General features: G+C 55.7%; 2 protein-coding genes across 3 annotated transcripts; one reads left to right on the plus strand and one right to left on the minus strand.

The window, feature by feature from the left end:
• Positions 1-4,443: 4,443 nt before the first annotated feature.
• Nkx1-2 (NK1 homeobox 2) lies at positions 4,444-7,006 on the minus strand. The gene is made up of 2 exons (XM_047551890.1): positions 6,793-7,006; positions 4,444-5,303 (listed from the first exon to the last, which is right to left on the minus strand). Exons 1-2 carry the CDS (start codon positions 7,004-7,006, stop codon positions 4,588-4,590), a joined length of 930 nt encoding a protein of 309 aa, XP_047407846.1. The 3' UTR covers positions 4,444-4,587.
• A 10,943-nt stretch (positions 7,007-17,949) lies between these two features.
• Positions 17,950-118,809, plus strand: Lhpp (phospholysine phosphohistidine inorganic pyrophosphate phosphatase). 2 transcript variants are annotated; one of them, XM_047553410.1, is made up of 8 exons: positions 18,014-18,131; positions 28,642-28,906; positions 31,145-31,332; positions 34,908-35,061; positions 39,518-39,581; positions 40,387-40,479; positions 56,880-56,971; positions 118,087-118,809. In XM_047553410.1, the coding sequence occupies exons 2-8, from the start codon at positions 28,881-28,883 to the stop codon at positions 118,181-118,183; spliced, it is 714 nt and encodes a 237-aa protein (XP_047409366.1). In that variant the 5' UTR covers positions 18,014-18,131; positions 28,642-28,880; the 3' UTR covers positions 118,184-118,809. The 2 variants fall into 2 exon arrangements, with proteins under 2 accessions (XP_047409364.1, XP_047409366.1); XM_047553408.1 differs by lacking the exon at positions 28,642-28,906 and having other exon boundaries at positions 17,950-18,131.
• The last annotated feature ends 3,087 nt before the right edge of the window (positions 118,810-121,896 follow it).

Genomic DNA, 121,896 nt, shown 5'->3' on the forward strand with positions numbered 1-121,896 from the left:
TAAAGGTGAGAGAAAGAGACGGGGGAAGGGGTCATGGGTCTCAGTATTTAAGGCTTCACCCCCAGTGATCCAACTTCCTTCCTTCCTTCTAGGAGGCTCCACCTCCTAAGGGTGCCACCACTTCTCAGTAAGGCCCCAGGCTGGCGGTCAAGTCTTCACAGGTGGGCCTGTGGGGGGCATTCAAGAGACAAACCACAGCACTCTGGAAACACAAATCAGAACACCAGATGCCACTTCCCGCCTGCTCGGATGTTTTGATTTAATAAAAGACAAAGAGAAAAATAGCAGGTGTTCCCAGCACGTGGAGAACTGGGGTCCTCACGCACTGCTGGTGGAAAAGTAAGCCAGGGCAGTACTGCAGAGAACAGCTTGCCAGTTCCTCAGCAAGTCACACGCGGAACTGACACAGGAAGGGCCAGCGCTGGCTCGCCCTTCACTCCAGTACCGATGCTTTGCCTCAGCCACGAGCGCCCAGACAGCTCCCAAATATTGAACTAAATATTTTATATGATTGGTGGCACCATGCCTAAATTAAATCACCTTGGAGCCATTAGGTCTGGATTTCCATTTCTGGTTTTTGTTTGTTTGTTTATTCTTTGTTTGTTTTGGGTACAGGGGATTGAATACAGGGGCATTTGGACGCTAAGCCATACCCCCAGCCCTAGTTTGTATTTTAGAGACAAAGTCTCACTGAGTTGCTTAGCACCTTGCTTTTGCTGAGGCTGGCTTTGAACTTGCAATCCTCCTGCCTCAGCCTCCCAAGTTGCTGGGTTTATAGGCATGGACCACTGCCCCTGGCTCAGGTTCTGTTCTTTTTCTTACTAGCTGTGAGATCTTGGGTAAGTCACTTCCTGTCAAAGAGTTTACCAATGAAGGGATGACTCAATGAGTAAAAAACTTGACTCAACTATTTACCAAAACTGACACCAAAAGACCCAGAGGACTGTGGAGATGTAGGCAGCATGGTATCTTACCAGAAGATGAATATTAAAGTCAAACGGATACTACTGCTTTCCTCAGAATCCTTGGAAAGAGCAGGCAGTCCAGAGTGCTGGGAGGGTGGGGAGGACTTGGACTCTGATTCACTGCGGGTGCGGATGGAAATTGCTAAAACTGCACTGGAAAACGTTGGTGATATCTACTAAAGCTAGACTTATATATGCACAGTGACCCCTCTCCTAGGTATATAACCAGGGATTATGAAGATGCATTTACCAAAAGACATGTACAAGACAGTTGAGTCATGAGGACCCAACCAGAAAATATGCAATTACCCATCAACAGTAGAATGGATAAATAAGTGGATTTTTTTTGAACTATGAAAAAACAGCAGTAGTAATTGGAATGAAGAATCTATAACTGTAAAAATAACATAAAGAAGATTCTTCAATGTCAGGCAATAAAAAGACACAAAAAAAAGAGCATATGCTGTATGATTCCATTTGTTTAATTAAAAGAAGAGCTAGACACAAGTACTCTCTGCAGTTGGGAGTCAGGAGAGTGGCTACTCTTGGGAAGGGTGATCATGCCTGGGGACACAAGGGGCTCTGGAGACACGCTGTTTCTTGATCTGGGTGCTGGTTATACAGGCGTGGCCCAAGTGTGGAAAACACGCCTGCTGCATACATCTGATATATTCAGTTTTCTGAAAGATTATTATGCGGCAAAAAAAAAATTGTTTTAACAAGATGGTTGGGTTAGGTAGGGCATCTTTAAGGTCTTTTCCAGCTTCAGCTGGAATGGCAACTACCATCTTTCTATTGGACACTAAGCTAAGTGCTTTCCACGTGACCTCTCGGGTCCTCTCCATTGTCCTCTGAGGTAGGCCTTACGGTGAGGTCACCAAGGCACAAAGGCATCAGTAACTTGTCAAAGTCATGGATCCCTAAAGGGTGGAGGAGGTTTCGCGCCAGCCTGTCTCAGGCAGTCACATGGTGGGCTCTGCACTCTGTCACCTCACGATAGTCCTGTGAACCAGGAAGTGTTGGGGTGGCGCTCGGAGTGAAGCTGCTGGAGAATCGCCCTGACACCAGGGGGCTCACTGTCCTGTCCACTTGACCCTGGGGAGCTTCCCTCCAGTTCTAAGACACTGTTTCTGGTTTTCTAACCCCAAATCTGTGTAACCGACCATAGGATGAAATCAGGTTTTTAAATGCATTTGGGAATGGGCGCGGTGGCGCATGCCTGTAATCCCAGCTACTTGGGGAACTGAGCAAGAGGATTTCAAGTTAGAGACCAATCTCAGCAGTTTAGCAAGGCCCTGTCTCAAAATTAAAAATAGCAAGGGCTGGGGTTGGGGCTCAGTGGTAAAGCATCCCCCGGTTCCATTCCCAGTACCAAATAAATAAATATATAAATAATAAAAATAAAGAAATAAATCCCTAGTACCTCCAAAAGAGAAGGGAGGGTTTACTAATAGCAAGAAGGAAACAAGAAAGCAATACAAAAAAAGAATTTATTAGGCCAACACACCAATAGAATGAGTCTAAGGATTTGGTTGAAAAGTCAAATCCTTAATGTTAAAGCAGCAGAAGTTAAAAGTCACACATTTCAAGGATCACCGTGACCATTCGTGGAAGGGATGAGGGTACACACACAGAAAAGCCTCCCTCTCTACTCCCTCTCTTCAGCTGCAGTCTGATTCTGGTACCTGAGAGAACTGGAATGTAATGCTGTCCACTTATTACAGAAATTACAGATCTGGCCTTCATGTGCTTGAAGTGCCTGTTCATACACAGGGAATGTTGCTTTTAAGAAGTCAACAAATAGTTACTGGAGGAGCATTTACCCATATGTAAAGTGAGTAGCAGTTATATTCTTACAGTAACTGTATTTTTAATCTCATCTGGCACCAACTGTCCTTTAGAAAGTATTAATGTGTGGTTTGGGGACATTCTTCTTTAGAATAGAAGGAAAAGATTCTAATTAGCAAATAATACATAAATAACACAAACTGTCAAATCTCATGAGAGTCACATGAATATGAAGTCTTCATTTAAGTTGGGAAAAAGGGGAAATTTTTTCTATCATTCCTGATAATAGTAGAACTAGATATTTCAAGATTATAATGTTATGGAGCATTAATATTACTAAACAAGTGTTCTTTTACTTTGAAGACAGTACTCATTAAATGTAATTACTAATGGTATAGGCTACCAAGAAATAGCAAGGAATAGAATCTCCATACAGATGTCAACTGGCCTGAAGCAATCAAAGTGAGAATGAATGAAGGAATGTGGCATAGAGCTGGGGTCACCTGGGTTTCTGAGATGTGGGCACCAAGACCGTATCGCACAGAACACTAGTGAAGGAGTATTCCAAACAACACTGGCAAATGAATTTTACAGAAAAGGTAATTTTTAAAGAGTGACAATAAAAGCAGTAGTTAGAACACATGTATTAAGTCCCTCAGTTGAGTCCTTTACAAACAAGGGATTAGCCTCCATGTAGCCCTTTACACCCAATAAGTATATATTTCTCCCCAGCCACTTGCAATCTTTTGCTTGGTTCACCATCACGGAGAATCTATTTGGAACAGGAATTGCTTTCAAGTCAGAATCTTAGATGAAGATCTAAAAATGTTAAGTTTGTGCTTTTAAAAAATAGTCCAATGCCTGACCGACTTGGTTCAATGGGAGCAGGGAATTGCTGGGACTGGCCGTTCAGCCAAGACTAAAGTTTGTATCAAGCCTGCACTTAAAAATAGCTGAACTGACATGGATTTCATGATCTTCGTGGCTGTCACCCCCTTCATTTATCTGGGGCCTCTGCTGTGACTTTTCCAAGCTGTCCTCAAAACCTGCAGTGCAGCGGAGCCAACCTGTCTTCTTAAGCGCGCAAGTCTGGCCAAAATGCTGAACGACTCTTCCTAGCATAGACTTCTAGCCTGCTCAGAAAAATAAAGTACCCCATTCTTCCGAAAATAACCTATGCGGCCTGTTAGAAACAGCACTGTGCCCAAGTCCGAATCTTAAATGAAGACCTAGAGATATTGTTTTATGCATTTTAAAAATAGACCATTTCATTGTGGCAATGTGTGCGCCATGGGCCCAGCTCTCTCCGGCTTTGTTCAGGACATGGGAGACGCTGGATTTGAGCCAATAACCAAGCATCACGAGCCCCTCGGCTCTGAGAGACATAGAAGACTCTGCTGGGTGCGAGTGCTGTTGCACAGGTAGTCTTAACTCCTCCCACCTCCACCCTGGCACCTTTTGTTAGCGCAGCACCGAATACCCTGACTCTTAAAAAGAGCCCTTGAACTGAATTAAACCTGACGGAAAGTGAAGAACAAGGTCTAGAAACGGAAAGACTTTAGGACAGCCTCGGTGTCCGGAGACTTCCCCCACCCCTTTGTGGCCCGCATGTAACCCGAGGTCCGAACTGGGAAGGGGCGCGGCAGGAGCCCACAGGCATCTTCTCCCCGCCCTCTGGTGGCGAGTCCCGCAGATGGAAAGGAAGGGGCGCGCAGACACCTGTGCACCAGGAGGGGGCGGTCCGTGCACGCCCGCGCCCCTCTGAAGGGGGCCACACCACGATGCCAATCACTCGTGAACCCCTGCCAAGCTGGGGGCCCTTGGGACTCCAGGTTCATAGATGCGGGGCGTAGAATGGGGTCAAGTAGGAGGGCCCGAGAAGGGGCGCAAAGGGGCTCCCGGCAGCGGCCGACAGCGGGAAGGAGGCGGCAGCGGCTGCGGCCGGGAAGAGGACGTTGGCTGCGGAGTAGGAGGGGAAAGTCTGGAAGGGCAGAGTGCCGGGGCCTGGCGGTGCGGGACTCCCTCTCGCGCCGCTGCCGCCACAGGCCCCCGCCGCCGCACCCGGTGTCCCAGACTGGGGCGCGCCGCCGCCCGCTTGCGCCGCGCCGTCTGCGCCCGGGTTCTGCTTCTTCCACTTGGTCCTGCGGTTCTGGAACCAGATTTTGACCTGTGTCTCAGTGAGGCTGAGCGACAGCGCTAGGTTCAGACGCTCGCACACCGACAGGTAGCGCGTGGCCCGGAACTTGTTCTCCAAGGCCACCAGCTGCTCGTAGGTGAAGGCGGTGCGCGCTCGCCGCGGCTTGGTGCAGCTGGGCTCAGCGCGCCGGCGCCGGGGCCTCGGGGAGCCGGGCGAGCTGGGACAGCCGGTGAGGCCGCCTTCGCCGTCTGGTTTGCTCTCTCCAGCCGCCAACACCGCCGCCCGGACCTCGGGGGAGCGCGCGGGGCCCACCAGAGCGTGAGCGGGTCCCGAGTCCTCTGCGTCCTCCTCCTCCTCTTCGGCCTCTGAACCCTCCAGTGGGGACGCGGGACCGGCACCTTGGCCCGCAGTATCTAAGGGAGAAGGTGGAGGTTACCAGAAGCCCGGAACGACCCGGTCGGTCCACGTTCCCAAAGCTCGTTCTCAGAGCATTCAAATCTCCCCTTAAGACAACCCCCAGTTCCGTGCCCTTCCACACGTCGTCCCCCCATCCACGACTGCACATCCTCGCAAGCAGATTTAGGGGTACGGTGTCCTTTTGCTTTTTACAAATCTGCCACCAAGTAAGCGTTCAAGAAGTATGTGTTTGAATGAATGGCAACCCAACCCGCATCAATAAATAGTGACCTTTGTGGGGAGTGGTCGTACATTAAGACCTCGAGTGTGCTTAGCACAGCACCTCCCTGGTCCCTAGAAGCCTATTTTGGTGCGGGACTCCTAGCAATTAAAGAAGAAGTTATTAAGCCCTCCACGTCCCCCCCGCTTTAAAGTGAAATTCCCCCTTTCCCATCTTCTCTCTCCCGCCGTGTTAATAGAGTTTCAGATTTGTGCGGGGGCAGATCGATAGATGTCATCTATTAAAGGTAAGTTTTAATCGAACAATATTAGGATCAGACAGGGAAAGGGGGTTTGAAGTCGGTACCTGCAAGCTGCGGGCAGGAGATATGCAGGCGCCAGTAATAGAATATCGATCAAGGGGGTGGGGGAAGGGGAGCTCGGCCCCTTCGAGAGACGATCCGAACAATTACCAAGCCCGGAGCCGGGGCCCATGCGCGGCCACCAGAGGCGCCAGGGGTCCCAGACAATCATCACCAAACTTGGAGAGAAGGTACAGAAGGTTGGGAGGCATCCAGCCTCCCTGGAGACCCGAGTCTCTGACTGTCAGCATCCCTCCAGGGAATCTCATACCTAGGATCCAACCAGCACGAGTCTTTCCCCCACCCCCCACAAACTTTTCTGGGCCCTTCCTCGGGTGACCGCCAGAGTCAGGGGTTAAATCAAAATGGTTTCCAGGAGAAAATACTAAAAAGGCTTCCCATCACCACAGCCCTGCTCCCAGTCCCAGTACACAGCTGGGTCGGGAGGAGTGATAAGTAATAGATACCTGACCTGATTACTCACTGAGATCCCAGGCACAGGTCATGGTCTCAGTTCTCGCATCCATAAAATGGGGGTGATGTTAATGATGCTATCTACCTCAAAGGTTTCAAGTTTTTATCACCTTTATCTCAGCTGCTAATCCAGGTTCTAGCACGCGGCGACGTGTTAAATGCTGGTTAAATGAGTGAGCCTGGCAAGGTTAGGGTTAGTTTTCACTCCAAGCAATCGGAGCCACGGTGCTCACTCACTTGGTGGGTGCACAGGGATGGTTTCCAGGGAAGTCTCTGACCTGGAATGCAGGGAACCCCTTCTCGGCCTCAACCGTATTCCGAGGCGAGGGTCACACGTCCTACCTGCTCTTGGAAGACGCGGTGAAGAGCCATTCACCAGGCCCTAGCTCTTCCCCGCCCCCCACCCCCGCCACTGTGCATCACCTGGGCTGGGGTCGCCTCGCGTTCTTACCAAGGGTCTCCTGGTGTCTGACCCGGTTCCCAGGACTGGCGTCCTTCCCAGCTTCGACCTCTGCCAAACTTTTCTTGGTTTCCCGGGGAGCTAGGCGCGCGGCTGGGAGCGCAGTGCGGGTGAACTTCTGCGGATCCAGGATGTCCAGGACCGAGAAGGAGATCTTGTGGTGGGAGGGAGCCGCCTTGGCCCCGCCGTCCTGCCATGCCAGCATACCCGCCGCCCGCGGGCCGCCTGGCGGTGCCGGGTCCGAGATGGCGGTGCTCCGGCTTGCCTTGGCTGTAGCTCGGTCGCAGCTCTCTAACCGCGAATCCGGTGTGCGCGGCCAAGTGAAGCTGGGGAGGGGGGCGGGGAGGCGGGGCGGGAAGAGAGCCGCGGGGGGCTGCGCGCCGATTGGCACTTGCGCTGCCCAGGGCCTCGCCACGTGCAGGGCGCGCTAGCCCCGCTTCGGAACTAGCCCTAGCCACCCGCGCTGGTCTTGGCTAGCCGGAGACTGCCGGCGCCAGTGCGCGCGCCCGGCCCGCGAGGACACCGAACCTCCGTCCCACCCGCCCAGACTCTCCGCTAAACACACTCCTCTGACTTGGGCTGCGCTTTCTCCTGCGCACCTGCCTTTGACTTGGAGATGACATCTCCCGCCCCACCTGTGAGCCACTGTAGTAACCTCAGACCCATTTACCTCGTATTTTAAAGCCCTTCTATTCTCACGATTTACCGTTTACCAAGCCCTTGACTTTCTAGATCTCTTGATTCCCTGAGAATCCCCGCGAGGTGGGCGTGGCCCGGCGCAGACTACCATCCCGGTTTTAAAGATGAGGAAATTGAGATCCACAGTAAGCAGTGATCTTCACAGGGTCGCCGTTAGTTGGTGACAGAGTCTGAGCTAGACCACTGGTTTTTTTCAGTACATCTTGCTGTCTCGGAAGTGGGAAAATAAAATCCTGCTCCTGATCGGTGTTTTTTCCGTCTACCTAGGAGAACAGGGTAAGAGAGCAGCAAGGGTTTGGGGTAGGTGGCCCTCCTCCGCCAGGCAGGTTGCGGGTCAGGCCGGGTGAGATGGCTGAGGGTGGCTACCCTAGTTCGCTATGACCCACAGCACAACCCTTGATTCCCCCGCGAGGCGTTCTTCACAGATTCGATCATTTGCATCAGAAAGTGAGTCTCGGAACAGGCTGCATCGCTGACCCCCATCCTTTCCCAGCCCTAAGGAGGGAAAGGTTAAAGACACCTGTCTGATTTGAATTTAAGATCAAAGAGAGATTGTTGAAAGGGCCCCCATCTGCCCCTCAAGCCCCGCCCCCAAGGCCGCGGGCAGCGGCGCGGGGGAGCTGCACCAGCCACACCCCAGTTAACATTCCTTCTTTTGTCATTTGCAGGCCCGGAGCACTCAGCGTTTATTTCAGCGGCAAATTCTGAGGCTTCCCCTAGGCCTCCGCCCACGGCTACTTCTAATTCTGCTGCTTCTTTCTTCCCTGCCCCATGCGGTTTCCAAACAATGACTCGGCAATTAATATTGTCTGAGCAGGTAAGAAGTAGGAAGAGGAGGAGAAGCCTTCTCATTAAAGTGCTGGGGCTGCTAATCCCATCCGTTATTGAAGAGGAGCCCTTGGAGGCCCGCTCCTTGTAGCTTTGCTCATTCAAACCTCTCGGCCCCTCCCAGAGGTGGCCACTGTATTCCCTGCGGACTTTAAAGCCCTGCCGAAATTCAAGCTCGCTCCAGCCCTAAAGTGCAAATGGATTGTGCTTTTAAAGCTCGGGAAAGGAAGTGCCCTGCCCAAGCCCACTGGCCCACCTCCTACCAAAGGAAACACACAGAAAACCCAGAGAAAACCCAGAGAAAAGACAGCTTGGAACTAGAAGGCAGCACCCAGGACCCATAAATCCAGACCCTTCCTGAATGCACATAGGATACTTACTCTGTTTGGACCACTCTTGCCCACCCAATTCTCACTGGATCCCCCCCTTTTTTTCTCTCCCCTCCCCTATTGATCCTGGCCCCTTCTCCCTTTTCCCTCCCATGTTTACAGGTTTTCGTACTTAGGTTCTTCTGAGTAGTAGGAGACTTAGCTAAGAAGAGATCTCTGTCAGTTTACTCCTGAATGTGGCTTCCCGCAGTCCCTCCTCTTAGTCTGCCCTGGAAAAACACCAGGACAATTTCACAGCCTAGCTGGCTGGCATTCCAGAGGGTACCCACACCCCAGACCAGAGGAACAAGGAAGGCCCCAGGCCAAACAGGGATCCTCTCATTGCATCTTGCGAGTTGCCTCAAATTTTTTTTCTGAAATTTTGATATAATTCACCTTTTCTTTGAAGTCTACAGGTGTTGAATATAGGAAAGAAGCCAAAAAAGAAGAAGCATCAAATTAGAAAGTCAAGAACATATAGAGACCCTAGTGTTTAAACCTGTGAATCCTTAAGAATGCTTTCTTTTCATAGTTGTTAAATTTTTCTTATCCTTAGTTTCCCCAACGTTTCTCAAGTGCGCTCAGTGGAGCACAAGGCTGTCTCCACTCTGGTGCTCAGCACTCGGCTTCTGGCAATAGAGGACACATAAGAGACACACTCATGTCTCCCACGAACATCAGAGGAAGACAAATGCTCTTACCCAGCCTAGAGAGAACCCGTCCCCTAAGCATAAGGAAGAGTGGAGGCAGAAAGGCTGAGGGAATTCGTTTTCTGTTCACCTGCTTTGTAATGGACCAGGAGGCAGTGAGGCCTCTCTTCAGGTACGACTTGGAGAGGTGTCCAACTGGCCAGCATCCTTGCACATGTATTGATACCCAGGTGACCCTCTGCAATATACTCATGCACATCCAGCGAGCCACCTTCTCTCTGTGCATGGAGTTGATTTGTTTTCTTCAGCTCGGCATTAAAATTCTGCCTGAGTGCTGTCTTTAAATTGCTTTGATGCTAGGTGGGTTCCAACCCTGACCTGTCCTGATGGCAAGTGATGGCTATAACAAGCTCGGGATCAATATTCATAGCGGGTGTCCTGGGCTGATAACACTATCCAAGACAATGTTCGCTATCAGTGTGGACAGCTGAGCTATTGCGCCATTAGGGATGTTGTGTTAAATAACCTGATCCATTTCTGGGGCTATTTAATGAATTTCACAGTTTAGATAGTATCTTTAAGGAGAAGGCAAAGGCTATTCCGGAGGCACTGATGCAAATCAATGGTGCCAAGCTTGCCGAGCTATTGCACAAACAAAGTGGCCTGTAATTCCAGCAGAGCCTTGAGGAGCTGCTGCCCGCACCGGGGGCGGTGCTAACAATGGGAAGAGTGTGCAGTTTGTGCAGAGGGAGTGCGATATTATGAGCTGCAGGAAAGCACCTTAGATAAAATCTTATGTTCCTGAGATAAAATACAACTGGAATTCTCTAGGTACAACCTCCTGACTTGAGCTGGCCTGCAGGGCAGGACAGATGTGACAAAGAGACAGCTTCATAAGGCACAACTTGGTGACAAGGGGAGATGCGGATGGCATGGAGAGCCTGTGGGCATCCCCTTTACACAGGGCCTCAGCCAGTTTTCCCCAAAATGAGTTTCACCAACTCAAATAGGTGTATAAAATGTGTGGGGTGAGGGGGGCTACTGGATTTTAAAAGGAAACTGCTTATAGTGGAACCGGTTGTTTGTTTACTGGACTCCAGATCCTCACTGCTGCTGCAATTAAAGACTAGTGATAAGCAGAGCAAGTATTCCTTTTAAACACTCACCTCAGAGACTTTGATTTATGAAAGCTGAGTTCGAATTGTAGCCTTACCGCTTGTCTCCAAACTGCAAACACAATAAAAATGTTTACTCAACATATTTCGCTTAAAAAAAATCAGTGTGTCTTTTTGGAAATCAACTTCTTCATCTTAAAAATCCAGAGGAAGCATCAAGAAGGTGAGGAAGCAGTAGGGTTATTGATGAGCAGAATGTGTTCATTGGTCCTGATGATGATCAGCATTAATAATAATAGCTGCTCTTTCTTGGGCAGTTGCTTTGGGCCCAGCACTGGACTAAGCTTTTTTCAAGTGTTATTTATGAACCTTCCCCAAGCCCCTCAAAGCAGGCCCTTTTATTCCCAATTTACAGTTGAGGAAAGGAGCACAGAGAGGTCAAGTGACATGCCCATGCCCCAGAGCTAGAAAATGGTGTAGCTGAGATTTGACCCCAGAAAGTGAGATTTCAGAGCCCTCTTCTGGAAAGTTCTTTTTTGGGGAGATCAAATCCCTGCTGCAAGATGAACCCTACCTGCAGACTCTTATCAAATAACTTGTCCTTAAAGTTACACACATAGCTGAGCTATGTCACCAATCTCTGAAGTGGTAAGTGGGCCCATGCTGCCTGGAAGTGGACTGTGGTGGCAGCTTTGGCTCTTATGTTCAGTGTTTCCTGATGTTTTAAGATGTTCCCAGGAGGAGCCTGAGAAAAGGGCATTGCCAGGCAAGTCAGATTGCACTGGTCATCTAGAAAGGTAGAGAAATGTAGCTGGAAATAAGGGGAATAGGGTGGGGGGAGCCAGTGATAAGCTGAGGACCTACGAGGAGAGAACTGGTGAAGGACAGAGCCAGGAAAAGCAGGGACACAGAGGCAGTTGGGGTCCTCTGTCACTGTGAGCATAGGATGTCACATTGATACCATGCCAAAGGGAGGCATTTGCAGAATAAAGACAAGGAAGCAGGATAGAGCACATTAATCACTCCCTTTTTGTGTCCTTTTTAGGTGATTTCCTGCAAGGCAGAGGTCAAAGCCCTCTGTCCCTGTATCTGCATCCAGATTTCATGCCTTTGACTTCTCCCTGGTCTTCCTGCCTGCTACCTTACTGTCCACGCTGTCTGTTTGCTTTGCTTGGCGAGCAGACCCCAGCCCTCAGGCTATGCCCAAAGGAGTGAAGCCAGCTGGGCAAGGACCCTGCCAGACTAGGGGGTGCTGCTACTCCAACTGATAGACAATGACCTTGGAAGAATGCTAGTCAGCACTGCCAGATCTTCATACAGGCCAGAAGAAACCAGAAGTCTGGATTCTTATATTGTATCTGCAGAATTTTAAATACTGGCAACCAAATCAAAATGTTTGAAAATAGGCTCTCAGAAACAGATCTGAACCTTGGCTGTCACATGCCGGATGAGCTCAGTGCATCCGTTGTTCATGGAATTTCGGTGGCTACTGTGGTCCATGGGATGCAGACTACATGCTGTAGCATGGACTGCAAGATTCTTCAAAATCTGACCCACTGCCTGTAGTCCTGGTCCCTGGACAGGCCATACTCCATGTGAACCATGTGTCAGTCCCTGGCCTATGCATGCCATCTTCTCAAAGGCGCTGGCTTAGTGTGTGTGCCTCAGTGTGTGGAGACATCTGACCCACCCGCAGTCTATTCCTGGGCTGCCTAATGACCAGACTGGTGTGGTCGGCTCAACCAGAAGAGCTGGACCAGCCAGATGCCTCTCCCAGGAATCTGGATTAGGGCCCCAAGGCATGTTCCCTGCCACTGGTGGGTGCTTGAACTCAATAGGCAAGGAAAATGCAAGTGGGGAAGCTACTGAGGGGCCAAGGAAGTTATGAAGAAGTGGGGAGAATCAAAGAGAATAGGTGTGTAGAGCAGAGTGAGAAGCCACAGAGACAGGTGAGTGACCATGAGTGCCTCCTCAGGTCCCTTTGTCCTGAGGCTGTCGGTTCTACTTCTTCTGGTGTCATGGTTTGGATCTTCAATGTTCCCGGAAAAATGCATGTTTGGCAACTGAGGAATGTACAGGCATGAGATGATTAGACGGTGAGAGCCAAACCCTCGTCAGGGGTTAATGCATTTGATGGATTTATCATTCGAATGGACCACTGGGTTGTAACTGTAGGCAGGAGGGGTGTGGCTGAAGGAAAGAGGTCCCTGGGGGAGTGCCTTGGACCACAGCTTGTCCCTGTTCCTCTCTCACTCTGCCCCAGCTTTCCTCCACCATGCCCTTCCTCCATAACGTCCACCGCACCTCAGGTCCAGAGCAAAGGAGTCAACCCACCACAGATGGAGACCCCTGAAACTGTGAGCTCAAAATAAACTTTTCCTCCTCAACATTGTTCTTGTCAGGTATTTTGGTCCCAGCAACAACAACAACAACAACAACAACAAAATGACTAACACATTCCAGGGTCCCTGTGAGCGCCCCCTGCATTCCTACTAACAGTCCTCCCAGCTGGTTGTGAGCCACCCCAGAGAGTTCTGCTCCTCACAACCAGAGGGGCCTCGGCAGCTCTCATTCCCACACCTGTGTGCACATGCCACCCAGCAGTGCTGGTCATCAGCCCACACCTGCCGGGGACACTTCGCATTTTCAGCTCTCTTCTGTCCAGCGTTTTTCCTTCTGTGAGGCCTTCCCTGCCCTCCTCCCCAATTTTATTAGAATTAAATTAGTCAGAGTTAAAGAACCCGACCAGGCACAGCCTTTATCACACTGATGGAACACAGACTTCCTGGTTCTCAGATCATCTTAAAGTAAGAGGTCACAGAACATTTGTGTTTGTACCCACAGACATCCTAGTGCTTAGTAAAGTAGGTTGAAGGGTTGAGAGGAATAATGGTGGCCCAATAACACAAGCTCCAAATTCCACCATTTGATTAAGATGGAATGGAAACCCATACCTAAGAGGGAGAACAGGGGACTGAGGTCGTAGCTCAGTGGCAGAGCACTTACCTAGCACATCTGAGGCAGTGGGTTCGATTCTCAGCTGATCCAATTTGGGGGAAATGTCATGCCTCTGAGGAACAACCTTGTGTTTTTAAATGGGTCATCCGTGCTGGGCAGCCATGATCTTTGCAAAAGAAAACCACAGGAGCGGTACCATGAATGGAACCCAGTGTGGCATTTCTGATACTGTGGTAGAAATATGTAATAGTATCTTTCTCCGAAGTAGGACTCCCTGAGTAAGCCATGCTGCTCAGTGTGCACACCCTGGTAGTTCATGTCCATGCTGAACCTGGTCTGTCCCTGGGTAACCAGTACAACATGGCTGATGTGACTCTGGCTTCTCAGGCGAGGTCACGAGAAGCCTGCAGCCTCCATCTTGTTCCTGGGTACAATGGCTTTTAAGACATTTCCTCTTAGACTCTGGCTGTTATGCTGTGAGGTATTCAAGCCACACTAGAGGCCAAGTGTAGGACCATCCCCGAACTCCTGAATCCAAGCCTAGGTTCTCAACTTCCAGGCAACTAAACGAGAAGCACTTCTAGATCAATGGTTTTCCAAAATTTCCCCCTACCTCAGCCCATCCCATAAGACAGGAGACTCTTTGGCCCACATGGATCTCCCTTGGTCTGTCCTCACTTTCCAGGGGACACAGAATTTAATAACAAGAACAAAAGGCCCCTGTGGGTAGTAGGACCTGCTACTTCTGCCTATGCATGGTGCTTCCTTCTCGCTCTCATTACAGTGCTCTGCTTTTTGTTGGGGGCTCCCATCCCCATTCCATGTGGCCATGATGGGACTGCATAAAGGTGCCCTTGCCCCAGTCCTGGCGAGGCACACCAGTCAGGTCAGATCCTAACATTACCACTTTCCTCTGAAAGTGGAAATGAGAAATTTTCTTTGATTGAGAGCCAATCAAAGTTCTTTCTGGAACTGTTAGACCAAGGTGAAAAAAAGGTTCTTCACCAGGTGGTTTACCTGGGACTCTGCTACCCAGAGCTGGTAACCAGTCGTACCTAAAACCTGCAGTTGCTAGATTATCTGATTTTGTGAGTCAATATATTCCTTTTTTAAAAAAATATTTTTTAGTTTTCAATGGACCTTTTATTTTATTTATTTATTTATATGTGGTGCTGAGAATTGATCCCAGTGCCTCACACATGCCAGGCAAGTGCCTTACCACTGAGCCACAACCCCAGCCCAATACATTCCTTTTAGATTGAAGCCATTTGGAGTTTGGTTTTTCTGTCACTGGCAACCAGAATATTGACTCGAATATGAAAGGATTATACGTAGCTTGAATGCAGCATCGAGGATTGATGGACTCATGTTTTAGCTGATGTTCCAACATGATTTGTAGAGTTGTCACTGGAAAAGTAACAGGCCCAAAGCTCTGTGGATGAATGGGCACCCCTGTGCATTACAGTGTTAGTGTGCCACCAACAAGCTGTGGCACCAAAGACGCAAACAGGACTCCATCCGGTTAGGATTCTCTGTACAGCTTTGTTTCCTCTTTCTGGACCTTCCTGCCTGGAAAGCAGAAGTGATACCTGGGGCTGTAGCAGGCATCTCGAGGGCAAAGCCTCATGTGACGATAATGGTGCAGAAAGATGGAAGCAGCCTATTACCTGCTGGTCCTGGGAGCTGTGGAACCCACGCAGGGGTGCCTTCCTCCTGGATTTGTGACATGAGGAAAAGTCAGAATCTGGTTAAGCAACCAGAGTTGGGTTTTGGTCACATATAACCAAATGTGACCCTACCTTAGACAAGACCATTTGCCCACTACATCCATAGATAAGTCTTTGATGTTTGGATCTGCTCTCAGATCAACTGTCTCACTCTTAGAGACTTGCCACCTTGGACCAATATGTCATTTTTCAGGTGAGGGCAATGGGTCCTTGTAGTCATTCCCTATCATTGTTGTAAGCAATACCACCAATTTAGTGGCTCCAAATGACAGATTTATTATCTTGCGGTCCTGGAGGCCAGAAGTCCTAAAGTAAAGGTGCTAGAAGGGCCACTTTCCTTCTAGAGGTTCTGGGGAGAAGCCATTTCTTTGCCTCTCCAGCTTCCTGAGGTCATCTGTCGTTCCTGGCTCATGGCCTCTCCTTAATCAAGGCTAGCAGGGTAGCATCTTCAAATCTCTCTCTGACCTCTGCTTCTGTTGACACATCTCCCCTGACTCTCCCTTGCCTCCCTTCTTCCCCAGTAAGGACTCCAGTGATTATGTTGGGTCTACTTGGATCACACACCATCATCTTCCCACAAGACCTCAGTCATAGTCACATCTGCAAAGTGCCTTTTTGCCATGTAAGAGAACATACTTACAGGTTCTGGGGACTAGGATGTGGATATCTCAAGGGGACACTATTCTGTCTACCACTGTCCTAGAGATGAAAAGTGAGTCACCCAAGGTCACACAGAACTCGTTGGAAAGAGAAGTACATATAGACTCACACCACTGGCAGAAGCACCCTTTCTCCTTCTCCTGGGCACCCTTTATATGTCCATTTCAGGATGCCCATCTGCCCTGAAGCCAGTGCTGCCCTCCATGGCCTGCAGAGACTACCCTCTCGGCTGCATCTGTGTCACTCATTGGCACTTGGCACACACTGGATCAGCAGTCTTCAGGGTACATACCTTGTCCTCTGCTCAGTCTTGACTTGTGAAGGCAAATATCAGACCTTAGGCCATTTTGCACCCTTGGAGACCATATGCCAGAATATGAGACTCAGAATATAGTCAGAATAGAGACTCAATATGAGTCAGAATAGAGACTCAATATGCATATGTTTTGTGATGTTTATGGCAGATCCTTCAGACAAACTCAGGTCCTGTCTTACAGAGTCTGGAAGGCTAAAAACTTACTTCCCAGATTCCCTGGCTGGTTCAACTAGATTTCATTAAACCAGACATGGTGAAAGTGAGGTGGGGGCCACAGGAGGAAAGAATCTTCTGAGGGGAAGATGTTGGATGGGTTTGGCTTTTCTGCTGTTCTGTTGGGGGGGTGTATCATTAGGTCCCTGGCATCTTAGAAGCCAAGGGATGAGGCAGTGTCATTAGGCATCTGTCATAGATGCACGACTTCTGGTTGTGTTGTACTTGAGCATGGTTCTTTAATCCCCCTGGAAATCTTCGTGCTCTTTCACACCCTGCACGAACCCCCATGGCTGGAGCTCCTACTGTCTACAACAAGGGACCTTTACTTAATGTAGAAAACTCCTTCCTGGCATCGTAATCCCCTAAGGACAAGAACAACGTTTTATACTTCTCTAGTAAACAGCTGCAAGCAGCTCCTCCAGGAAGATTAGCAACAAAACATGCACAATTCATTGGACTGGGTTAAAATTCTAGCATTTAACCCAGTTGTAGATGGACACCTTTATTTTATTTATTTTTATGTGGTGCTGAGGATTGAACCCAGTGCCTCACGTGTGCTAGGCAAGCTCTCTATTGCTGAGCTACAACCCCAGCCCCAAATTCTAACATTCTGATGAATTCTTCATCATTTCTGTGAAACAAGAGCCTGAAATAAAGTGGTAGAATAATATGGTCCCTCTCCCTTTAAACCTTAAAGCTAAATCATATCAGAAGTCAAATTTTCTCCTTTTAATTTAATTACTTCAAAGAGAATTTTATTTATTTATTTATTTATTTATTTTTGGTAGTGGGGATTTAACTGAGGGGCACTTTACCACTGAGCTACATCCCCAGCCCTTATTAATTTTAAAAAAAAATTTTGTGACACAGTCTTGCTAGGTTGCTGAGGCTGGCCCAGTGAAACCATCCCTTTTATATTAATGTTTATTTGTTGAGAAATAATGTAATAATAAACGTGATTTTGTAATTCATCCAGAATATCATTGGCCTAACACAATGGGATGCTACCATCTTCTTCCCAGTCGTATTCCTGTAATCCTATTTTTGCAGGACTGTTGTCTGCATACATATTGTATTTTGCTTTTCCCTATATATCAGCACATGAGTATTTTCCATGGCCGATACCTTGTCTTCATTTCTGAGAGCATCCTATTTCTTTCACTACCCATGTTATACGTTCTTGAGCAATCCCTATTCTTGAACATTTACTTTTCTTCCAGCTTGTCCTTAACACTGCAATCATCGCTTTTGGACTCATTTCCAGAGCGCAGCTTCCCAGGCACAGGCCTGTCAATCAACAGGTGCGCCACTGGTTGCCGGTGGGGCTGTCACTCTGCCTCTGGAGGCTGAGAACACGGCGGGCGGCGGGAGCAGCCAGTTTTCTTTCACTTTCGTTCTTTTCACAGGTACCTTCTCGTCGACTCAGTCGGCCTGGCCCTGATTTTTAGGGAGGTTACCCTTTCCGAGGGACTGGCTCCCCGCTGGATCTGCCCAGGGTCCGCGAACTATCCGCTCCGGCGCTCGCGGGGGTGGGCCCGCGCCGCCGGCCCCGCCCGCTGCGGGCCTGTGCCCGCCCCGGACTACGTGTCCCAGGCGCCCTTGCGCGGAGGGCGCGGCCGCGGGCTCAGCAGCCGGTTGGGACGGGGTTCGGGGCGCACTCGGGGCGCAATGGCCGTGTGGGGCGAGCGGCTGGCTGGCGTGCGCGGGGTGCTGCTCGACATCTCGGGGGTGCTGTACGACAGCGGCGAGGGCGGTGGCGTCCCGATCGCCGGCTCGGTGGACGCGGTGGCGAGGTGAGTGGGCCGCTGTCCCTGCCGGATCAGCGCTCCGCGGGCGCGGGCGACCCCCGGCGGCGGGCACGGAGGGCGGGGCTGCCTGCTGGCCCCGCCCCGCCCCGCGCTGGCCCCGCCCCGCGCTGCGCCTAGCCGACTGGAGCTGCGCTGTCCAACAGGACAGCCGCTTGGTACCTGTGGCTGCCCAGCTGTTGGACTGCGGCTAATCTGCATTGAGATGTGTTACGAGTGTAAAATACCGTACACTCTGGGTTTCCAAGGCTTAGACAATGTAAAGTCGCTCCTTAGTCTTGTTTTATGACGATTACGTGTTGAAATGATAGTAATTTGTCGATGTTGGGATAAACAGGTCAAATGAATTCCACCATTCCACCTCTCTTGATGTTTTACTACAGCACTTAACATACGTAGCTCACCATGTAATTCTGTTGGACCGAGTGGTTTACGTGAGAAGAGGAGGAGGGCATTTGACCCACCCTGCCTTGCCGGTAGAGGACACTGCCAGTACCACGGTTGGCACCACCCTGCCTGGGCTTTATAACTTCCCATGGTGCCCCTGACCAGCACTGCTGTGGTGTTAATGGTCAATCGGGAAGGACTCCTTGGCCAGAACTTAGCCTTCCAGAGTCACTTAACTGGGGCACCCTGACCTTGGTGGCCTGATCTCACTGGGACTCAGTTTACCACCCTGTAGATGGCAGTAAAGTGAACCTCTTGGTCATTCTCAGAGACCTCAGCCTACCTTCCTGTATGTGTGGGAGCTGCTGAGATAACAGGGACCCAAACTGTGCTGCACAGTGAAGTAGGCCATGTTTGGGATGCTGGGAACTGGTGAGGGGGTGATCTGGCCTTCAGAGCGCATGTGAGGGGCAGTGAAGATCTAGGAGACACCCTGACCATAGGGTTGGCTCTGTGTAGGTGGAAGTCCAGATTAGGTGCTTTCCTGGCTTCCACTTTATTCTCCATGAACCCCAAAGTTTTAGCCTGGCTAAAACACAGGTGAGAGCATCGTGTGGGTGGCACTACAGAAATGGAGTAGAGGGCACTGGGCGGTATTTTAGAGTGAGGAGGGCCTCATGTGGGGGAGCGTGCCTTTTGAAATAGCAAAAGAGTGAGTTCCATTCAAACGTAGGCCAACTGCAGAGCCTCGCCTACCTGTCTGCACAGTGGAGCACCCAGCAGGGTGCGGAGGGAGCTCTCCTCCCTGAAGCCACGTGCTGGTAAAGACAGCAGGCCGCACAGTCACCTGCCTTTGGGTGGAAAAGGCAGAAATGCAGTAATGTGTTCCTACTGCCATGTTTGCATAAAGGTTCTGAACATGTCACTGGAAGGGGGTTCCTGGGAGTTCATGGAGAGGGGGGGTTCTCAACTCAGGACAAGTGTGGTCCTTGACGTACATGATGGAAAAGAATTTCAGCATGTGTCAGAGGCCCAGAGTTAGGAAAGCTAGGAATGCACGTTCAGGGGAGAACATTAGCCATGTTGAGTGGAAGATGCATGTGGGGGGTTCCCAGCTCCCCGTTTGTTTTTGCTTTTTTCCTTTTTGAGTTCAAGTGTTTGTGATTTTTATTAAAAAACTGAACCAGCTCCTGTTTTAAAGGAAGCCTGGTTAGGGGTGTGTACAGGAAGGTATGACATAAGATGACTTTTGGTGGTCTGGTCATTCTTGGGATCCTTAGACTGAGTGCGGTCCCATTATCTGATCAGTAGACAACTGTAGAAAGTCCCTTAAATTGTAGGTTTATTAAAATATCACTCTCTCCCTTTGTTGAATCTGTTTATTGGTAGGCTAATTAGCAGTGCATAAGGGAATTATCATAAGTAAGTGAATTTAGAGATTTCCCAGGAATTTAAGAGTGACAGCCCTGGGGGAGAGTGACTTGGGGAGTGACAGACCTGGCAACTTGCTTGGAGCCTCAGGTTAAAATGATGTCTCCTTGTCCTTCTTTATTTTCTCTTCTGCCCATTTCTTATTTCTTCTACTTCAGTAGGACACATGCCACTCCAAGTGTGACTGAAGAGCTGAGGGACAATCCAGGAAGCCTGGATGCTGAGAGGGAGGATGGGAGAAAATTCACTGTAGACTTTGTATAGCATCATTTTTAACCTGTTAAGTCCTGATAATAGACATGTATAAAAACTTAAATTGAGCAACAAATAAGCCATTTATAACTTCTGAAATAAATAGTATGTTTTTAGAATAGTAGGTGAATGAATAGATTGTTTAAAAAATATATACATGTGAATACATGTGAAGGATATATAAACTCTACATTATTATTTCTACTTATTTTAATGCATCTGTGTCAATTTCATTGAAATTTCCCAGAATTGAAAACTTGGGACTTAATGGATTAAAGGGTTATCTTTTTTTAAAACAAAACTAGTGTATTTCCCATTCAAAGAACTAAATTAAAACTGTGAGTAACTCTCCCTGAATGCAGTGTGGAGAATGGAGTGGCAGGAGGCAGGAGGCGGGGGAAGGGAGGAAGCAGGGTTACCAGTTTGGAGACTATTCTAGTGGCCCAGGAGAGCTGAAGAGGCTTGGCCTTGAGAGGAAGCAGTCACAGGTAAAGGATGTGATTGAAGTAGGACTGAGGGGATCTGCTGACATATTGGCTATTCTGGGGCCAGGGAGAACATGAAGTAGAGGGTGGCTTCCATGCCTGCCTTGAGCACCTGGCAGCATGGAGAGGTGGCAGAGGGTCGTGGGCAGGTGCCCTGGAGGCTCATGATGTGAGTCAAGCTCCTGGTCCTGTGCTCATTCCTTTGTGATAGACCCCACAATAGTGCAACATTTAAATATCATTTTCTATGTTATTGATAAAAACTCCTGTTATACATACCATTAATTCTTTTAAAATCAAGGCCATTTAAAACAACTTTTTATTAAAGTAAGTTCTACCTATAGAAAAGTACTCGTGGCTGTAGCACTCGATGTGACCAGCACTTCAGAGGAACCCAGCCCCTGCCCCTGGGAGACTCCTCTCCTGATTTCTAGTACTGTAGACTGGTTTTGCCTGGCATGAGCGGTACCTAGATGAACTCACACAGTATGCTCTCTGTGATGTCTTGTTTCTTTGACTCGCGTTCTCTAGAGATTTGCCCCATATTTGTGGTGTGTGGTTGTAGATGGTTCATTCTCATTACTGTGTGATGACCACAATTTATCCATTCGCCTCTTCATGGAGTGTGGTTTCCCATTTTGGGTTACTATGAGTGGTGCTGCTGGGAACATTCTAGAACATGTCTTTCAGTGAGCACACAGATGCATTCATGCAGCATGCAGAGCTGGGAGTGGAAAAGATGGGTGGCAGTCAGGCCCATGCTCAGCTTGAGAGACGCTGCCCAAGGGTTCTCCAAAGAGGTGCAGTTTGCATAACAGCTTCAAGGTACTAGCAGCCCTGAAGTATGCCAAACCCAGCTTGTAGCTGATAGAGGTGAAAAGTCCCTTGCCGAAAGCTTCTGGGGCTATTTCTAGTGAGATGACATAATTTCTCCCATCCTGGGAGGTTTTATCATCGTGCTGTCAGAGGGTCCCAGAGAACTGCCTGCCTGGTTTCCCTGAGGCTTCCTGGCTCCCCTGCCTCAGGACCGTGTCCCCACACCACAGCTTGGAGCCTTCTCTGGTGACATTCGGGACCCCTCTCACTGGTTCTCAGTCACACAGACTTCTGGTGAGGTTGTCACTGATGTCCCTGAGCAGCTCGCACCCATAGACCCTGGCCCCACACCGTGGTGCTCTTCACCTCCTCAGCTGGCTCTTTAGGACAAGGTCCCACCCAGGCCCAGCCTCCAGAGGGCCACCCTTCCTGCTCAGGTAGGGAAGCACCAGGCTCTCACTGGGCTGTGCCTGATGCTTAAAGCTCGCCCAGGGCCTGGGGCCATGAGACTTGCCCTCCAGTGAGATGTGGCTGCTCTGGAGCTTTCCAGGGGGTTTCCTCCCTGTGACTGAGACAATGAGCTCCCTTTAGGGACAGGCCGGACTCACCAAGGTGCACAGCTGCCAAGACCCAGCTGCCCTGTGGCTTCTTTCCACCCTTCCTCTGTGTCCTCCTTGAAATGCAGCGCTCCCTTTGAAGTCCATTAGGGGCTCACAGGAAGTTCCTGGGGCAAGATCAACTGCCACAGAGGGACAAGTGTGGTGGGGGAGGGGTGGTCCTGGGGGTGCACATGACTCCACCTCCTGGCAGCCCCCCAGCAGCATCCTTAGGCTGTGACCCTCGGAGTAGTGACTGGCTGTCCCCACTCCTCCTGTGGTGACAGGTATCCTCAGATTTTCTGAAAGGTTATTTGGGGACAGAAAGTGGGCGTAAACTCAGCTTTTGAACTAAGATGGACGAGACTGATACATCCTTCATGGAGGGAATTCACCTGCCCTGCTGGCTGCTCTTCCGTTTCATGGGGAGGGCTGAGGCACTCTCCAGGCACTGACAGAAGCAGAAAAAGGGGCTGAACTCTCTTTCCCCCATTCAGTTGTCCGTTTGGCCACTCAGACACCTTACTTTGTTCCAAAAACACCCTTCTGGGCACTGGGGATTTTGGTGATGAACAAGGTAGCTGGACACCTGGGCCCTGGTGCAGACAAGGTGGCAGAACAGCGAGTCAGCAGTGAAGGGCATGTGCCCAGAGAGGCTGGCATGTCAGGTGGAGAGACCTTGAGCCAGCCAGAACCCAGCCTCGCAGATCCCACGAGGAGTGAGCTGGGAGAGGAGATGCCCAGCATCTAAGAGCTTCCAGATGGAGGAACGGAGCCCAGGCCTCCCTAGTCCTCCCAGGCAGTATGGCTCTGGGTTCCCAGGCTGCCTGCTCCTTCCTGGAACTGCTCTAGGACTGGTGGGCGGCTGTGGACATCTGTACCTGGCCTGGGTCCCCCCAGCAGGCCTTTATTAGAGCCCACTCTTGGGCGGAGTGGACTCCCCAAGGGGAGCCATTCAGAGGCAGGGCCCAGCACAGCAGGGGCCGTAGCACAAAGGCACAGGCTGCTGGCCCTGGATGATGGCCCTGGAGGCATCTGCATGTGAAAGGCGGTGGACATTTACTGCATCCTGTCCCAGGCCACTAAAGCACATCTGCCAGGCTGCCCAGGACTGGCTGGCCTTTTTGGAGCCGGCGGAAGGAAGCAGGGTCAGCCTCAGCCAGGACGGCCTCATAAAGCAATTCTTACCCCTACCGCCCCACAACCCTCGTGCCGGCCTTGCAGGTGGGGCCTCTCAATCCCCAGTGTGACTGGAAGCCTTGGGGACCCTGTTGAAATGCAGATGCTCCCAGCAAATTGTAGAGCAGCCAGGGACCTTGGTCTGAAGTCAGGCCTCTCTTGACTTCTGGGACCACCTGGTCAGTGCTCCGCCACCTTGGCACTCTCAGACCTTGGGAAAACAGGTCCTTGGCAGTCTCAATAGTAACAGGGACTGTGGCCATTGGCTGGAGCTTCACCTGCCAGCCCGCATCTCCGTCCATCAGGAAGCCAGCACCCACCGGGGGCCCCGTAGTGTTCCTGGGGCAGGCCGCTTGTCTGAGTGTGCCCCAGTCGCGGGAGCCTTCCTGGTTCACTTGGACCTTGGACAAGGGGTGTTTGTCAAGACTGCCGTCACTTGCAGTGCCCTTTGCTGTCGGGGGTGGCTGCATTGTCTTCAGAGATGGGGGCCATGGCCTGGGCCAACAGGTGTGCTTCTCATCCTGTTTCGTAATGTCAACATGGAAGTTTCACAAGCTCGGTGGCTTCCTTGTAAATGCTCCCCCAGTACGTGAATACAGAGAAAAGTCCAAGTCCTCCCTCCCTGACCAGCTCGATTGGCGCCCTAGGCCGATACAGCGGGTCTCTCCAGCCCGTCTCCATTTGTTCCCTGGAAGCACAGAAGGTTTTGAGACATAGCCCCTGACCCCCATCCTCCCAACCATATGCAGCCCCCTGGGCAGCTGCCGGTCACCCCACTCTGCCCCTCTCTGCCCCACCTCCCCTCCTGCTCAAGGAAAGTGTGAGGTTCATGGGTCCTTGGAAGCTGGAGACCCCAGGCAGATCCCCAAACTGGGGGTGCTGAGCTTTATTAGCCTCAGAGCATTTATCTGCCAAGTGAAATTTGGAGAACTCCAAAATTAAAAATCAAGAAGGCGATGTTTGAACAGAGTATATTTTCTGTGTTCAAATCTGTTTATTATGAGGTCCGTCAATGAAAAGCATGAAAGGTCCTAAGAATGGCAGAGCTGCCGTCCGGGTCGTGCGCAGCACAGCGCAGTTCAGATGCACTGGAAGCTGGGGTGTCGGGAGGGGTGCTTCACCCAGACTGTGGGGTCGTGTGCAGCTGTGGGAAGGAAGGGCTTGGCTCCGTTTGGGACTGATATCAGTGCATATGATACGAGAGTTGTATATACTAAATGAAAAAACTATAGAATAATGTAGTGTGTAGAAAATATCATTTTTTACAATTCTGTTGTTACTTGTGTTTGCTAGTGTTTGAGATGTGCCAGGTGCTTCCTATATGTGTCTTTTTAGAATACGGTTCTCACCACAGCCCCATGCGGAAGCCTCATAGTGATGAGGAACCTGAGGGTGGAGAGGGTTAGATGACTAGTGGCAGGCCACACAGGGAGGAGGTGTAGACACAGCTCACCTTCAGTGCTCAGCCCTGGCGCTCAGGGACAACTGGCTGCAGCTGGGTTTGCAGGCCTCGTGGGGGCCGTGAGTGTCCCCGTGGTTCCTCATGCCCCTCTGGCCTCAGTTTCCTGCTCTCTGAAGTGAGCTACTTAGGTGAGATGCTCCAGGCCTCCCCTGGCTTGCGGTTTCCTGCGCACTTGATTCCAAATGGTGTTTATTAATGGCTGTGAATCGATGCTCTGGCCTTGGCCTGACCCTGGGGTCTGAGCTCCGTGGCGGAGGCGTCACAGAGAGGGTGTTCTGCAGGCAGGGGAGGCAGGCCCAGGCCAGGCAGGCGTGTTTCGTAAGGAAGCTGGCTGGGGACCTGACTCTGCCTGCTTGACCTCATCGCTGTCCCGCCGAGGTCACTGGCTGGCTGGCGCACACAGAGACCCTGCCTCTGCGTCCCTGCTGCTTCCTCTCGGTTCAGACTTTGGACTCTGATGACACCAGGTGTGCACTGCTGCCCAACAGTGTCTGGTGGAGCACGGGGAGGGCCTGGCACTGAGCGAATGGCTGGCGGCCTTGCTGGGGGCTGCCGTCCTGGGGGTCGGTGGAAGGGCAAAGAGGAGGAAGGAGTCACAGGCCCAGCTAGCGCCTGGCCCAGGCCACCATTAGTGTCCTTCGCTCTTCAGGAGCTGGTGGTGCTGCCAGCCAGCAAGGGACTCGTGGTGCCCCTTCTGTGCCATCCTTGGCCAGATCTGCTTCATGCAGCCCTGGGCGGTGGGCACTGCCCTTGCTCCATTTCAGGGCTGGCACATAAGGATCCCAGGAGTCTGGCCATGGGTGCCCCATCACCACGGCCACCTAGGAAACCAGTGAACCCTTCCTGTGGCTGCCCTGCCCAGCACGGGCGCCCCTGCCCCTGAGTGGAGCCCAGGCCCCGCTCACACCTCTGGCTATCCCCGGGTCGCGCCAGCGGCCGTCTGACAACTTTGTCTGCTCACAGGGCTCCCGCTCGACTTTCTGTTTTAAAATCCTGGGTTCTCATCGATAAATATTTTACCTAAAAAAAAAAAAAAAAAAAAATCCTGGGTTCTTAGATTTCACTTCTGCAAGCGTGTTTCTGTCTCTGCCGCTGTGGGAAGGGGACCGAGCAAAGGTCTCAGAACCACAGGGAGCCGCCCTGCTGAGAAAGCGCTCCGCTGGCTGCTGAGGGAAGCATCTCCCTCGAGGGGCTGGGAACGCCTCTGAGGAGCTGAGGCAGGTTTGTGTCCCTGCACCCTGGCTCCCTTTTCCGTGACAGGCGGGAGCCTCCATCACCTAGCAGGTAGGGTCTGCTGTATGGCAGGAAGGCAGAAGGCGCTCGGAGGTGGAGGCTTCCTTGTGGGAACTTCTGGGGTTCCAAGTGGGCCCATCGGATCTGAATGTGGATCATCGAGATGCTTCTCCCAGTACCGCATCTGCCATGCTGGGCACTAAGTACCACGCCAGATGCATTTGGGCAGAATTCTAGAGGGCATCCAGGCAACCTCAGACAGGAAAAACGTGTCACTCCCTGGCAGTCTCAGACCCCGTGAACCCTTGGGCTTCTGTTTCCCCAACTTGGCTCCGCATTGTGGACCAGGCAGCACATCCCGTCCCCATGAAGGCACTGCTCCCCAAGTAGGCAGGTCCTGTGGCCCTGCCCAGCAGCTCCCTGCAGCCCGAGGCCTCTTGAGCTCTGCTAGCCTCTGTCACCCAGGCCTGGGTGCTGCCTTCCCACAGTTCCATATCCACCCAGGTGCCCATGTTGGTGAACCCAGGCTCTGGTCACTGGGGACATGGCTGGCCATGCACCAGGATTCCCCAGTCAGCTGTTTTGTGCCTGGTGGGATGCTGAATAGGGCACAGCCCTGACCCCCCGGGAGCCCGGAGCTGGTGGAGGAGGCAGAGGAGGGAGTGGGGACGACACCTCAGTCAAGCTGGAGGCGGGCGGGCTCTGTCTGGAGCAGGCAGGGGTCAGAGTTCCAGAGGAGGGACTCATGAACCAGGCCTGAGGGGAGTAGGACTGGACTCTGGGGCTGGTGAGGGCAAAGACTCGGGATGAGAGGCCTCTGGGTCGGACGGAAGTGGCAAATGCCAGGGCGAGAGGGGAGAGGAGGCGACCCAGGGGGGGAAGGGCCTGGGCTGCTCTGTCCCTGGCAGCCTCCTCACCCCTGCCCAGCCTCCCTCTGCCCCTCCAAGAAGAGCCCCTGGCGTCCCCGTCCTCGGCAAGCTGGAGAGGGCAGGCTGTTGAGCCGTCCCAAGGTCACTCAGGATGTCCAATAATTGTCCTAACACTTTACCTGCCACGGAACAATAATGAGAGGGTTTTCATTATTTTCGGGTGAGCGCTCCTGGCAGATGCCGACAGCCAGCAGATGTGTAAAGTCCGAGGTGATTTGTAAAGGACTGCCTCATCTGAAGCTCGGTAATTGCACCAGGCGACGTTGTCACTCAGAGGCGCGTCCCGGCCTGCCAGGATGAGGTAAAGGTCAGTTCAAAGATCCAGTTTGGACCAGAAAATGGGGCAGCCCCCCACCCCCATGAGCTCCTGGGGTTAGTGTGCCCAGGCAGCAGCCACGGCCGCAGAAGGGCCGTCTGGACATCCAGGGGCCTGCAGGAGGCTCCTTTCCTCCTGGGCTGGGGACAGTAGCCCATCTGGAGCTGGGCCTGCTGCAGCCACAGACCCTCTTCGCTGGGACTGCCTTGCGGCCCTTTGGGAGCCGTGCAGGCTTGGGCTTTCCTTCCACTCCGGACTTCTGTCCAGGCCGTCAGCAGCAGGCTTTGCTGAGAAGTGCGGGGCATTTGCTCCTTGCTTGTGTGACTGCTCAGGCCGCGTAGCTGGTACCGCTGCTCAGGCAGCGTGGCTTAAGTAACGGGCGTCTGGTTTTTCACGGTTCTGGAGGCTAAAGTCCCAGCTCAGGGACCTGCACGGCCACCTTCTGGCTAGGGCCTCTTCCTGGTTGCCGGCAGCTGCCATCTTGCTGTGCCTCCTGTGTGCACAGAAGAGAGCAAGAGAAAAGTGCACAGGGCTCTCGGGGGTGTCCCCTCATGGGGACAGCAGTCCTGTCAATCGAGTGCCTGTCTTAACCACGTCCTCATGGGCACTGGCTCCTGACAGCCACATTGAGGCTAGGAGCTTCAGCACCTGAATTCTGTGGGCACATTTAGTCCACAGCATAAGCCATTCAGAGCTCACCGTTGATGCCAGAGCCCACGTCACCCTTCCTGTCCCTCATGTGCTCACACGGAGGAGCTCGGCACACTCCTCCCTGCTTCAGGATGCCCCGTGGCAGAGCTGGGCACCGTGCTTCCACTCGAGGGTCCTGGCATCTTTGCCCTCCTATGCAAGGGCCCACAGCTGCCACCACAGACATGTGAGGCTCATGGGCTTTGTCCCCACAAGCTGGCGACCTGGGTCAACTCTCGACCCCGGGAGCCTGTTGGATCATCTCTAGAGGGGGTGGTGGCTCTCCGCGCCCCTGCCGGTTTCCTCCGGCAGGTGCTGCTTAGCAGGGTGCCTGCAAGCCAGGCACTTGGCCCTGGGGATGTGTGTGAGGGACAGCAAACCGCCTCCTGCCCTCAGGCCCTGGACAACGGGTGAGGAACAGGGCTTCCCTGGAGGGAAGCGTCCATACAGGGTTGTATTCATGTCACCATTTTAACAACCATGGTGACCCCTTTTATTAATTATAGTAGTTTAAAATAATGAAGAGTTCACCTGGGATTGGTCCCTGCTGGCCAGACAGGAACCATGGTGTGGTGACACATCAGAAGGGGACGTGGTGGCCTTCCTGAGGGAGGGCAGTGCTTACACATTTCCCACTAGATTCTTCAGGGCAGATCATCTCTAAAATGTGTCCTTTGACTTAGAAAGCGCGTATTTCTGATGAACTTCTGTGCTGTTTCCAGGGAGTCCTGGGTGTGAGTGTCCCAGAGTGAGCCGAGCTCGCTCCCGACCACATCTGAAGTTGTGTGTGGAGTGACAGATGTGGGGTGCTGCCATCTCACTGTCACACCGATTGCTCACTGTTCTGAGAAGGTCACATCATCATTCATCAGGAGTAATTAGTCCCCTGGGACCCCCTGCACTTCTTCCCTCAACTGCTCCATTAACTTGGGTGTGAATCACACGTTCCGGGCGCCAATCAATGAAGATCTATCCGCAGTGTACAAGGTGATGCTATTAGTTTCAATATATTAACTGCCTAATTTAAAAATAAAAAGCTATCTTTATGAAGGGCAATTAACCACTAAGTGTAATTGATCATTCATAAACCTCTGATTAGGAAAGGCAAATAGTAAGAAAGGAACAAGTCACCTGAGCTGGGGAAGATGGTGTGGCTGCGTCTCCACTGTCAGCGCTGTGCAGATTTCTGCCTAAATTGCCCCTGGCAGCCCGGGGTGGGGGGGTCTGGAGGCGCACTGAAGCCTGCCTGCTTCTGTCGGGCTCGAGCTCGTAAGGGTGACAGCGCCAGGGAAGCAGCAGGTGAGGTCCTCAGGACTTCCATCCGTTGTCCGGCAGACGTTTATGGAGAGCCTGCTGTGCCAGCACCGGGGAGGCTGTGGAGAACGGAGCAGGCCCTGGCCTGAGCTGTGTGTGGCACGTGCAGGTCAGGGAGAAGGACAGGAAACAGATGGGTAAATGGGACCACTGGAGATACTGATGGGACAGAGAAAGAAAAGCAGGGCGTGAGGGCTAGACACGGGTGTGGTGGGGCGGCAGCACAGGGGGCGGGAGGAGGGGACACTCAGCTGAGACCTGCCACTCTTGCCACTTGCTGTCACTGCCAACAGGGGTTGTATCTGGAGTCCGCTCTTCACTCCAGCAGCAGACAGATGCCCGGCTCCTCCCTGTCTTCTCAGTGGTCCTCCATCCCAGCCTCTTCCCCCAGCTCCACCCTGCGTCTGCCCCGGCTGCTCGCATCTTCCTGCCTGGGAGCTGGGGCACACTGCCTGCCCATGGCATGGGCTGCTCGTCCCTCCATGTGGCCTGCAGGCCACCGCTGGGCCTGGTCTTCCAGGAATCTCCTCTAAGACCTCACACTGGGACACGCGCTTTCTCCCCTCGGTGGGAGATCTGGAAGCACCCATTTCCTGCTCCTGATCCACCGTGAGTTCCAGGATCCCTGTGGGATTCAAGAGAAAAATCGCCTGCGTCCCCAGAGTCTCAGCCTCAAGAGCAGGAACAGAAGCCCTAGACCTTTCTGGGACTCAGTTTCCTCACCCGTTAGCCTCTCCTTGGGTTGAGTTGAGCCTTCGTTTGGGTCTCACTTACTTATCCAATGGCGGTCGATCTCAAGCCACATTTCTAAGCAACTGGGTGTAATCCATGTGTCGCCTCTGAACTCCTTTGATTAGGGCCACATCTGCAAAATCAGAACTTGAGCACATTCCTCCTCTAGATGTGTTTACTAACGGATTAGAGATGATGCATGTGACACTGTATCAATATGTTACTTAGATCATGGCCTGCGGCCTCCCCTTCCCTCTCATTTACTGCCCACCTCCCGCCCACCCTGGAGAAGGGACCTTGCCTCGGGAACAGCTGCAGTTCAGTGCACTAGCCCAGTGCCCAGCACTTAGTAGGCGTTCAGTAAGCACTTAGTAAGTGCTTGTTGAGGGTTGAATGTCATTTCACTGGGAGCCTCTAGTCACCTGCTTTGTGACTTTGCCTTTGGAGAATTTGGCCAAGTGCAGCCTGGATGCAGCAGGTCTGTTGTGGTGGCAGGCGGAAGGATGGAGGCTCAGGGTCACACCTCCTTGGTGCAGGGTTTGCTTGGGTCAGGCCCCAATCTGTCCATCTGGAACCATCATTGCTCTGGTGATTGTGTCGGGTAACCCTTCCTCTCTGACAGCCACGAGAAGACAGACCTCCACCTGGTCCCTCTGCCTTTGGCCTTTTTGGGAAATGTGGACTCAAAGACAGTAAGGCCAGATACACAGCACTCAGAGGCCAGGTGGAATGCTGTGGAAAGGCACAGAGAAATAGCTCCACGTCTTCCAAGGTGGAGGTGCTCAGTGGGATCGGGGTGGGGGTGGAGTGAGCATGGGTGCAGAGGCGTGGGACTCAGGTCGAGGTGCAGAGACGTGTCCTCAGTCAAGGGGTACAGTGTGTCCCAGGTAGAGGGAGAGGTACAGGCAGAGCAGGGGGAGCTCTGGGGAATCTCAGATGTATCAAGTCCGGTGACGGGGGGACAGGAGACGGTGCGCCATGGCCTGAGGTCCCCAACAAGGGGTCTGCTCTAGGTGAGACCTCTCATCCTGAGCACACCTGAGGCCCCTCAGAACCACCTCCGGTCCCAGAGTGAACTTCATCAGTGACCCTGGGAGAAGTGTCCGTCTCTGGGTCCCTTCCCAGGAACCCATACTCCACGTTCTGACAGCACCCTCACCTGTCATTTTCCCACCACAGACTGAAGCGGTCCCAGCTGAAGGTGAGATTCTGCACCAACGAGTCGCAGAAGTCCCGGGGAGAGCTGGTGGCACTGCTTCGGCGGCTGGGATTCGACATCTCTGAGGAGGAGGTGACCGCCCCAGCCCCGGCCACCTGTCAGATCCTGAAGGAGCGAGGCCTGCGGCCACACCTGCTCATCCATGACGGTAGGCCTGCTGAGTCCTGGGACCGTCGGGGTGAAGGTGTCCCCTCAGCAGCATGGGGGCTGGGTGGAGGGTCCCCTTTCTCACCTGGACAGAACCAAAGGAAGGGACATGGAGCTGACACCTGGCTCCTGCCATGACACTCCTGGGCCTGTGGGGTAGAGACCTCGTGGGGGTAAGCTGGGACCAGGCCCCATCCATCCCCCAACCTCAGCAGAGGGTCACTAGAGGCCACTCTGGATGGTTCCGGAAGGAAAGCCTAGGATGGAGTCCCTTGATCTAGACTGGTCAAAGGGGCCAGGGGGTTGACTAGGGGACAGTGGACAGCTGGATGCAGGCCTGCCGCTCTCTAGAATGTGGCACCCACAGCCAGTCCTGCTCTTTGATGCAGCTTGCAGATGACTGTAGGAACAGGGTTTGCATCCTGATTTTACTCTGAATGCAGGACAGGAGCCCCTTTGACCCTCGTTGCTGGGAGTTTGGGGGACAAAACTAAAAGAGCAATATGACCTGGTGCTGTCTGAGTATTTAGAAAGAAGAGACATCAGCAGCACTCTGGAATTCAGGGCACTTCTCCGTCCCCCCACAGGGCCCTCTTCCCTGTGCCTCTGCACTCGATTTTGATTTTTACAAACCCCTGGGCAGAGGCGAGCTGCTTTTCTCCTTTCCAGGACAGGAGTGGGGGCTCTCAGAGGTGGAGGGTGCTCCCTGGAAGACCCAAGGGTTGAATTCATAGCCCTGGAACCAAGGAAGGGCAGCCTGCCCAGCCTTTAGAAATCGTGCTTCTCCGAGTCCTTTCTCTGGAACCAGGATCCCTGCCAGTGTCTTTAGAACATGGTCCTCGGAGAAAGGAGACTTAGGAAATTCTGTCTCCCTGGACCCCAGAGAAAGGTTTCTGGACGTGGGAGTGGGGTGGCGCTGGCAGGAGGAGAGGGAAGCACCGCATTTACCTCAATGGCCGCGTTGAGCTGGGATCGGAAGGAGCCGGCGGTGGAGCTCGAGCAGGCTGGAGGGGGGCGTCCTGCCTCTTTCCTGTGTGCGCGCCTGCATCTTCAAACTGTGATTTTTTTAAAAATTCAAATGTTATTGTTGATGGATTTCCCCTCAACATTTTATTATGAAAAATTTCAAGCATTTAGTAAAGCTCAAAGAATTTTCCTGAGAGTATTTTTATACCCATCTACTGGATTTTGTCACCGACTCCTCCCGGGTGTCGGTCCATCCCTCTCTCCCCCTATCTATCTGTGTTATATTTTCAGTTCACTGAAATGGCAGACTTGGTAGATGTCCCCTAAGTGCTTCAACATACTATTATAGCAGTCAGTATCTGTGTCTTTTCTGTTGATGCAAAGTTTGCATACAAGGACACACTCAAACCTCAAGTAAACTCTGGCTGTTTTGACAAGTGCACGTACCTTTGTGGCACCTTTGTGACCCAGCGTCTACCACATCACAGGGTGTGGGGACTCATGCTTGCAGTCCCAGCTACTCCAGGGGCTGAGACAGGAGGATTGCAAGTTCCAGCCTGGGCAGCTTACAGACTGTCTCAAAAGATAAAGAGAGCCGGGGAGGTAGCTCAGTGGTAGAGCATCCCTGGGTTCAGTGCTCAGCACACACACACACACATACACACATACACCACACACACACAACACACACACACACACACACACACATACACACATACACCACACACAACACACACACACCACATACACACATACACCACACACACACACCACACACACACATCACACACACACCACTCATACCACACACACACCACACACACACCACACACACACACACACACACACACACACACACCACATACAGTCTGAACATCACCATCACCTGAAAGACCCCTGCCTTTCCCAGCCAGTCCCCAGCCCCTGCCCATTAAGGGTGACCGTTATTTTGATACTTTCTGTTGTAAGTAAGTGTTCTTATCCTAGAATTCCATATGAGTCATACTGTGTGTGATCATGTCGGGCCACAAGACCGGCCCAGCCTCAGTGTGTCACCAGGAGGACTCACAGGGCCCAAGCAGCAGCCACACTCAGGCTGTGGTTTGTTTAGTGAGAGAACGCAGACAGCTCGCAGGCAGGGAGATGCACAGGGCAGAGGCTGCGGGACACCAGCTGTGAGGTCCCCTCGTCCCTGGAGTTGCACTGGCTGTGCTCGGTGGCAGTGATGAGTGGCAGCCACACATGTGACGTGTTGGTAAGCAGGAAGCGCCTCGAGCCTCCGTGTCCGGGATTGGGTTGGGGTCAGTCGCGCAAGTGAGCAGGGCCACCAGCGCCGAGATCAAGCTGATACAGTGTGGCACAGGCCTCAGGCGCCTGGATCCCTTATCGGGCAGGCTGTCCCTGGGCCAGCAGTTTGCTCCCTGGAGCTGGGCGAGGTCAGCCCTGAAGACCCTCTTCGGGACGTGCAGGTCTGGACAGGTTGGGCCTGCTAGCCAGCCCTTTCTTCCGCAGTAGTCTTTTGCTGAAGCTTCTCGTGCAAAACACTTTTTCACCAAAACTTCCAGAATTTTCACAAATTTTTCTTCACTGGAACATTTTTGATACTCCTCATACCTTTAGCACAGGTGGGCGAGTGTTGTTTTGCCAGGTAGTGGTCCGTCCATGAGTGTGCCGCCCTGTCCGTCCATTCCCACACTGCTGGGCGCCCGGCGCCTTCCAGTTTTAGGCTCTTAGGCAGCGAGCATTCCTGCGTGGTTCTCTGGGTAAACGCCTAGGAGCGGAGTCCCTGGGCCTGAGGGCAGGTGCAGGTTCAGTTCTCTAAGACCCCGCGAGCCCTCTTCCAGGGGGTGTGCTGATTCACCCTGCCAGCTGCTGCACCCACTCTGTGCTTGCTGGCTCTGGATGCTGTCCGTGTTTTTAATTCTCACCGTGCTGGTGGGCAGGAAGCGGTCTCGTGTGGCTGCCTCAGCTCTTTCCATCCGGAAGGCCGACGTGGAACACCAGGCGTGACGGGAGCAGGCTTCCTCTGGGAACCGAAGCCGTGCGCCTGGATCTGTGTCCCCGCCTCTCTCTGCCGCAGGAGAGAGGGCCCTTCCTACGGGCCTGGCGGCCGGAGGCGGGACCTGCTGCTTCTCAGGACCTACCTGAGGGTTCCCCTGAAGTGTCCCTGCCCTTCAGCGAGAGGCCAGCAGGGCCAACACTCGGGATTGCGCCCATGCTGTCCTCCCACCAGGTCTCCCGCTTGGTGGTGAAGCTCTGGGGAGGCGAGGGGAGCTCCCAGGGCTGGTGCCAGGGTCGGGTGGAGGGTCCCTGGAGCAGCTCCGTCTTTCTGCTAACGAGCTCTCCAACTATGGGGATCCGGGATTCCTCTGTCTCCCACAGGAGAGTAACACCCTCCCTGTCCACATCCCGTGGAACTGTGGGGCCCAGACAGGAGCAGGCCCTGTTAGAAATAAATAATTAATTTAATAAAAAGGAAAAAACCAAACATAGAGCCTCTGAGAGAGAGGCAGATGTGCCCAGAGGGTGCCTGGTCAGCTGGGGGTCGGCCGCGTCGTTCCTGGGCTTGATCCTGGTCTCTCTTTCCTGTCTCTTTCTCTCTTGCTCCAGGAGTCCGCTCAGAATTCGATCAGATTGACAAGTCCAGCCCGAACTGTGTGGTAATGGCAGATGCTGGTGAAAGCTTTTCTTATCAGAACATGAATAAAGCCTTCCAGATACTCATGGAACTGGAAAATCCTGTGCTCATATCGCTGGGAAAAGGGTAAGTTGACTCCAGAGACAGGCACTTCTGGCTTCTTTGGACGATGCTCTTGGTTCTCTGACACATAAGAAGGTTGCCAACAGTGGTGTGGAGTGAGCTCAGAGTGGCCGGCTCTCTCCCTGCCTTCTCTCCTCATTTCTTCCTTCCACTTCTTTAATAATTTAGGAAACCAGAGTACTCTGTCCTCTGGAGCTGGTTGATCAAGCATCTGTGAGGACTCCCGGCTAGGAGAGGCCAGGCATGGGGTGGATGGAGACTCTGCAGAGATCTCAGAGGCCAAATGTTGATCATTCCAAGTTTGGAGTAAAGAAGGCAGTGCAGTTGGACAGGATGTAGCCAAAGTGTTGAAGAATGGTCCCAAGGGACACCTGAGTAGTGACCAGTTGGCTCGAGGGCCTGGGGGATAATCTGGTCTGGGCACCAGGCGTCTGTGGCCCCAGAGCATCATCTCTGTAAAGCAGTAGTTTTATGAGCAGCCCTTCGTCTGAGCCTCTGGCCCATGCCTGAGTCATCTTTCTGTTGCTGTGACGTACACCTGAGATAAATCAACTTAAAGAGAGAAAGGTTTATTTTGATTCATAGTTTTGGAGGTTGAGTCCATGGTCACTGGGCCCTGTTGCTTTCAGCCTGTGTGAGGCAGAGCATCATGGCGGAAGCGTGTGGCAGAGGAACCTGTTCACCTCACAGTGGCTGGAAGCAAAGAGAGAGAGGACAGGGTGGGGTCCCAGCATCCCCACGCACACCCCCGAGTGACCCGAGTTCTTCCGTAGGCCCCACCTCCTGAAGGTCCCACCACCCTCCAACAGCTCAGTCAGCGGGGCCAAGTGCCCACTGCAGGACCCTTCAGGGATCACTCCGGATGCAAACCAGCACCATCCCTCTCTCTAAAGAACCAGCTGTGGTTACTTTTCTCAATACCTCTGCTGACTGCCAAGAGAGTGCACTTGCTATAGATGCAAAAGGAGAAATCAAAATATGGTTTTAGTCTCACTGCACAGGAATCCAGCATCTTGGTGTTGGCTGCGGGGACCCTCACAGATGGCGTCTCCACAACCTTGGCGTCCAGGCTGACCTTGTTTTGTCACCTCATGTTTATTGTTCACCAAGCCGATGGCTTTGCACACCGTGAGTGGCTGTCTCTGAGACGCGGTCCCCCATGGTGTGGCTGTCCTACAGTTGTCTTCGCCGGTCGCTGTGGGGCTGTTTCTGATTTCCCACCACAGCAGTGGCATCTGGGAGAGTTAGGGGGTGGGCATCTCTGGGGTTCTTGGTGCGCGTTGCCTGGTTGCTTTCCAGAGAGCCGTGCAGGTTCATCCCATCGTCGACAGAAACAGCACTAGAGCTCTAGAATCACAGCCTCTCGAGGCTACAAGGACACTCTGGGGTCCCTACCCCAATCTTTCAGGCGGAGCTGGGATCCGTGTCCAGCTTGGTCCTTCTGTGACTGGTTGTACGGCATCTGCCTGCTGAACAGGACCAGCTGTTTGAAAGGACAGGAAGGGACCTTGGATCTGGCCACTGGCCTTTGCAAGCACTTGACGCCCTTGGTTCACTGGGTTCTGATCGCAGCCTGGAGCCGTTGGCAGTGTTGTCGTCCCGCGGGTTGGTGCACAGAGGCCTGTAGAGGCGAAGCGAATCCCGTCCCCCAGTGGCTGCTGGAAGAGACAGGAGTGCCCCTGGCCTGGACCACCCCAGGGCCTCTGCTTGCACCTCTGGGTTACGTTCTAGAACAGAAGTTTGAACCTTACAAGATCTTCAAGTGTTTTTGAGCCTGTGTTTAAAAGTTGGAAGATTTTACATCAAGTGTCCAGATTTCCAGGTTCTGAGGACGGAAGGTCGGGGTGCGGAGCCCCCGTCCCCTCACACCCGCAGAGCCCAGCTCTCCTACTCTCTGTTTCCAAGCTTCACCGGCAGTTGTCTTTTTTATCTTAGGCTGTTTGTTGTTTTTCTCAAAGTAGAGAAATACCTCTTCATCCAAATATGCAATTGAGAGATGTTTCAAGAAAGAAAAAAAGGGAATATGTATTTTCAAAAGCTAGACATTTCTAGTGTGTTGAACAGAGTGGGTCCCGTTGTAGACAGAGTTCTCCAGAGAAAGAGGAGCCTGCAGGGTGGCTAGAGATGTTGGTTTGGAGGCTTGGTGCGGCCAGAATCTACGAGAGGGGCGGCAGGCCGGCGCTCGGGCGGGGCTGCAGCTGGCTCGGGCCGTCTGCCCGCCATTCCTTCTTTTCAGGGGCGGGCGGTGTGCTCTGTTAAGGCCTTCGACTGATGGGATTCGGCCCGCCCACGTTATGGAGGGTGGTCTGCTTTACTCAAACTCCACCATGTAAATCCAGAAAAACACCTCCGTGGAAACGTCGAGAATCATGTTTGATCAGCTGGTCACCGTGGCCCCGTCAGGGTGATGTATAAATCAACCACCACGTTCTCTTATCACCTTCTGCAGTTTCATCACTGCTGTGGGGCCCGCCCAGCCCCTGGCCTGCTGGCTCCCTTGCCTGGGCTGGGCCCTTGGGTGGGCCTTTCTTGCTGATGCATTATAATCACGTATAACGGTGGGATTCGTTGTGACACGCCCATACATGCACAACGCAGCGTTTGGTCTGTTTCCTTCCCTCGCACCCCCTGGGCGTGTGGGTCAGCAGCCCTGCACTAGACCACTGGCATAATTAAGAAGCTCTTCATGACGCGTTTATGTTAGATTTTCTTCTTTAAAGTTTTTCTCATAATTATTAAAGTAATAATATTCCAGATCATGAGTAGTAGTCAAATCGGAATGTTGTTGGAAAAAAAGATGCTCTCAGGTCTGTAGTGGGCAACCCCTGGGCAGCAGGAGGGCTGGGCAAGAGGTGGGTGGGCCTCCAGCTGGGGGTTCCCACATGGGCATGGGGTGGTTAAGCCAGAGGAGGAAACGGAGAGCTTTTGGGCGAAGTCACAGCTTCTCTGGGCCCGAGACCCAGGACAGGCTGCTGTCGTGTGCTGCTGCTGACCCAGGTGGCCGCTGCGTGCACGGCGGAGGAGGCAGGCCCGGCAGTGGAGGGCGGGGGCAGGCCAGGGTGTCCTCCTCCTGGAGATGGAGTGATTTACATTTGGCATCTGTTTGGACCCAAGAGTGGGAATTGGCTTTGTAATTTCTTCTGTCATGCCGCCGTCAGAAAATTAAGCTGTTTACGCAACAGACTATGGAAGGTTAATGGCTCTTCTGGGAAAGGTCAAGTGGTCATTTTGAAGGGAGCTGTGCTGAATAATCGGAAACGGCAGGAGAATAAAGCATAAAATCGGATCTGACTGCTGCTCCCGCTGGTCCCCTCTTCCCGGCGCCGCTTCCCCTGTGGTGGAGCGTGCGGGGCCTGTCCAGGGCCGCTGCGGCCCTTTGGGTCAGAAACAAAAGAGAAATATTTGCAGTCTCTAGGGCATAGAAATAAATTAAATACTTGTATTTACTGTACCTCCAAAAATTTTTGTCCAACAGTTGGCTCAAGATGGCTTTTTCATTTTCCTGAATGAATAGGAAATACAGAAAAATTCTTGGTTCTATAAAGACCAGCCCAGATTTGGTTAAAAAAGAAGGAGATATTAGAGACTCTCATTTTGATTTCTAGGAGTCAGCGGTCCTTTTGAACCCCAGAAATCAGCATGAGAAGCCCTGGGTTTCGATTGTGGGTCTTCAGGCTCCCAGGCCCAGAGGCCTGTGTGACCCAGAGTCACTGTTAGAAAGCCAAGACAGGGTTTGCACCCGAAGCCAACCCACTTTGCTCTTCTCTGGTTTTCTGCACACGTGACATTGAATGTCCCTGAATCTGGAGGGCAAGGCGGGGAAGGGACACGGATGTGGCGGGTGGCAGACACCCTCACAGCTTTGGAGTCAGATCCACTCTGCTCTGGGGTTTCTGGAAGTCCTTCAGAGAGCACAGGCTGGGCTCCCTTCACCGCTCTCTGTGGCCGGATGGCTTTGCTCAGAGAGCTCTGTGCTCAGGTCCCACATGGGTGGCCAGGCCAGGCCATGGGACCAGGGCTCAGCCCAGCCGCTGGCCTCATGGAACCCACCTTAAGCCAAGCCGACTTAGCCTCCATTGGCTCCTGAGAGCATCTGGCACCCATGCAGCCTGGCCCCTCGCTTGACTGGCCAGTGGGAGATGTGGCAGGCGGATGTGGGACTAATGGCACTTTCTTCTTCAGCCGCACTTAGGGTTAATTATTAGCAACTGGGGATTCACCACACGCTCTGTGGGCCGCTGTTCCTTCCTGTGGGCACGTGGCTTTCTCTGTGTCAACCACTGGATCCAGCTGCCCCTGGGGCAGGGGGTTACTCAGACTGAAGGCCCAACCTCAATAGGCAGCTCCAGGGCTGCTGGACCATGGGCTCTGCTGTCCTGGCCCCACCAGTCAGCTCGGCACGGCACCGGCGCTGCCCGCCCCGGGGCTCTGCTCACCTCCCCACTCTGCTCTCTCGTAGACGCTACTACAAGGAGACCTCGGGGCTGATGCTGGACGTCGGAGCCTACGTGAAGGCGCTCGAGGTGCCCGGCTGGTTCTGCCCCAGCCCTCTTCAGACATGTTTGACCAAGACGCTTCAGAGCTTCCTGGAGAAGGGACTGGGCTTGATGCATTAGTGGCCTTTCATGTTTCAAAGTCGCCCTCCTGTGCGGGGCTTCCAGCCATGCACTCCCCATCCTCTGGAGCTGTCCTGGTCACCTCTCTGTCCTCCCTGTGCCCTCTTCCCGCCCCTCCCTGCCTGCTCTCCCAGCATGCTCTCTGCTGCTCTCCTGTCTGACTCATGGCTTGGTGTCTGTGCCGACCACTGGCCTCCTTCCTGACGCTCCCCTCCAGCGTATGAGGCCCTCTGTGGCCAGGCCCTCGAGTCCGCTCTGACCCACACCCCGTTTGCTGCCCTCGCCCCAGCTCCTGCCCCGAGTCAGCCTCACAGCGGCAGCTCCTCCTTCCGCTCTTCGGTGGGAGGAAGGGGCAGGTGGCAGGTAGAACCTGCCTCTCTCGGGAGGGCCGGTGGTGGAGCTGGAGGAGCCTCGGGAGGAAGCAGGAGGGATGGCAGCAGAGTGGGCGAGAGTGGGCCCGGCCTCCTGGCGCCAGAGGCTCGTGGCTGTGCCTGCCAGGGGTGCCTCCTGCTGTCACGGGCCTCGGAGTGGGTGACGCTGGGTGCCCTAAGCACGAGAGTCACGACGCTCTTGCTGTGAGACGGGCTTCTCACGCCCGCGGCGACCTTCCCTGTTGCGGCTGCTGACCTGGGGACACATTGGGACGTCCTTTCATGGGCACACACCTGATCTGGACCCCAAACCCATGCTGTGTCTTTCTCCCTTTTCCCAGTACGCCTGTGGGATTGAGGCCGAAGTGGTGGGGAAACCTTCCCCCGAGTTTTTCAAGTCTGCTCTGCAAGCGTTGGGAGTGGAGGCGCACCAGGTAGGGATGGCAGAATTTCTTGTCTTTTTTTTTAATTGTGAGAAATTCTAAACACATACAAAAGTAAAGAGAATACCCAGGCACCCTCCCTCGTATCCGTCAACATAAGCGATTTCAAACGTACGCCAAACAGAGAGGAGGAGGCAGCCACCCCCGAGTGTCCATCCGCCAGATTCATTGGAGTCTGGCTTATCTCTTCTTTCTCTTAAAAGATTTTTTTTGCTCTCATAGTTTCAAGCAAATCTCAGACTTACTGTTATCGTGCCCTATCATATTCCCACATGCCTTTCAAAACATGACTTTTGGGATGTGACCTCAGTGCGTGAAGACCCTTAGCAAAGGCCCAGAGGCACATGGTAAGATGCTCAGCATCACCCCTCGTTAGGAAATGCAAATGAAAGCCACAAATGCAAATGAAAGCCACAGCAGGACATCACTTCCCATCCTCATTCAGAGAAAGTCCACAGAAACTGGCAAGTGTTGGCAAGGGACGTGGAGAAATCAGGACCACGACATACTGCCGGGAGGAGTGGAAACAGGCTCAGGGGGTTAAAGGTAGAATCTGCCATCTGACCTGGCAGTTCCTCTCCTAGGGATGCGCCCAGAGGACACGAGCAGGTGTTCAGCTTGTGGGCTGGGGATGTGGCTCAGCAGTAGAGCGCTGGCCTCGCACACTCGAGACCCTGTGCCCAATCCCCAGTGCCACAAACAGCAACACACCCCAAACCAAGGAAAAGTGAGAAAGCTTGGCACAGATGTTTGTGGAGTGTGTTCACAGTAAGCAGAAGGTTAACGCGAGTGCCCGTCCGTCACCTGATGAGTGGCTGGGTGGATGAGTGGCCACGTGGCCAGTTCACACAGTGCATGTTATTCAGCCATAAAGGGCGTGAGGTGCTGCAGGTGCTACCGGGTGATGCGTCCTGAGAACAACCTGCTAGGTGCAGGAGGCTGGCAGGGAAGGACTTAGATACCCTGTGATTCCGCCTACAGGAGATGTCAAGCTTGGGCGAACCCAGAGACACAGCAAGAACGGTGGCTGCGCAGCTGGGCTGCGGGCTTTCTGGGTACAGGATCTCCTTTTGGGGTAGAAGTGCTCTGGACTACACCGTGAAGGTGGCTGCACAGCCTGTGAACACACGTATGTCAGCAGCTCCAACACTGATGTCATTGTCCTGATGAGTCTTACTTAACATGTGTTTCACCTAAATAGATTCTTAAAAATCACCTTAAACATCAACAATGATTCCTGGTTACTGGCCAATGAAACCCATATCTCCGCTCCCCCAGCCGTCTCAGCAGGGTTCTCTTCCAGTTGATTTGCTGGCATCCAACCCAGCAGGGTCCACGCCTTGCACATGAGGGTCAGTCATCCTAAATCGCTTTTTAATACTCATCATGCAACATGTCAAGTATCCGCGGTTAGAGGGCAGCACGGGAACCACAGGGTACATCACGAGCTTCAGACTCATCAACTAATAGCCATTTTAAAAATCGTTTTTTGACTTTTCACTTTGAAGAAATTTCACACCTAGAAAAAGTTGCCACGGAGGTGGGTGGACCCCGCGTGCCTTCCACAGCGCCCCCGATGTGGCACCACGAGAGACCAGGAAACGGACAAGGGGACGGGACAGGACTACCCACCAGTTCAGAGGCCTCAATCAGCTGTCCCCAGCCAGTGCCACTGGTTGCTCTTGTTGGGACGTGTTGCATTCAGCAGTCCTGTCCCCTGCTGCCAGTCATCCCGGGACAGTCCTGGTCTTCCTTTGTCCCTCGTGGCTGTGGCATTTCGAGGGTGCTGGCTAGCCGTGCTGTCAGAGCCCCTCCATTTGGTTTTCCCGTTGTTTCCTCATGTTTTCATTTCAGTTATGCATTTGTGGCTGGAATCACACAGAACCAGATAGCAGGCACCTGAGTTAGTCTGGCCTGTCACCCCGATGGTAACTCTGGCCAATGAGCATCTTGATCCTCTTCCTGATCACTGTTTCCCTCCCCGTTGTACCGTGCATGGCCACGTGTGTGGGCACTGGGGACTGAACTCTGGGCCTTGCACATGCTAGGCAGGCGCTGTACTGCTGAGCTATATCCCCAGCCCTTTGTTTTTTGAGAGGCTCTCTCTAAGTTTCCCAGGCTGGCCTTGAACTTGCAGTCCTCCTGCCTCAGCCTCCTAGGTAGGCAGGCACCACTGCACCTGACCTGTTGGTAATTTTGACCTGAAAGTCATTACCGTGGTGTTCCCACGTGGCACTGTTTGTTAACTGGAATCCACCATAAGGGAGAGCTTCTGCCTCTTTCTGTTCATACCAACATGGACCCAAGGACCCAACTTGGACCCAACAAACAATGTTTGTTTTATTGCATGAGTTACACTTCGTTCCTACAGTTATTTATTTTATTGTTCATATGGCCCATGTTTGGCTGTTGGAACCTCTTTCAAGTTTTATTGCCACTTATTTAATCTGTATGCCCACCACTCCTCTCCTCTAGGTTATTTTGAATCAAAACCTAGAAATTGCAGCATTTACCTGTGAACATTTCTATGTACCTGTAAAAGCTCAGGATGTTTTTAAAAAGCATAGCTAATACCATATCACATCTAAAAACAATTAACAGCAATTCCTTAATATCATCAAAGATCATATTTCTTTCTTATAAACGTTTCATGTTGTTCACGATTTGTCTGAATCAGGATGCAAAGTCCTTGCATTGCGACTGGCTGGCGTCGAATGTCTGATCTATCCATCCCCTTCTTTCCTCCCCCATTCTCGTTTTTCTTGAGACTTTGAGGGAGGATCTGGGTGTTCACCCCGTGGTTTCCTGCGGTCTGGTCTGGATGGTGTGGGGCCTGCGTGTGCTCCCCGCTCCCGCACCGCTGTGCTTGGTCAGGGTCAGGCTCAGATCTTGACAGTACTCCTCTCTAGGTGACCACCACCCAGACCCTCCATGCAGCCATGTGCTTACCTGGTGTCAGCCTCTGTGAATGGCCAGGGCCAGCTCCATCCAGTCATTAAGGGTCACTAGAAGGTGACATTTGTGTCCTGGTGGCCTATCTTCTCTTCTCTGGGATTCTTCTCTACAGAAATCTCATCAACTGCTTGTTGCCTTGAGACTCACGTTGGAAACGCCAGATGAAAACCTTTCTTTTCCTTTTTGTATTCGTTTTTAGAACAGTGAGTTCTCTAGCACCCTCCCGAGGTGGCAGGTGAGATTTTAAAATGTGCACATCATTATAGGCAGATGGTCTGGACTCATGGGGCGTGTCGTGAAGTGCCAGTTATTTCATGTCACCAGTGGGAACCTCCTTGAGTGGCCGCCCAGGTCCTTCTGACCTGACCCCAGTGGTGCCTGAGAGGGTCGTCATTCCCTGCTGTGGCAGAATGTTCCAGAACTGCCTCGTGCCTTTCCTGGCAGAGGCCTGACCCCCACCCTCCTAAGGAGCCATGTTCCCTGTTCATGGAAAGCGTGTTTAGAGGCTGGAGAGGCTCAGTTCCCGTTGTTGCTGGGTTGAGCGTCATTTCAAGCTTTCCCGTCAGTAAGCCTCACAAATACACATCATTAAACAGAAAACGCACCCAGAAATGTCGTTCTGAGACTCCGATCGAGGTCCTGTGGGCTGTGCTTCGTCCTCCATCCCACTCAGAAATCCCCGCTCCCCAGAGCAGCGACATGGTCACCTGCTTGGCTTTTAATTCACACGCGCCTCCTGGGTTCCAGAGCATGCCGTGGGAGGAAGCCAGATGCCACCAGAGCTCGCTCCGCCGTGCTGGCCGGAGCGGTGGCCCCTCGTGTCCACCGCTGCCATCGCTGGTGATGTGGCCGCTGATCTCCGCGTGTGAGGAGGTGGCTGCTGCTGCAGGTGAAGATCTCTTTTCGACGGTTATTTTCTCTGGACAGCATGTTCCCTCTAGAGGTCTATGACCACGACAGCGCTGCAAGCCTGCAGGGACACCTCCTTTCTGGAGCGTGGTCCCCCAGCTGGATCCTCTTCGAATTCAGTTTACTTTTAGTTTTTAAGGAATTGGCTTCACAGCATTTGAATTGGTTTCATAGTCATGTAAATATTTATGTAGTTCCAAAATCAAATCCACAGCACAAGTCACGTTCAAGGCAGTCAACTTCTGAGCTCCCGCTCTGTTCTGTCCCTGCCTGTCTCCCGTAGGGAGCCGTCTTACAGACTTTATGGCTCATCTTTCCATTTTTAGAATATAAGCAACTATGTGTGTTCGTCTCCTCCTAGGCTGAACCTAAGAGAGAGTACGTCCTGAGGGTTTTTCTTACCCGGTAGAAGAACAGTGGTTGTTACAATCTGAGGGGAAAAGCAGTGTTGGGGGGCCGGGAGTGTGACTCTGTGGTGGACGCATGCCTGACATGCCCAGGGCCCCGGGTTCAAGTCTTACCACCAAACCCACCTCCTCCCCCAAACCCCAGCGTTGCTCAAACAGCAGTCACCACAGTGAGACCTACCACTGCCTGGAAACGCCCCCAGCAGGAACCCAACGTGCAGACAGTGTCGTGGGCTGTATGTGCCTCGCTCCATCTTGGATGGACCCCCCACACACACACACACTCCTTTTTCTTCTTCAGGACATTTTTTCAGTTTTTTTTTTGGGTCAGATTTTCACATTCTGGATGAGAAACTGCCCTCCCGCAGCTCGCTCCGCACACCCTGGGGACGAGCCAGTGCCCTTCTGGGTCTGGATGCTGGGGCAGTGGGTCCGGGAAGGGCTGAGGCCTCCGGACTCTTGCCAGGTCACTGTAGCTGCTTGGGTCCAGCTGGCTGGTCCCTTGGAGCATCTGTGGCCTGGGCAGCTGAGGAGTTGTTTTCTCTGGTGGCTCCAAGCACATGTGGCAAAGCTGTACCTCATTTACCTCCCACCTTATCATTCCCTGTTACGCCCTCGAGCGGCATTCTGTCCTGCCCTTGACAGACGGCTGAGCAGCAGTTGCACATTCTTAACTTCCCCAGCCCAGTGCTTTGCTGAAATGCTTGCTGATGTTATTCGAATATCAGGATGTGTCCCCATTTTAAAGCATCATTTCAAAATAAGGCCATTTTAGATGAACTGGGTTATATGCAGAAGGTAGTCATTCTCTGTTCCTGCTTCCTTTTTTTTTAATGAGCAATGGCTGTGAGGAGCTGTTGGCTGCCCAGTGCCAGGGATTCTTCCAACTGCTCTAATCAATAGAGTCATCACCCGCCATTCCCTGGGCGGTGGCTTCTTCCTGAGCCCGGGCTTGCTGCTCTCTGCAGAGGCGCTTTCCGCCTGCACGTGAATGGACAGAGCTCCCAAATCCAATTTCCATTTTAACCTTTCCGCAGCCCAGAAGTAACGGCTGGAACGCTCTGATAGATTGGCAATTCAAACCTCCTAGGGGTAACGAGGCCCTTTGGAGGATCTAGTGATCAGGCAAAGAAAAACGTGGAAAGGTTACCTCTAGCAATTAGGCGTGATTCCCATGGTTGAAGCCTCTGCATCTGTGGTGTTTGTAGAGCTTCATGCTAACGCCTGTGAGTTGGGAGGGTCTGAACCACGTTCCGGGAGCCTCGGGTTGCTGGTTGTAGCTTGTGCAGCTTCCTGGAATTGGGGCTGTTCACCAGGCGCCTGGTCATGGAAGAGCCTACACGTGGCAGCCCATTTCACAGGCCAGGAGCCTGAGGCTGGGGAGGAAGCTCCTGGACACCCAGCCCTTCAGCTGCCTGTTTCTTTTGTGAAGTCCTTATTTGAGTCCCCGTCACAGGTGCTTGTGTTGCATCTAAAAGATAAGCCGGGTCTCAGCTTCGGCTCTCTGAATGTTTGGGGGCCCGTCATTTGGAGGAGGGCTGTCCTGTGCTCTGTAGGTGCTTGTCAGCTGCCTGCCCTCCAGCCCTGGGTGCAGGAGCACTGGCTCCCTCCCGAGTCACGAGACTCAGGCTGTCTCCAGACTTTGCCAAACGTCCCCTGGGAGAACCACGGCATTGAGGGACTAGCCACAGACTGGGCTGGGGTGGAGTCCGAGGAGGGAGGCTGGACCCACGCTCGCCTTCCAGTCCCCAGCTTGCTCTGCCGTTCAGCTCTCAGCACGGGCCAGGCCTGTCAGAATTAGGCTTCATAAATGACGTTTGGAATGGCAGACTTAGTAGTACAATATCATTTTCTGTTTTGAAAAATATTTTATAAAATACATACTATTGGCAGAACACAAAGTATAGGAAATCAAGTGACCCACGATCTTGAGGGAAAGCAGAGGTTGTGGTGATTTTGCTGGGCTCTTGCTCTCAGGACACAAATAACACAAATCATTAACAAATCATGCTTCATCTCCAGTTTGTCTAAATGTACATTTTAACACAAAATTGGAATAATCCTGTATCTGCTATTTGAAACTTGGTTTCCCTTCAGAGTCTACTGGGAACAATTTCCTTTGTGCTTATTGGAGCACTTTTGCAGAGTGTTTTTGTGGCTGCATAGTATTCCATCCTGTGGGCCACTGTTCTTCACCATTCCCCTGTTGAGGGACATGGGGCTGCTTCCACGTACCCTCTTGTACATGACCCCAGGGGACAGCTTTATGTGTGCCTCCGTTTGCACACCTTCGATGATTTTCCAGACGTCTGGTGGTGTGGCATGGAGCTATGATTGGCACTGCTTACATCTCTTACCTTCCAGAACACCTGTGTGCCAGGGTTTCCTATATCCTGCCAACACCATGGCTTCTTGCTTTTTGAAAGATAGTGATCCTTGAGTTTTTTTGTTTGTCCATCTGCCCATCCTTCCTTTCCTCCTTCTCTTTCCCCCCCGGCTGTGCTGGAGATCTAACCCAGCTTGCACATGCTGGCAAGTGCTCTGCCGCTGAGCCAGCCTCCCAGCCCCCGGCCCTTCAGCTTTGCTCCTTGTGAATGTGCCAGACCCTGGTGGAAACGCTTAGTGATGTGCCACCCGGCTTTCTGAGGGGTCCTGGAGGCTGAAGGTCTAGAGGTCGTCTGGGCCTCTCCAGGTGAGGTGTGTGCCCCTCTGGGCTGCAGAGCAGACTGGGCTGCTCTGTCCCCACCGGCTCTGCTGTTCCCTGCCCTGTGACGGGGAGAAAGGCTCGGCCCAGCAGAGTCCCGACGTAGTTAAAAATGTCGTGCAGCATAGGCTTTCCTGGGACACCAGCCCTGGAAGCCTGTCCCCAAGCACTGCCACCTGTTAGGCCATGGCCTTCTCTTGGCAGCTGTGGTGGCCAGGGAGGCCTGGCAGGCAGATGACACTGAGGGAGGATGAGTGACGCGGCCAGCCACCTGGAGGCCCGTGGCGCTTCCCCGCTCCCTGGATTTCCAGGGTCTGCGGAGTCTGGCCGTTCAGTGTATCTGTCTCCCGCTACCAACTCAGGGAGGCGGGAGGCGAGATCCGGGCCTGACAGGTAGAGTTTTTTATTTCCCTCGGCAGTGCACCTCTTGACCTCCATCTTCTTGCCAATGATTTTTTAAGTCCTAAATGATTTGGGAATAATTGCTCCTCCTGGCGTGATTATCGCCCTTCACCGATAGTAAATCTCTGAAGTCCCCAGAGTGCCCAGCACATTTTGGTATTCGGAGCCCACAAGCTGGTCCAGACAGGCATCGCTGCTCCGGGCGGCTGCCCGCCCGGTCGCCGCGGCCCCTGCTCCCCACACCCGCACGCTGCCTCCGGGCTCTGCTGCGGGCGAGCTGCGGCGTCTCAGGCCCCACCACGCGGCTGCTGCCTGACTGACAGCTCCTCCAAGGCCTGGCTTTTCTGATTGTCTCCATGAGCCGCATCAACGAATGTCCAGCCCTGGAAGCCCTGAGAGTGTCCCTTCTGAGAAGGAAGAATCTCTGCTGCCGGGTGTGGGTGTGGGTGTGGGTGTGGGTGTGTGGCCACGCGTACACACAAACTTCCATGTTTCCTAGAGGCGTGGAAAATGCCAGGCATGACGTGGTATTGGGAAGACCCATTCCATTCCCAAGGAGCCCGCCAGGATGGTGGCCTGAGCCCCCGGGTCCAGGGGAAGTGCGGTGGGTGTTCACAGGCCCAGCTGATGGCTTCCCACTCACCTTGCAAAGGTGAAGCGGAGTCTGACGTGGAGGCGTCTGGCCACCCGCCTGGCAGCCCTGGCTTCGGGAGATCTGGAGTCGCCCTCTGTGGGTGGTGGGCTCCCCTGTGCTGTCCCCTCTGGGAATCCATGCCTGGCTGGTTCTCCTCGTGATTTGATGGTTTCCAGACAGCTCTGTGAAGTTTGATAAGCAGAAGATCCCACTCGCTTGGCTTACCCGTCCGGGTCCTCCCCAAGAAGAGATTCTAGCCTACACCTATCAGGTGCTTGTCCCTGGCACTAATATTTATCTGATGCTTCTTTAAACTGACACATTTTTAACTAAACAAATGTATTCAAAGAGGAACTTTTGACCTTTACTATAAATGGAAGAACAGAATCTCCAGTTTACCATGATAAATTAATTAAAAACGAGTATCACATGGTTGCGTTAAGAAATGCAAGGCCTCGTTCCACCCAGGAGCAGATCCTCTGCCTGTACATCTAACATGCTTCGGGAAACCTGGGTAGGGGTGGAGAGAAGGCAGAGAAATCCAGGGAGAAGCACCAAGTGTGGACCCGTGTCACTGGGCGGTGGCTGGGCACATTGGCAGGACTCGGTGCTGGTGGTGGTCGGTCTTCCCCCAGCTTTCTCCCCGAGCTGCCGTCTCCTGTGGCTTCTCTGACAGGGGCCCCTCTGGCCTCTGCTTGACTAGGCTTATGTGAAGAGCCCAGGCTGATTCTTTTTTTTTTTTTTTTGCGGTGCTGGGGATTGAACCCAGGGCCTTGTGCTTATGAGGCAAGCACTTTACCAACTGAGCTATCTCCCCAGCCCCCAGGCTGATTCTTAGAAAAGCTTCGCCCTTTAGCTAAATGACCCCCGCCCCAGCCTGGGGGCGGCCCCAACTGTTCTAGACCCCTTCCACAGCCCCCAGGATTCCTCCCCGTCTTTCCAGGGACAGTGGCTTCAGGCTTATCAGCTGTGCTTTTTGGAATGTCTTTTTTTTGGCAGGGGTGGGGGGGGATCTGAAATATTTTGTTTCAGTGTTCTCACGATTGTCAGATTTCTTTTTTTTATTGTAAATAAATGGGGTACAACGTGTTTCTCTGTACATGAAGTAGAGGCGTACCATTTGCGTAATCATACATTTACATAGCGTAATGGTGTTTGATTCATTCTGTTATTTTTTCCTTCCCCCCACCCGTCCCACCCCTCTTTTCCCTCTATACAGTCCCTCCTTCCTCCATTCTTGCCCCCCCACCCCCCATTATGTGTCATCATCCACTTATCAGCGAGATCATTCGCCCTTTGGATTTTTGAGATTGGCTTATCTCACTTAGCATGATATTCTCCAATTTCATCCATTTGTCTGCAAATGCCATAATTTTATTATTCTTTATAGCTGAGTAATATTCCATTGTGTATATATATATATATATATATACCACAGTTTCTTTATCCATTCTTCAATTGAAGGGCATCTAGGATGGATCCACAATCTGGCTATTGTGAATTGAGCAGCTATGAACATTGATGTGGCTGCATCACTGTAGTATGCTGATTTTAAGTCCTTTGGGTATAGGCCAAGGAGTGGGATAGCTGGGTCAAATGGTGGTTCCATTCCAAGTTTTCTAAGGAGTCTCCACACTGCTTTCCAGAGTGGCTGCACTAATTTGCAGCCCCACCAGCAATGTATGAGTGTTCCTTTTTCTCCACATCCTCTCCAACACCTATTGTTGCTTGTGTTCTTGATAATTGCCATTCTAATTGGGGTGAGATGGAATCTTAGGGTAGTTTTGATTTGTATTTCTCTTATTACTAGAGATGTTGGACATTTTTTCATATATCTGTTGATTGCTTGTAGATCTTCTGTGAAGTGTCTGTTCATTTCCTTAGCCCTTTTGTTGATTGGGTTATTTGTATTCTTCATGTAGAGTTTTTTTGAGTTCTTTATTTATTCTGGAAATTAGTGCTCTAGCTGAAGTATGAGTGGCAAAGATTTTCTCCCACCTGTCGTCTCTCTCTTCACATTGCTGATAGTTTCCTTTGCTGAGAGAAAGCTTTTCAGTTTGAATCCATCTCAATTATTGATTCTTGCTTTTATTTCTTGTGCTATGGGAGTCCTGTTAAGGAAGTCTGATCCTAAGCTGACATGTTGAAGATTTGGACCTACTTTATCTTCTATAAGATGCAGGGTCTCTGGTCTGATTCCAAGGTCCTTTATCCATTGTGAGTTGATTTTTGTGCAGAGACGGTTTTTGTGAGAGACGGGTTTAGTTTCATTCTGCTGCGTATGGATTTCCAGTTTTCCCAGCACCATTTGTGGAAGAGGCTATCTTTTCTCCATTGCATGTTTTTGGCACCTTTGTCTAGTATGAGAAAACTAGATGAAGTTTTTATTTGGGTTTGTGTCTGTGTCCTCTATTGTGTACCATTGATCTACCTGTCTGTTTTGGTGCCAATACCATGCTGTTTTTGTTACTATGCTTTGTAGTATATTTGAAGTTCTGGTATTGCGATACTCCCTGCTTCACTCTTACTGCTGAGGATTGCTTTAGCTATTCTGGGTTTCTTATTTTTCCAGATGAATTTCATGATTGCTTGCTCTATTTCTGTAAGGTACATCATTGGGATTTTAATTGGAATTGCATTGAATCTGTATAGCACTTTTGGTAGTATGGCCATTTTGACAATATTAATTCTGCCTATCCAAGAACATGGGAGATCTTTCCATCTTCTAAGGTTTTCTTTAATTTCTTTCTGGGGTGTTCTGTAGTTCTCATTGTAGAGGTCTTTCACCTCTTTTGTTAGATTGATTCCCAAGTATTTTATTTTTTTTCAAGGCTATTGTGAATGGGGTAGTTTTCCTAACTTCTCTTTCTGAGGATTCATCACTTATGTATAAAAATGCATTAGATTTGTTACAATTGATCTTATATCCTGCTACTTTACTCAATTCACTTATGAGTTCTAAAAGTTTTTTGGTGAAATTTCCCAGTTCCTCTAAATATATAATCATGTCATCAGCAAATAGGGAGTTTGAGTTCTTCTTTTCCTATTTGTATCCCTTTAATTTCTTTGGTTTGTCTAATTGCTCTAGCTAGAGTTTCAAGGACAATGTTGAATAGAAGTGGCGAAAGAGGGCATCCCTGCCTTGTTCCAGTTTTTAGAGGGAATGCTTTCAGTTTTTCACCATTTAGAATGATATTGGCCATGGGCTTAGCGTAGATGGCCTTTACAATGTTAAGGAATGTTCCCACTATCCCTATTTTTTTCTAGTGTTTTGAGCATGAAGGAATGCTATATTATCAAATACTTTTTCTGCATCTATCAAAATAATCGTGTGATTCTTGACTTTCAGTGTGTTGATATGGTAAATTACATTTATTGATTTCTTAATATTGAACCAACCTTGCATCCCTGGGATAAAACCCACTTGATCGTGGTGCACTATCTTTTTAATATATTTTTGTATGCAATTTGCTAAAATTTTGTGAAGAATTTTTGCATCGATGTTCATTAGGGATATTGGTCTGAAATTTTCTTTCCTCGATGTGTCTCTGTCTGGTTTAGGTATCAGGGTGATATTGGTTTCACAGAATGAGTTTGGAAGGGTTCCCTCCTCTTCTGTTTCATGGAATACTTTGAGGAGTATTGGAATGAGCTCTTCTTTAAAGGTTTTGTAGAACTCGGCTGAGAACCCATCTGGTCCCGGACTTTTCTTTGTTGGTAGGCTTTTGATGACTTCTATTTCATTACTTGAAATTGATCTATTTAAATTGTGTATGTCCTCCTAGTTCAGTTTAGGTAATTCATATGTCTCTAGAAACCTGTTGATGTCTTCGAGATTTTCTATTTTGTTGGAGTACAGATTTTCAAAATAGCTTCTAATTATGTTTTGTATTTCAGTTGTGTCTGTCTGATATTTCCTTATTCATTCCGAATTTTAGTAATTTTTCTCTCTCCTTCTCTTTGTTAGTGTGGCTAAGGGTTTATCAATTTTGTTTATTTTTTCAGAGAACCAACTTTTTATTTTGTCAATTTTTTCAATTGTTTCTTTTGTTTCAATTTCATTGATTTCAGCTCTGATTTTAACTATTTCCTGTCTTCTGCTACTTTTGGTGTTGCTCTGTTCTTTTTCTAGGGCTTTGAGCTGTAGTGTTAGGTTGTTTATTTGTTGATTTTTTTCTTCTTTTATTGAATGAGCTCCATGAAATAAATTTTCCTCTAAGTACTGCTTTTATAGTGTCCCAGAGATTTTGATATGACATATCTTTGTTCTCATTTACCTCTAAGAATTTTTTAATTCCCCCCCCCCTGATGTCTTCTGTTATCCATTCATCATTCAATAGCGTATTATTTAATCTCCAGGTGTTGGAGTAGTTTCTGTTTTTTATTCTGTCATTTATTTCTAATTTCAATCCATTATGATCTGATAGAATACAAGGTAGTGTCTCTGTCTTCTTATATTTGCTAACAGTAGCTTTGTGGCATAATATATGGTCTATTTTAGAGAAGGATCCATGTGCTGCTGAGAAGAAAGTGTATTCGCTCTTTGTTGGATGGTATATTCTATAAATGTCCGTTAAGTCTAAATTATTGAATGTGTTATTGGACCCTGGGTTCAATCCCCAGCACTGCTTAAAAAAAAAAAAAAATGCTCATTAATTTATGGAATGTCTTAGCATGTGACTCTGAGCTCCAAGGGCAGGGACCATGTCTGTCTGACTCACATGGGTCCCCACTGCCTGGCCTAGCACTGTGACCCACACAGGGCTCCATTCTGAGGTACCGGGACCTGGAGTGGAGGGCTCCTCTTGTGAGGTATGCAGACTTTTCCAGCATGATCACATCTGCAGAACATTTCCCAATACTTGCTTTTCTTTAACATGTTGGATGCCATACTGTGTCCAGGCGCTGTGGGAGATGTTTAGCTTTTGGTTTTATTTAAACACCACCAGTTAGCCACCTTCCACCCTGGGTCATGGAGCCGCACGCAGCAGGACTGGGACCCCCAACCTCACTGCCCTTTCTGGTCTGAGATTTGTACTCTGTCCATTCTGCTGGTCACATAGTGTTGTTCCCCTTCCCAGGAGCTGATTCATCCTGTTCTTGTAGGATGGATCTGTTGGTGATGAATTCTTACGGTTTCAGATATCTGAAATATCTTCATTCACCTTTGTTTTGAAAGAAGCTTTTGCTGGGTATAGAATTCTGGATGTGTGGGGATTTTCCTTTCAGTACTCTAAAGATGATGCCTCCAGTCTTCTTACTTACATCGTTTCCAACATAATCTCGTGTCTTATCTTTGTTTCTCCAGATGATAGTTTTTTTTCTCTCTTGGCTGTTTTAAGATTTTTCTCCTTTTTATCAGTTTTGATGAAGTTTTCTCTATTTCTTGTGTTCACTGGAAGCTTGGATCTGTGGGCTTAGAATTTTTGTCGAGTTCAGAAATTTTTTAGCCATCATTTCTTCAAATACGTTTGTCTTCTCTCTCATCTTCAATTTTACTAATCTTTTCCTCTGCGGTGTCTATTCTGACATCTTACCTAATGTATTTTGAACCTGACATTGTAGTTTTCATCTCTAGAAGCTTGATTTGGATCTTTTTCTTCTATTTTTTGTTTCTCTGTTAAACTTTTTGGAACATTTGAAATACAGTTTTAAGAACTGACTTAGTGCTCTTGTCTGCTGATTCTCACTGTGTGTCATTTCAGGGTCAGTTTTTGTTTGTTTGTTTTTTGTCTCTTTTTTTTTTTTTTTTTTTTTTTTTGCAGTGCTGGGGATTGAACCCAAGGCTGGGTGCCTGATAGGCAAGTACTCTCTCACTGAGCTACACTCCCAGCCCCACAGGGTCAGTTTTGATTGATGTCTGTGATATTTTCTTTTGTTTTATGTCTGATAATTTTTTATTAGATGCCAGGCATTGTGAATTTTACCTTTTGGGGTTTTGGATATTTTTGTATGAACATAAATATTTTTGAGCTTCGTTCTGGGATGCAGTTAAATTACCAGGAATAAGTTTGATCCTTCTAGATCTTTTAAGATCTTAGAAGCATCCATTTGCTGGTAAATGAATGGGGTTAGAGAATATTATGCTAAATGAAATAAGCCAAATCCAAAAAATGAAAGGCTGAATGTTTTCTCTGACATGTAGAAGCTAACACAGTAAGGGGAGGGTGGATAGGGAAGAATACAGTTACTTTATATTAGGTAGAGGGGAGTGAAGGGAGGGGAAGGGGTATGGAGTAGGAAGGATAGTAGAGTGAGACAGACATCATTACCTCACGTACATGTATAACCGCATGACCAATGTCATCCTGCAATATGTATAATCAGAAAAATGAGAGATTACACTCCATTTATGTATGAACTATCAAAATGTATAAATGCATTCTACTGTCATGGACAACTAATTAGAACAAAATTTTAAAATCTTAAAAAAGGATTTTAGCAGCAGCAGCAGAACAGGACTAATGATTCCTCTCCACTTCCACAGGGCCCTTCTGAGAACACTACCCCATGCCCTGTGAATTATGAGATTTTTCCAGTCTGGCTGGTGAGAATAGGTTCAACCCTGTGTGAGGTCCAGGCACCGTTTTCTCTTGGTGCGGATCTTTCCAGGCTGTGGGGAGTCACCGCACTCATGATACTGGTCACTCGTCCGAACCCAGGGAAACGTCCCCATGCCCCCACAGTGCTGCCAGTGCCGCCTGCTCCCGTCTGGCACTGCCCTATGGGCCTTGTGCTGCCATGGCCTCCCCAGAATCTTCGCCAGGGGCTCCTTCTCCTCCGTCTGGGAGGGGCGGTGTCTGTCTGATGGGCTCCACCTGAGTTTCCTGTATTTGTCAGATCACACTAGCGACCAACAAAACAACAGACTTGGGGGGTGGTAAGCAACAGAGATCGTCTGCCATCGAGGTGTCGGCAAATTCTACCTCTGGTGCGGGTGCTCTTCCTGGCTTTTTCTGGTGGTCATCTTGGTCAGTTTTATGTTGCTGCAGTAGAATATCTGATGCCGGGTAGTTTATAAGGAAAAGTTTATTCAGCTCACAGTTTTGGAGGTCAAAATCCAACGTTGGGCAGCCTCAGCTGTTCAGCCTCTGGTGACCACCCTGGCCAGCCCAGCCACATCACAACGTGACGGAGAAGGGGAAGCGCTGCCTGTGGAAGGGTCCAGCTGTGTGGGGTGGCCTCGCCTTGTGATGACCAGGCTCTCGCACTCCACGAGGCCAGCAGCAACTCCTCCTGAGAGCCGTGCCCCAGGACCAAAGGTCTCCCACTGGACCGTGCCTCTTCAAGTTCCCTCAACTCCATACCACCATGCCGGGGACCGAGCTCCCAGCACAAGGACCTGTGGGGGGCACTCGCCAACTGTGTCCAGATCGTAGATGTTGGCTGCCTCTTGCTGTGTCCTCACGTGGCCTTCATCTGTGTGTATGGACAGAGCTGTGGTGTCTCTAATGAGGACTCCAGTCCTGTTGGATCAGGGCCCCACCCTATGACCTCATGGAACCTTAATTAGCTCCTGGAGGCCTGGTCCCCAAATACAATCGCTCTGGGGGTTTGGGCTGCAGCAAAGTATGACTTTGGGGTCCTTTACAGGCTCTCTGTACCCACAGTCTGGAAACGCTGAAGGCAGAAAGGTGTACCCATCACAGAACTCACCCCGTCGGCTCCCTGGGTTTCAGAAACCACTGTCTGACCTTGCTTATTGTCCTTTGTCCTGGAAGCTGCTGGTTCCTAGCGTGCCTGGTTCTGTGGTGGTTTCAGGAGTCTATTCTGAGGCTGCCTTTGAAAGGAAGTGGTCTCCTGTGCGCTGAGCACGTGGCTCAGTGGTAGAATGCTTGCCGAGCACATCAAGGCCCGGCTCCATCTCCAGCGCCGCCGAACACCAAGGCCTGGAGCGTCCCGTGCTGTGCTGACATTACGCTGCTTTGATAGGCAGCACCCTCCTTACTGAAAGCAAAACCTTTTAAACTCTGACTGCAAAGATTTGCCAGGGGTTTGCAATTGGTTGTCCCAGAACCAAGGGTTGGTAAAGTCAGGTTTCAGAGGGCTTGGTGCCAGGTGAAACGCAGCCCGTGCCCACCTGGGGGCCGAACACAGCTGCGCCCATGCGTCCTGGGCGCCACATCCCTTGTGCGCCTGCTGATTGATTTCAGATTTCACAAATATAAACCATTCACAGGTGCGGCCCACAGGGCAGCAGGAGATATATTCAAGGTGGGTTGACTTTTAATCAATACTGTGACAATATTATCTTGTTTATTTCGTGTGATGGTGATTTTAAACATCAAATCAAGCAGTTTATTATGTCAAAAAAGACGAAGGAGCCCGGGAATAAAGTCCTCCTGACATCCCTTCTGAGCGTATTTCACTTCTGTGACAGGCCATCATGATCGGGGATGACATCGTGGGCGACATTGGCGGTGCCCAGCGGTGCGGAATGAGAGCGCTGCAGGTGCGGACCGGGAAGTTCAGGTCAGTGTCGCGCTTCTCTGTGGACTGCGGGTGCCAGGGTCCTGCGTCTGTTTCGTTTTCTTAAGCAAAGAGGCTTTTCTTTCTAAATGGCTGAGCAGTATGTGGACATTCACTGCCTCGTGTGTAACTGACCTCTGAGGACAGAGCTGGCTGACCTCTGTAGCAGAAATTGCTGCCCCTCCTTGCTTGCTGTCTGGCGGTAAGGCAGAGTGACTTTTGGTCTCGGGTCTGGGTTCTGAAACCCTGCAAGGAGGTGTGACGTGCAGAGATGGGCAGGGAGAGGCTCCGCCCGCCAGGTGCGGCCCACTGGGGTGTCGGACTGCGTCTGCGCTGCTTTTGGCAGTGCGCTTGGAGACTCCACTACTGCAGACATCATGGTTGGTGGCCCTGTCCCTCTGACCCCTCTCTCTCCCTGGTCTGTGAGACACAGAGAACCTAGAACAACGAGAGCTGTCAGGATGCTCCGGGGTTGGAGCTTCCATCACAAGCAGCAGCTCAAGTTCTATTTGTTGGGTCCAAGGTCCACCAGGTTCCAAGCAGAGCCGTGGGCACCTGTGTGGGAAGATGCCTGTGGCACGTGGAGCTGCCCTGTGGTGACTGGGCTCTGGCTTGCTTGGCCGTTGAGAGTGTCTTAGACCTCAGAGCGCTGTCCTGCCTGTTCTCCATGACTTTGGGAAAATCGCCGTTTGCTGGAGAGACCTGGTGAAAACGTGGGCACCCAGGGGACCTGGGTTCTGGGGAGGGTGGTTGGTTGCCTTTGTCCTGAGTGATCTGCTGAGTGGGAAGGATCTGAGGTCGGACTCTCACTCTGAGGTCTGTCCTGGGTGACGGGCCTGTGGTTTGGGGCCACAGGCAAACAAACACAGGGTCAATGAGGGAGCCTCAGTGCACCTGAGGTCAGAAACCCAGAACCTCGCAGCCACGGCCTGGACCCTCCCTGGTTCGTTTGAGGAACGTTGTCCTCACTCGTGGAAGAGAGAAGAGAACCCATTCCCACACCCTTTTTATAACAGCCTGACCTTCATGACCAAACACCCCCACAGCCCACCTCCCGACACTGTGGCACAGAAGGCTCCATTTCTAAGGCTGGGTTTGGGGACACACTGAGACCACAGCACCTTTGAGGCACCCCAGCCCCTGTCCTCCAGAGTGCAGAGCTGGCCTTGGTGTGCCCCCGGGCGCAGGTCTCCTTGCCTGCTGCCCTCCGTGGGTGGTGGCAGCTTTAGGAGCCCCCAGCAGGTGCTCAGTGTGGCAGCTCCTGAGGAAACAGTGGCGTGGCCTAGCAGGAGGCGAACCTGGGGCCCGTGCAGTTTTGTGCACAGGGTGCCTTCTGGTTGTGTCTCCTCACGAGGCTCTCCCCGGACGGCCTCAGCCAGTTGCCCTGTACTTGAGAGTGTACCGGGCAGGCACTGGGAGGCCCCCAGAGGAGCAGAGGGCCTGTGGGGGGCCACTCCCGCCCTGCGCCTCTGCCGGTTGGCCCTGTGCAGTCTGGCTGTGTGCGTGGCATTTAAAGGAGGCACATGTGGGGCTAGGGACATGGCTGGAGCCTGCTGCCTGGTGCTGTGACCACGGCTGCAGGTGGTGACCAAGCACTTGAAGTGCTGCTGGTTCAAACTGGGTCGTGTTAGAAGGGTAGCCTGCAGCCAGGCCCCAGCACCGAGCGGAAGGGATTGTCCAGATGGACGGCAGCTTGAGAAGCCCACGTTTCATGTTCGTCTCACCGGGGCCTCATGCTTGTCCTGACCATGGCTGTTTGCCTCTGACTTGCGTTGGTGGCCTCAGGGGAGCATGGTGGTGGTGGGGGGGGGGTTGTCCTTGTCCCTGTACCGCCCTCTTCTCCCTGCAGGTGGCACACTCAGCGCATAGGCAGATCCACGGGACCTGGTGCTGCCCAGGCTGGACAGCCAGGTGGGCAGCGTGCTCCCTGGCCCTGAGCGGGTCTTGATGTGCTGGGAGCCACAGGCCCCTGTGACACCCTGCTTGGTGCCCCTCAGTGTGTGGCTGCCATGTGTCACCCACAGGGAAGCCACCTGGGTAGGAGAGGAGTCTCGGCTCCGTTCATAGAAGGGCCTGTGTGTTGAAGAAACTGCCATCCCTCTGCCATTGACGACTCTGGCGCCCTGCTGCCCGATGTCGTAACCAGCTCTGGCCAGTGGGTGGCCTCTGAAGTCTGGCAGGAACCCTGAACCTGGGCCAGAGCCCCTTCCCTCTGTGGAAATGCCACCATCCCTCCTCCTGGGCAGTGTCCATCTTGTCCTTCCAGGGCCCCACGCCCCTCTGGCCACATCTTGGTGGGCAGCACTGGGTATGGAGGTCTGCGTGGCCCACCTCCACCAGATGTGGCCCCTCCGTGGCAGGGGCTGTGTCCTGCCTGTGACTGAGGCGTGTCCTTGCCCCTGTGCCAGGTCTCTCTTCCATGGCCCTGGTGGCCTCACCCGAGCCAAGGGCCAGCAGATGGGGTCAGCTGGGCATTGAAAGTCCTCTCTGGTCCTGTCCTCTGTTGGTGGCCAACTAGGAGAGCAGGGGGAGGGAAGGATGGCCTTATCACGCAGAGGTGGCAGAGAGCCAGGCAGTGAGTGACCCCACTCACCTGGTGCGGGCCAGGGCAGGACGGGTGACAGCCCTCTGGGCCGCTGAGCAGGGCAGGACTGGCGTCACTGGCTCCAGAGAGGGAGCCCCCGCTGGGCCTGCGCGATGCCCCTCCAGCCCCTCCTCTAGTTTTGTGCACAGGTGCGCACACAGTGTTTTCTGAGGCGGCTTGTCACTGGGGGCCTGGGCCTGCTCCTTGGCTGTGAGAGACCCCCACGCCGTCACCGTCTACGGGCCCGCACCCCTCTCCTCCCTGCCTGGCCCCAGGAACAGGGAAGCCCCTGAGCTAGGAGAGGTCACAGGGTGGCCCAAGCTTGGAAGGCAGGTTTCACGGAGCCCTGCCCGTAGTGCCCTGGTAGGGGGAGCCTGGGACTTTGCCAGGGCCGAGCCGGAAGAGGCTCCGTGGGCGGCTGTACACCTCGCCCACCCAGCAGCACCGCGCGGAGCCGTGGGCAGTGACGCACACAGCCCTCTTTCTGGAAGTCCAGTCCGGCCCAGCCGAGGTGTGGCCCTGCCTGGTTGGCAGGGAAGGGCCCGGGTGTCTCCCACCCTGTTCTCCCACGGCTGGCACACTAGGAATCCTGGCAGGACCTGGCGCCCGAGGCCAGGCAGCCACTCTCGGACTCCCCGGGTCCTCCTCCTCCCATGGGCGCCCCGGGCCCCAGATGAGAGTGTTCACACCTGGGGTCCCCACGCCTGCTGGTGCAAATCCTCCTGGTCCCAGTGGGTCCTGCAGACCGCTGGGTGCTGGCTGTCCTCTGCCAGGGACCTTTCAGATGACACCACTGAGCCTTGCCCCAGGCCACCTGTTGCAGGCTGCCTGGCGTTTGACCCCCAAACAGAGCGCCCTGCTCTTGTCAATCTGTGGCAGCCACAGGGGCTGTTTGTCCCAGCCTTGCTTCAGGGCCAGGCAGAGCCTGGGGTGAAGGACCAGGCCTTGCCTGCTGCTCACCAGCCTTGGGCACCGTTTCCCTCCCTCCTTCCTTCCCAGGGGCTGATCTCCTCCGCCTAGTCTTCCCTGGGGCCTGGAGCCTCCATTTCCACACATGCGAGGGACACACTGCCCATTCAGAGAGGCCCTCTCTGTCCCCGGAGGGGAGGAACAGTGTCACACATCATGGATTCTTTCTTCCTCGTTATATCCCCACCTGCCCCTCCTCCTGGGTGCCTGGGGTACCTGTTTTCTGGTCACACTAGTCCCCCACCCACCCTGCACCCCACAGCTGGCACCCTGTTTCTTAAGCACAACTCAACGGTGTCTCTGCCCGCCCCCAGCCATTAGCCGCTGGGCGAAAGGACCAGCTCCTCCTTGATGGTCTGCTCGAGGTTGGAGGATGTTTCGTGTGCCCAGAATGTTCTTTGCCCTCTGGCCTGCAGAGGGGAAGTTTCCCGACCAGGACTCCGGGATCCTACAAGGGTCCCCCTTGCTGGGCTGCGGGGCACGCTCTGCCCCTGAGCTGAGCCGGGGCCTGGGTGCTGGAGCGCTTTCCACACGCCAGGGGAGCCAGCCACCTGGGACCCCAGCCACCTTGCGCGGTCTGGCTGATGGGAACGACAGCGTGTCTGATGGCAGAACTAGATGGGGCAGGAGGGAGCGTGCTCCTGAGCCTGGCCAGCGGCCTGTGCAGATGGCTTCTGCCAAAGCAGAGCCCGTGCCGGGCCACTGCCTGTGGCGGCTGGCTTCAGAGTGCTTCCTGTCCAAAGAGGCTCGGGGGCAAGTCTGAAGGAAGTGGGTGATGTTGGTGCCGTCTTCAGGTCACAGGTGTCACCTGTGTCCCTGTGAACAGCTGCCTCATGGAGTCCAGGTGTGGGTGGCGGTCAGCAAAGCCCAGGCCTGGGCCCTCTGTCCTGCAGGCAAGCAGCGCCCCAGGGGCCAAGCAGGCCCTCCCGAGTGGATCCCCTGAGCCCGGCCACTGGAGGACCATCTCGGGGGCTGTGGCCCGGCAGAGGTGGAACCAGGACTGGCTGCCGCTGTGCAGGGAGAGGGGCAGGGCTAGCTGCAGTCCAGGCTGCCCGCGTGGAAAGGAACCACAGACACGCTGCTCCGGGCGTGGCTCAGCGGCTCCTCAGTGGTCCCGTCAAGCAAGGGGCCTGCTGGGGACGGAGCTGTGGTGGTGGGGCTGTGGGTGAGTTCTTCTGGGCTCAGAGAGGCCCCTGGGCTCGCCCCAGGTCACACGGCGGGCGGCAGCCGCGACTGTTTTCCGTCGCACTTTCATTAAAGTGGTTGAAATGTTTTATTGTGGCAAAATTAGGAAATTGAACATGCCTTTGAGTCATGACGTGAATGAAACCTGAGCGCGTAGTGTCGTGAATGACATGGCAGATGTCCCCGCCTGGGCGGGGGCCAGCACCCAGGGTCCCTGCCCTGGAGGTGGCCGCCTCCTGGTGTGCTCCGGGCCACCTACCCGGTCCCTCCCGCTGGAGCTGGTGGCCTTCATGTAGGTGTGGGCTCCAGCGCTGCCCGGCTCTCAGAGGGACGTCTGGGGGTCTCTCCTCTGCACAGGTTGCCAGGAGTGTCCTGCAGGTGGCAGTGCACATGTTCAGCTTGACCAGATGACACCAGGCTGGTCACTCCCACCACAGTGGCCACCAGGTAGTGACCCTCCCACTCTGTGACCTGGCGAGGTCTCTGGGGGGCAGTGCAGTCACCAGACCCTGAGAGATGGGAGGGGACCCAAGAGGCTGGGAAGGGCAGAACAGGCCTCAGCGGGAGGGGACAGAGGCAGGCCCACATGGGGGTTCAGCGGCGAAGGGGGCAGTTCCCAGGAGACACCCATCTTGGCCTGCCCTTGGCAGCCTCTCCCTCACCTGCTCAGCCTCCCTTCTCTCTGGTTGGCTGGCAGGGTGGGAAGGGGCACTTCCTGGTGCCCGACCTCACTATTGCTCTTGGGCCCTAAGCCCGCAGCTTCGTGCCCAGCACGGGAGGGCGAGGTCTCTGAACCCGCCAGCACTTGGCCACACTCTCTGCTTCCCTGGGGCCTTCCCCAAGTGGGTGATGGGCTCTGGGCTGATGGAGGGGCAAGGTGGACGCTGGGAGGTCTCTGCAGGGCAAGGCCATCAGGGCCAGGGCTTAGCCCAGAAGGGAGGACCCATGCAGGCGGCCCACACCCCCAGGGAGTTGCTCTCCGGTCCTGTACGGCTCTGGAGTGGTGGGACAGGACAGAGGAAGGGTCAGCGGGGCCCTCTGGTCCCACCAGGCCCGCTCCACATGTTGCTCTGCAAACTCCCGAGGCAGGTGCTCTGGGCCTGCTGCTCCTGTTGGCAGGCCCCCTGCAGTGGGCAGCAAGAGGGTCCCCAGAGGGGCGTTTCCCACGCAGGGCATGTGCAGCAGTTGTCACCCGTGACCTCAGCCCATCTCAACCTCATAGCCTAGGGCAGTGGCCCCTCATCTACCTCTCACTTACAGATGTGGAGGTGACAGCTCAGAGAAGTGGAGTAACTTGCCCATGGCCACCCAGCCTGCCAGGGTCAGAGTCAGGATTTGAACCCATGTCTTCCTGACTTGGGTTCCCCTGATCGCTCTCACATCAACCCGGTCAGCCAGGTCTTGCAGAGTGCAGAGCAGGGCCAGCCTCTCTCAACAGGAGTAGCAGTACCGGGGCTCATGGTTCTGCTCAATCCTGCCCTCCCTACTTTGTCCCATACACACCACACACAGCGGGGCCTGTCTGGTCCCACCAATGAGCCCAGGCCTGGTTAGGAGGCTTCTGACCCAGGGCAGACCTAAGGTGAATCACTTGAGCCTAAACACCCCTCCTGAGGGTCTGGCGAGATGAGGTGATGTGGCAACCTCAGAGTCACATCCTTGCTGCCTTTACTTGGAGTCACCTGACCTGGAGCCCCCTTACCGGCTGGGAGTGACAGGGAGGTGGTGGCTCTGGCCAGGCTGCAGCATACCAGAGAAGCAAGGCAGAAACTATGGCCGCCTGCCTGTCTAGAATGTTCTCTGCCCTCAGCACTAACCTTGGCTGCTTGAACTCTGCAGGAAGCCCCTGAGGGCCGCCAGAGCCCGGCTGCTGGCCAAAGCTTTCCTTGCTGTTACTGTCCTCTAACACCCAGGGAGCATGCACTGAGATTTATTAATGGGACCTCTGATTTCTGATCTTTCCTGAAAGACCAGGAGAGGAGGGAGAAGGGGCGGGGCCGGCCCCTGTTCCTGTGCTCACAGCCGGAGGCAGCGCTGTCTTAGGACCCTGGCACAGCAGGTTTTGTGTGGAGGTTCCTCTGTGTGGTGGGCAGACCGTGATCCTGGCCTGCTCCCTCAGCCCAGGGTCATCTTCAGGTTGGGGTCAGCCAGGGGCAAGGCCCCCGCCCAGCATGCTCGCAGCCCCAGACTGGAGTGCCTCACGCCCCCGCGGCTCCCAGTGCCGCACAGACGCTTCAAATTGAAGCCATTTCTACAAGTTCTGGGAGGTGACTGTGCTGCACGCCTGTTCACCCCAAGACACACCACGTTCTCCCTGAGAAGAGCTAGATCAGAGTCGACGCTGCTCGCCGAAACTGCTTCTGCCCGCACCTCTGGGCTCCTCCCAGCCAGCACTGGCGAAGCTCGGCTCGGGCCTGATAGACACCGTGCACTAGCAAGAGAGCCCTTGTATGTGGGGTCACCAGTTTTGGGGAGGAAAGTTGGACTGCTGAGAGAATCAATTTGCCAAAGTTTCAGAAACCAGAGCTGCCGGGAAATGGAAAAGCCCAGATCCCTCCTCTGAGCACCAGGGTGCAACGGGCCAGAGACCCCAGGGGAATCTCAGGGTGGCTCTGCCACTTGCTCACTAGGTAAACTTGGATGTGATGTCTAATTCCTTTCTTCATGTGTCCCCTGGGGATGAGCATCCCCGCCACTGGCCTGCCCTGAGCTGTGCAGGATGCACGGGAGAGGGTCGGGCTTGGCCCCAGTGGGTGGCCAGCGGGTGGCGAGTGGGTGATCCCTGGTGGCATCCTTCCCAAACGGCTCCCAGTTTGTCCTGGATCAGGCTGGCGGGATGCCGCTTCTGGGGCGTTTTGCACTTGGGTTCTGACCACCCTGTGGCCACAGTGCTTCCCAGAGCGCCTCCCTCAGCATGGGCACGCCCTGCCTCCTGTGCCTCCTGCCCAGGACCACCGACTGGCAAACCGGTGCAACGCTCGTTCCTTGGCTGTGGTTCTGGAGGCTCCCAGGTCTGGGACCACAGTGCTCTCTCTGCCCAGGGCCCTGCTGCGTCCTGACGTGGTGGAAGGCACGCCAGCTCCAGCCAGGAGGATTCTGAGGACATTCCACCCGGCAGTCCTCACCCTGTCCTCCACACTCCCTTGCCCGTCACATCTACAGGCTGCCTACTGTGGCCAGGCAGGTGGGAGGACAGGGTGAACTTGGCAGCCATCCCCTGCCCTAGGGCTGCTCCTTCAGGGGGCAGAGGGCATGGTAAATAACCGATGGGCCCAGAAGCAAGATCCTTCCAGAGAGGGAGGTCAGGCCTCTGCTGTCACTTGGGGCCCCCACTCGCTCCCCCCTCTGCTCACCTGCCCCTGCCCTGCTGGCCCCACACAGTGGCCTGCCACACTCCACCTTGGGTCCCGTGCTGCCCAGGGCCTTCAGGGCCCTCCAGGTTTCCCCAGATTGCTGCTCCTGTCAGGGCCCGGGAGGGAATCCCTTGCAGGTCCTCTAGCCTGGAGCTCAGCCTCCACCTTTCCACCACCCAGGGCAGGGACTCCGTCATCCTCACCTCTGTGGCCCTGCCTAGCAGCAGTCTGTGGGGCACAGAGCTGACCTCTGGCCCACAAGCAGGGTCCTCAGGCCCTCTGTGCAGCCTCTCACTTGGCCCTGTTGCCCAGTTCTTGGCAGGGAAAAAACCCAGGGCTCACCATGGTTGTGAGGCCACCTGAGGGCACCACGTGACTGGATGTGCAGGCACCTTTGCTTCTGCTTGCTCCTCTGAGTGTCAAGGCCCCTTCCTGCCCACCAGCCCACCACTGGCCTCAGGCATGGGGCTCAGGCTTGGCCAGTCAGGAGCACAGAGGCTCCTGCCACAGATTTGTGCATGTGTCCTGGGCCATAAGTTGTCCCAGGATTCTTTAGAATCCCTGGAGAGCAGCCAGTGAAATATAAGCTGGGACCTAGCAGCAGCCACCTGTCACTCCAGGGGAAGGTGCCTGAGGGTAGAGCCCACTGTCCTGAAGCAGAACCTCCAGGTGCAGAGACTCCCAGTTATATCATCTGAGCACCTGGACCTAACCCTTCCTGAAGCTGGTTGGTCAGCCAGGAGGCTTTTTCTGATGTGTGCCCAGTGAGGAGCCTGCAGGGTTCCGCTTTCTTTACACCTGTGAGGGACGTGGCATGCTAGGCCTGGTTCCTGTGCTGCTTTTTTCAAGGGGCAGATAAAAAACTTGTTCTGTGTCTGGAAAGTGCTGGAAGGGACCTCAGTTAACCTCTGGGGAAACTTTGCCCATGAAGATGTGTCAGAGCTGTCCCAAAATAGAATGGACTGCCTGAAAGGGTGAGTCCCCATCCCTGAGCCCCAGAAGCTGGCAACTCCTGCTGGGGAAGCCAAAGAAGGGACGCACGCAGCTCAGTACAGGCTCAGACTCCTCCTCATAGCCTGGCAGTTAGGCACCTGCGGGGTCCGGGCAGTTTCTGTACCGCTGTCCCTATAACCTCAGGAGGTCAGTTCTGTTTGCTGCTGTCAGACAGAGTCCCAAGTCTCAAAAGTGACGTGAGTCCCTGTGATATCAGTATTGCCACCTTCTGTTTGTGGATGTGGAAACAGGTGCAGATGGGGCAGGGTTATTCTGGCTGCCCTGTCCCTGATCTCCAGCTCCTCCCGCTTTGTGACTCCTGCTCTGGGTCCTGGCAGGTCGGCACGGGAGCTGGAGCCCAGCAGTCAGGAGCACAGGGGTAGACGCAGGGGTGCAGCTTTGTAAGCGGAACCCGACGGAGCCTGGGTGCTGCAGGGACTGCGACCGCGTCCTGCCTCCTTGGTGTCCTTCTGCAGAGCAAGAGCTGCTCTTACCGCACGTGCAGCACCGCCCCCGGCTGAGAATTTGAGGCTTCTCAAGAAGCAAAACCAGCTGAAAATTCAGTTAGTTAAAATCAAGCCAAGCACACGTGCCGGAGCCCCTGGCCGCAAGCTGACGGACACTCAGCCGGGCCACACTCTCCCACCAGGCCTTCCTTGCTGGTAACGGGCCTCCTTGTGGAAGTTCCTCCCGCAGCTGGCCTAGGGTGGGCGCTGTGGCAGGTGCTCCCGCTCCAGCCTCTGCGTGTTCCATGCCTCCAGAAGGATCTGGCAGGCTCTGGCCTCTCTGTGGAATCCCTGTCACCGGGGAGGGTGAGGCCGTGACCTGCACTCTGTCCCCACGACTCCCCTGCTACAGGGCTGGGTGGAGATGCAGCCTCCTCGTATCCCACGCTCAAACTCAGGTCCCACGCACAGCTCACACACACCCCCATCCTGGCCACCTGAGGTCAGGAACGGGAAATGGGTACCCGGGGTCATTAGTCTGTGGACTGCAGCCCCAGTGCGCCCTTCAGGGGCCGAGGTCAGGGTAAGAACGCTGGCCATGGACATGTGGGCCGGGGTGACCCTGCTGGAGTGAGGTGGCCTCTGGAGGCAGACCCCAGCTCACCTTGCTGAAGGGCCCAGTCGGGCCCTGATCAGGCCATGAGACCAGTCCAAGCCCACCTGCCCACATATTTGAGGGGACACCTCTGCGAGGGACCTGCCCTACCCAAGGGCGCCAGGCAGGCGCCAGTGGCCTCTGAGACTCAGCGGTCTCTCTTCTTCCCTCCTCCAGGTCTCCCTCTGCTACCTCCTCCCGTCCCTCCTCCTCCTGCAGCATGTCCTGCTGGACTCTGCTCCCTCTCCATCTTCAGGGTCAGCGTCCATTTTCCTCTTCCTCACACCGTGTCTGCTGGTGACGCTAGAGGGCGCCTGGCCCCCAGCTTGGGGAGGCGGGCCGCTTGAGCCCACAGGGAGGGCACACACCCACACACGCACACGGGCCCTCACCCTCTTCCCCCCATGGCCGCTGCGTATGTCTGTCACACCATGGGCAGGCAAGCGGCCTCCTGGCAGCCCAGGGGTCCCAGGGCCTAAAGCAGGGGGAGTGACCCACATGGCCTCACCAGCGTTCTCAAGACTGGCACCTTCTCAGGGGGGTGGCCTGAGAACTGCGCTCTGTGCACGGCACGTGGGGTCGCCACCATCCAGCATGGATGAGGTGGGGGCTCACCCCCAAGGTCCCCTCCTGTCCCTTCCCGCCTTCTCCTCTGAGCCTCTGTTCGTGCCGAGCCCTCCGCCTGTCCCACCACCCCCTCCTCTGCCGGATCCTGCTGGTCTTCTGGGACTTCCCTGGTGACAGCAGGCCCTCCAGGGCTCCTCTGGCCCCAGGTGGGAAGCTGAGAAGGACCCAGTGTAGGGTCGTGGGCACAGCCGTTGCTCAAGGCCCCTTTGTCCCAGGCTCTGCCCTGGTCTCACCCCAGCTCTCAGACTGGCAGCTTCAGAAATCACGAGGCAGTCACTTGGGGTGGCGTTCCTCGTACTGCGTCCGGTCGCACCTGCGGCCAGAGCTGCACACGAGCGCGGGTGCTCAGAGCGGCTGGCCGGGCCACACGTGGTGTCACGGTATGCCGCAGGACTTGGTGGTGACTGCCGTGCGGTGCTCTCCCCCCGTGACCGGTAAGCACTGAGGGGCAGCCCCCTTCACCCTCTCAGCCCGGTCCTGGCGCCCCTCACGTTCCTCGTTGGAGTCGATGACTTCAGTGCTGGTGGCCAGACGATTCCGTCATTCCTACGATTGCCCTTGGCACTGTCCTTCGAGGAGCCCTGGGCCCGTCTCCCAGACACGCTTTCCGTTCAACAGGTCATCATCTGTTACTGTCGTTATTTATTTTGATGCTCAGATGGCCCCCAGTGGCCACCGGCAGCCCCTGTGAGCTGCCCCTGTGTCCTTTCAGCACACCCTGCCATTCTGAGACCTTCCTTGCTTTCTGGCTCCTCTTGCCCGTCCTCCGCCCCAGAGTCGCCGCTTCTCCAGGGAGTTCTGGTTCCTTCAAGGAGAAGCGCTCTCCAGCCCCTAAGCCCCGGGAGAGTGCCCTTCTGTTGTCCCTGGTGCTGCTGCCCTGGGGCCTCCTGAGCACAGACGGGAAGAGTGCGCGCCTGAGGCACACCTCCGCGGCGCCCGTCTCCGCGCCCGTCTGATGTGAGGGCCAGGAGCTCCGGCCCGGCCTCTGACTGCAGCCCAGCACTGGCCCTCCCAGCCCTCGCTGCGCATTCGCACCTTCCTGCTCCGACGGGGAGGACCCGGCTCCCATAATTCTCTGGCCGCGACTCCCTTGCTCACCCCCGCTGCGCGGGGCACGTCAGCGTCAGCGCCCCTCCGCTTCCCAGGCCACTTCTCATCCAGCCTCAGGGCGGCCAGAGAAGGTCTCCCATTTTCCTGGGAAGGAGCTGACCGGCCAGGGTCACCTGCTGCTCATGCCGGGCAGTTCCAGCATGTGTTGTTTGTCCCTCCGTCCCCATGAAAGCTTGCCATGTGGTGCCTCGGGGCCCAGGGGAAGGGGCGTGTGTTGGCACCTCTGTTGCGGGTGCTCACCCGGGTCGGTGCTGCCATGGCAGGACACCTCTGAGACAAGAACCCCAGGTTCAAATCATGGGCGCCCCGCAGCTCTGACGACGGAGTTTGGAGGTCGTCGAGCCGAGGATGCAGGCAGCCCCCAGAGGCCCTGAGGAGCGAGCCGCTGCCCGAGCTTCAGAAGCAGCAGCCCCGAGCCTCCTCCAGCCGCATCCACCCCGTCCACCCCGAGCCGCCTCCAGCCGCAGCAGGGTCTGGTTTCTCCTTTAGACTTTCAGTGTTTTTGTTGTCGTTGTCATTGTTTTCTTTTTTTGCTCTGTACCTCGGTTGTACGGAGAACCCATGCAGAAGAGGACAGTGCTGGCTCAGGAGCGGCATCAGGCAGCTGGGCAGGAGGCTGGGCACTGTCACCCCAGGACGCTGTCAGGCTCCCTGGGGCACCGGTGAGCTTACGGGTACAGGGTGGCTCTCCTGCAGTCCATCCTCCCCTTCTCACGAGCCCCCATGAGCGCCAGGGCCTGGCCTGTTCAGAACCCTGACCAGTTCTGACACTGGAGAGGGTGCTCTCCGGGCGGCAGCCAGGGGTCATGGCGGAGGTCTTGCTGCGCGGGAGCTGCCCCTGCCTGCTCAAGGAGCTCAGAGCTGCAGGGCTGAGCATGTGGCTGGCGTGGGTCCTCAGGCTCTGCACCCCCAGCCGCAATTCTGCTCTGCCCTGGTTCCTCAGGGAACTCGGGACCGTAGTGAGACTTCTGGGCCTCCGCCCCTGTTTCATTGAGAGCAGGTCTTCTCTTTTCTAGGGTTCCTTAAAAGACTGTTCCGGGCCAGAGTAGAAGAGGAAAGGGTTCTGCTGCCTCAGAATCACTGCCGAGGTCTGGGGAGCTCTCATCTGCCGCGTTCCAGACGGGGGCTTGAGACAGGCAGGCCTCTGGGTGGGGTCTGGCACCAGCACCAGTCCCTGGCCCGTCCCACCCTCCTCCATCTGTAGCCCCACCTCACAGCTGAATGGGCTCAGGCCTGTCCTCTGACTTGTTCCTGAGTGTCTGCCCAGAGGCCCTGTGGCTCCCAGAGAGGCAGTTTGCAGGCGGGATCCAGACAGAGCACAGAAGACAGTCCTGGTTTTGTTTCGGCAGGAGTCTGTCCGCAGGGAAGAAGGGGTTAACCTATTTGGAACCCGCCAGTGAAGAGGAAGCTCCAGTGTTTCTATATGAAATCATTTAAAATAAACTCTGCTCCTCAGACGGATCTCACTGGGGCCAGATGGAAGCACATGAGTGCCCAAGTGCCCCTGCTGGGCCTGTGTCCCACCTCCTGCAGCCTGAGGGAGCCCCCCACCCCCGGCAGCATGGGCAGGACGTGGGCAGGCCAAGGCCTCAGGGTCCCGGGGGACAGACGTGTGCGGACTGGGCATGCCAGAGGGCCAGGGCTACAGTGGAGGGAGCAGTGAGGCCTCTGCCTGGGTGCCAGCCCTGGGCCCTCAGCAGACCCAGAGCCTCCTGAGGCCCTTCACAGCCCACCAGGAGGGGACGGCTTCGGGTGGCCTCCTCTCACCACCACCTGCCCGCACTCCACAGAGGAGGAAACAGGCCAGAGAGCCAGGTGGCCAGCCTGAGGGCTGTCCCATGAGCCAGGTTCCCCGTTCCTGCTCCCGTGGGCGGGCCCCATTTCTGTGCCACTAGGCCAGGCTGACATTACCCAAGACCTAGCGCCCTGCAGTGTGAGTGACCTCGGCTGCCTCCTGAAACCTGCTGGCAGCTGGGCATGGCTCTGGTGGGGCACTTGCCCGGCATGCTGGAGGCCCCGAATTCCGTCCCCAACACCACAAACAAGAACGTGTCCTGTTGCCCACTATAGGGGTGAGGACTTGTGCCCTGGACGTGCACTGCCACCTGGCCCATGACTGGGCTCGGGGCAGGATCATGGTGACACTGACGTGGGCAGCGTTCCACGTGAGGACACGGTCATGTGGGCGAGAGGACCCTCCCAGGATGTGCTCCTCTAAGCCCTCTGCAAGGAAGTCTGCGTCTGCTTCTGAGGCGCCTCCATTCTGGCCGCCTGCCCAGAGTCTGCACCCCAGGGCCACCCACACAGGGCGCAGGAGTGGCTGGGCACCCTCCCACCCACGTCACCTCTCCGGGGTTTGCAGGCCTCGCTGGGCTGGGCCGGTTCCCAGCGTGGCTTCTGCCTTCCCGCCTGGGGCAGCACAGTCTCCTGGGGCCTCGCACCCCTCGTGATGTTCCGAGTGGAAGACGCCCCGTGGGTGTCACAGGGCTTCTGGTCCACACACTTCCTGCGGCTTCAGAGGTGCAGGCTGCTGAAGGAATGTGGTGGACCGGCTCCCTCCTCAGGTGCAGGAGAGACCCCGCCCGCTGCGGCCTGCTGCGGTCAGCTGCGGGCACCCTGGACAGAAGAGTGCTGCTGAGTTTGGGCTACTCAGCTCAGGAAGAGGCCATGAGGACCGAGACATGTTACAGAGAGTCTGTCTGCTCAGAGCCTCGCGCAGCTGGCAGAAGCCCTTGGATGGTCTAGAGCCTTCCTGCAGAGAAGCGAGGCCCAGAGCAGTTCTGGCCCAGCTGTTTGGAAGCTGGGCCTGCTCACCAGCTCAGCTCTCCTGCCCGCTCACAGGCAGAGGACGGGTGCACACCCTGTGGGGTCCGTCAGCCTCCGGGACACCCAGGCACTGCGTGTGTTTCTAGAATATTGGAGGGATGACTTATTTTTAGCCTCATGGGCTCAGAGAATAGGGTGGCTGCAAGTCAGGCAGATGGACTTCAGGTGCAGAGGCACACTCAGGGCCCTTTCTGGGGGAGTCGGTGATTTGAGAAAACGTCGCTTGCCCCTGAGGGGCTGCTTGCCCAGAGGGCCCCCAGGTGTCCTCTGTGGCTCTTCTTCCATCTCGAAACCAAAACGACCCCTCCGCCCTGAGCTCTCCAAAGCGTGGATCTCGAGGCTTCAGGGTGAGTTCATGTCTGCCTACGTCCCCACAGGCCTGTTTCCTTGCCTCTGAAACAGGGACAGGAAGAGTTCCCACACCTCGGTCTCAGGGAGACTGGAGGGCGTATCCCGTGGAGAACTTCCATAAGCTTTTCCAGCAGGTAGTAAGTGCTCAGCTCGTACTGGCTTTTTAAATTTTTGGTCCGGGGGATTCAACCAGAGGTGATTAACCTCTGAGCTACATCCACAGTCATTTTTATATATTTTTCCTCTTTAATTTTGAGACACAGTCTCACTAAGTTGCCTAGGGCCTCACCAAATTGCTCAGGCTGGCTTTGAACTCAATCCTCCTGCCTCAGCCTCCTGAGCTGCTGGAATTACAGGCGTGCACCACCGTGCCCAGCTCGTACTAGCTTTTTATTGGAGTTCTCATTGGTATGATAATTTGGGTAATGTGGGTGCAAGATGACTCTGGGGAAAGGGGACTTCACTCCTTGCCCTCATGGTCTCTGCAGCCTGGCCATGTCTCTGTGACTGTGTGCCACCCGACCTGTGTCTATAGAGAGGCTCTGGGTGGGTGTGCCCTCTGTGTCAGCCTCTCCCTCCCCAGCAGGGGCCGACAGCATAGGCGCATGGCCCTGCCCCGTGCCTCCAGGGCCCACCAGGTGGCAGTGGAGCCTCGTAGTCCAGGTCCAGGGGAGCCACATGAGCCCAGGGCCTTTCCACTGCAACCTAGAGCGCATGTTTCCTTGGCCCCCAGCCTCGCTCTCCTGGGACTCCCCGAGGCAGCTGCTGCACGCGGCATAGGCCCCGAGAGTGTCTCTGTCCCCCAGGCACTGTCCAGCGCTGTGCCCGTCCACGTGACTCAGCCTGGTCTCAGCAGCCACCGTCTTGCTCGACTTTGCCTTCATTACAGGGGCCTTTTCCCCAGGACCCCGCTGCTCAGGCTGGCCTCCGCACCACCAGCTCTGGCCGCCTGTGGAGCTGCTTGGGTTCTCCAGGGGTGACCAGGGCCCCGAGGGTCCTGGGAGAACATGTATCCTCTCCAGAAGGCCCTACCTTGGACTCCAGGGTGGGGCCTCCAAGAACAGAGGCCGGAGTCCTGGAGTCCGAGCTTGGCGCGCCTGGGCCACTTGTCACCCACCACTGCTTCACGGGCTCATGAGTGTGTTTTAGTTAAAAGGAAAAAATCTCCCAAAGATTTAGGGCCAAAGGAAGTCTCTGTGCCCTGATCCTGGGGCTCTTGTTACCCTGCACAACCCTCTCCTGCCGCCATTGCTGCCGCCCGCCCCTCCCCACCTGACCTCCCTGGCCTTTGTGGGGGTTTCTGTGCCTGGCGTCCAGCTGCCTCTCCCACTCAGGGCCAAGGCGGGCCTGTGTGTCTGGGTCTCATGCCGGTGGATCTCCCCAGCCCTCCTGCCCCATCGCTCCTGCTATATAGCTGTGAAGCAGCAACAGGTCAGTGGCCCTCATCCGTCACTGCACGTGTCCTGGGAGCAGGGGCCACCTCAACCATGTCACTGCTCCCCAGCGCCCATCTCAGGGTGCAGGGCACCGCAGGTCCTACAGCAGGACCTGCCAAAGGAATGGATGTCCAGACAAGCCGCGTCCCCCAGCTGAAAGGAGAAGGGATGTCCCTGTGCCTCCCCTGGGGTCAAGGCTGCTGCTGCCTGTGTGGCCTCCCCTGGGGCAGGAGCGCCTGATCAGCCGGGGATGTCACCGCCTGTCCACCAGACTCTGGACGCCTGTCACCCTGCTGGGATGTGCCTTGTTGCAGATTTGTCACTCCCAGGGGGACACAGCAGGTGCCTGTGGCCGTTGCTGCCATGATGCCCCAGGAAGGAGGGGACTGAGGAGCCCAAGAGAGCTGAGGCCTCAGAGCCTCAGAACGAGGCGGCGTCCCTGGCTCAGCACCTTCCTCGAGGTGGAACCGAGGCTGCGGGGCCTCTGCGGCTGGGAGGTGGTGAGCCTGGGCTCTGTCCTGGGGTCCTTGACCACTGTGGGCCCGCGGAGCCAGCGTAGCAGCCTGCACAGCGCCATTTTCTACCCTCAAGGTTCCACCTTCTAGGTTTTACATGTCGATAGTGCCTGCATTTTTTCTTTTTAGATTTAATGTAATTTTTTCTGATCTTATAAGAAATGCACGCCTTTTTTGAAAATACAGAGATGCACAAAGATAATCCACAAACCCACACCCCAGAGGGAACTATACAGTTAGCATTTTGTTTTGCGTGTTTAAAAAACAACAAAAAAGGCATAGTAAATTGCAATTATTATTATCATTGTTTTTTTTCTCTTACAGTGCTAGGGTTTGAATTCAGGGGCATTTTGTCACTGAGCACATCTCCACCCCATCCCCGCCCCTTTTTATTTTTTATTTTGAGACAGGTTCTCACCCAGGCCGGCCCCAAACTTGAGACCCTCCTGCCTCAGCCTCCGAGTAGCCAGAATCATCTGTGCTCTCAGCAAATTGCAAATATTTATAAAGTATAGCTCTGGAGTAAAAATCATATGGAAAGGGTCACTTGCATCTGGCCAATTCCTGTCCCAGGCATGTGATTGTGGCTTCCCAGAGCCACCGTGCTCTGGTCTTCTAGCCAGAATCAGTAGCAGCAGTGGGGGGTCCCCTTGGGGTGCCCCAGGGCCGATCCTGCCAGGAAGTTGCGGGCCCAGCAGGGCAGGAAGGGTGGGGGCACCTCCCCAGGGCTCCCTGAGAGCAGAAGGTCAGAGCCGGGGGTGTGCTCTGCCCTGTGTTGCCAATGGACGGACCACCTGCCCTGGTTCAGAGTGGGGCAGGGTCCCGCCACCTGTGTCTTGTAGGGACGGGGTGGAAAGCCCTTCCCTCTGGAAGCAGGGCTGGGGTACTGTGTTCCCCAACATGAACATGCCTCCAGGAGAACTCTGCATGTGTCACTGCCCCTGCCAGCCCTGATCAGGTCCTCCAAGCCCCCATGGGGTGGCCTGCATCCAGCACCTTGGTGGCAGCATCCGCCAGGCTGATGGGCGGAGAGTGGCTGCCACGCCCCTGGCTGCTGCGGACCATCTGCTGCGGTCAGGAGTCTAATTTTTAAGCCCTTGTTATTAACACATAACATATATGTGTAGGAAAGTGGTCAGCACCTCAGTGAGCTTTATTAAGTGAACCCACCTGTGTGGGCAGAGCATCTCCCAGTCTCTGAGATGCCCACGGCCTGGCACCAACAGTAAAGACTAGTTTGCCTGTTCTGCAGCTTCTATGAATGGAAGCTTACCATGCATCTCTTCTTTCTCATGGTCAAGTTCTTAAAGGGGCTTCTGCTAGACCAGTCATAAAGCCACCTGGTGGCGTAAGTGGTGGGCCTCAGTCTGAGGGACTTTTAAGTCCCAGCTCTGCAGAAACTCTCAGCCGAAGGAGGAGAGTTGGTGCATAAATAGGCAAGTGCTCCTTCTGAACTGGATGGCAGGAAAACACTCAGAGGACACAGAGCCAGCTCAGAGGGTGGGGTCTCCCTCAGCAGAGTTCCGAGGGATAAAGTGGAGTTCACCAGAGGACAGGCACCAGAAGGGCACCTGAGGAAGAAGGAGGAGCAGGGCCTTTGTTTCCCATCGGGGCCCTGTCCCTGTCCCTGTCCCTTTGAAACCAGGGCCCCAGGAAGCCACACATCAGGTTGGGGGACAGAGCGGTGTCCATCGACCACCCCACGCCTTTGGGGGCAGCCCCTTCATCAGCACCACGTGTCCTGCTGCGGGGCCGAGTGTCCTTCTGTCTCCTGACTCCAGCCCAGTGGCAGCATCCGAGTCGGGGCTCAGGCCTTCCTGTGCTGGCACAGAGGGACGGGTGAGGGCAGAGCTGGGGCACAGGGGCTCCCGGGACCGCGTGCAGGAACGCGTGGGGTGAGGCGGTTCTCTGGAGGGGAGCCACGGGGGGGGGGTGCTGCTATCGGTGGCTCGTGGACCTGGAGTCAGGCCAGTGGCACCAGCAGGGCCTCTTTGCTTGTGCTTTTGCTCTGGTTGGACCCTGACCATGGCAGAGGCCAGGCAGCATCCAGGACGTGCCCCGGGGTCAGTCTGGGTTCGGTGTGGGTAGCCGCGGGGACTGGCCGTGCTGGAGAGCAGGGTGCCTCCAGCCCTCCACTGCAGCCTGAGTGGCCACTGCGGAACAGCCCCACGTCCCTCAGGAGGCTGGCGAGTCCAATGCCAGCTGGGAGGGGCCGTGGGAGCAAAAGGGACCAACGCTGTGTCCTCAGGCACAATCTAGCCAAAGAAGGGGAGAGGCCTCTGATGAGGCCCAGGAGGGCCCCAAGGCCTTGTCACCTCTTGAAGGCCCCTCAGCGGGGCAGCCACACCTGACTTTCAGAGGGATAATTTCAAACCACATCCCCACCTTCAGGCAGGACCCTTTCTGGAGCCCTGTGGTCACCCCTCCTGGGTCACAGAGCTTGCCCTCTGGTTCACACCACCCAGCCCTCCCTGCGCCCCTGGCACCTCCTGCCTTGCCCCCAGGCCACCTTCCCTGAGAGCCAGACAGATCTGTGCAAGTCCATCCAGCTCCCCCTGCGGGGGTTGCTGCCTGCGAGGTGGAGCTGACCCCTGGTGGGCAGGTCAGGTCTTTCCGTACTGGCCGCTCTGGCCCGCCTTCAGCATCACCTTCCCCAGATGTCCCCCACCTGTCGCTCTGTCCTGCTGCTTGGCCATGTGCATATTGAGGTCTGTCCATACTGGTTTGTATTCGGCGCTCTCAAGGTTGCCCAGGAACGTGCTTCCGTGATGCCGGACCCTTCAACCTCTTTCAAACCGGCTCTCCCTCCCCTCTTACCCTGCTCCCATCCAGAATAATCTGTTCACCTTCTGTGCCTCCCTCTTTGTACACACGAGCATTGTCTTATCTACGTTTTTTAAAAACTGAATCACCCCTTTCTCTCAGCACCTTGCTCGTCTCACTGGGGACTCTGCCTGGACACCCCACCCGGTTAGAGGCACAGTCACTACCTCGTGCTTTGTAATGGAGGCAGCTTCATGTCCCTATTGATTCCTCCAAGTCCCTCTTAACGGACGTTTGAGCTGTTTCCTTTTTTCTTTTCTTCTCTTGTTTTGCCTTCCAGTTGCAAATGAAAAAAAAAAAATATATGCCTTCTTAGACTTATTGACATGTTTCAAAACTTTCTAATTTCTCACTTAACTGTCTGGACTTGGAATTCTGTTAATGATCCTTGTCTGCTAGGGTACATGTTTGTGGAGGAAAGACAAGTTCTAGAACCGTGGGCAGCTCAGCCTCCCTGTCTGCAGGTGGTGGTGTGAGCACACAGAGGCGAGCTTCCGTCTCTGTGCTGTGCCTGATGGAGTCGCCTGGAGAGCATCCTGTCTGCCTGCAGGAGGGCCTGGCTGGGTTTAGAAATGCCTGCAGGGTGGGGGTGGCAGTGCCTGGAGGGCCCAGGGCTGACTCGCCCTCCGCAGTGAGGACAGTCCAGGAGCCCCCACGCTCCTCGGCCGCCTGCTCATTCCCACTCCGCCAGCAAAGGTGGCTTTCTCTCCTGGTCTGGGGTGGATGCTGTTAATCCACGTTGCAGGGAGGGATGGCACCGAGGGCAGGGGAGCCTGGGGTGCCTGGCCCTGCGATGCTCGCCCTGTCCCCTCTTCTGACAAACAGGGATGGAAAGGCTCCAGGGGCCAGTCCTGGGGGGAAGGGCGAAGACAGACGGGCCTGTGGCAGGTAGAGAGGGGTTCGCTGGTCCCCGGGGGCCTTGGGCCTCCTCACAGAGTCCCTTCTGGACACAGCTGTCTGGAAGGTGGCTCATGGTACGGAGCTGGCGGCCCCGTCACGCAGACCTTGACACCCTGCATGTGGCCAGGCAGTGAGGCCAGGCTGGGGTCCTGTGTTTCTCACATGCCCTCAAATACCTGCCTGCCCTGCTGTGGGTCTCCTCCCCGGAGGCCAGGCCAGCCCACAGGGACTCAGTCCACAGCACCTCACCCACCTGACACAGGCGTCTCTTCATCCCAGGGCCCTGCTCAGGACTGCTTCCTGCCACCTGACCCTTACCTCCCTGCCAGGCCACCTCCAACCTGAGGGCCCGTGGTTACCAGGAGAAAGGGCAGGAGCCGTACCCCGGCCAGGCAGGAGAGGACAGCCCCGCAGGGCCCTGGGGAAAGGGCATCGGACGCTGTGAAGGCGAGGGTGGCAGCAGGAGGGTGTAGTGGTGGCCAGTGGCAGAGTGCGACCCCCCAGGGGTAGTGGAGAGGCTCGTGGCATGAGGAGTCCAGCTCAAACAGTGACCGCTGGGCTTGGACTGCCAGAGACCAGGACACTCCCTGTGCCAATTTATATGCTATAGGTTTGGGATTTAATTGGAGCATGATAGTAATCCATATGCCCGTTAAGCTAATTACACTTAGAAACCTAATATAATCCATAGATTGGCGGGTTTGGAGGCAATTAAGGCGAGCGTGGTTAGCATTCCGCCACCCCTTGCGATCGCTGGAACATCCTCTCTGCGGGACCTGAGCTGATGAGGGCTGCTCAGCGCACCTCTGTTCTGCTTGTTGGACCTTCTGGGTCAGCGCCTGCTGTCCTCCTGCCAGCCTTGGAAGGAGGGCTCCCTGCCAGGAGTGGTACCAAGGAGGCAGATCCCTGGGGCTCCCCTGACCCCGGACTCAGCTTATTTTCTGGCCCAGTAGATTCTACCTGAGAAAGTGGCGTATTGGAGAAAAGAGAAGGAGAAACGCACGTGCTGAACTAGGTCCGAGCCCAAGTAGGGCCTGGCTCTCGGGGAATCTGGCACAGAGGCCCCTGGGGGACACAGAAGCCCTGAAGGCCACCACCAGCCTTGGGAAGGGTTACTGCAGGCTGAGCTGCTTGATGAGGACTTTGCCTGCTGCAGGGTGGGGACCGCCTGTGTCCCTGCAGGACTGTCCTCTGGGGACCAGGAGCTCCTTTGGACGGCAGCATGTGGGACTCTGTGTGAGGGATTCCAACCGGGGGGAGGAGACCAAGCTGGACAGGGAGGGCAGGGGGAGTGGTCATCGGATCCAGATCCTGCCTCTGCCACTTGGCTGTCACGACCTTAGCCAGGAAGTTGTTTTGTTGGTTTTTTTTTTTTTTTTTTTTTCAACCTTTTTAAGACTCAGTTATGTAATGGGGGTATGACAATTAAATAATGTGCATAAAGGGCTTAACATAGTGCCCGGTACACAGTAAGCACTCGAGTAATGCGCCTGTTACTATTGGGGCTCTTTCATCGACAGGAGCCCTGGAGGAGCTGGAAGGGGTGGAGGTGGCAGTGCGTGGCATGTCTCTCTGGTGCCTCCCGCTGACTCCACCAGGATGGCTCCTGGGTTGGAACCACCTGGTGGCCCTGGTGCTGTATTCTCTCCTCCTCATTTCCACACACTCTCCACATCTCTGGGCTTCAGGATGTTTCCAGTGACTTTGCAGTTCTGACCTAAATTTCCAGACAGGATCAGGATCTCTAATGGAGGAATGAGGCAGATACGTGTCGGGGGTTTCTCTGTGGAACCAAGAATAACTCCCGCATCAGGGGAGAAAATGACAAATCCTAAGAATGCCAGCCATTTATTGAGCACTTGCTTTGCGCCAGACTCTGGACGAAGCCCATACAGACATGATTCACTGACTCCTGAAAACAGCTTAGTGTGGCCGGCCTTACCTAATGTGTGTGTGCGCTTGTGTGTCTGTGTGTTTTACTGGGGTTGAGCCCAGGGGTGCTGTACCACCGAGCTCCCTAATCTTTTTTATTTTTTGAGATAGGGTCCTTATAACTGCTGAGGCTGTTCTTGAACTTGAGGTCCTCCTGCCTCAGCCTCCCAAGTAGCTGCATCCTGTGGGTGAGGAGACCGAGGCTCAGAGAAGCTGAATCATGGGTTTGAGTGTGTCCAGGAAGTGGGTGGTCGGGCCAGGATTTGAACCCAGAACATTTCGGCCTCACTGTACCCTCTTTCCCCCGTCTCACTCTTCCTAGGGGGGGCAGTGGGACTGGGTGAGGGCTGGGTGTGCTCAGCTTCAGCCTGTAGTGGGGAACAGGCAGGGTGGCGCTGCAGAGGGTGGACAAGGTGGGGAGCCCTGGCTGGACCAGAGCAGGGCCAGCAGGTGCTGCACGCTGCCCTCTGCAGGGGGAGGCGAGGACTGCATTCAGAAACCCCGTCCAGGGACCTTGGGGTGGTCTGGGGGCCTGTCAGGCAGAGCCCCTCGGTGGAGGACCCAGCGAGGAGCCACCAGGGAGGCCTCGCCATCCTGGGCGCACCCCTGGCTCCGAGCCTGCTGGTCCTGGGTGCCAGTGCTCTGTGCTTCTCGGCCTCCAGCTCATCTCCCCTGTGCCTCCCACCTGGGAGGGGCAGGTCCCCCTGGGAGGCCAGTGTGGCCTGGGTGCCCTCTCCCTGCACAGGCAGCTGCAGGGCTGGCCTCGCTGGTGCCCCTGCTCTCTGGGACGGCCTGCCTGGTGTCCAGGGCCTGGATACGCTCGTGTCACGTATTTCATCCTCTTCTGTTGCTTTAAGGCAGGGAAGTCACTGTCGTGTCCATCAACCTCCTCATTTAAAAAAATTCAATGTAATAGTTTAGTTAAAAAGCCACCGACACTACTGAGCTCCACCCTCAGCTGCAGACAGGTTTCCTTGTGTCGCCTGGCTGGACTCGCACACAAACCCCTGTGGGTGCGTCCTTATTCCCCCTTACAGACAAGCGTGTCCCTGGCTGGGGTTACACGCCCCGTGGCGAGCGGAACCACGCAGAGCCTGGTCTGCTGACCCCAGTGCTCTGCATTTATTTAGTGCCTGCCACACCAGCCCGTTTGGTCCCTGCAACCTCCCAAGGGCCACGGCTACAGGTGGCAGGGGAAGTGCCCAAATTCAGACAGTTTAGCTCCCAAACTTTTACTTGCGTTCACCATGGAAAATTCAGGAAAATGTAGAAAGTGAAGTGCTGAGCTGCCACCATCAGGGGCTTCCGATGCCATCTGGTGGCCCCCTGCCACTGTGTGCCCGGGTGGCGGGCTCTTCATTCTGTTTAGTAGTGAGCTCAGGTTCAGTAGTGACCACATTTGCGTCTGCACCACGGCCAATCCCGTTTCTTTGTATCCTCACCGATGAAAAACAACCAGAAGTGGTATTATCATTTTTAAAGCACGCCTTCATTGATAAGGGAAAATGGAACCTTCTTTGATTGTTAATGAGACTAAAGGTTTTCCCACCTTCCTTGGTGGCTGATATTTTTTCTTCTGTAAATTGCATATTCATATCAATCTTTATTTGTGTTTTAAACGAAGGCTCTTCTTTTAATGAGAAAGCTGCATTTCATCAAAGGTGGAACACGCAGAGCCTGTGGCTCATCTGCTGTCTGGAGAAGGCACCTCTTTTTTTTCTCTAACCCAATCAGATGCCACAGCTGAAGATGTTGGCAGATTAATTTCAGGCATGCGAGACTGGCGGTCGGTGCATATCAGGATTGTAGCCGAGGAGATTACTTTTAATCCTGATTACTCAGAATGGTGAGGCCACCTGGAGTGGACACTGACCAAGGTTCGAGTCCCTACTCAGCCAGTTTCTGGTGGGGAGACTGGGATGCCCCAGCCTCAGGAACCCTTGTCTTTCTGGGCTGTACAGTGAGCTTCTGCGGTGAGTTTAAGTGCTGTTGGGCATTTGTGATGGGGGTTCTGAGCCTGGCACACGGTAGGCATGCCACAGAGCGTGGCCAGTGAGATCCCCAGCCTCCCGTCTCAGCCCAGAGCTCGGGACACTGGAACAAACCAGAAGGAAATCTTAGTTGCTGCTGATTAAAACCTGCAGGAAGCAGTGCGAGCGGTGGTTTTTCAAATGGCCCTGGTGCTGGGTGCTTCCCAGCTCTTGATGCCAGGAAGGGTCAGGAGAATAAAAGGAAGCTGAGCAAGAAATGCTTGGATAACTGACTTTCAGCCTGCGGCGTTCACCTCATACGCTAACTGAACAGGGGTGGCCAGGAAGCAGGCGGGTGGGGCGGGTCTGCGGCTGGGGGAGGGAGGCTGGGGTCCTGCAGCCGTGGTGGGCAGAAGGGCTGTGCTTGTCTACTGCTGGCATTCTCACTGTGGTTGCTAATATTTACTGAGCCTAAGGTAGGTTCTGTTGTATCCCCACTTCACAGATGAGGAAACTGAGGCACGGGGAGGAAGATGACTTGCCTGAGAAAGCAGAGCTTGGGAGCGACAGACCTGGACTGGCCATTCCCATTCCCACCATGGCCTGGGTCCTCAAGTTCTGAACCCATGAGGGGCTTTCCCCACCTACTTCGGGTTCTCAGTATGTGTGCAGTGGGGGATCAGGAGCCACGTGGTCTCCTGAGTCTTGTGTCTGGGACTCCATTGTGGGAACAAGCTGGAGTGGCCCTGAGGCTGGGCCAGGTGCTCTGCAGACTCTGATTTGTATGGTGGGGCTGTGGCCTCCGTCCAGGGAGCCTTTGGTTCCGTTTTAAGGTGAGGCCACCTCTGCAGGACTGTCCGGATTCGTTGTGCTATTCTCAAAGGGCAAAGTCTGAGCTCCTCTGCCTGGCATATGAGAACCTTCTAGAACTGCCCACCCCATTCTGGTCTCATTGCCCATTCTCCTCCCTCACATCCCGACTTCCAGGCAGCAGATCACATGCCGGAAGAGCTGTTCCAGGCCTGGCATACTCTCTTCCTCTCCCCATATTTCCACTCTGACTCTTCCCTGGAGGGCAGCCTCCTCCAGGAAACCTTCCCTAGGCCCTTGGGGACGTGTAGGCGTCCCCAGCTCTGTCCTCCTGTGACGTCTCATTTGTGCCTTGGTCACGGGACTCATGACAGGCCCCTCTCTGTAGTAACCAGGATAGACACCTGGACCAAGTCTTCCTCATCTTCCCTTCCCCAGTGTCCAGCCCAGATCTGCCCTGAAACAGGGATTTGAGCTAACAGAGGAAGGCCCAGGGGAACGCTGGCCGAGACAGGGCCTGGTGCTCGGGGGTGCTCAGCACCGTCCTTGAGTAGGGGTGCCCAGAGGCCAGGCCGGCTGCAGCACAGAGGCAGAGGAGTGGGTTTCCGAGCCCACACCCTCCGGTTTGCATTTGGAGTCAGAGGCCACACATATTTTATTTGGCTCTTTTGTATCTGAACTCTTGTGTCCTCAGGAATTGTGGAGATAAGGCACATAGAAAATGATCTGCCTTGGAGAACATCAGGTCCCCTTGGAAGTTCTACTTCCTGGAGGAGAGTTGGGGTGTGGCCTCAGGGTGACTTTGGCGTTGCTGTGCTGGTGGGCTCACATATCATCCATGCCCCACAGTGAGGCCAGGCAAGTCTGTCGGGAGAGGGGACAGAGTGCTCGGGGGGAGAGCAGCTACAGGGCTGTAGACTGTGGGTGTCTGGGTCCCCCTGCTGGTCTTGGGCTGAGTAGTGGAGTACAGTGGGGGAGTCCAGGGCATTTGGGGCAGGCTGGGCCTTGGGCCACAGATGGTCATGTGGAGTCTGTCCTCTGGTGCCGGCTTCTTCCTGTCCCTCAGGCCCTAGCTGCTTCAGGGTCACAGGAGAGAGGTGCCCTGATGACTCAGGGACTGTGAGAGAGAAGCAGCTGCCGGGCTCTGTGTTCTCATGCTGCTGCTGGACCACTGTGCCAGCGCCTCAAGGACACCAGTCCCGGGAGTGGCCCTGGACGTTCCTGGGGCAGAGAGCCACGGGGTTCTTTTGGAATCAGACCCTGGTGGGGGCAGCTGGAAGGGCTTACCGTCCTCCCTGAGTGGGCACACCCGTGAGCTGCCATTGGCACTCACCATGGGCCACGTGGGCAGCTCATGCTCCGGGCTGCACACAGGCTGGCCTGCACGGCGTTCATCAGAGGAGGAAAGTGGCGGGAGTGGAAGTCACTGGCACCCCCCACCCCGAAGCCGTGCTCAGAGTCGGTCTCTTGGGAGCTCACGGTCCCCGCTTCCCGCTTCATCCCACGCGTGAGCCTCGCAGAGCACAGATGTCTCCCCAGGCAAAACAGAGCCATCCAGGAAGTGTCCCGTGGCCACGGGCTGTCTGTCCTCAGCGAAGCCAGTCCCCCGCCAGGCGCGGCTGGAGGATACTTGGAAAGGACGTCAAGGCACTCGTTTTTCTCTTGACCTTTCCTTGACCGGACTTGTGGGGCTTAACACTGGAAATAAAAGAAGTTATAAATAAAGACGCAGCCAGCTTCCTGGGCCTGGGCAGGCTCTGAGCTCAGGGATGCTTACCGGGCACGGCCTTTGGAAGCATCTGTGCTGCCCTCTGGTGCTTTGGTGGCACTGTCCTGTGCTGGAGGAGTCGAGGGCTCCAAGGGCACCTGCCAGTGAGGCAACCAGCTGGCTCTCAGTTGTCACATTGCTGGCCTTGCTCAGCAGAGGGTCCCAGGACCCACACCCTTCCAGCCAAGTCACATCCCAGCCCTGTCAACAGGGAGGCCACCCACCAAGACCACAGAGGGGTCTGCTGGAGGATCCAGTGATGAATCTGCCGGGGCAGAGGCCACGCTCAGGTCCGAGCTGCCCTGAACTGGGATCATCACACACAGGACTGTGAGTGAGGCTCACCGGCTGAGGCCACTGCGGAGTTGACCCTGAGAGACTGACGCTTGCAGGTACCGGGCTTACTGCCCTTCCAGTCCTTCGGTGGCACTGACCGTCCACCACAGGCCCGAGAGCACTCATCCAGGGTGTGTACCACCAGCTCCATCTTGGGTCAGAGCTGCAGAGCCACTCGCCCCAGAACTGGAGAGCCTGGGACCCAGCGAAACAGCGAACCTCCAAAGCACAAGGAAGATGTGCAGTTTCCACCTCCCATCCGTCTGGAGAGCCCGGTGCCAGGGCCCCAGAGCCCTGGTCTTGAGGAGTGGCCCAGGTCGCATGGGGCAGGCAGCCTGCAGGGGCCCAGGGCAGTCACTGCCTCGGTGATGAGGCAGAGAGGGGATTGTCTCTTGGTTTTAAGTTTTGTTTTTAATTTTATAAAAGTCATACGTTCACATGGGAAAACTTGGAAAATATGAACAATCAGAAAGAAGCAGTGAAAAACAACAAAACCCCTTTCATTATCGTCAGCGATATTAGTTAACGTTCTGGCATATTTCCTTCCAGTCACACCCCCCCCACGCCTTTTTTTAAAACAATCGAGATTGCATTTTATGTGCGATCTTATAGCATGTTCTCGTTAGCTTTGAAATAGACCCATCTGCTCTTCAATGGGCTGCAAGGAAAAGAACAGATTGCTGTCTCTGCCGAGGCTGTGGAAGGAGACCTAAGTGACCTCCTCCTTGACCTCACTAGAGGAGCCAGGGCCAGTGGGATGGGCCTCCACCGAGTGAGCCTTCTGATGGCACTGGCCTTTATGCCCAGAAAGCACCCCCTCTGTGTCCATAGGTTGGAGGGCGCAAAGGATCGGGGAGAGTGGGGGTAGTGTAGACCTGGCCTGTGGCAGAGCACCGAGCGCTCAGCACCCTCCTGAGCCACCCAAGGGCTCTCAAGCTTTCTGCAAAGCAGACATTAAAGGGGCAGCCGGATGGGTCTTCTGTCAGAGGCAATTCTGCTCCTTCACTAAAACCCACCCTGATCGCTAGAGGAAGAAATCTAAATATGAAAAGCACTTCTAGAGTCTCCTGATGGGAGCAAGGTGGAGCCACACTAAGCACCTGACCCTCTTCCTCCTGCTAAGTCCAACTAGGACCCCTAGATATCAGTGATAAAATGAATAGAGCTGACCGAAAGGAGGAGAGGCACACTGGCACTGAGAAGGCTCGGATGTTAGGACAAAACATTGAAAGTGGTTCCTGTAAAAATACTTTAACAAGGAATTGCAAATATGCTTGAAACCAATGACAGGGTAGAAAATTTCAGCAAAGAAATAGAAGATAGAAAGAAGAAACAAATGAAAATTTTAAAACTGAAAAATATAAGAGCCCAAATAAGAAGCTCAGTGGATGACTCAGCAGCAGAATCAAGGGTACAAATAAGAATTTGTGAACTTGAAAACAGAAAATAGAGATCACCCAGTCAAAACAGAGAAAAAAATAGAGTGAAGAGACATGTCACCAAAGGTGAGATACAGACAACCAATATGCACATAAAAAGATTCTCAGTATCATTCATCATTAGGGACACACAAATTAAAATCCCAATGAGGCTTCATTAAAGTACCGATGAAGATGGTGGATCACCAGGATGGGGCTGAGGAGAAGACAGTGGAGCAATCTGGAAAACAGTTTGGCAGTTTCTTAAAAATCTACACATAAAACTCACATGAGCCAGCAGTGGCACTCCTGGGCATTTATCACAGAACAGTGAAAACCTGCGATTCACATAAAAACCTGTTCGTGAACGTCCACAGCGGTTTTATTCATAACGATCCCGAACCGGAAGCAGCGCAGATGCTCTTCAGAGGGTGAAGAGCTAGCTGTGTGCAGTCGGATGCTGCTCACCACCCGACACCCACTAGAGAGGTGCTGCCTCGGGTGGGTGGCGGTGAAACGCATCCCAGAGGGTCGTGTGCCATCTGTTCCATGTGCATGACCTTCGTAAAACCATGAAATGTAATGATGGAAAGCACATCGCTGGGAACGGGGTTAAGCCAAGGGTCGGGCGGAAGAGAAGTGCGTGTGGTTAGAGAGCCACGTGAGGGATCTGGAGGTGATGGAAACCATATTTCCACGGTATTGGTGTTTGCGTGTCAGTTTTGACATTGTTCTATGGTTTTGTAAGATGTTACCATTGGGGGAAAGTGAGTCACTTAGTGGGCTTCTAACAACTGCACCTGAACCTACAAATCTCTCAAAATAAAAGGTTTACTAAAATACAGTGAAATGGGGGAAAGGCTTTGCATGTAGCAACCCGGAAGAATAGCCTGTGATAATCCGGGGCTCAGGGCCAGGGATAGCGTCCCTGCCCACGCGGGAGTGAAGATAACTCTGGAATGAGGGAGCGGGGCGGGGCCGCAGAACACACCCGGACATCTAGGCTGGCAGAGTGGGGCGCTGGTGCCCTCTGTCTGAGCACAGTCCTCTGGCCAGCCTTCCTGCAGAGCCCCCCAGGTGTGACTGCTGCGGGGCCAGCCCCGCTTCCCCAGCAGGAAAGAGGCAGGTGAGAGAGGAGTCTGTGCGGGAGGAAGGCACCGCCTGCCGGAGGCTCGGGGATTTTTCCATCTCTGAGTCCACTGTGTGGTCTAGTTATGTGATTTTTTTTTATGATGGAAAAACAGATATTAAAAAAGGAAACCACATGAGCAGAGTCCAGCTCTGCCGCCAGTCTCCAGGAGCTCCCAGGGTGCACGAGTTCCTGGAAAGTCATTTGGTGACCCCTCTGGGCTCCAGGGTCTGACCTGCCAGGTGGGAGAGATCACTGGGCTCACTCTGCCACTTCCTGACACGCGTGTGCTCACCTGGCCAGGCACACTGTCCTCACCTGTTCTGCCAGGCAATAAAACAGGGTGGTCCCCACTCAGGAGAGGCTGGGACGGTCGCAGGAGCCTGTGCCGTCCAGAGGCAGCGTCCTCACGCAGCACAGGCTGTGCCCGGCCGTACGCATTCTCAGCGCACACTCTGCACTGCTGGGTGCGGGCGTAATGCTGTCCACTGGTAAGGGCCACCTGAGACAGGGGCTTCACTCAGGGCCCGCTTTCCCACAGCCACCTGCAGCAAGCCGCGAGGCCGGTGTGGAGAGCAACACCTCCTGCGAAGCATTTCTTGGTGGAGATGGTGGGCTTTGCTCTCTTGCTCTTCATCCACTCGCAGAAGGAAGGCCTGGTCTCCTTTGCCATCCTTGACTAGGGGTTGATGAAGAATACAGTGGCTTGAGGTCTCCACCTGGGTCACAGTCCCCAACAATTCACTTCCTGCCTCGTCTCTGCTGCAGTTTATATTTATGGCTCAGTTTCGGGGGAGGGGGACCCATGGAACAGTATTTCCAGATTTTGCATCTATTTCTAGAAAGGGCGTTATTTTTAAATCAATAACCATGCAGCGAGAGTATCAATCTGACCCCACATTCTTCAGGGACCATATTAGAACAGGCACAGTGCCCAGTAGCTGACAGGGAAGGAACACAGCCCCACACACTCTTCCTGGGTGGCCACCGTCATCCCAGAATTTCAAGGTCCCTTCCGGCATCTCTTGTTGGCACATCCAGTTCTACTAGATGGAAAAGAAGCACCACTCCCATTGTCCCAACATGCCAGAGACCCGGGGAGCATGTTGGCCTTGCTCAAGGTCACCGGAAGGCAGCTGAGGTTGGTGAACAGAGCCGGGACACGGTTGTCAGCTCCCTGCTCTAGCCCCTGGGTCAGATTACACCCGTCTCTGCTGGAGCTAGGGAGAAAGTCCTTCAGGAGCCAGAGAAAACCCAGGTGCCAACGCCGAGGGTGCCCCCTGCTGTCCTCGAGTCCTGCGGTGCGAGAATCTAGTTGGCAGTCCCGCCCGGGGTGGCCTGCAGAACCGGACTTGGCCCCCGTGCCATGTTTGTTGTGGGCAGTTGCCATGGCACGCTCTGGCGTCTCTGGGAGAGGCCTGGGACAGGTGTGGCTGAGCCCAGAGATCCCCAGCTCAGCCTGGCTCCCAGCCGCACGTTCTCCAGTTACCCTGTGGGGCCAGACCCCAGAGCCAGGCGTGTCATTATCCACTCTCCAAGTGCATGGAGCCCTCCCCACCCCAGGAGTCCAGTTAGCATCACATGGGGGATTGTCTGGGTACCCCTGGGAGCATCATGGTCCCCTGGGTCACTAAGCCTTGAGGTTGGAGGGTTCACCTCTTCAGTTCTTCATGCTTTCCCTGTGCTTTGTCGCTCAGGCAACATGTGGGTGACAGTCATGCTGTCTCAGCATGGCTTGCAGGAGCCAGCTGTGCATGTCCTATCCCGGTTCTGCTCAGCCTGAGCTCATCTCTAGCTTGGAATCGCCCTCTGTGGAAGCGTGACATCATGGGACTCGGCCAGTGCTACAAACCTGCCCCACTTGCCCTCAGACTAGTGTGCATCTGCTTTGTGGGGTCTCTCGTGAGGGCTGACAGAATCCCAGCAGAAACTGGGCAGGTCACCTTGAGACATGATGGGAGGTGGACAGCTGAGCGGCCCACCCAGTTGCTGGGAGTCAGTGAGCAGCTGTCCTAGAGCCTGCTGGGGCTCATCTTGGCCACGCTAACTCTTTCCACTGGGTTTCCCCATGCTGTGCCTGGAGCAGGGTCCCACCTCCCAGGCCAGCACCCATTTCTAGGAGACCAGGCACCCTGGCCACACAGACAAGTCAACCACGCTCCATAGGAGAGTGCCACTTGGTGGCCAGTACTTGCACTCACTCAGTGCTCCTCCAGATGGGGCTTCCAGGCACCAGGGCCCTGCCTCCTGCAGAAAGGCAGGCCTGACTGGGCCCGCAGAACCCCAAGTCTAGGGGAGGACAGGGAACCCAGGGGGTCCCACAGAGAACAGTGCAGTTGAGGTGAAGGAATTCTCTGGAACTCCAGAAGCTCAAAGCCAGGCTCCTGCCTGGGTCTAGGATGACAGAGGCCAGGCCCCTCACCTCCATCCTCTGAAGGCCTCAGCCCCAGGGAGCTGCGTCCTGTGCTTACGTGAGTGCCACCGCACAGCTGGTTCCTGCTCCTGCCTGGCTGCTGCTCAGCCAAGTTCTTGAGTTCCCTTCGTTGCAGTGTGGGGGTGTGCGTCGTGCCAGCGTGTCACCATGTCCCCCTTACGCTGATGCCCCTTTGGCCCTGTTGGACAGATGCTCTGGAGTGTCCTCGCAGGGGTCCTGTGTGTATGAGGCGTGTTTCTGGTGAGTGTGCTCGGGCGGTGGGCTCTGACATTCCTTCCTCAGCTCTTGAGAGGGGCCTGTTGTCCCCAGGGAGCATGAGAAGGTCGAGTCCAGCCTCAAGCCAGGCAGAGTCCACCCCCGCCCATTAGACTACACACACGGCCTGCTAGCTCTGATCTCATCCCTGCTCTACGGAAGAGGAAACGGAGGCACAGGAAGTGACATGGCAGCGAGGACCTGGGGGCACTGGGACGAATTCTTGCTGTTTCCGTGAATGAGCTCGTGCTTCAGCCTTCCCTCCAGGACCCTGCTCTCGCTGTGAGGGGCGGGCTCCCCTCTGGTGCCGAGCAGCAGCCCTGCGGGGCAGTCCAGTGGTAATGGGGCAGGGCACACTGTTTCCGAGGCAGGCCTGTGCTCCGGGGTCCCAGGCCCTTGTGTCCTGGCCCCCTCTTCACAGGCGCACTGTCTGGGCGAAGCTCATGCCAGCTCCGGGCAGCACCCTCCTGTGGGCAGGGCCACCGGGTGCGTGCCTTTACCTGCCTGAGCCCCAAGGACGTGGCTTGAGGCTCCACCAGTGCCCAAAAGTGTGAGCTGGCAGCCGCGAGGGGGTCCAGGCTCCCACAGAGTTGCATTTTCTCTTTTCCCCAGTTCTGGATGAGGTTGTGCTGGTGGACGCCTGAGCCCTCAGCCCTTCAGTGGTCCCAGTGAGGCCGCCTTGCTCTGCGACCGGGAAGGGCAGCCTGCAGTCCAGCCTGTTCCCGGCACCGCAGCAGGCCTGGGCAGGTGGCACTGAGCTCTGTCACGGGAAGTCTGAGGGCGGAGCTGGGCGAGCCGGGGGTCCAAAGCAAACGGAGAGGCGGTGTGCCCTGGGGCAGGGCGGCTGCAGACACCCCCTTGTCCACGGGACTGTCACCCAGAAGTGCATGCCTGCTGGGGGGCCCCAGGCCAGTGCTGGGGCATCTCAGGGACCAGGCAGACAGGCAGATGCCACTGGCCAGTCTCAGGTGCTGTGACAGAAAGGGCAAGACCACGGAGCCGAGATGAGGAAGGAGCAACTGTCCTGAGCTGCTTGCTTTCACCTGTCCTTGCCTTTCCTTACGGGCTGCAGCGTGACATGCAATGAAGAGCATCGCACAGCATGGGACACTGAACCACCCCCCAGACCAGGATCGAGCAACACAGCACCCGGGTCCCCCTGAGCCCCGCCCTGCCCTGCAGGTGACTTGCGCTCGGACTCGCAGCCCACAGGTCTCCGTTGCTTCTTGTCTGTTCCTTATGGCCCGTGGGAAGGCCGTTACTGTTGATTAGGGTGAAACTTACTGCCGACAAGCAAATCTGGCCAAGTCTCGCCTTGGCTTCAAACCCCTTCTGCGTAGCATGGAGTCCCCGCACAGAGCCCGCTGAGCTAACTGGCACTCACCTTCAGGTATCCTCCAGGGGCTATCCTCAATCCTCTGTCCCCTGCAGCACCCAGGTGACCTTCCCAGCCCTCCTCAGACCCTCATGTCTGCTGAGGACACCGTCTCTTGTGGGTGGATGGGCGTCTCACCCACAGCCCTGGCCACAACTCTGCAAGGTGATGCTGGGTGGTTGAGTTCAGTGAACCAGGATCCATGAAGCACCTGCTTAGCCAAGTGCTGACTGGCCCCAAGACCTGTGGGGATGAAGGATCCCAGTGAACTGGTCTAAAGTCAGGGGTTTTATCATATGAGCAACCTGATTAAATTTTTTAATTGAGATATAATCCACATACCATATTGTTCCTTTCAAAGTACACAATTTCTTGGTTTTTGATGTGTTCACAAAGTGCACAGCTATCACCGTGACATAAATGAGAATACTTTTATTACTCCTAAAACAAACCCTGTAGCCGTTAGCAGCTGACTCCCGCCTCCCCCACCTCTAGCAAGTGCCGTCCACTACCACCCGGGGGGTTGGCCTGGGCAGGAGCCTTCTCGTCACCTGGGCCTGTCCTCCCATGACTGGCTTGGGCTCCTCATGCTGCAGTGTCAGCTCTTCCTTCCTTTTGATGGCTGAGTAATAGTTTGTTGTGTGGATAGACACGCTGTGTCCGTTCATCAGTTAATGGACGCTGGGTTGTTGCCACTTTTGGGGTATCATGAACGTTAGTCTGTGAGTTTTGTGTGGACACGCGTCTGGGGCATACACTTCGTTGTGGGATTTCTGGGTCATGTGGTACTCGTTTGGTTGACTCTTTGAGGAAAGGGCACCCTCTTCAAGACTGGCCAAGAACATAGAAGGAAAAACACGCCCCCTCACTCCTGCCCACGAAACTTCCCAGCCAAATAACATGGCGATCGTGAACTCTGGGTGCCTTGCCAGCAGCCCTCTGCAGCAGCTGAAGTCCTGACATCCTTTGTCTTATTAGCACCCCACAGAGAGGGCAAGGTCGCGACCCCCAGCCATTGTCACCAGGTGGGGCCGCAGCGCTCTGGGCTCCAGATCCCTGGCCAGCCTGGTCCTCTGGTAGAGGGGAAGGAGGCCGCTCAGCTTCCCCGTGCCAGTGAGCATCCCAGGGCGGGGCCTTATCTACCTGAGACTCAGGCCCCAGTTCCTGACAGACCTGGAAGCCCAAAGCCCCCTCGCAGGCTGCAGGTACACTGGTGCCCAGAGCCAGGGCACTGCCCTCAGCACTCACTGTGAACGTGCCAGGCTCAGGGGCCCAAGGCCAGCGCTGGCTGCTCCTGACGCCTGTGCCAGTTACGTCTTCCAGGCGACGTGTGTTGTCTGCGTGCACGTGTGAAGCCCAAAGGATAAGCAGATGAGACCCGCCTGCCAAAATATTTGCCACCACACAGACAGGGAGTCTGTGTGACATATGGCTCTCAGCACGCAGCCCCGGCAACAGGCAGCCGCGCACAGGGTGCAGGTTTGCGGGAAGGCAGGAGAGGGTCGTGCCAGCAGCAGGCTCCCCAGGCAGAGGGGACCCTCGGCCGGGCTGCTTGGACGCCTGGCCCGGTGCAGCCTGTGGTGGGTTGCTGCCTCTCTCGGGCCTGTTCTTCACCATGTGCTCTGTGTGCACGGGGGCTGGGTGCTTGGGCTCTGGACACCAGGTCACAGGGACCTGGCCCTGCGCTGTCCCAAGGGCACAACTGAAGTCCTGAGGATGTCAGAGCGCAGGGACGGAGGGTCCCATCCCAGCAGCACCTGGAACGGCCCTGGAGGAGCACCATCCGAACAGGACGCAAGGCAGTGTGGGAAAGGAGCCGGAGGGGGCGCAGCGCAGGCAGGGGCCATGGGTGCAGTGCAGAGGTGGGCAGAGCTGTCACCGTGACCTCAAACGGGCTTTCCGAGTGTCACTGCTGGGTCGTGCCGTCCTCTCGTGCCTCAGAGTAAAAGGACGTTTGGGGCGCCCTCATCTCCCTGTGGGGCCACCTCCCTCCTGGCCTCCAGTGCCGCGGGCTCCCAGGCTGCCTGCTGAGCCTGCTGACCTCCTTCTCCAGTCGCCCAGAGTCTCCATCCACAGCCTTAAACCCAGCCGTGTGGAGGCTCCCTGACCTCTGCCTCGGCCAGCCCCTGCCCTGGGTTCCGGACACTGCCATCAGCAGCCTTGAGACCCTCCCAGCCCCGCTGGGCGGCTTCGCAACTGCCGAGAAGTTCAGAGTCTAAGCAGAGACAGAATGTTTGCACGGCCTTAACGGATCCACGCCCCCCAAATGGCAGTGGCGAAGGGAACACGGGAGACGCACGGTGGCGGTCCCGCAGACGCACTTGGCCATGCAGTAGGACGCTGTCACCTGCAGGGAGTCGCCGTGGCTCCTGATGGCCCGCTGTGCGCACACCCTCAGCCTGCTCACAGAAGGACCCCTGGACGCACCAAGGTGTGTGGTCTCCAGACTCAGGCACGGGCCAGGGCTTGGCCGCAGGGCAGCCTGGAACGCCCCTCCCTCTGCAGGGCCCGCTTCTCCTCCTGTCCAGGGTGCATGTGGCCCGCCCTGGGCCCCTCACTGCTGCAGCGCAGGCTCCCAGGGGCTGGACGGCCTCTTGCTTCCCTGCTGTCTCGGCTGTGGCCTCTGTGGCTGTGTGGCTCTTGTGTCCATCTTTCCCTTGCCCTGGACCCTCTGCTGGTCCTGCAGCTCTGTCCCCACTCCAGTCTCCCTGGAACTGCTGCCACACAGCCACCCACAGTGCGTCCCATCTGCGTCCCCTTCACTGTCCCTGTCCCAAGCTCACGTCCTGTTCCTCCACACCCCGGGCCCTCAAAGGTGTCACGTGTGCTTGAGTGAAGCTGTCCAGCAGTGGATGGCGAGGGCCAGGGCTGGGCCAGGATGTTGCTCTGCACGCCGGGGCCCCGCAAGAGGCTCACACGCCGGGGGGGGCCGCGGGCAGTCAGCAGTTCAGGAAGCACAGGTATGGGCTGGAGAGCGCGTGGGTCCCGCTGGACCGGCCATTGCCCGCCTGTCAGGGGCGGTCAGGCCTGGTGCTCTTGACCGCTTCTTGCTCCCAGCCCCCAGGGTTTGGACCATTCGCTGCCGGGGGTGACTTCATGTGGCGGTTTTGCTGCCTGATGGAGCGCTCACTCGGAAAACACCCACCTGGCAGGCCGGAGCACAAACACGGCTTTCCCAGAAATGTATTTAAAGAAAAAAGCCGTTAAGAACCTGGCAGCACATAAAGCGCTAGTGTGAGGTGTGAGGGGTGAAGGGAGGCAGGGCAGGCCTAGGTGGCAGTGGAGGCCAGGACCCCCCGCCCCACCGCCTTTGTCAGGGCTATCCTGGAGGGGCTGCCTGCTGTGAGTCAGGCCTCCCCTATCTCCCTGCCTTCCTGCCTCCTGCCTCCCCTGCCTCCATGACTCCCTGCCTCCCCTGCTTCCCCTGCTTCCCTGCCTCCACGACTCCCTGCTTCCCCTGTCTCCCTGCCTCCCCTGTCTCCCTGCCTCCCCTGCCTCCCCTGCTTCCCCTGTCTCCCTGCCTCCCCTGTCTCCCTGCCTCCCCTGCCTCCCCTGCCTCCCTGCCTCCCTGCCTCCCCTGTCTCCCTGCCTCTCCTGCCTCCGTGACTCCCTGCCTCCCTTGCCTCTCCTTCATGGCCCAAGATGCCTGTGCCCAGGGTGCTCTGAACAGCAGACCACAGTGGCCAAGTCTCCTGTGCCCCTGCCCAGGGATGGTTGGGATCCTCCACTCTGGTTGTCCCATAAGGAGATGAGAAGGTGCACTCTTAGGTGCCGCGTCCTGGTGAGGAAACTGAACAATGCCCAAGGGTCTGCTGAGCGCTGCCTGCTGTTGAGCACCGGCCCCTGCGCTGATCTCCCCAGCCCTGGGCAGTGGTGCTATCGCCCTCCATGGGGGAGCAGGGGCCAGACAGGAGCCCTAACTGCTGGGGGTGGGTGGGTGTCCTTGCTCAGCTAGGGGGCAGCTGGGTGGGCTCACAGGTCCCTGCTCCTGACTGCCACAGCCAGGGCAGCTAGCTGCGCTCCAGCCGGCCCAAGACCACTTCCTCTGAAGCCGGGCCAGCCTCGGGTGTGGACTGCACCCCGCCACCCCCACCTGTCCCCCAGCTAACCTTTTCCTTGCAGCAGGGCAGGCCCTGGAATGAGCCCACCCTGAGATTTTATTGATCTGGAGAAAAACTTAATTAGTCTCATAAGCTGTCACTTGACACTCTCCAGAACACCCACCTCTGGCTTGCATGTCCCCTGAGGCCTCAGAGGCCCCAAGTCAGGTGGGCAGACCAGGTGGGGCCTCTTTTCAGAGCAGCCAGGTGGCCCGGGGGCCGGGGCCTGCTGCGCTCACCCGAGGTGTGTCTGTGTGGCTGCTTCTCTGACGGGAGGGTGCCAGCTCTGTCCCACACCCGTGTGCGCGTGCGCACGTGCCCGCTGCCGGGGACACGCCCTCCTTAGTGGACAGTGCCTGTTCGGGGGCTTCCCCGACTCCCTCTCCCGGCACTGGAGCTTGGCTGCTTGGCCTTGGTCATGACGGTGCTTGGCCACCCTAAGTCCAGGCGTGGCGTCTGTCCCACGCTCTGAGCTTCCCAAGGCGGGACGAGGCCACCTGTCACACGGACAGAGACAGCCCGTGTGCGCTGGTGGGGTGCAGCGGTGCCGCCGGGGCTCCAGGGCTGGGCCACTTGGCTCTGCTCTGCTCTCTGTTCAGGAGCCAACAGAGCCATCCCCAGGGTCAGGGCGTGGTGTCCAGCAGAGGTTGCAGCCCAGAGCCTGGCCTGCAGGCCTGGACAGGAAGCCTGCCCACGCCTGGACTGCCCTTCTTCCCACAGCCGCGAATCCAGGTCCCCGTGTCCCTCCAGGCCTGCCCGGGTGCCCTCACCTCTGGGGTGCCCTCCAGACCCTCCCCGCCACCCCCCAGTTCCGTGGGCATTTGCAGAGGGAACAGAACAGCCACAACCACACAGGGGACACCGACTGAGCTGCATGTGTGCCGTGAGCCCCACGGGGCAGGGCACGGGGCAGGGTGCGGCTCTGCTGGCTCGCTCAGCACAGGTTCTCCAGGGCCTTGGGTGGCGAGCGCTCTGCCGGTGGGAAGGTCGCCTGCCTGGAGGACTTGCGGGACAGGCTGGGGAGCCGTGGGACAGCAGGGTGGGGAGGGAGGGCCATCAGGAAGGTCACGCGTGGGTCCCCCTACACTGGTGTGTCTGGTGCATGGTGGCAGACCTGGAGGGACCCAGGCAGTCACCATCCCAGAGAAGCCTGTGCTGGCAGGGTCTGAGCGGCGCCCCCAGAGCCTCTGCCCACTGCCCTGGAGCCCCACCACTGTGCCGCCGGCGTCGGGGTGCTCACAGTGGCTCCCCACTATGTTCTGGGTTTGGAGACGCTCCTGGCACCTCGGGGTGCTGCTTTTGCTTCAGCATTACACACATTCAATCTTCTCAAAGGCCCTGGCTGAGGGCAGAGGGGCCTCCTGGTAGGGGGTCACTTGGACAAGGGCCTCTGCAGGTAATTAAGTCTGGTGCTGTTGGGCTGCTTCAGGATGCTGCCCTGGAGGGACCTTCCCCTCCGCCTCCCGTCCCCCAGGCTATTCCAGGCACTGTCCCTGGGGCCCACCCCAGAGTCTCTCTAAGCAAGTCTTCACAGCAGTGCACTGTAATGGTGTGTGGCATCCTGCATTCCGACCCGGAGCCTGCCCACCACCCTTCTCTTGGGCCGTGTCACAGGGCCAGCATTTGGGGTGTCCGGAGCCAGCAGCTCCTGTCACCGTGGACACCGGCAGGTCTGAGTCACTTCCACCTTTTGATGCAAACAGCAGCTCCGGGGAAGGCAGAAGAGTTAGCCCTGAACACCGTCCAGGTTCCCTCAGCCGCGTCTGTGCGGCGTGGCGCCGGCAGGGAGGCCCTACATAGCACCTATTCATCCGGAGGCCTGGCCGCCTCTGGAAATCAGCATTTCAGCCTGTCCGGAAGGAGGCCAGAGCCTCACTGTAGTCTTTCAATGTGTGACTGTCCCACAAGTCATATTCCAGGCTCCTGTTGATGGGCATATGGGTGGTTTCCAATTTTCTTCATGAGTATAAATCAGGAGGCAGTGAACGGAACGCAAACGTGCTAGGTTTTCTTTAGAGCAATTTCCCAGCCTTGCCAGGGAATAACGCCATCTCGGGGAACCTGCCCAGCGCACAGACCTCCAGGTTGGTCTCACGCTCTTCTTTCTTTCAGTGAGTCCTGTTTTTACCAGGGGAAGTTAGCAAGCTCTTAGGCAGAATCAGTAGAGCCGGCTAAAGTACAAGAGCTGGCTCCAGCAAACAGACGTCCTCCATTCACTGATTAGAAGGTCCCACTGGCCACGCCAAAGCCACATGCCCATTTCTACCCACTCCAGCAGCTGGAAGGAATCCCATTTTCCCACATCCCTGCCAGTTCTCGGTATTGTGAAATTTTCCTAATCTGAAGGGCGTGTGATGATACCTTGTTTTAGTAGGACGTGTGTTTTCTATATGGTTAGTATCGAGACTTTTTCAGATGTTTGAAATGCTTGAGCATCCCTTTAGTGAGTCATCTGTGAATGTCCTGGTACACTTTGCTGCTGATGCGTGTCATTTTTTACTGGCTCGTGACACTCTTTACGTCCTGTGCCCTCCTGTGCGGTTACAGCTGGCACAGGACCTGCTCCCAGCCTGTGGTTTCCTTTCCACTTTGCTCATGATGCACACTGAACAAAAAAAGTTCCAAATGGAAATAGATTCACGTTTACTAATCACTTTGTTATGGTTTGCGAGTTTTCCACCTAAGAAACCTCCTGGTTGTAATTAGAAAAATTCTCCTTCAGAAGTTTCTAAGTTTTGCTTTGTACACTCAGGTTCTGTGTTCTTGGATTTGTGTTTGGTGTGAGGTAGGGATCGGGGTGGATATCCAGCTGTAATACCATTTCTAACAGTTCACCCTTCCCCGCTGACTTAGAATGTTGACTCTGTCATGTCAACTTTCCATATTTACTTTCATGAGATCCTGTTAAATGTGTTTTTAAAAAGCTCTATTGAGATATAATTCACATACCATATAATTTAACCATTTAACTTGTATAGTTCAGTGTTTTAATTATACTCACGCATCATTACATATCAGTCAATTTTCATCACCTCACAAAGAAACCCTGTATCCTTTAGCTCCCCTCACCCCTTGTCTACCCAACCCTAAGTAACCACTAATCTGCTTTCTGCTTCTATGGATTTTTCCATTTGGGGCATTTTGTGTGATTGGAACCATGTAATGTATAGTCTTTGTGTCTGACTTTCTTCATTTGGCATGTTTTCAAGGCCCAATTATGTCATACTTCATTCCTTTTTATGGATGAATGATTTTCCACTTAAAAATATATCACACCTCTTTATCCACTTGCTTGTCAACTTTTATGAGAAATGCTACTCTGAGCATTCATGAACAGGTTTCTTGTAGACATATGTTTTTATTTCTCTTGAGTACTTATACCCACTGCTGCTATAACAAAATACCTAAGACTGAAAAGATAAAGAATAGAAAGGTATTTTCTTACAGTTCTGGAGACTGGAAAGTCCAGTCACAATGCCAGCAGGCCCAGTGTCTGGTGAGGGCTGCTCTACTTTGAAGATGGCACCTCTTGCTGCATCTTCACGTGCTGGGAAGAGCAGAAGGGAAGAGGAAGGTGAGGAAGAGGAAGGTGAGCACTGTCCCCTCCAGCCCTCTCATAAAGCCACTGATCCCATTCACCAGGGCAGAGCCTTCACGACTTAACCACCTCTTAAGGTCCTATCTCTTAATACTATCACAATGGCAATTAGGTTTCAACTAGGGAATTTTAGGGGAAATTCAGAGTGTTGCCATCTTAATATTATTATGTCTTCTGACCTCTTTTAATTTATTTTGACAATATTATCCATTTTTCAGAGTATAAACTTTGTACCTCTAGTGATAATTTCATTCTTTTCGATGCTGTTGTAAATAGAATTGGATTCCCGTTCTGTGTGTTTTAAAACACTTCTGAGTAAATTTCTCTTGGATAAGCTCAAGGCTAAAGTGCCGAAGGTCCCGGGCAGTGAAGCAGGTGGGTCCTGAGGGGCCTGCCCCTCCTCTCCTGCCCTCGCAGCGGTTCTGGTGTTCTGGACATGTCCCCGCTCTGCTTCCCTTCTGTCTAGATGACAGGCAGGGAGGAGGAGGGGGAAGACCAATGAGGTGAGCTTGTCCTCTTCCAGGGACGGGGCCCGGCCACAGAAAAGCCTAGAATCATCCCCTTGTCCCTCCTTCTCGACAGGAAGCAGAGGTTAGGGGAGAGAGCCCCCAGCCCCAAACTTGACCCAGTGTGTCCAGTGGTCAGTTACAAATAGAGGGGAGTTGGGCCACCCTGAAGGATCACCCACGTCTGCTGGCCTAGAGACACAGGGCCATGCCTAGTGCAGGGCAGCCACAGGACCTGTGAGGGCCCAGGAGGCTTCACGGAGGAGGCGGGATTTGAGCCGAGTCTTGCAGAATCTCTGGCAGGCTGGGAGTTAGCTTTCCTGCAGGGAAATGGCGTGCAGAGGCCCGCAGTCAGGAAGGGGGCCGCCGCTCCTGTGGACCTGCGCCTTGCCGTTATTAATTTTAATGACTCAAAAAATCTTACAAATGAAAGGTCTGCTCATTTAAAGAGACCTTCCCTGGATTAATAGTAATTCATTTTTATTGTCATTACCTTGGAAATTGCCTTGCTGTGCATCTGTGAGCACTGGCGTATTTTTACGTGAGCATGTAAATCACTGTCACACGGAGTCGTTTTCCTGTGAGAAGCATTGGGGCAGTCAGGTGGCAGCCGTGTGCAGGCCTTGGATGTGACCACCAGCTCTTGGGGCCCTCTGTGGCACTTGCTGCTTCTTGTGGTGTAAACGCCATGGCTGGTGCCCCACTGCAGCGTCCTGGCTGAAGGTGGAGCTCTGGCCAGCTGGCACAGCAGCTCCGCGTGGACCCCTCGGTTTACGTTTGAGGAGGAAATGCATTCTTGGGACTCTTTCTGGGGCAAAACCGATTCGACAATGTAGACGTTAGCTGATTTCACCCCCAAGTGCTCCTGTAGCCCTGGGACTGGATGGAACAGTGTGACTCAGGGGACTGTGTCCAGTGGCTGAGGAGCTCATGGTCAGTAGTGAGGAAGGAAGGGATTGCTGGGTGGTTTGCAGAGAAAGGAAGAGGAGGCGGTGGAAAGAGCGAGGGGTCCAATCCCCTGAGAAGTGCCACCCACGGAAACCCTGGAAGACGTGGTCCAGGCTCCGCCTCAGTCTGGAACTCCACGTGCCGTGAGGGAGCACCCACCTCCCTGAACAGGGAGGCCGGGGATTCGCAGGCTGCAGGTCAGGAGGTTTGCGCCCAGCCAGGCATCTTTGCTCCTGGCTTCTGGACCCTGGTCCCAGCCAGCAGTGTGCCTAAGGGCTGGTGGCACAGCCCTCGGCAGAGCGGGCGTCGGATCTGGCCTCAGAGAGCCCTTCCCAGCCTGGGCGTGGAGGGCCAGGAGCCCAGGGTTCTCGAAGCCCCAAAGACAGGACTTTAAAAAAGAAGAAAAGACGCATTTCTACCATATCTATCCAAATATATCTGTGCTGGCGGGTTCCGTCTCCTTAGAACAACAGCTTGTGGTGGTGACAACAGCCAACAGAGGACGCAGCTCCCCCCAGGCACCCGCTACACAATGCCCAGAGACCCCGGGAAGGAAGAGCAAAGGTTAGGGAAAGCCAGACATCAGCTTCTTGACCAGCTGTGTTGCCAGCCAGCTTGGGTATTTACGCCCGTGGCAGAGTCCATAAATCAAGCTTCTTCCTGGCGCCGCGGCTGACGAGGACTCTGCGGTGATCTCGTGGTAGACCACGTGAGGAAGCAGGCCTCTTGCCCCCGGGGACCAACGATTCTGCCAGCCTTATCAGAACCTTGTTCCTGCCACCTCAAGGTTCACAGAGGACTGTGGGGCAGTCCACCTAGAAGTGGCCCACCTACAGGAACCCACAGTTTAAAGACGGCGCCTGCTCAATGTAGCCGTGTTCATGGCCGGATAGACAGGCCCTCGATCCACTGAGAGCATGCACCGGGGGTCCTCATTTCGTATCTGCTCCATGCACAGAGCCACCAACTGCCCTGCCATTCCAGTGTGAGCCACCTTCAAAGGCGGGGTTCAGCCAGCAGAAACGAAAACTGCTTTGAAAGGCGGCCTGGGCCCAGCCACGGAGTTGCTCAGACAGCTCACGGTCAGAATCCGCAGGGCAGGCCGGGCCCTGGCCTGGTGGAGCAGGCAGGAGCCAGAGCGCTCATTTGTGTGAGCACGGGAGCCAGGCTGCGTGGGAAGGTCAGGGAGCTGGGGGGCTCCCCGCAACCCCAGGCTTAATTGGTTTCCTGAATTCCAGTTCTCTGGGGCTTCCTTGCTGTGTTAACGACCCGGAGCAAGGCCTTTTCCTGCCATCCTGGGACAGGCTCCTTGGCCTGCGTCTGTGGGACACCCAGGGCTGCAGAGCTGGGGCTGGCTCTCGGCTCAGCCTGTAGCCGCTCTGGCTGGAAGGCCTCCGGCAGCCCGCGGGCTCTGAATGAGCTTGTTCTTCCTCGGCCCTCAGCCCTGCGAGGCCGCGGGTGGGGTTCGTGAGCTGTCTGCCTGCCAGCTCCAGTTGTTTGACTTCAGGTTTTCAGGCCAAGTTCTTTCAGGAAAGTTCTCTCCACTGCACCTCACCCCCTTAGGAAAATAGGCGTGCCATCGACTGGCCTTGCGGGTTTTAATCCACCGTTCTAGTGCGCACTCATTCACGCACGCTCTCTGCCCAGCCTTTGCCTCCCCTGCTCTCTCCTCTCTCCCCTGTCTCTCTTCCTCTCTGTCGCAGTCTGCGTCTGTCTCTGTCCTTCCACAGGCACATGCAACCAAGTGAGGGGACGAGGACTGGGAGCATTTGGGGTGGGGTGCAGGACAAGCGTTGGCTTTGACTGAGTCCTACGATGGACAGCACCCCTGGCTGCCAGGGTGGCCCACCCTGTCCACAGGGAAGTGCCAAACCCTCTGCGCAGGCTCTGCTGCATCTCTGTCAACGTAGCTCCTGATGCCTGGGATGTTCTAAAAGCCTGGCTCCATTAATAACCCCTCTGTTTTCATGCACCCACGTGGTCCCCTGTGAGGGCAGTGCCGTGGCTTCTAGACTTGGCCTTTTCTCCTGGAGGGAGGGCATGAAGGGCCCCTGTGGGGCAGACTTTCTCCCACCAAAGCCGAGAGCTCTTCCCAACCCGTAATTCTGAACTGAGGTGGGATTCAGGCTTTGGTAATGGATGGTAAGCCTCTCTAGCTGCTCAAGATGGCCACTCAGGGACCCCGTTAGGAGACTCGGTTTCCCTGTTGGAGCCTCCCATGACCCCAGACAGCACCTGTGCCCCATGTTGGAGCTGAACTTGTCACCCCTAGGCCAAGGGCTCCAGGAGGACAGGATGCTTCTGCCCTTCTGCCAAGGGCTCTCCCAGCCCTGCAGCTGACCCAGAAAGGCCTCTGGGGGACTGCAGAGCCCCTGGATAAGGACAGGGTATGGCCTAGGCCCAGCACTGCCGCTGGTCTGCTCTGCGACCCAAGGAAGGTTACGGCCCCTTCCTGTCCATGAACAAAGACCGGATCAAAAAAGTGCATAAATGCACACCGGAATGAGCTCCTGGCTCTGGCTGTGGCTGTGACACAAGAGAGGGTTGTGGTCATAGGTGAGCACGTCACAGCCTCCTCCATGGGAAGCAGGTTCCCTGTCTCACCTAGAGAAGGTCTCCCCACCTGAGGCCTGAGATCTCCGTTCCTGTGAAGCTTCCACCTGCCCCAGCCTGAGAACTGCCTGTTGCTTGGGTCTGCATGGGGACACAGCAGTCCTCCTACGTGGGTCAGGAGTTTGTAGAACATAAGCTGCGGGCAGGCATGGCGGTGGTGTTGGTGCTGTCTGGGGTCCAGGCTTCTTAGTAGAGGGGAGTCGGGGTGAGGGAGATGTTGGCATGTGAGATGTTGGTGGGAGCAGCAGATGCCTCCTGGGTGCCTCATGGGGAAGAAGGGGTGCCAGGAGGAAAGACTAGACCCAACCCAAGGATGGGGGAGCCTAGTCCTGCTCCTGACAGGAGCTCCCAGCTCAGTGCCCCCAGTTCTTTGGGAAGTGGCAGGTGCCAGTCAGCGCTGGGGAGGGCAGGGAGGGCAGGTCCAGGACCAGCTGGTATGAAGGTCCATGTCCAGAGGGGGCAGGGGACTTGTCCAAGACCACACAACAATCTGGGGCACCCTGGTACCTCTGTTATTTCCTTCTCCACTTGTTTAGGACCATTTGCTCTCCTAATTTCTTTTTTCTTTTTATTGGGGTGCTGGGGATGGAACTAGGGGCCTTGCTCAGGCTAGGCAAGTGCTCTACCCTGAGTGACATGCCCAGTCCTGCCCTCCTGGTTTTCTAAGCATTCAGTGCTATGAATTTCCCTCTCAGCCCTGCTTTGGCCGCATCCCACGTCTGGACTCTGGCATGAGCCTTGATCTGAGCTCCCATGTGATTCCAGTGAGCCTCCAAATATGAGAAACAGCCCGTCATCTCACCCCTGATCTTGGACCTCACAACAGGGCACTAACAACACTTCCCCAGGTTCTGGGGAACTACATTTAGAGACAATTCAAGATGTCAGCTGTTTCATCTGCTCCCCTCCCTCCCTCCCTGTTTCCACTTCATAACACACACTAGACAGGTTAGTGCTCAGTTTACATGGAAAAATAACCAAGTAACATTAGAGAGGAAACCAATTCTCAGGGCCAGGAGGCACAGTAAGGGGAGATGGGTACCAGCTTCAGTCGCTAGCACAGTGAGTCCTGGCTGGTGACCAGGCTGAGGGCTGGGCGTGGCCTGACTGCATCTCTCTCCCTATAGCATGGCAGAGGCACCCGTCCCAGGGACCTGCATCCTGCTTCCTCTGCCCCCACCCGGGCCCTGGGCGTTCTTGAATCCCAGCATACCTGCCACTTAAGACACTGAGCCGACCACTGGAGTTTGAGCTCTCCCGAGGAGACTCAAAGGGCGGTGGTGGGGAAGAGCCAGGGGACAGTGTGTAGGTACCTGTGTGGTCTGCACATACCGGGGGGTGTGCCCCAAACTCAGGGAACGCCTGGGCCTGAGCTACTGCCACCTGCCAGGTTCCCCTCCCCTCCACCCTCCCCAGAGCCACTGAGCCCAACTGCCTGCACCCCGCAGGCAGGCACTGCGGCTTCCAGCCTCCCTGGCCCCAGGGCAGGGTGTTTGGGCTGGGTTATGGCTTCCCAGTACCAGCCGGCAAGCAGGAGGGTCCAAGCTGGATCTGAGGAGCAGCCCGGCTTTCTGGCCAGGGAGGAAAACAAGATTCCGTCTAGGAACCGCCCAGGGCGCGGTGGCCTGCCAGGAGCCAGGGCAACTTGGATGGGGTCCCTGCAGGCACAATCGGCCCAGTGTGGGGCACGCGGCCCGGCAGGCTGGCGTCCCCCAGGGCCGGGATGAATGGCCCCTCAGCAGCTGCTTTGATGATTTATGAGGCGACTGGCGGGCCTGTGATTGACGAGGTGGTTGGTCAGCTTCTCGGGGAGCCCGCTGGCCTCCGCCGGTTCCCTCCAGGGCTGCCTCCGTGTCCCAGCCGTGGAGAGGCACCGAGGAGGCCCACCTCCCTGGCCCTGGCCTTGTCTAGCGCAGCAGGAGCGAGTCCCGGGTCGGGGCCACGGGCCTTTTCTCTCAGGCTGTGCTGCCCCGTGAGTGGCGGGCTGGCCTGTCCGCAGTGCCAGCCCTCGTCCCTCTCAGGAGCGGCCTCTGCCCTCGCTGGCCGGGGTCTCCTCCCCGGAGCCCGAGGCGCTGCACCCCAGGCCCTGTCGGGTTGGGGGGCTTGTTCTCCCGTCCCCCTGGAGGCTCCTTCCCACGTTGGGGTCACACCGGGGCCGTGCCCCCTCGTGTGCACCGTGACCTGAGCGCACGCCTTCACGCTGCCCTCTCCAGGCCGTGGAGGGTGACGTCTCCAGGTGGCCACCGGGAGGTGCCGCAGTGGGTGCCTTGGGCAGATCAGGAACCCGTCCAAGGGTGGCGGCTGGGGGACCCTTGTGACGCCTTCCAGCAGCCAGTGGCTGAGCCAGTGTCCAGGTGGCGTGTGACACGGGTGTGTCGTGGGCCCAAGGCTATCTCGACCCACCGGGGCTGGTCCGCCCTCTGCCGGTAACTGATATGGCCTGCAGAGCAGGTGGCGTTTGCCATGCCCAGTCAGCTCTTTGGTTCCAGGGCCAGGGCTGGCCTGGACGGCCCCTCCCAGGGCTGTTAGGCCTGGACTTTTCAACCTCATTAAAGGCCTAGGAGCCGTGTCAAGGCAGAACTAGGAACACTGCTGTTACCACTGTGTACCTTCCTAAGACAGCGTTAACCGCCATCCCCAAGGAACTTAAAACAGAAAAAGTTCTACTTGTTACCCCACCACGTCTGGACAGTGGTTTGTTTCCTCGAGCTCTGTAGCCAGGGTTACGTGCATATTTAACTCGTTTCCCTCCGGCGCCCTGACCGTCGTTCACAGCTGCAGTGTTTTATGGAGCAGAGACACCATTTCAGGCTCCCCTCTGTGGTGAGCACCAGACTTGCCCCTCTGACTGAATCGCCTAGAAGACCTTTGCCTTCACTTCAGCGGCCTTTCGCCGAGAACCTTCCGCGCGGCCTGCTCTGCACGAGTCTCTTCAGGGTTGGATCTTAGGGAACACTTCAGTGCTGGGACTCTGGCGGTCGGCTCGCACCCTGGGGAGAGGAGGGCAGTGCGGCCTTACTCACAGCCCCGCCACATCTCGCCCCAGCTCCGGGCTGCGCCTGTCCCCTGATGTGCTGTGGAGAGGCTGCCAGGCTGGGTTGGACCCAGGCCACGGGACCAGATCACGTGCAGCGGTGCCACTGCCAAGCTCGCCGTGCGTGGCCCGGGGGCCTTGGTGAGGACCCTGGAATGGTCGCCGCTCTTTGCATATGATGAGGTGGGTGGGGGCCGGCCCACAGCTCTGGGGGAAGCCGACATCACACAAGGGCCACGAGTGAGCGCCATGCGGTTTCTTTCCCCCATTAGCTCTGGAGACTCCTGATTACAGCCAGCCAGTGACAGGAGGTTAACTTGGGACCCTCACAGCAGAGCGCGTCAGCACTCAGAGGTGGCGTTAAAATGTTTCATTTACCGTCGCATTTAATGGGCTGGGCCTGCCTCCCCGGCTGCCACGTGAGGGCCTCCTGTCCCCTCTGCCACCAGGGGCCTGGAGTGACTTCTCTGCACGAGGCTGGGTAGGGGTGAGGCCCTGGAGACGATTACCCTCGCCCCTTCCTCCGCACTGACCAGTCCCTCTGGGTGGAACGAGGGCCCCAAGAGGGAGAAGCGACCAGGCCACCCCATCCCAGAGGCAGCTCAGAGACGGGGAATGTGCCGTCTTGGAACTGAGCAATAAAATCCCGTGCAACCTCATCAGTCACGGGCTCTGAGACCCCACTTGGCTCCTGGGGCCTTTGCCAGCTTGCCTGTGTTCGCCACCAGACCACTACCCCCAGCCCAGCCTGCATCTGCCTCTGCCCCGGTGGCCCCTAAGAGGCTGTGCACACCAGAGATGGGGGAGACGGAGGTCAGCGGTGCACCCCGGGCTTTGTGAGTGTGGACTCCCGAGTCCACAAAGAGAAGGGCCTTCTCTGAAGCAGGAGCAAGAGGCAGCTGACATGGAAACGGCTCGGCCGAACTACCAGGGAGCAGCCCCGGGGAGTGGAGGCCAGGGACGCAGCCCCAGCCATTCTGGGCCAGAACCAGCTGTCCCCTGGGAGCCTCAAGACAGCCCCCCGGGTTGGCAGACAGAGGAGGCAGCAGGGTCTGTTCTTGGAGAACCGTTTCTGAGCTTCTGCAGAACCCCTGCTGGAGCCTCCACCGCCACATCTGGCTAAGCACGTCCTTCACGTATGTGTCTGGGCTGCTCCAAAGGCTGTTCCTCTACACGGTCATCTGCTTCCATATCACCTCTGGGGTTGCCCTCTCTGCCTTGGCTGCCAAGGAACTCAAAGGTATGTTATTTTTTAGCTGAAATTCCCAGGTCTGTACTGGGGTTCTAGGCCACCTCTCCAAGTTCCTCTGGATATGTCCTACTATGTGTTCTTCAAAGCTACCTGGGACACTTCTTAAAATAACAAAAATAGCCATTCATTGAGGCTCACTTGCATATGGCAAAATGTGTGAGTCCGAGTGTGTGTCCCCCCGATGAGTCCCTTCCACCCCGCAGGTGCACCTGAGCTCCACTCAGGCCCCTCCCCGTCCGTCCCTCAGGCTTCCCGTAAGTGGCTCCCACCTGTGTGCTCCCCGGGTCGGGCCTCTCCTCGTTGGTTTCATCGATTTCAATTTTGTCCTCTGTGGCTGGAGTCACGATGCTCTGTCAGCGATGGGTAGTGTTCCGCTGTGCGGCGGGATTCCTGGATACATTGTTCTGCTGGTGACAGGGGTGGTCCATGGTGGACATGGGGAGGTTCCCTGCACAGCTCTTGGGAGATGTCAGCCTCCTTTCTCTTGGTCATGGATGGGACCAGCCGTGGAACCACCAAGTCCTGCAGTGCCCGTGGGTTTTTCTGTGGAAGATGTTGCCAAGCACTTTCCCAGAGAACCTGACCCACTGTCCGGCACCCCCGCCAGCCCCGGGGAAGCTCCAGGTGCCCTAGAGTGAGCAGTGCCTTGCCTGGTCAGCCTCTTCCTCTCTGGGGGGCCGTGCAGTGGCGTCGCAGTGGGCCCTTGAGCCGCACTCCCTGGCGGCTGGGACTGGCAGCCCCTTCGCAGCGCCCGGATTGTGGGGCCCTCCTCTGAGGGGCCTATCTGGCCCTTTCGAGGTAGAGCATGCAGGGGGCTTCACGACCACCAGTCCCTGTGGGTCCCCACAGAGCCTGGAGCTAAGGAAGCCCGTTTCTGAGCGCAAGAGGCGCTTTCCACTGAGCGGGGGCTCTGCGGGGTGGGCCCTGAACAGCAGGCACTCTGGGCAGCTGGGCGCCGTGCAGCGTGGGGACCCCCCCCGGGAGGTCTTCTTCCCGAGCAGACAGACGAGGAAAGGGCCTCCCGGCTCCAGTTGGAGCTCCGGCCCATCCCTTAACTGTCCTCCACTTCGTTGTCTTCTGTGAAGGGGATGTCGGTGCAGGATGGCCTCAGGGAGAGCAAGCCTTGGGCACCACTCACTGCCACCTGCCAACAGGATCCCCGGGCAGCCACCCGGCTCTGCCAGCGTCAGTGGAGATGGCACCAGGTCCTCAGGGGAACTGAGCCACTTCCTGATGCCCCCGGAGTCAGGGAGGCTGCACCGAGCATCAGACGGCCGCACCCGCTCTTGGCGCCCTGCCCCCCAGGCCACCTACAAGAATGCCATGCTAGGGTGTGCCAGCTTGGTCCTGCAGAGACAGTGCCCAGCTCTCACCAGCCCAGCAGTCCAGCCAAGGAGAGGGGCGCAGTGGCTTTTCTGGGGAGGCCTGAAGGGGGCATCCTCCCCTGACCCTGGGTGGGCACGTGCAGACTTCCTGGGGGCTTGGCCGTGTTGCGCACAGTGCAAGGGACCAGCGCTGCTTGATCCAAACACACGCCAGGTGCTTAGCGTGTTTTATCAAAATATTATGAACAGCTGTCGGGGGCTCCCGCTCAGAGCCAGCTGCCCAGCCCCCACAGGCCTGCATCTCCGCCAGAGTGAACCTCTCGGCTGACCTCTACCCACCGCCTGCTGGCCCAGACCCCAGTGGGGTCTGGACCAGGCTGCAAGGGCCTCTGAGCCCAGGCGGGGAGGCAGACTGACCCCAGAGCCAGTCCGTGACCCTGGGCAGTCTCTGTCCTTTTTTGAGCCTCCGTTTGTCAGCTGTTGGGGGTGGGGCATCTGCCCCCTTGGCTGCCCTGAAAACCAGAGGAGCTGAAGGGTGAGCCCCTTGCCAGTCTGGGGCAGGAGGGCTCTCAGGGACCATCGCCATTTCAAACAGTCCCAAACAGAGCGCCCGTGGCTGAAGAAGTGGGCCTGGAGGCAGCTGAGGGATCAGCACCCGGTGGCTGCCCCTTCTCTCTCTCCGCAGTCCCTTGTCCCCTGCCCCCTGGCACAGCCACCCACTGTAGGATCGGGCTCAGCTGTCCCAGGCTTGGTCATCAGCTGCACAGAGGAGCGTGGCACCCGCACCCTGAAGCCAGCCTGGGTGTGCAGCTCAGGGCTCTACCGAGATCTCCTTGGGACCAGTCCCCTGCAGATATTTGGGCCACAGGACCTGCCCACTGCCTCCAAGTGTGGTGTCTGCTCTGAGCCCAGGGGTTCCCCGCGCGCCAAGGGCTCCCTCCCGCATGCCAGAGCCCCCGTCTAGCCATTCCCATCCAGACCAGCGGTGTCTGTCCACCCACCCTGGGTCCAGTTCCCGCCTCTGTCTGTTCTCTGTGCCAGGTCAACCCCACCCCAGCCAGCCAAGCACCTCTCAGGACTCCCCTCAGTCTGTGGAGGGGCTCTTCTGTCCCTTTAATAGAGAGGAAAAGGGAAGCTCTGAATGGGCAGTTGCTCAAGGTCACGGAGGTCAAGGCCAGCTCTCTGAGGAGGGTGAGAAATTCAGAGCATCTGCGCCCCTGTCACTGGAGCCTGAGCTCTAGGCAAATTCAAGAGGGTGGGCACCAAAGCCAGGCAGCTGTATGGGGATGGGCACTGTGATGGGATCACCCAGTGCTATGGGGCAGAGAGTGGGCACCTCAGTAAGGATCAGGGGCTGGGCAGGAAGGCCTTCCTGGAGGAGGTGACTTGTTCCTTGGGCATCGAGTCTCACACAGCGAAAGCTTCAGGCAGGTAGCAGTTCAGTCCCTTCCGGTGTGCTCTGAAGGGACTCTGCCAGCCAGGCCCATTGACTTGGAGGCTGAGGCAGGAGGATCAAAACTTCCAAACCAGCCTCAGCAACTTAGTGAGACCCTGTCTCAAAATGAAAAATAAGGACTGGGGACGTGGCTCAGTGGTTTAGTGCCCTTTGAGTTCAGTCCATGGTGACAACGACAACAAAAAAGACCCTGTTCTCAGACCCACAGCTCTAGCGAAGGCGGCAGCGAGGACCTCACAGGAAGTAGCTGGCCCTGCTGGGTCGTTCTGGTTGGCAAGGTACCACCTGGCTGAACCAAGTTGTAAATAGGCCCTATTTCCTCCCTGTGGACCAGTGGCCCCAAGCAGCGGGTGCCGAGTGTCCTCTGCAAAATCCCTCCCTCTCCAGGGGGCAGTGCTGGGGAGTGATTGTGGCCAAATTATATTGTGCGCGTGTACAAATATGTCACACAGATCCCACCATTGTGTACAACTGTAATACGCCAATAAAAAACATGGGGAACTCCCTCTCTGGGCTGCCGCTGGGAACTCAGGTGCCACGCAGCAGCCTGCAGCCCCTGCCTGGCCCTTGCTCAGGCCTGGTCCGGGGTCCTGGTGCCCCTCAGGCTGTAGATGAGGAATTGAAGTGTGTCCAAGCGGCATGTGGCCACGGGGAGGCCCAGGCAGCCCTTGGGGACACCCTGCAGATGCAGGGTGAGCCAGACCTTTTCTGTTTCCTCATCAGCTTCCCGAGAAGGGCCCTTCTCACTGTTCTCACTGGCCAATGTGTCCCAGCACCCTGCTTTGTCCTGGGGTGTCTGGGACATGAGAGGCCCTGCCCACGGCCACCCAGCCCGCATGCTCTGTGTGCTGAGGAATCCCTGCAGCGAGCCTGATGAACAGTGCAGATTCCAGCTCTGCTCTCAGTCGTGCGACTTTGGGCATGTCCCTTTCCCACAGGGATCCGTCTCCCCGTCTCTAGAACAGGTGTGTCATCGTACCACTGCCTGGGGTGCTCTGCAGAGCCCGTGGGATGCCCCCCAAAGCTTCTGCAGTGCAGATGGAGCCAACGTGGTTAGAAATGGCCTGTGTGTGGCCTGCCTGCCTTGCTGGCCAGCAAGCTTCTCCAACATCCCAGGGCCTGCCTGCTGCACTGAGCAGGCCTGGACTGGGCAGCAGACAGGCCTGATGTCCATGGGTCTGACCCCTATGGAGGTGTGAGACCTTGGGCACATGCTTCCTGTGCCTCAGTGTACCCACCAAAGCTCAGCGCCCCTGGGCCTGGCCCAGTAAGCACCACCTCCTGCTGGGAGAGACCCCTGATTCTTCCTGGCTGGAGGACAGGTCAGCTGGGACAGGGACCTGGGGCCTGGGACATAAAGGAAAGGGTAGTTCAGTTAACCCAGCCCTGCCACCACCCCAGCTCAAACCACCAGGGGACCTTTGGAAGCACCAGCAGTGGGCAGGAAACCCAGATAACGTGCCCACCCAGCTCTGGTTGCGCACCCAGCCCCACATGTAGCGCACATGCAGGGAGGGTGTGGCTTAGCTCTGCTGACATGCTTAACAGGACTTTTGGATAGTTGGGAGGGCAGGGGAGCCAGCCAGGTGGAGCCCAGGGAGGTGAGCCACAACCAGCAAGGGCCAGTGTTGGGGGAACCTGGGTCCCTCACCACTGCCCAGGCCCTCTTTCACCCGCAGTGCTTCCTGGGAGCCACGCCCTGGCCAGGCACCTTGACGCCCTCACCTCTCTTCAGGCCCCTCCCCACTGACGACTGGCCTACCCAGGTGGGAGGCGGGTGTAGGTCCCTAGCAAGCACAGCTTCCCTTCGCACCCAGACTCCTCGCGGGGTGCACTGAAGGACGGCCTGGACTTGACCCTAGCCACTGCTCCTGTGCTGCCAAATTCTCGGGGAGACCTCTGCAGCCTGGTCACCTGCCTTCCCTGGAGGTGACCCAAGGCTGGTTCCTGCTAACAGAAGCTGTCCCCATTCCCCTTCCTGGCCAGGGAGCGCTGGGCCTCAGAAGGGCCCCCGATGAGGACTCTTTCAGGCCTGGGGGTAGATATTTCTTTTCTCCCAAGTGATTTCGAAGCAGCCATGAAGTTCCTATGCGAGAGCTGGTGGGACGAGGAGGCAGGGCCTCCGGGCTGACCAGCTGCACTCCCTCCAGCTTGGGCTGGTGGCGTGGCCCTGGCCCGAGAGGCAGCTGTTCTTCAGGTTCCTCCAAGTTCATGAGAAGTTCAGAGCCTGACCTAAGGCCCCCCCTGCTGTCATGGCAGGGCTGGGGAGACAAGCCTAAGTGAGGACAGGCAGCAGAGGCTGGAACCCATGACCACAGGCCTGGCCTTGGCATCCAGGCAGGGCCTCATGCTGGGCTCCTGTTTCCATGGAACCTCCTGTGGGCAGGGATGGGGCAGAGGCCCTCTGTGTGCCTCTCAGCCACTGGGCTTTGAATGCAATAGGCCCGGGGAGGCCCGGCTGGACACAGACACGGGCCCTGTGGAACAGCCCCACCTAGCACCTGGCAGCAGCAGGACAGCTGTCCTCCCAGAGGCTCGGGCATCAGCCATGTCTGGGCGGGCTGTTCCCTGGCCTGCCTCCAGAGCCCAGGACCTGCACTGCCCAGGCACCAGAGGGACAGGGTCAGCCATCGGAGGTCTGTGGTCAACTCTGCCCACACTGCCACCCCACTAAGGGTCTCAGGCCTTTGAGCCCCTGCCCACAGCCCAGTGCAGGCAGGGGCGCCGGCTGTGCTTGTGCCATCTGGGCCCCGGCCTGCCACCCTGGGCCTCAGCACGCTGCTCTCTTGACGGTGTGCATTCTGGACCAGCAGGAAGCCCGTGAGCACGTGCCTACTGGCAGGGCACCCCATAATTTCCCTTTGGGACAGATTGGCTCTGTGGGCAGAAGGCAGGTCGCCCAGCCACATCCTGCCTGCGGTTGCAGAAGCCAAGCTCTGACACCTAGGCCCCAAGAGTCGTGGACTCTGGGCATCAGAGGCAGAGATGCCCTTTGCCCAGCCTCGTCACCAGCCCCGTGAATTGACACCTCTGTCCCTTTCCCCCAGCTCCGTCATCATGGCCTAGATTTGGCTTCGCCTCTCAATGCCAGTCCCCAGTTCACTGAACTCACTGTCACTGGGCAGCCCCAGGCCCTGGCCTCAGCCACTGGGGGGTGCCAGCCCTGCCACTGTTCTAGGACAAGGACACATGTCCCTCCTGGTAGGCAGCTGCTTGGTCTCCAGTCATGGAAACCTTGGTCCTGTCCTGCCCTCAGGGACAGATGTGGGGGAGCCAGGGCAGCGCTGCCACCCCAGAGCACCTCCTGGAAGGGACAGGGCCAGGAAGGGCATGTGCCCCAGTGGGGAGGCTGGGGGCGGCTCCTGTGGCTCCTTCCCGGGTGCCTCAGCCATTTTCCTGTGCCAGCAGAGCCCCAGCTGTGGAGCCCGGGACACACAGAACCGCCTGCAGGGAATGAGGGGGAGGAAGGGCAGTGCCAGGCGGTGCTCCGCCGGCTGAGGGCCTTTGTGCATCGTTCGGTGGATGCTTCCTGGGTGCTTTCTCTGGTCCAGGCCTGCCTGGGGGACCACAGAGGGCAAGAAACAGGCCTCATCCTCCAGGAAGCCCAGCCAGTACAGCCCTGGCAGGTGAAGAAGCAGGGTGGCACCCAGCTGCGACGTTGTCAGGGGCAGGATAAGTTCTGTGCAGTGACTCGCCCTGTGGGATGGAGCCGAGTTAGAGATGGGGACAAGTGGGCGGGGTCTTGAAGGGTGAGTAGGAGTGTGCAGGGGGTGCGGGTTTCGGGAGCATTCCAGGGCAGAGCGTGAACAGTGGCACTGGGTGGGAGAGCAGGGAACATCTGCAGCTGGCGGCTGGCACCTGCAGGGGCCCGGTCAGAATAGAGCTGTCTGCTCCGTTGAGGAACAGGCTGACATGGACAGTAGGAGCCGTGCCCTATGCACAGGGCACACGCAGGGGCAGGTGCGTGTGTTGGGGGCTTCTCTGGCTGTAAAGAGAGCGGGACCAGGGAGAGAGGAGCAAGCAGAAGGGAGCAGGCGTGAACAGAAGATGGCCCACTTCTGCGAGGGCCTGGTGGGTGGCAGGGCAGGGTGGCAGTTTCGTGGGGTCTGGGCAGTCTCTGGTCCTGCCGCCCATACCTCCCACGGCTCTGCACCTCTACTTCTAAATGGGCAGCGGGACCCACCCGGACGCCGTGGGGGTGGGAGGTGCTTGCCCACATGCTGCCTGGCACCCACAGGAGAACCAGGAGAGGAGGAAAGCTGCCGCTGGCCCTCCAGGCGCCCGGTCAGTCCGCTGGCCTCCACCTGCAAGCCAAGCCCTGGGGCTGCCCATGCCCCGCTCAGTGAGGAGGGCTCCCCTGGGTCTGTGTCTCTGCCTCCTCAGGAGGCAGCAGGGCTCTGGACTCCGAGCCTGTTCTCTGGAAGCTTCCCAGACCCCTGTAGTCACCCATCAGTGCCCGCAGACCCTGGCCCTTCTTCCTTCCCAGCATGGGTCATGCCCGTGAGCTGGGCTCTGACCCCGGGAGGCAGAGGGGCACTGGCGCCAGGGCCCACCAGGTACAGGCCCTCACCAGACTCACTTCAGTCATGCCTCACTCCTTTCTCTGAGAGCCAAGTCACAAGCCCAGCCTACAGACGAGGAGGCGAGGCTCAGGCAGGCCGAGATACCTGCCCCAGGCCACATGGTCTGTGGGGCCAGACGGGGAGTCCACCCTGCATGGGGGCCTGGGTTAGGTCTCGGGCAGGTCAGAGCCAAGACCCCACGGGAGCGCCCAGCCCAGCCTCAGCTGACCCCGCAGGGTCTAGAGGAAGGGGTGTCCTGGGTCACAGAGGGTGAGGGCCTGACACACAGAGGCGGCCTGGCCCTTCAGCCTCGTTGGTGACTGTGGTCTCTCCTTGCGCGTCATGGGTTTCTCCCCGAGCCCCGACATTCTGTGCTGTGTCCTCTCTGTCCTCAGACTGCTTCTCCCCCCACCCTCCCTCACGTTGCTGTCCCTCTGCCCCATCTCTGCTCCCTTGCCCCTCCTCCCCACCCCGCGTCCTGGGTCCAGTGTCCTGGTCTGTGCTAGCAAGGCTGCTGGGGTCAGGCTGCGCTCCTGGTCCTTCCTGCAGTCCGGGCGGTGCCAGGACCCTGCAGGTCGCCATGGGTTCTTGAGCTTCAGTAATACAGAGTTAAGCCCAATGAGCCCTGTTCGCCATCTGGCCAGGCCCCGTGTGCGGACCGGTGCTGGTGGGAGCTCCCGGCAGCGTCTCCTTCCGTGAGGGCTCCTCTGCGCTCTTGGGGTGGGCTTCATCTGCCTGGATGGCCAGCCTGGCCCTGGGCCCTGGGTGAGGGGTCTGAGGAGGGGGCCCCAGACAGGCCGGCTGAGCCTGCGGTGACTGCCGTAGCACACTGAACACCCACCAGCCTGTCCTTCCAGCGTGAGGGTGGCCCATCTCCTGTGGGGAACCGTGTGTCACCTTAGAGTCAGGGACACCAAGCTGGAGGTCTGCGGGCTTGCCCCCGTCACATGGCTGTGGGGATAGGGCTGTCTTTCCTTCATGGCACGCTGGAGAAGAGCCTGCTCCCAGGACGCACTGTCCCTAGAGAGAGACCCAGGCCGTCTCTGTGGGGCTGAGTACCATGTTAGCTTTGCAGGCTACACTAGGTCCCCGAGGCATTTCTTCACAGCCTCTTAAGAATATAAAAAGCGCTGCAGGCAGGATGAGTCCCCAGCCCCTGGGCTGCACAGTCGCGGAGCCCCTGGCTGGCATTCCTGGAGGCTGGCACTCACGGTTGCTGAGTGGCCTTGGGTGGGAGGAGGCCACTGGCGCATGGACCCGCCAGCCTCTCCATCCTCCTGCCGAGGGACGCGCAACGCCATGTTCCTTTTCTGCTCCTACCACTAGCGCTGCTTGGGACAGTCCCATTTTCTTGTGCACATCCCTAGGAGAATTGAGGGTCACAGGAGGCGTTGACAGTTCTCCAGAGTGGCTACCATACAAGCCCTTTGGTGACAAGCACATACTGCAGCACCGACGCAGAGTCATGGGAATCTGAAGTTCTCATGGTCACTGGTTTGAGTCTGCTGGCTCCAACAGAATCCTATCCTTAAACCAAGTGCCAACGTGCGGGGCACTCTCGTTTGACTGGCAGGTGGAGTGGTGGTCCTGAGGGCCCCTGCAAATGGGTCCCCTTTTCTTGTCCCTCGGGCTCATGGTTTGGGGCCTCACCCCAGCGGGCACCTGTCTGTGCTCTGTAGAGTGGCCACACACATGGAGGTCAGTGACGCCCGCTGGCCCCGTGCTTTGGGTGCTGTAGACTCCGGGGTCCTTTCTGGAGAGACCAGGAATGCCCAGCAGCCTGGAAGCTTTTAGAAGCTCTGGCACCCAAAACACTATTCTGAGAGTAGAACTGGGTCAGATCCTGGCTCTGTTCACCCCAGCTGTGGCCTTGAACCTCTCTGAGCCATTTTCTCACCTGCTTCTTCCCTAGAGGATGTACAGAAAAAATGGACGTGATACCCTGTGGACGGTGATCTCGGGACCACGCCCCAGGAGGAGGGTGACCACAGCCCCACAAGGGATGTCCACATTCCAGGATCTGCCCCTGCAGTCCCCACCCCAAGCCCAGGGCCCTTAGCAGTCCCTGAGGAGGCCTCTCCCTACCAGAAGGTGGCCTCTTGAAAAGAAAAGTGCCCTCACTCGTGACGGTCACATAGGGTAAAGCCCTTTGCAGAAACCAAACCCTCTGAAAGGCACAGCCCGGCTTTTAGATGTTGTCAGACGAAATCGACCGCTTCCTTCCAGGCCACGACCACTGACTGCCAGGGTGTGGCGCCAGGATTTCCTCAGCACTCAGTCAGGCCTTGGGGTGACCCCAGCAGAGGGGCTGGCTCCCCTCCTGCCAAGCTCCACAGACCTCTGGGTGCGAGGCCAGGGATGAGCCCAGAAGCACTGTGGAGGTGACCAGGATGTGACTGGCCCACAGCCCCACCCTGCTACCCGTGACCCCCAGGATGAGGTCCCGCCTCCTCACATGACTGGTCAAGATGGCCCACCCAGAAGTGCTGTGACTGGGGCGCCTCCTCTCGGCCCACGTGGCCCTGCAACACCTCCTGACTTGGGACACAGCCCACGGCCGTCACCCACAAAGCCCCAGGCAGCCCCTGGCCTCTCTACCTCCTCAGCACCCCAGCAGGCCTCACATCCAGTGAACAGGTAGCTCCTGGAGGCTCCAGTCCCTAGAACCCGCCAGTGACTACCAGGAGCCTGGCACCCCCTTTGTTGGGCAGGAGTGACCTTGAAAGCCACTGCCCAAATGGCACATGGCTTCCACGGATACCTTGGGCCCCCAGCACTGGGACAGGCAGAGGCCCGCCCTCCACCACCGAGCTGTCCCATGTATTGAGTCAGAGTGCACAGGTACCACGCTCTCTCCAGTGGCCGGGAGCGCAGGGAAAGTCCCCAGAGAGCCCAGGGCAGGTGCTCTCAGGGCCCTGCTCTCACCTGTGATGCTTCTGCTGGGCGCCTGGCCGGGGCCAAACAGGCTCTCGTGGGAATTGGTTTGGAGGAGGGGTCCTGGTGGAGGAACAGCCAGGAGGGAGGCTGCGTATCAAGGGGGTAGGGGAGGAGAGAAGGCAGAGGCTGGAGGTCTCCCGGGGTAAGGCCAGGCCTGTGTCCACCAGGTGTGACTTCAGAGGGGTAACTGCTGCTGGGATGAGGGGCTTGTTCCCAGCATGCTATGAGAGGCGGTGGTAAGTATCAGAGGTGAGCCTAGTGGGAGGTCACTGGTGCTGCTCAGGAAGGATTCCTATGGCTCCCGTGGTGAAACACCTGAGTTTGTTTTCAAAAGCAACTTGTTAGGAAGCCGAAGCCTGAGCCTGAGCCCTGAGTCTCTCTTGCCCCAGTGTTCCTGCCACGATGCCATCGGCTTCAGTCCCTCAATAGAGGCCTAGGCAGGACCTGGTCTTCAGCTTTCAAACTCCAAAACTGAACTACATAAACCCCTTTTCTTTATAAAGTTGCCTAGCCTCAGGTATTTTGGTATGGAATGAAGAAGGGGCTAATATTCTATCAGACTAACCTGTCTATGGCTCTATTTTCAGGCCCAGTGACGAGCACCATCCTGAAGTGAAGGCTGATGGGTACGTGGACAACCTTGCAGAGGCTGTGGACCTGCTGCTGCAGCATGCGGACAAGTGACAGCCTTCAGGGAGGGCCAGGCCTCTTCCATTACCGTCCCTCCTCTCCCAGTTACCTCAGTGCCCAGAACACTCAAGTTCCTGGCAGCCCCACCCTCTGCCCTCTGTGGGCAGGGGAGGGCCCTTCCGGGCTATCTTGCCCTGCACCAGAGCTAGCCAGCCCCTTCCTCAGCCTCCCTCAGCCATGCTTCCCTGGGCTCCTGGGCAAAGGTTTGCTGCAAGCCCCCTCTGGGACTGTCCTGGATTCATTCCCACCTGGTGCTTGAGTGCAGGAGCACCACCTAACTGGACGTAGAGGAGGCTGCCCCTTCTCCAGGCTCTCCGCAGCTAAGTGAGGAGCCTGGAGCGAGGCCAGGGGCTCCTGTGCGTGTCAAGCCGCTCAGAGCAAAGTCAGCCTGCCTCGGCTCCCCGCCCGGGTCAGCGCAATCAGACAGTCCAGCCAAGCTTATCCCTTCCCTTCAAGTCACCACTGCAGACGGGCTGGGGTAGCTCCCAGGGGCACTTTGAAGAGTACCATCCTACAGAGGTCAAGGCTGCAGGCAGAGAGGTTCCTTTGGAGCCAGAACTGGATAGAATGAAGGTGTCATGTGCAGGAGGAACTAACAGCACTCAATAAACTTGGCCTTAAATAGCAGCGTTTGACTCAGGCTTTGACTACCAGAAAGGGTCCTGTGGGGTGAGGGTGGGGCCCCGGGTGGAGTCTCATGCACTGTCCCTGGTCCTGCCCTGAGCTGGAGCCACTGAACATCAGAGGGGCAAAGGCTGCTATGAAACCCTTCACCTTTCTTACTCCCTTAACAGATGAGGAAACTGAAGCCCAGAGGGGACAGTGAGCTGTCCTCAGCCACACCTGGGAGATGGTAGGCCAGGGAAAACACAGCACTGCCTTCCACATTAGTTCCTTCTACATCACTGCAATTCAGAATATCCAAGGCAGGCTCACTGTGTAAGAAGAGAGCTTATCTAGCTCAATTTTGGGGGCTCAAGGACATAGTGTTGCATCAGCTAGGTGCTGGTGAGGAGCATGTTCAGGACCAAGAGGTCACATAGAAGGAAGTTAGAGAGACCAGGTCCCATAATCCTTTCCAAGGGCACGCCTCAAACTGGCCCCCAACTGACCACCCACCCGCTAGGCCCCTTTTAAAGGCCCTAATACCAGTCTGGGGGATGAGGCTGTCAACAAGGAACCTTTGAGGAGAATTCAAAAGCTTATCCCAACCACAGTGCTTTACTGAGCAGCCTGAGGTCTGGTGGTGGAGAGAGCCCCGTCTAGACCAGGGGAGCCGGCTTCCCCACAAAGCCTCCAGGATAGATTCACTTTTAAACCAAGTTTCAGGTTTCAAAATCAATCAGCTGAGTGGGTAACTTGACTGCTGTGTTTCTCCCGCAGTCAATTCACAGAAGCCCGTGATAAATCCTGGGAGATGACTCCAGGTAAGAGAAGGCGGGATCCCGTAGAGGGTTTCCGTTAGAGGAAGGCAGACAGTGGTAACGCACAGCAGCCAGGAGCCTCGGGCCTTGCCTGGCAGGCTGGCCACTGCTCATTCAGGACCAGAAGATGGTGGCCGAGGCTTTTCAAGATGAGAGGACACTGTTCAGGGCAGTCACTGGCATTTGTGGGAGGGCCTTTGGCCTGTTGCTTGGAGCCCCCGCCACTGCGTGTCGGAGTGGAAGGAAGTGCAGCGGCTGGAGGGGAGCGTGGGAGCCCTGCCTGGTGCCTGCAGCACACTGGGCTGCTCAGTGTGTTCTGCGGGTCTCTGGTCCCCGGTTCTCATCCTCAGGGGGCTTGCCTCGCCTGCTGTCCTGGGTAGGAGTTTGCAGCCTGGGCAGCACCCTCTGAGGAAGGAGGCTGATCTGTCTTCCCGACAGTGGAGGCTCTTTCGAGTTGCTGCCCAGGAGTGGGGTGCAGACTCTGCTTTGTCTGGGCAGAGAACGCACCACCCTCTCAGTAGGCTCAGAGAAGCGATGGCATTACTGGCATCTTACGGACAAGGCAACCGAGGTACAGAAGACAGTGACATGTCCCAGGGCCAGCAGTTAGAGGCAGAGGGGAGACGGAAGCACCAACCAAGATCTGGCCCCATGTCCCATGCCACTTCCGGTGATGGCTGAAATGCTGCAGCCACTCTTGCCTGAAATTCTCCTGTGGGAATGGCCTGTGGTGACCCAGTGGCTGAATTTCCAGCAGAGTCCATGCATGGGCGTCTTGTCTCCAGATGAATGACTTTTTTAATACTTTTTTAAGTTGTAGTTGGACACAATACCTTTACTTATTTATTTTTATGTGGTGCTGAGGATCGAACCCAGTGCCTCACACGTGCTAGGCAAGCGCTCTACCACTGAGCCATGGCCCCAGCCCAGATGAACGATTCTGGGGGTGGAGTTCAGAGCTACTGTGGGGAAGCAGTAGCGCCTTTTACCTCATCTTTAAACAGGATTCATTCCTCAACAGGACGGACTGTCCTCTCTGGAGCAGACAGTGCCTTGCCCTGCTGCTCACCCCAAGTGACAGTGCTGCCCAGAAGTGGGGAGTGACTTCCCTCCTGTGGGTCCTTCCAGCTGCTCGGTAGTTACCAGCCGGTGGGGGTGCAGCAAGGGGGCCCGGCACCGGTTACTGCAGACCCTCCTTCTACCTCCCCAACCCAGCAGATGGCTGTTCATAGGGCAGAAGTGGGGGCACAAGAGAGCTGGCATGCTCATGGGTTCACCTCCATGCCAGCGCGACTGGCAACAGCTTCCCCACTCGTTCTGGAAACGAGTATACTGGGCACTCCGCATGACCTCGAGTCCTGACTTTTAGATTACAGAAGCAATACATATCACTGTAAGAAACCTAACAGGAAAGTATAAAAAGGAGCCATACACCAACGGGAGCCTGGCCACCGTCCCAGTGGGGCATTTCCTCCACCTTCCTTCCAAGCACCCTGTACAGTGTGGTGGGGGTTTCGCCCATTCTCTCGAGGTTGAGGCCTGCTCAGAAGGTGGGCCCCCACACCAGAGGTACCTGTGAGCCAGCCTGGCTAGGGGACTGCGGAGGGTGGAGCCGTGCCAGGCGAGTCCTAGAGCCTGTGCAGTGTCCTAGTCAGAGCGAACGGTGAGGGACAGAAGGGTGCCTGGGGGAGGGCTCTGGGGTGGGGGAGGGCAACCGCAGACGGGCCGAGCCGAGCTGGAGCAGAGGTGAGGGTTGTTACAGAAAGTGACCACACCTCTCCACGCTGTCCTCAAGGCTGCTGACACCCTGGATCTCCTCAGCGTGGTTAGCTGGGGCCCCTGGTCGGAGAGGCCAGGCACAGGACTGTGTGCCCACGCAGAGGTCTGAGCCACACAGCTGTTCATGGGAGCAGAAGCCCTCAGCTAGAAGCCCAGTCCGTGCCACTCCTGGGCTACCCTGACGAATGGGGCAGCCTGGCCACACAGGGAGCTGGAGAGTCCAGCCCGGGTGAGACTGGCGGCTCTTCAGAGGCAAGGCCGATGCACAGCAAGTCTACAACTACGGCTCCCCTCTGCCCGCCTAGCTCCTCGGCTCCTGGCTGGACCTGTCCACCTCCAAACATGCACACACTGCCCCGGTGCTGGCCCAACTGGACAGCCTGCAGTCTGCCCCTGTGAAGATCCTGCTGCCCTGCACTGCGAACCCTCCCTGGCCGTGTGACAGATCCCGACTGAGGCACGGGGAAGGGAAGGGTGCAGCCTGCGCCCCTGACAGCACAGAGC

The sequence above is a fragment of the Sciurus carolinensis genome, chromosome 5, assembly GCF_902686445.1.
Source record: "Sciurus carolinensis chromosome 5, mSciCar1.2, whole genome shotgun sequence".
In the NCBI taxonomy this organism is placed as follows: Eukaryota; Metazoa; Chordata; class Mammalia; order Rodentia; family Sciuridae; genus Sciurus; species Sciurus carolinensis.

Coding starts and splice junctions, on each gene's coding strand:
- Nkx1-2 (XM_047551890.1), bottom strand. CDS start 7,006: ATGCTGGCATGGCAGGACGGCGGGGCCAAGGCGGCTCCCTCCCACCAC. Junction 5,304..6,792: donor CAGACACCAGGAGACCCTTG/GTAAGAACGCGA, acceptor CTTCTCCCTTAG/ATACTGCGGGCCAAGGTGCC.
- Lhpp (XM_047553408.1), top strand. CDS start 18,007: ATGGCCGTGTGGGGCGAGCGGCTGGCTGGCGTGCGCGGGGTGCTGCTC. Junction 39,582..40,386: donor CCTACGTGAAGGCGCTCGAG/GTGCCCGGCTGG, acceptor CCCTTTTCCCAG/TACGCCTGTGGGATTGAGGC. Junction 40,480..56,879: donor TGGGAGTGGAGGCGCACCAG/GTAGGGATGGCA, acceptor CTTCTGTGACAG/GCCATCATGATCGGGGATGA.